Source organism: Engystomops pustulosus, chromosome 3 (genome assembly GCF_040894005.1).
Source record: "Engystomops pustulosus chromosome 3, aEngPut4.maternal, whole genome shotgun sequence".
In the NCBI taxonomy this organism is placed as follows: domain Eukaryota; kingdom Metazoa; phylum Chordata; class Amphibia; order Anura; family Leptodactylidae; genus Engystomops; species Engystomops pustulosus.
This window is the reverse complement of record NC_092413.1, coordinates 176624895-176769073: the sequence shown is the minus strand read 5'-3', so window position 1 is coordinate 176769073 and position 144179 is coordinate 176624895. Positions and strand designations below refer to the sequence as shown.

General features: G+C 39.0%; 2 protein-coding genes across 4 annotated transcripts in view; both read left to right on the top strand.

The window, feature by feature from the left end:
• The window catches only part of LOC140122331 (phospholipid scramblase 2-like), a 29710-nt gene extending 27782 nt beyond the window's left edge, over window positions 1–1928 (top strand). For both annotated transcript variants that reach the window (XM_072143086.1, XM_072143085.1), the window contains exon 8: window positions 1–1928. This exon is cut by the window's left edge and continues 692 nt beyond it. The gene's annotated coding sequence lies outside the window, so the exon portion shown is untranslated.
• Window positions 1929–45401: 43473 nt separating this feature from the next.
• Window positions 45402–120764, top strand: PLOD2 (procollagen-lysine,2-oxoglutarate 5-dioxygenase 2). Of its 2 annotated transcripts, XM_072143083.1 has the most exons (20): window positions 45402–45708; window positions 68280–68371; window positions 73534–73670; window positions 83503–83666; window positions 85426–85538; window positions 88776–88839; window positions 90147–90244; window positions 94956–95057; window positions 99544–99669; window positions 100754–100875; window positions 103545–103649; window positions 104046–104171; window positions 106029–106170; window positions 107127–107189; window positions 110385–110498; window positions 113857–113922; window positions 116653–116757; window positions 116849–116995; window positions 119282–119407; window positions 120185–120764. In XM_072143083.1, the coding sequence occupies exons 1-20, from the start codon at window positions 45597–45599 to the stop codon at window positions 120338–120340; spliced, it is 2280 nt and encodes a 759-aa protein (XP_071999184.1). In that variant the 5' UTR covers window positions 45402–45596; the 3' UTR covers window positions 120341–120764. The 2 variants fall into 2 exon arrangements, with proteins under 2 accessions (XP_071999184.1, XP_071999185.1); XM_072143084.1 differs by lacking the exon at window positions 107127–107189 and having other exon boundaries at window positions 45405–45708.
• Window positions 120765–144179: the final 23415 nt, after the last annotated feature.

The following is a 144179-nucleotide window of genomic DNA, read 5'->3' as shown; positions in this document are numbered from 1 at the left end:
CAGGTGGGACCAGGCTGCAATTAATAGATCAGGATCCTGCATAAATTAATAGTAAGCAGAGCCATAGGTGCTCAGGCACATTTTGCTGAATTTTAAAAACTCGTTTTCTGAAGATTTGTGCTACTCCAGGATATAATAAAAATTGTTCCATCTCCTAGAAGACATAACCCACAAGTGAGGTAGGGCAGTGCACCATCAGTAAATATGATATAAAAAGTGAGGCCCAAGCACTAATTTGATACTAAGAAAATCTTTTATTTCAAGTAGACAGGTCATTTCCACTCTTGTGATGTGTAATGTTCATTTGTACTTTTGCCCAATACCAATTGCGGCTTTCCCTTCTTATCCCTACTTTCTGCTGTCCACTGTTCCATGCATTTGACAAAGGCCATGCGGGGAAACTTTACACAACACAATAGTGGAAGTGACCTGTATATTTCATATTTGCCACTCGAAGCCACATGGGCGTGGTGGGGCACAGCCGCCAGCGGAGTGGGCAGACACTGTGTCTGCAAACTTTGTAAAAACATTTTTCCGCCAAAGCCAAGCCAAGTTGGACCTGGCGTAGTTTTGCCTGGCGGCGCGGCATTCGGGCAGATACATCAAGATACCTAAGCTTCTTAATGTCTTTGGTAGTACTAGGGTGGGCATGGCCTCAATCGCCGGCATTTGATAAATCTCCCCCATGGCCTTTGCCTCTTTGTTCATATTTCTGTAATCCAAGCTATAGAGACAATTGCTCTTTGGATTAAAAAAAAACCTGATTGTTATCTGAAAGGTCATAAGATTAACTGCAGTTATAACATAAGTTATAAGTGTATATAATAGCAGAAACACACATTTCCACATACTAGTAAGTATTCAGACCGGTGGGTGATGGACATGGACCTGCACATAACACCTTCATGTTGTCAGGTGTGAAGACCCCAACATTACAAGGTCCAGTCACATACATTGGGAAATGGTGAGATACAAATGAATACAAATAAGGACAGGTCGAAACCCTACTACTGGCTCCGCTGCTCTGCAAATCCTTCTCTGCATATTATTAACTGCATTTTTGTCCACCAAGTGGTTCATAAGTGTATGTCACCTACTGTAGAAATGTCCACTACGTCCTTTATACCATTTCTAATGGATCATCTGGTAAATTAATCAATGAATAAAATATATAAATTATTTACTTGAAATTACTGGTAACTGAAAGCTTTTTCATACACGCATAGCAGATTGGCTCGGCCAATAAAAGGAAACCCCTTTAAGAAGGATGTTCCACATTATTATGCAGACTGTAGGTATCTGGGAATATGGCACAGAAAAAGGATCTCTGCTGCCAAAAAGTGTTGAAAACATTTTTTTTATATAATTTTAATTCATTGAAAATAATTCACACTCTACATACATGAAATAACAGTAAATCATACAAGTCGTACAAGTAATACATTCAATTACACAGGATAAAGAACCTATCTATGCAGATCAAAAGTGCCTCCCCATTTTTTTCCTTTTACTTTTCACTTTCCTCCTTCCTTTCCTTATTTTAAACTACCTACTTCCATCTGCCCCTTCCTCTGGATTTCTCCCCATTGTCTCGCTCCACTCTATAGTATGGAGGTTTTGCTCATGTACTAGATTTACGTTTGCGGGTCCTAGTCCAGAACTCACAGCCTGAGTTTGACAGTTTTTTTCCCCATTTATTACCCCCACTTCGCACAAGTGGCACCCGACCCTACCAGAATGATAAAAAATGCCAAGCTCTTAACATGGCCTTGGTGGGGTCAAGCATGGGTATGTTAGTAAGGCTTCCAAGCCAGTCTTCTACAATTAAGTTTTTCAGGGATGACATCCTTGCTACTCCTTCCTCTATGGTGATCCACTTTTCCCACTCAGAGTTTTGCAAGAAACTTTTTAATGGTTCTAAAAGAATAGTCTCTCTGGGTAAAAATATATATTTTTGTAATATATAGAATATATATATATATATATATATATATATATATATATATATATATATATATATATTTTTTTTTTTTTTTCAAATTAACTCAAACAACCATAATAAATGAATTGGTTAGTGTCTGGCGGCGACTGTGGCAACTATGGCAATGTTTTTTTATAGTGGAGTGGTTTTTTTTTTAAATATAATTGATGCATACTTGTATTAATGTTCATTTTTAAATATTTATTAATATGCCATGTGTTTGTTTTAACTTTATATGTCCCCTGAGGGAAATTTCTATATTTTTTATTTATTTTTTTACTTTCTGGTTTTCACCTTTAACTGGGGCATCTATAAGAGCCCCAATAACAGGGGGAAATGACCCCCTATGGGTGTAGATGTTTGATCAGAGCTGGAGTGGGACCCATGCCTGCTGATGTTTTTCGTTAGTGGTCGGTCAGGGCCAAGTTTATGAATTTGCTGCACCGTAAGATGAACAAATGAGCGTCATTCATGAAGGGGTCAGAAGTTGGTAGACTTGCTTTTTGTTGATTTAATGTGTCCAAAATTGAGCCAAAAAAGTGACGGCAAAAGTCACTTTGAGCGATCTAAAAAATAAAAAGTTAGATGCTAAATTGTGGCGGCTACATATAATGAATATGGCACATATGGCAGCAACAAAAAAAAAATGTGGCTGCCAAAAAATTGGTGGCCAAAATTGAACACCCCCCCTAGATATTTAATGAAAACCTAAAGGGAACCTGTCACCTACAAGCCCCCACAGGTAGGATATAAAATGTCTTTCTAGAATTGCGTCTTTCATGTGAAATCTGCCCCACTTACCTTTACAAATATCTCCTCCTACGTCAAGTGAAAATGAGCAGAAAACTGTCAACAGGTTCTGAGACTAGAATGGGAGCATTATTTACTAAGTGCAGCATATTCAGTATATTGCAAGTTAACAAGTTAATAACAGTTACTCGTTACTAAGCAAAGAGCATCAGAAATGAAGTCTGTACCAGACTCCTGTCTAGAGCGCTGTGCATCGTTGTTCCAGCAGGTGGCGATGTTTGCCATACAATACATAACACATCATCACAAAGCTACTGCTATGAAGTACGGCAGATATAAACTAAACAGCAGTGACGCTATTTTATACAGGAAGCTCATTAATATTTCATTTTTTTAATTGCAATTTGAAATTCTGGAACATCATTTACTCTACATTTCTCTCTAATTTTTCCTGAGAATAATTACCTATAAGGAATTAGTGACGACTACAGCAAGGATTTGCTGTATTTGTCATTTTTCCAATAACTTACATACAGCCAAATCTTTCGATAGACAAACTATTTTGGAGAATACATGCAGTTAGGAGGCACGCCAAGATCTAGATACATACATAGATACTGTAGATAAAAAGATATTTGTCTGCTGTAGATAGATACCGGTTTTTCTTTTTTGGGGTATAAGGAACTGAATGTCTGACAAGCCTTCAAAGTCAATACTTCCTGTATTTTGTTCAGATGGATATAGATAGGAGAATCCCTCCTTCACCCAGTTCTGGCCCATAGTTAAATGCACCTAATCTAAGGATGAGTCTTGTCACTGACACTTGTACCTTTGAGGAGCCAGACAAGGTGTATCGCCAAAGGCATTTTTAAAATCAGCATAGCATAGGCTATTGGAACCTGTTACCAGCTAAAAATGAGATTCCGAGGGGGCCCCTGGGGGGTGTTACTAGAGCAGCTCTGTGCTGTAGCTTCACAGGCTATTACATTCCCTCTGTCCAGCTCCCTCAGCATCCAAACCCTCCCTATGCCAGATTCCACTAACTGCAGCAGAGGAAGCATGAGCACACAGCGGGAGGGGGGAAGTACTACTGCACAGTGTAACAACCGGTAAATCGGCAGCATGGAGGGGCTCAGTGGAACCCCTAAGAGCCCTTCAGACTCATTTGCATAATTTTAAAAGTTGATTTTAGAAGGAAGGAGGACATGGATAATAACTATAAGAAGATTACCACAGTGAAAGTGCCAGGATCTATGAGTAAGTGTCTCTGGTTTATGATTATGGGTTTTTGATGGGATGGAAGATTTCCTTGAAGAGGCTCAAACCTTCCTCCCTCCTTCTTTCCTGCCACTTTAGTAAAGTTAAAAAATATGTAAAACCTATACAGAACTGCTATTATTTTTCTGTATATTCTCTACTATTTCAGTTTTCCATGATTCAGTCCAGTGTTACCCACTACAGAGACCAGAAGAATTACAATCATTTGGCAGAACACAAAATAATGGATAAATCACTCCATGTATATTATTAATAGCTGAGCCCCAGAGAGGTGTGAGTATGGACATTCTGACTACCAGTACTTGTCCATTGTGTAACATTATTTTTACATATGCCTCCATTCATGTTATTCTTACATTGTCCTCCTCTTAGGAGACAGAATATACTGGAAGTTATGCTTTGCTGAATCCAGCTGGTCTTTCTCACTTTAATGATCCATACCAGTTACCTCCTAAAACTTGTGAGGACGAGGGGCTACAACGCATCACTGTGCACGTTTTGGCAGCTGTCCCAGTGTCATGACTGCTACTATGATTTCCCTACAGTATATTATTGCTGCGGTGTCTGCACCCACAATGGAAGCCTTGTGTCCTAGTAACACTCCCTATTCATAGATTACCAGAGAACTCATTGTTAGCCTCCCTTCCAAATTCCTCACGTACACAGAATCTACCATGGAGGTCAGATTGTGTCCAGAAGACCAAAGTCAGCAAACAACAGAGAATTGTAGTCTGCTAATGCTACACCCTTATAACAACAAAGCACAACCATACATCACCAAGGAGAATATATATACTTAAAGGGGTATTCCAGGAATAAGTATCATTAATATCTAAGTGGGTTATTAAACTACAAGCTAATATATAATTAGTTGTTCATTGAAATGTTGCTTTCCTTAGCAGATAAATGTTATGGATTTACACTGTAATAAAGAATTAAAATGCTTTTGGCCCTTTAATAAGTCCATTGATTTTGTCCCTGTGGAGGTGACACGGGACATAAGATGGCCGCTGGTAACATGTCCTTCACCTGCCTGGGGAGGTCATGTGATCACCACTATGTTTGACTGTAGTAGGTTGGTTGCGGTACATCCAGTTTAATCAGTATTGTGGTGAGACTCATCTCAGTGTGTAATGTGTAATGAAGCAGTTACACACATCACTACTATGGTAACAGAGCAGGACAGTCTGTTACATCATCATTGGGAGTAGATCATAAAAAGAGGAGCTGTTACTAAGAACTGTGGGATCATGGGACTTGTAGGTGTTGATGGCTGCCATCTTGGAGATACCTCAGCCTACTTTAGAAAGGCCATAAAATTTAGTGAATCATAAAAGCAAAATAGATAAGCTCCATTTTGTGATTAATAACATTAAGTTTTGTTGTATTTCTAGCATTAAAAAATTATCCTGGAATAACCCTTTAAAATAATAGTTAAAAAATATACCATAAAAAATATCTAAATGCTACATTTAGTAATGAATGAACTAACATTTCATTAAATCTTAATGCAAGTTTGCTGAAGATTTATTGATACTTCCTGAATTTAGACCACACAGGGCTTTCTATACAAAATGTGAAGCCCATAGCAACCAATCAGAGCACATCTTTCATTTTTAGGAGTACTATAAAAAAAAAAAACTGTGGTTTGATGTGATGTTTAAGGCAATAAATTTGATGAATTTGCCCTGTTGTAATTTGAACTACTGGGTACATATTGTCCCAATGTTTTTATAACCCTACATATAAGTATATAGTACCGGCACCGAATCTAGGGCATGTATTTCACAAAAAAGCCACACAAAATATTTTTTCTTTAGTGCATTTCGTTGTTTAGTACACACCTATAAGTAGCATCTGGTCACATAATAAAACTGTAATGAGCCATTAAAACTCCTCTTGAAAACACATTGAAAATCAGTCAAGATTGTAAAAATGCCAAAAAGACTTCATGGACAATTTATGAAAATTGCCTTTTTCTCAGCTCAACCAGTCACAACACAGCTTTCCTATTTCAGGAGCTCTGTAAGTGATAAAAGATGGGCTGTTACTGGTGGCTAAAGGCAACAAACATAGTAATAAATAAATGTGTATGAAATCAGCCTAAAACTAGTCAGGGCAGGCACCAGATTTATCACATTGGTGCATCACACTTTGCACTTCTTCATGTGCCAAGTGCTAAGGTATAACAGGAAGAGTAGACAGTGGGGGGTTAGAGAAAAGAGAATGTAAGTTACATGATGCTAGTAAGTGTGATAGGCCTGAAGGGATGAGTTTTAGAACATATTTGAAATATAGGTAGTTCTGTATTGGTCTTATAATCCGGGGAAGGGCATTCCAGAGAATTAGTGCAGCTCAGGAGAAGTCCTGGAGATGTGAGTGGGAGGTTCCAATTACAGAAGAGAATAATCTTAGATCACTGGCAGATTGGAGCATGGAGATATGTTCCCTTTTGCTTTGTTTATGCAAAATTGCAAGTTAGATTGTAACAACCACAACATTTTCTGTCTTGGAAATTCTACAGTGTGTTCCTCTGAAAGGCATTGCTGCCAAGACCTCCCAAAATTGGATGATATTTTGCTGTGGCTCACCAGCTGCTTTCTTATTTTCCATTGCTGCTTTTATCGCTGTTTCAATGAATTTTTTTAAAATTTTTTTCACAATGCTGTCAGTTTGTCACAAATGTGTTTGTGACATTAAACCCTCTGCTATTATTAACCTTGTGGCTTCAGGAGGGGGGGAGGGGTGTTAAAAATCCAGGTAGACTTATCGAGGTATAATGACACCTTATGTTAACATTGCAGTGTGGAAATAAACGCTGGCTGCTCAGGTCATGTGACATACTGTATGTCTATGGACAATTGTGACAGGAGGAGAAAAAATGGTGGGGTAAGGAGCAAGGATGAAAATATTTTTATTTTTCACTCGTGTCTTTGAATTTCTTTGGTTTCTAGTACTAAATGTTTTCCAAAATCAAACTAGGAATTGTCCAATTTTAAATTGTTGACTCCTGTCCATGGGATAAAAATTACCGGAATCACGGAAACGGATGATCTGTTCCCACTTTTGGATAGAGCTGTAGGCATCCTGCATCCTGCATCCTCATTCAATGTCCATGGGAGTTTCAGCTAAACACAGAATTCATCTGGCTCTGTCACCCTTGTGAATAGGGTGACGGTACAGATGCACGACCTGTCTCTACATCAGTTAGTGTGACCAAGACCTCTGTTCTCGTGTTGTAGTTAGGAGTAGCTAGACAGTAGTAAAACATGAGAAAACCCCTTTAAGATGTCACATAGTACATGTTAATTCTCAGATGAAACTTGGTTTAGTTACAATTTAAGGGCTTGTTGTGAATGTTGTGCCTGTATCATTGGGTTCTGATTTGGTTATCCTTTCCCATAAGACCCATTCTGTATCATATTTCTTTGTTCTCCTTGTAGATCTTTGTTTTTTTTCCTTCTTGCAAATCTGCTACCAATGTTTCTTCACTGTGTGATTGTGATTTCTATTGTGCCTTTGATTGTGTTATTTTTTCTATTTCGTTTTGTTTGAAAAAATTGATAAACACTGAGATAAAAATGAAAGGGGCTGTAAATGAAGGGTGGGGCTATAGTGCTGAACAGTGTAATAAAAAAATGAATGCCTGACATACGTAATGGATTTCATATATATGACACCATTAATTATTCATTTTATAAACCATATATAATTGAGTATAAGCCAAGTTTTACAGCACAATATTTGCCACTGGGCTTCTACTTGGGAATATAAAATAATAAACTATGTACTCACCTTTCCAACCCCACCCTTCCAGGTCCTCTTATTGACCCTGCAGGTCTGTACGTGCTTACGGTGCACAGATTATGACATCGGCAAGCGGCTGACTTCATAGTCTGTGCATCGGATGCACACTGCAAATATTGTAACTCATTCTAACTGTAATAAAAGCTTTTGTTACTCATAATATGATGGCACTTGTATTTCTGTATGTGATAAAAACATCTGACAAACCAGAGAGCAATAGATCATGGGAAAATATAATATTTGTGTCATTCTCAAAACTTTTTCTCATTCATTAAACACCTCCTCCAAAAACATTTAATGGTATTAGAATTTGTTTATGCAGCATTAAAAAAAGCTTGACGTCTATTTTCTATTCCTCCTCCTACCATGTGGAATAGAAATAAAGGACAATGATAAAATTAACGTATAGAGAATAGTGCTCCTCCTGCAAAGCTAAACTGCATGAATCAAATCCATTTTTTAATAAGAATGAACTAAAAAATAACAATATGAAATGACAAAATGACAAAGTTAAATTAGTTTAATATGATGGAGTTCTAGAATTGGTTTTCAAAGTAACTTACTCTGCAGAGCAAATGTGCGAATATGTCACAGCAAGGGACATCGTGAGCCTACAAGAGGAAGCAAATGAAACCACTTCACAGATGAAGATGACGTTGATGATTAATGATTATTATTTTTATTCTGGATCAGGCTCTAACTGGAAACTTCAGTCTATGGAGAATTACCAGATGTTCTCATGTGCAAATTATGAGATGTAGTCTGCAAACATGGAACATGGGCCTATAAAGGGGGTAACAAATAAGGGATCTCCTGTGTCATTTACATTGATCCTTAGGGTAGAGAACTATTCATGGGGCATTCACAATGTAATTGGGTAATGGATAGTGATTCATATCCCCCATGTAAAGGATACACAAACAGATTTATATATTAAAGCATCACACTGTAGGTTAGTGCTAGTTTGGGAGTCAATGAAACCTGTTTCCAATGGCATGCAGTAGGCACCTATGGAGCAGAAAAGGAAGAATGGATCTCACTCCGATGATAGAGGACTGTATTGGAGTTGGAGCAGTGGTATAAGAGAGCTTCCCTCATGTCATGTAGCCATGCAGAAAAGCTAGGAATGGCATCTTTCCACATACTTCCATGGACCTTGGGTGGTTTATGAAAGAACACAGAGAGCCTAAAAATCACATAAACTCATGGGAAAGCAAGAGGCGTGTTACTGTAAACGACTGTTTGCAATGTGTTGTGTCATGTATACATGACTTCTATACAGAGAAATTTCATGTTGCTCCAGATTTATACAATGCCTTGATGGTGGCACAGCCATACAGGACACATTAACCCTGCCAGATAGAAGCCCTGTTTTAGATTTAGAATTGACCAGGAGTTTTCAAGATAGGCCCAGTTCATGTTTTTGCCAAAGGTTTCTGTTACACTCTCCGTTTTAGAATAGTGCAATGGTAATGAAAAATGGAAGGTGAATAGAAGATCTTCCATTCACCTTGTTCTGTCTAGTGTTCAATGTACAGAAGTGTAACTTAGATCTTGCTTATACAATAAAGGGACATCTGCCAAACAGGATAAGGAATTGTGCCTTGTGCTTGATTGTGCCCCTTCTGACAGGATTTGCTTCTTAGGACCTGTTTTTTTTTTTACAGAAAAAAAGATAATAAAAATTAACCTGAGGATAATAAATGAACCTGAGGGTCTCTGGGCTCCATTGATGTCTCATTTGAATAATTAAAACTTTTATTTCTTAAAAAAGGGCAGAAGAAGCTACAAGAAGAGCAGAACCTGGCAGAGGGGGCTCACACCAGTATGTCAGTGTGCTTGGTTTACAATCCTTCATCCTGGTGGTAGATTTCCTTTAAGCGAACAAAATGTTTCTTCTGCGTTCTATTTTTCCCCCTCATCATTTCCCTACAGAGAAGTACTCTGAAAGCTATACATTTTGTCCACAGTAGATAGATTAGGAAAGAAGGCTAATGCTTGACTCCTTACAGACCCAAAGAATATTCTATTTCCTGATTTAGCTTTTTTAAGGAGATCAAGCCACTGAATGAAGTTAAAGGGGTTTTAACTTGTTTTTAAGTTATCCTGTATTCAGAAGATAGGGGATATCAAGCCGATCCCCTCCACTCCATTCTACTGTATTTTAGTGTTGAAAATTTCTGACATTATCATATAACTTAATGGAAGCAACAAGACACATACTCCATTAGTACATTTTCTGAATTTCGCGATACTACGAGGCTTCGGGACTTCGCGCATGCGCAATGGGATCCGGCCGCGACGCGCCGGGAGGAGGTGGTGCGCATGCGCTAGTGTGCCCGAGAGCTCGGTGACGTCACCGGCTCTCGGGCACTGCAAAATTAGTGACGGGAGCGGAGCTGACGAGAGCGTGACCGCGGAGCAGGGTCCGGGGTGCGCGCCGCATGACGCTTACAGAAGCGCCGAAGACAGATTTTACTACCACAAGAAAATCATTTTTCTACAAATGCAGCGGTTTCTGGTTTAATTGAAAATATGGTTCGGCATCAGCTCATCCTGAGCTAGCTTAAGGTATTTGTGGGTCAGAAGGGTCATTTTAAAGTGGTAGGTTTCCTTTAACTTAAATACTTGTTTCAGCCTATTTAGGTCACTAAAGCAGGAACATGGGGAAAAAATAGAACTTTACATGGTTAAGAGCCCTACAGTAATGATGTGCACTATTGGTTTCTGAGATGAAAATAACATGTGTTTGCAATGTTTAGTTACACAGTTTATTCTTTTTTATGGACAAAAAATATATTGTATAATTATGACGTGTCTAGCCATTTGTTAAGATGTTAAAATTACTATATAGGAGTGGATTCTAAAATGTAGGTGGGGTCACATCCAGTCTTTCAAGGTAACTATCTGCTTCATATTTATTAGGAATTTTATTTGGAAGAAATCTGGACACAGTACTTGGCACAAATCTCTGCCTGCTCATAGCAGATGTAGGCTTCTCTATAAGACACAAGCTCTCCAAGCTCAGTATCCCCTGAAGAATCACCACTCTCAGTAAATGTGGTCTTGTATTCTATGTAGTGGATTAAGGTTACAGCTTCCTTAAAATAAATGTGTCTAGCAGCACCAGCGTCTAATGACATGGAGGATGGAGTATTGCATTAGGATGACTCATCAGACGACTTGAGGAACGACGTTGTACATGTTCACTAATGTAATTTCCATATAAACTTTGAAGGTGGATTAAATGGATATCATATTTTTTCTTTTATTACAACATCTATTCTGAGTAGATTCCTTGGTAAATGGAAACTATAACGCAATGTTATTTCTTCATATAAGAAAACATCTGGAAGCAATAACAGATAAATAACCATTTCCATATCACAAGCAGCCGGTGAGGGGAGTTCACCATGTTATACAGGCAATAAATGATGGCTTGCAGTATATACAGATATAGCTGTGTCATGTACACCTTGTAATCTGAGAGATACAGTGAGGGGAATGTATCAATGTAACGTAGGGTCCGGCAGTGCAAAATCAGGCAACACTAGTTTTTTGCTGCGCCAAATTTTTAACTGTGATATTAAATTCTGGGACACTGTGTTCCACTTTACATCTCCTTTGAGTAGGTCGAAACAGTCTTAATTTTTTGGTACAATGCCAATTGCCCACCAGACCCCACCCCTTTTCTAAAGACCACACCTCTTTTCACAGGGCACGCCCCCCTTGGTCGGATAAGTATAACAAGTGGTCTAAAAGCCTTGGTAAATGTATCAGAAACCATTTTTTATGCAAATTACACCAGAAGTCTGAAGAAATGGCTTAATGAATTCCTCTAAGTGTGTGGTGGATTGAAAGATAGATAGATAGATATAAGATAGATATAAAGAAACTACATGATAGATACATAGAGCGTTAATCTTAGGTACTAAGTGATGCTGAGTCAGTGTCCATCCTCAATCGCACCCGATTTATCAGAGGCCCCAGCCTCCTGATAAATTCCGGCAGGTGGCAATTCTAGGGTTCCAGGGCAATTCTACGGAAGCTCTGACTTTGCCCTGAAATTCTACTTCAGCCCTGAAAGGGGCACACGATATGGGCAGTGCGCAGGCCCAGGCTGCAATGCCCTGCATCGACCCACTGCAGGGCCCTACACCTCCTCTTCCACCCCCCAACTGGCGTGGGGGGGTCTGAGAAGTTGCGATTCCTAGCTCTGTGCGTGAATTACAACTAAATCAGGGCTTGTACTCCTGTTTTCAGGTGTATATGCCCCCAAAAATGTGCCCCATACTGTCAACAGAGAGAGAGAGAGAAAGTGATAGACAGATTTTTACATAGTTAAGAAAACATGGAATGAGATAAGGTGGTGCCTACTCTATGATGAAGAACTTCTAGGCTGCAGAATATTTCAGCTACATTTTACACATTGAACACCATGGTGGCTGCATATTGATGAAGCAAAACATCACTTTGACACTCTTACACTCTTTTGGATTGAGAAGGATCCATTTGACACTATGGGAAATAATATGTCACTGCTCCTCCCGGCCACTTACAGTATGTGGACCTAATATTCCAATGTTTGACACTATCCTGGTAAAATATACAATTTTATCTGACTTACAAAAGACCTTTGTTAGATGCGTAGTAGTGTTTCCAGTTAGTACCTGCATGCTTTCATGTGTCTTCTCCCAACTAAAACTAAATGCACACAACGGGGTGTGCAATATGGACTGCACACTGGGGAGTGACATATCGGTGATAATGACATATATTTGGCCTAGTGGATATCAGCGGGTGATGAAAGGAGAACTTCTCCCTCTTCTGCCCTACTCCATTAGCACTTCCCCACTCCTTCTGCCTTCTGTAATCTCACATAGTGGGAAGTTGAATTGGTCCTGCACAGTGTAACAGCCTGTGAAGCTGCAACATGGAGCCCACCGGAGCCCTTCTGGCTTATTAACATAATTTTAAAAGTTGATTTTAGAAGGAAGGAGGCCATGGATAACAAAACTGGATCTATAAGTAAGTGTCTATAAGTAATTTATCATGATGGATTTTGATGGAAAATTTCCTTTTGAATCTTAATACAAGCAACACAAAGTGGTACATTTTTTGTTTGTATGCTAATACAAACAATAAGGTCAAATGATAAAACACTGCACTTAAAAACTTGCAAATTTGAAAACATTTCTTTATGAAAGTAAAATCATGGAAATGAATATCTACAAAGAGAGAGTTTGAGAGAAGGAAAACATTTGTGTTTGTCCTTGTAAAGTACTGTGTTTAAGTCTTGGTACATACAATTGTTATAATTGAAAAGCAAAGCCCTTTATATAGAACCTATCATTCAGATTACAGATCTGAGTCCAAGGCTACAACCACATATTAGAATAAAATGATAAAATAGCCCAAATGCCACGATTCGATGATGCTGGACAGCGTTACAGCTTTTCATGTGGGAAATATACTGCACTTGGTAATTAGAGCAATATATTTCTGAGTTATATTAATATCTTTTCTACTTATACAATTGAAAAATAAGCTCTACAGTTTAGTTGGTTTCTATTTTTTTCTATTCTTATTTTTTTTCATAACACAGAAAAGAAAGAAACAGTAGACATGTAAAGTTGACCCTACCCAACAGCTTATTTACATATTTCATTTTAGATATATTTTTAATATTGTGTGGGGATTTGGTGGACATTTTTATGATATAGTTCAGTAACAAATCCTGCTTAGTTTGTAAAAAAAAAAAAACAACCCAAAAACCTGAGCACTTTCTCCTATAGAGATGCGTATTCCAGCCTGTAAAATGTGTGTCTATGGAGAATGTATGAGCTCTCATCTAATCTACCTGTATGTGTTTAAAAACCCTTGAGAAAGGAGTATTAACCCTTTTATTTTTTTTAGCTTGATTGAAAATAGTGCTCATAGCATACTACAGCCATGGAGAGAGCAGGAAGGGTTAAAACTCACTGGGGGTCATTTACTAAGGGCCCGATTTGCGTTTTCCCGACGTGTTACCCGAATATTTCCGATTTGTGCCGATTTTCCCTGAATTGCCCCGGGATTTTGGCGCACGCGATCGGTTTGTGGCGCATAGGCGCTGGCATGCACGCGACGGAAATCGGGGGGCGTGGCCGAACGGTAACCTGACGGATTCGGAAAAACCGCCGCATTTAAGAAAAAAAAATTGGTCGCACGGACCATACTCACATGCACCACGATGAAGACGGTGAACTCCGGGGCACCTCGGTGGACTTCGGCACAGCAGCGCCACCTAGTGGACATGGGGCGCAGGACCTTCAAGAATAGCCGGAAGACCCAAACGCTCGTCAGAGAAGCCGTCGCTGGAACGCGAATGGACCGGGTAAGTAAATGTGCCCCACTGTGTGTGAACAACAGGAGAAGAGATGTAAAAGAGAAATCCTGTAGACAGATTGGCATAGCAATATAGTAGAAACATTATAACCAAGCAGAATTTCTTAATGAAGTTTATTAGAAAAATTTACATAACACTCCCCCCTCCCTACATAATATCAAAAAATTATCTGAAATGATGGTTATGATGGAATTTGCAGCTTTTTCGCCTGCCCAGAAAAGTTCACCACCACCACCAGTATTGTACCTGATTTATCTTTGGAATCCAGATGTTGACATCTTAAAAAAGTCCCATATCTTTTTCTTGCTGGTATAGGAAAAACATTAGTATGGATTACTCAAAATTTCGTATTACTTTTTTTTATAATAAAAAGGTCACAAAAAACAACAGATACCAGAGTTATCACCCTCTAAGATAAATCAAGGAAGCCCAATGTTATTGCAGAATTGCTATCTTTTTCTGTTCTCCCCCAGGATATGTTTCTTATTAATCTGTTATATGTACATGCAGAAAGTTCCTTTAAAAATACTTATAAAAGCCCAACAAAGCTATATTGGAAAATTTATAAAAGTTAAAGAGAACAGGTTTGGCAAAATACCCCAAAAACGAAATACATTTTCATAATCATATTTTTTCACATTTTTCTTTTTTTTTTTTTACATTTTTTTGCTTTTATTTTTCACCTCTAACTGGGGCATTTGTTACAGCAACTGTTACAGTTGGAAACAACCCCCAATAAACCATATCTTCCTAGGGTCCCCGGCTGTCAGAGACCCGGTCCTGCTCCTGCGATTAGTGTGGGAACAGAAAAAAACTGCAGCAATGTCTAAAGATGCTGCTGCAGACGTTTAAAAAAAAAAACCCAAAACACATATATATAAATATATATAAACCTATAAGTTCAAATAACCCCCATTTCCTTAGAACTGATATAAAAATAAACAAAAAAACATAAACATGTTAGGTATTGCTGCATCCCAAAATGTCCGCTCTATCAAAATACCACAACAATTATTCACTGTGTTGAAGCCCATAACAGAAAATAGCAGTTAAATATCTGAATTGCCCCATTTTTTGCCATTTTGCAACAAAATTTAATAAAGAGCGATCAAAAGGTTGTACAGTCCCATGAAAATGTCATCGCATTCTGCAAAAACTATAGACATATTTGTACACTGTATGAAATAAAAATGCACCAGAAAATGGCAAACTTAAGATTTTTTTTTTCATACTAATTTTTTAAAATCTATTAAAACATATTAAGACCTGTATGAATTTGGTACAGACCAACCCAAGGAATACAGTGGAGGTGTAATTTGGAACGAATAGGAATGAGTCTGCAAGAAAGTGGTGCAGTGGTTTTTTGCCAATTTCACCACATTTGGAATTGTTTTCTCGTTTCCCAGTACACGGCATGGAATATTAGATACCAAGTCATTAAGGAGTTAAATGGTAGTGATAACCTAGACCATAAGGCCCAAATTCACTAAAAACAGTGCAAACTGCACTATGTGCAGTTTATCTGTGTAGTAGGTAGAGAGCACCTGATTCTGGATTCTGGAGTGTGTTCTACATGAATCTGGCTCCCTTTACACCTGGGAAACATAACCGGCGATGGTCTGGGGCGCTAATAGGCCAATTTGTATCCACAATAGTAATAATAAATCGCTGGAGGTACTCTGAAGAATTCTAATCAATTAAAGCAACATCTTAAAAACACTAATAAATAATGGGGCGGATTTACTTACCTGGTCCTGTCTCGATCCCTGATCCGGATGGTCTGACGAAGATGAAGTCCGGCACGATTCACGTGCAGGGCCGCCGATAGGGCAGTACAACTGGTACTGCCCTATGGGGCCCGGACTCTAAGACACTAGGGGGGGGGGGGGCCCGGCCGGTGGGGTAATATGCGGTAATAGTACGTCAAACTTCTGGCCCCGGCTCCTGAATGGAGCCGGGGCCAGAAGCTGCGGGTGTCGGCTATATATTATAGCCGACACCCTCCTCTAACACCCGCGATCGGAGATTTCTCCGATCGCGGGTGTTAACCCCTAACACGCCGCGGTCGCGCTGACCGCGGCGTGCTAGGGGCATTTAACAGGATTCGGACCCCCCCGCGGCGCTTACCGGGGGGGTCCCGCTGCTCTGATCGCAGCCCCGGGACTGCCGGTGCCCGGGGCTGCGCGATCTTCTTCCGGGTGCCGGGTCCGTGCCTCCTGGCAGGACCCGGCTGTGACACACTGAGCATGCGCATTACACTGTATTAGGTGAAGAATAGCTTGAACAAGTGATCAGTGGATCACTTGTTCAAGCTAACCTGTAAAAGTAAAGAAAAAAAAGTTAAAAACACTGAATAAACACAATTTTTAATAAAAATAATTAATTAAATAGAGTTAAAGTCCCCTAAACACAAACATTCCCTATACACATCTAATAAAGTAAAAATACCTGAAAATCACCAAAACCCCCCACATATTTGGTATCACCGCGTCCGTAACAATCTGTACAATAAGTCAGAAACATTATTGGACCCGTACGGTGAACGCCGTAAAAACAAAACCCGAAAAACTCGCCAAAAATATAAATTTTCATAAAATCCCTTTACAAAAATGTTCTAAAAAGTGATCAAAAAAAGTTATGTGCCCCAAAATGGTACCAATTGAAAGAACAACTCAACACGTAAAAAATAAGCCCTAAACTAGCTCTGTCAACCAAAAAATATTAAGGTTAAGTTCCCGAAAAGATGGCGATGCAGAAACAAATAAGATTTCCTCTGTATTAGTTTTTCTCCAGTAAAATTGTAAAAATAAATGAAAAACTATATAAATGAGGTATCACCGTAATCGTAGTGATCTATAGAATGAAAATATTATAGTATTTTTAGTGTATGGTGTACGACCCCCAAAATATACAAAAAAAAGAAACCCCAAATTGACAATTTTCTTTTCCTCCATACATTAAAGAGTTAATAAAATCTCATCGAAAAGCTATAGACCCACTTAAATGAAGTATTTGTAAAGTGCATCTCATGTCGCAAAAAATAAGCCCTTAAATGTCCAAATTGCCAAAAAAATAAAGATTGTATAGCCAATAAAACGTGACAATGCATAATCTGCTCTGAATGGCGCAGCTCCCCCTCAATGCCCTGGCGTGTGCCCATACAGCAGGTTACCACCACATATGGGGTATTGTTATACGCGGGAGAGATGGGGGATCAAATTTTGAGGAGCGTTTTGGAATTTTATCCACTGAGAATTTGTACATTTTATGAAAAACACATTAATTTAGCCAAATAAAATGTAATTTCGAAATTGCATCCGATTTTGTTTTAACCCCTGTAAACCAATTAAAGGGTTAACAAACTTCATAAAAGTTGTTTTACGTACGTTGAGGGGTGTAGTTTCTATAATGGAGTAATTTATGGGGTTTTACTTTATTTAGGCCTCTCAAAGTGACTTGAAACCTGAGCAGGTCCCTCAATAGCAGGATTTAGCTTTTTTTATGAAAATGTGAAAAATTGCACGTGACGTTCAATAGTATGACTCCTATTGGCAATCTACCAGAAGAGTGTGCCTTGTCGTAGCAACAGGCCTCAAACCCTGTTTGTGAAAGGTCACTGCGGGGGGCAGGAGGCTTGTTCGGTTTTGGGGTGTGTTGGGGCCCAGACACTTTTGCTGTATGGGGCCCCGAATTTCCTGATGGCTGCCCTGTTCACGTAGCTCGTGCCCCCGATTTCCTGCATCTGTCGCTTCCCCGCTGAAGTCCGCCGGAGTTCACCTTCTTCTTCCCGGTGCTTGTAAGTGCGTGTCTTGCGACACATTTTGAATTTTAAATCCCGTGAGTGGTCCGAATCCGTTGGGTCGTCCGATGGACACACCCCCCGTTTTGCTTTGCATGAAAGTCGTCGCAATTGAGCCAAAATCCGATCGCGTGTGCCAAAAACCCTGTTAAATGCGGCGCAAATTGGGAAATTGCGGTCCGCGGACCCTTAGTAAGTGAGCCCCAATGTGTCATAATATATATCTATACCTGCCTCAGTCCGTGGTCCGGGTTTTTTGGGGAGCTGTGGGAGCTGCTGGGACCAAACCACTCATCTACTATAATTATTGGCCTTCAATTTGCCATACAACCCGGAAATCCTACCCCAGGGTGGGCTACAAACCACACTGTAACAAGGTGCTTTCAGGTGAGCAGTATTCTTCTCTCTCTCCACTAGTGATCCCTGCGGTATTACACGAGGCGCCGTTTCCTCCCGGTATTTTTTGTTCTTTCTACGTACTGATATATGTTCAGTTTCCCTTATTACAGGTTTATTCAATCTAATCCATGGTTATGTGATGCAGGAAGTAGAATCAATGGGCTTCCTACATCCCACATCACTACAAGGGACTGGTTACATTGTAATTTTCCAGCACTTTGCAGCCATGTGACTTTTGATGTTGATACCTGAAAAAAATGTTTTTTAAAGAGGACCTTTTACCACCTCAAACATGTGAATATTATCATACCATGCTATAGGGGCTTTTACACAGATTCACGGCTACTTTGAATTTCCCTCCTAGCCCCCGCAGTTGAGGAGATATCATTCCCTGTGTTTGGTCAAAGAGGAGGAGCTGGGGCTGGAGGCGTGTGTTATGCTAATCTTCTTTCATGCTGGCAAATCAGTGTCAGGCAATGTCAGAAAGCTAATATGATTATTGAGCTGTGATTTTTTTTTCTTTGTTCATCTAAAGACTGTCACACACATCACACACATTCCGCTAATATTCTGTTGACATTGCGTTTACATAATCACAATGTTTGGAAATATTTGTTTGCATTGCGTTTCCACTTAAGTGGTGTTTGTGTTGAGTTTACACTTATGAAGGTTTTGCGGCACTTTTACGACGCGTTTACGTCGCATTCACGCTTATGTGGCGTTTGCATCAATGGTTACTGTTACGTGCGTTTGCGGCACGGTTATGCTTACGCTGCATTTGTGGCACGGTTACGCTTCTGCTGCGTTTGTGTCATGCTTATGCTGCATTTGCTTCACAGTTACGCTGACAATGCGTTTGCGTCACGGTTATGCTTACGCTGCGTTTGCGTCACAGTTACGCTGGGTTTGCATCATGGTTACGCTTAGGCTGCATTTTTGACATGCTTACACAATGTTTGCGTCATGGTTTTGCTTACGCTGCGTTTACGTCACGGTTACGCTGTAAATGCGATGTCAACAGAATATTACAATGTGTGTGAACATAGCCTTTACAGTCATGGCCATAAGTTTTGAGAATGATACAAATGTTAATTTTTACAAAGTCTACTGCATCAGGTTTTATAATGGCCTTTTGCATATACTCCAGAATGTTATAAAGAGTGATCAGCTTAACAGAAATTAATTGCAAAGTCAATATTTGCCTAGAAAATTAACTTTTCCCCCAAAACACATTTCAACTTCATTGCAGGCCTGCCTTAAAAGGAGCAGCTAGCATCGTTTCAGTGATTGATCTCCAGTCCTGTCCTCATCAACACCCACACCTGTGCTAATGGAGCAATCTGTCATGATTAAGTAAGAATCACACCACTGGACACTTTAAAAGGAGGCTGGTGCTTGGCATCATTGTTTCTCTTCTGTTAACCATAGTTATCTCTAAAGATACAAGTGCAGTCATCATTGCACTGCACAAAACTGGCCTAACAGGGAAAAGTATCGCAGCTAGAAAGATTGCACCTCAGTCAACAATCTATTGCATCAAGGAATTCAAGGAGAGAGGTTCCATTGTTGCCAAAAAAGCTCCAGGGCGCCCAGGAAGGACCAGCAAGCACCAGGACGTCTCTTAAAAGTGTTTCAGCTTCGGGATCGGGCTACCAGCAGTGCAGAGCTTGCTCAGGAACGGCAGCAGGCAGGTGTGAGTGCATTTGCACGCACTGTGAGGCGGAGACTCTTGGAGCAAGGCCTGGTGTCAAGGAGGGCAACAAAGAAGCCACTTCTCTCCAGAAAAAAAACATCAGGGACAGACTGATATTCTGCAAAAGGTACAGGGAGTGGACTGCTGAGGACTGGGGTAAAGTCATTTTCTCTGATGAATCCCCTTTCCAATTCTTTGGACCATCTGTAAAAAAGCTTGTTCGGAGAAGGCAAGGTGAGTGATACCACCAGTCTTGTCTCATGTAAATCATGCTGCAACCATTCATGTGTGGAGTTGCGTTGTCAAGGGAATCGACTCTCTCACAGTCTTGCCTAAAAACACATCCATGAATAAAGAATGGTACCAGAATGTCCTCTAAGAGCAACTTCTCCCAACCATCCAAGAGCACAAGAGCAGTTTGGTGATCAACAATGCCTTTTCCAGGGTTGTACTTCACTTGGTGTCTAATTCAAAGGATCTGGAACTTGGCTCTTTGTGCCATCCCTAACCCATTCCCTTGCCAACATCTGTCTTGACATGGATAAGCAGAAGCTTGAGGCAGATGGCAAGAGAATGGGGCAGATTTATAAAGCTGTCTGAAAGTCAGAATATTTCTAGTTGCCCATGGCAACCAATCACAGCTCGGCTTTCATTTTACCAGTGCTCATGAATATTTTAAAGGGGAATTTCAGACAGCTTGATAAATCTGAACCAATGTGCTAATCATTGCCCCCTGCTACCTGTAAGCTTGGCATGGGCAATGGCAACAGAACTAGGCCCCCTAAATCAGCAGACAGGGCTTGAAAAATGTTCTGCAAAAGCAGAACTCCTCTTTCTATCCTCAATTAATTCAAAGGATCAACCCTATCTGTAAAATCCTCTCCAGCTTCTCTTGAAGTGGGCAAGACTTCCAGGTTGTGACATCAACTAAGAGCACTGAGGGCATTCACATGAATGTGCACAAACAGCTCAGCCAATCAGGACACAGATTCAGCATTTAAGCTTATATATAGATCTGTCCGGGAAGACACAGAGCTGACAGCACAAAGCACTTGATCTCTACAACATAATAAGAAATGATAATAATATACTACCCCGCAGAGACAAAAATATATTAAACATGTCCAACTACACTATAAAACACCTACATAGGAATAAAAAGATTAGCACAATACAGTGAATCCTCTCCAGAAGACCTCTCTAGAGAACTCCACCCTAAAAGACCGGTTTTATATTCAATCACTGATTTTTTCAAATTTTTTTTGCCATTACACACGGAAGCTGCCCCCAATCTGCGGACCACCCTTTTCCTGTGCAAAAAAGTTTCACTGTATATATATACTATGCGGTGTTTGCAGGATCTATTAGCCATTCATTAGAATTCATGGGGAGCCAGAGCTGTCTTTATTTGTGCATTCAAACTTTAATATACACATTCAAACTTTCAAACACTTGGGGTCATTTATTAAGGGCCTGAATCGCTATTTTTCGGGGGGTTACCCGAATATTACCGATTTTTGCAGTTTTGCCCTGAATTGCCCTGGGTTTTTGGTGCATGTGATCGGATTGTGGCGCATCGCTGCCTGCATGCATGCGACGGAAATCGGGGGGCGACGGATTCGGAAAAACCGTGGTATTTAAAAAAAAAAAAATGTTGCTTGACACGCACTTACATGCACCCAGAATAGGATGGTGAACTCCGGCGGACCTCGGCGCAGCAGCGACACCTGGTGGACATCGGGCCCACTACCATGCCGGAAGACCCAAATCCTCAACGGAAAACGCACAGTTGGATCGCGACAGGACCGGGTAAGTAAATGTGCCCCACTGTGTCCACCACACCACCAAATTCTGCACATTTACTTACCTGGTCCTGCGGAGTTCACAAAAGTGCCTTGTCTGACACGATAATGCACTGTGCCGCAATTCACTAAGATCTTGCGCCCGATATCCTGCATGTTTCGCTTTCCCGCTCAGGTCTGACGGAGTTCACCTTCTTTTTCTTGGTGCATGCAAGTGGATTGTCATGCAACACAATTTGATCAATCCCGATCATCCGACGGAGCAGCCCCCGATTTCTGTTGCATGGAAGCCAGTGCCGCTACGCTACAATCCAATCGCGTGCGACACAATCCCAGCGCAAAGCCCTGTTTAATACCTGTCAAAGCTAATTCGCCTACTATGTGTTAAATTTTATTTCTGGAAAAAATAATAAAACAAAAGTTAAAAAAAAAAAAAAAAAAAGCTGCGCAAATCCCGAAAACCCAAAACAGTCTGACAAAAGTGTTATTTGCGACCCTTAGTAAATAAGACCCACAGTGCATGCATTAAATAGGCATCAATGTAAGCAATAATACCCCAATTCAGTAGCCACATAAATGTCAGACAGCAGATCTACACATGTATTCTGTAGCCCACACAAGAATATATTATATAACAATCATAATTTTAGAAAAGGATATCTTATAATCTCATATAGGTTTGGCGGTCAGTCATATGATGTTCTATAAGTAAACGTACGTCATCTTCCTAGATGTTATACACTACACATCCCAGCAGTGTAAAACATTTTTTTTCGCCAACTGCAGAAATTGTATCCAGTGGTATCTATCCCAAGCTGCCTTCCCTTATACTGTATCCAGTAGTGTTAAAAATAGGAAATAAAACCATAAAAGTCATGATACAGTGAAATAAAATGAAAGCTTCACTATAAGTCATTACAGCTGTGCTATAAACCTGTAATCTTCACCGCCACATCTTTGTGTTACTGGACGGAGCTTGTGTTATTTTTTCCTAGGTCACTATACAATTTCATAGGAAAACCAGCAAATAATTAACAGTATTTATCAGTGCTACATCTTGGATGCTTTGCCTTGGAAGTCTAGACCACCATTATAATTAAAGAGGAAGCATAAATGATTTTATAAACCTATAAACTTCTTGTATGAATTCTCTGCCAGTCATAACTACATGAAATCCATAGCCAAATGTAGGGACACTGAGGAAGCTGAGCTGTGCAACAGAACACAAATGAGCAGCAGAGACTCCCAGATATTACATCTGATTTATGATAAGCGTCTTTCCATAAATTAATCGTTTTGATGGGACAGGGGACATCATGACCATTTTAGAGAACAAAAGACTCCCTCACTGGGGGGCATGTATTTATTTGGGTACAGGGTGGCGCTGGACGCATGCTATATTTTATTGTGATATAAGTTTGTGGCACAAGGAATCAATGATTTGGCGCACCAACCATTAGGTTAAGAGCTGTCTCTTCATTCATGAAGGTGAAGTAGAACTCCCTAGACCAGCTTTCAGCTGATCTAGTTGTGTGCCACAAATTGCACTACAAAACCAGTTGGATAAATAGAAGCAACAAAAAACCTGTCTGATTCACAAGCGGCACCACAATTTTGCGCCAAAAAACAGAACAAATTGTGTGTCAGAAAACCACCAAAATTGAGCCGCCGAAACTTTATAAATAAGGGAAAAAAATTCTGAAAAATTCTGACAGGGGATGATACACTCCCCCAGTGTATCCGATTTTCACTCTCAGGAATCTGCACTTTGCTTACTCTAGAAATATCCTTATTGTAGCTTAAAAAGATTCTTGTCTTGATTATTGTAACTCTCTCTATTAATTAATTTCCGCTCTATAATTTTTCCTAAATACAGCAGCTAGGCCAATATTTTTGACCAACTACTACTACACTGACTGGACTTTGCCAGTGACTGCATTGCTCAGACACCAGTGGATATAATGCAAACTTCTCACATCTACCTCACATGATGTTACCCATCCTTTTCATTCTGCAAATGATCTTAGACTAATATCCACTTTAACCTGAATGTAACCACCCCTCTCCAATTACATGCTCAAGATTTTATCTAAGCTGCGCTATTTTCTTGGGAATCACTAACCCGAGAAGTCAGAATACCCATAGTCAAATGAGCTGCAAAAATTGCAGAACATTACTATAAATTTACTTTCCATTAGCTTTATAACTTGCACCAACTTGATGCCTTCATCCAATACTACCCCCCCCCCACTCCATTCTCATGTCCCATTTACTCTTTCATATTGCCCCTTTATGTACATGAACCCTTTTTTGATCACTTGTTCTATGGAATATGTTGGTTAAAAATAGTAACAAACTATTACTAAATTGTTATTAAATAATTCTGTATTGTGACACCCCTACCCTGAATAGATTTTGCTTAAATCACCTCACTATATAATTTTAGTGGTATGTGGGGTATAGAACCCATAGTATTGGAGTTATTTCTATTGATATATATATTTTACACAAATCCTAAAATGTCTTTTAAAAACAAGTTAGTACAGTTATAGGCATCAGTTGGCTCATAACAACACTTAAGCTGTTAACTAAAGTTGTCAGAAGCACTTCATCTACTTCGCCGGAGCTGTAAAGTACAAAGATTTATGAGGCCCGTAACAATACGAGATGCTAGAACTGCGCTCCAGTTTCCAGCAGTAACTTTAAATTATTATTGGCGTTTGGAACCCCCAATTTATTACAAATTATATACATAATAACAGTATAACTAATGTTTTCAAGGCACAGACTGTTTTTTGTAACAATCACTTAGTGAGTATGAACATCTGGCAACTGCGTAGACAACTGTGCAAATACTCAACACCATGGAAGACAATTCCAATGCAATTACTTGTGTTTGAGTATTTAGCAGAAACGGGGTTAAGCTCATGGTGGTCATAAAGTTCATAAGGTCACTGGTAGGTTTATGGCTGTAGGAAACAATGCAGAAAAGCCTGAACATTGCTCATCCTGCTACGTTTATGTTTCGTTCACATATTTTGGATTTGGCAATTTATAAATTGCAATCAATAGGGAAAATCTCCATATTAGTATAAAGATTAATACAGTGAAAAGCTAATATAATATTACTTATTTTTTGCCAGCATGGAGTATCACACACAGTTGTGTAGAGACCGTCATCTTTCACAAATGTCCCAGTCACATCCTCATTTTAGGCACAAACACACAGTAGTTTTATAGAAAACCTATAACTGATCTATAGACTATTGGCTCATGCAATTGTGGGGAACACATACAAATTCAGATGTTAGCCTTTTTTCATATCAAACTGTGGACAGTAGATGCTTTTAGTAAGTACCTTTACTATTTTCAGGACTATCAAAAAAATATCTGAAATAAGCCATAAAAGAAATCTAATGGACTCCAATTTAGACAGTGCTTATATATGTAACATGATGGATGCTCATCTAGTTTTACATAATTTTTGAACCAATAACATTACACAGCATAAAAAAGGAAGCCCAATGGACATGTGAGATCCACCTTAGATGTATGTTGGTTGAACCTGCCAATTTTAATAGGACTAGCCAACCATCTAATGTGTATGAGGCTTCCTGACTCTACCAGTTGGTGGAGATAAGTGTTGGGCATGAGGTATTTTTACATTTCTGTTGCTTTTTCTTCTCAGTTAGATAAGCCAATGTCATAGGTGTCTGGAAGCAAGTTACCCTCTCTTCCTATTCTGAACACATTCATGCTTGGCCGAGCAAAGTATGCATTTGTATATTTCGATAAGAAGAGAGACGTTGGCCAAGTGTTCAATAGACCCATATGCCATGACTGGAGTTAATTTGCACCAACATCGCCTTATTTTACAGTGATTTGTGCCAAAATTGTTACTATTTTATATTCCTACGGATCTGGATTTTAAAGATATATTGGGCCCAACACTAAAAATATTCTTGCACAGCAAACTTTGCTAGGTGAGTGTAAACATCGCCAATTTTCCCACAAATATGCCAATGCATCCCAAAAAAATTAGTAAATATAAAAGAAACAATAAGCCTAAGATAACGCTTCACTTCTGCTTTCCTATAAGGAAGAATAAGACTGTGCAGGACATGTGATCATTATAGTTGCAAAATTAATTATAAAGTTGTAATTTCTTTATGTGTAATTGAAATATGTTCTATTTTACTACTTTATATATCTATTGCATGACACTGTGAAAGGTACATACTTGTAAAGACTACAGATTTTAGGAATCTTTTGATTTGTAAACATCTACAGTTACTTGGGTGTGAATAACACAGGGGGTTGTTTACTCAGCTGCATTGTGAGATCTCAGCACCTAACAGATGAAATTTACGTGTGCTCGGCTTCCAGCTGCTTTGTCAATGACAGTACTAACCTGGCCAAGAATGTGAGATGGGGATGTGTGCAATAAAACCATGGAAATCATGAATGTAAGCCCTGATCCACAACAGATGACCTCCATACAATTTGTCCAATCTATAATCCAGAATACATGACAAGTTACTCCTGTAGAATACACACAATAGTGAGTTTATATGAAAGATGATGGAATATCTGACTTATGTCTGTCAGGAAACTATGCTCACACCTCATTTTATTTCTGAAATTACCTAAATGACAAGGAATTTTTAGGGTCCAGAAGTGAATATAAATCAAACAGGCAGCTCAAACAACCAAACTTTTTTTTAAACTAATCCCACTTTAACAGAGCAGCAAAGTTGGTATTCCGAAACAGGCAATAGCTTTAGCTTACTCTAGCCATTGCCATAGATTGCAGTAGAACCGGTAAAGGTGAATACGTTATAGGAACGACAGGGGCACGAAAAACGTGGTTAATTCTTGCCGTGATAAGAATCAGCCCCTGATTGCTCTTTTTTTTTCACAAATCCTTTTTCTTCATTGGACGAATTGGTCTGTCAAAATGGGTCAGTGAAATTGATCAGCATCAGCATGCACTACTATTTTTGCGAATCATGGACCATATTATACGGCCCTGTGCATAGGGTCTTAGGCTGCCTACTTTATGTTGGTCTAAGGGCTTATTGACATAAACCTGCTCAGTCCATGAAATGGAATACTGTTTAGGAGCCTGGAGTCACAACATCATAGTTACACATGATGAAAGGAGTTTGCACATTTGCCGTGCTCTCCCCATGTTTTCAGTACATCATGGTTATCGCATTGGAATGCAGAAATTCTTTGCATCATATATAACTATGGTGCTCGGACTCCCTTCCCTGGAGAAGTGTTCTATCAGTGAAATGAGTCTACCACATGGATTATACACTTTCGCGTGAATAAACATTACTTCTTAGGACCAAAATTCTGTAACTCATTATTGGGAAGATTTATGAAACTGTCTAAAAGAGAAACTGTCCATAGCATCAAATCACAATGCAGCTTTTTTTTTTAAGAGACCTATAAGAAATTGCTGTGGTGTGTCGATCAACAAATGCAGTTTTTCGTTTAGATATTTGGGCACAATTAGTATTCCAAATCATCACAATTATTGCTTGAAATGTGGAAAAAACTTGTGTAAGTATCATGGAGGGGAATGTGTCATACGCATGATTCAAACTCAAAATATGATCTAAACCCTGCCAATCGGCATCCAGCCTGGGGTAAAATTGTGCTTTAGAATGCACCTGAACCTGGCACAGGCTATAGGCCGTACCCTACATGATTCGGTCCACTGCAGGGGTCAGTATCGCCCCTTCCCGCCCAAGTGGTGTATGGGACAGAATAAGAGTGATTCCCGGTTCTGCACAGGTATTCAGAAATACAAGCTGTCATAAATAAGTGCACCACGTCTGCCAATTGGCTGTGTTTGATACTGTAGTTCAGTTGTGCTAGAGTGGACCTGAGCAGCAGTACTTTATATAACCCACAGACCAGTCGGGCGCTATTTGTATTGGCTGTCATTAATGAAAGATTCAGGTGGGTCCAAAAAGTTATCCATTACAGTTATATGTTCTTTTATATAGGTCACTGTATTTTATAATAATGTGTGTTTATCTAATAATTCACATTAAAACTCACTTTTGTGATTTTTAATATAGAAAACACACAGCTATATCCTCAGTCAATCACTGTAGTCATTTAAGATCAATGCAGTCCAGTACATGAGGGATTTACTCATATTTTTAATAGGAAATCAGGTCAGACATGCTGAATTTGTTCCTGAAGATATAGTAGTTTTTACTAAATATTTTAACTAGTTCCATATGTGCTGATGGAAACTGGAAAAAATTACTGTGAAGGAAAAATTGACATTGACAAAACTGACACACAGCACAGGAGCGATATTGTTTTCTTAGAGAAAAAGTAGAGAATTGATGATGTGATTGTTCATAACCTAAATATCAGATATATTTTGTAATGTATTCTGTATATTCTGTACATGTAATACAAAACTATATGACAACACATTGCTTGATTTTTAGATCCATATGAAAAATGACATAGAGGTCCTCTACTTTGATCTCAAGGATACGTGTTTATGTAATATGGTGCCATATAGAGAAGCCAACCCGTAATTTATAGATTGTACAAAACGGCAGAAGGGAGAGGTTCTGGCTGCAGCTATATTATTTTACAGTTTAAGGCCCCTTTCACACGAACGTTTAGGGTGGCTGTAATCTATTCATACAAGTGGCAGCTTGAACATGGCCTCAATAGAAGTGTATTGTGCATGGCTATTTCTTTACTATCTACCTATCAAAATTAACACTTTCAAACTCTTTACTCCATATGTCTAAAGTGCAAGGCCGTATAATTGACCTTGGGGCTCAAAATCCAAAGGGGAGACAAGGCAGCACCCAATAGTAATTAATGGCACAATACCCAGACAGTATCAAACCCCTTTCTTTTACATTTCCACCTGGGAACAGGAATATGTACATTAGGTTTCCTGGATTGAAAATGAAAATTTGCTTCTAGCAGCACTATTCGGAAGGTAACCCCCCCAGTTCCACAATTTCAAGAACCTTTGTGACATACCTTAGAATTGAACTAAAGCAAATTAATCTAATTATAACTACCATATTTTTCGGACTATAAAGCGCACAAAAAATCCTTTGATTTTCTCAGAAATCAAAGGTGCGCCTTATAGTCCAGTGTGCCTTATATATGAACCATACTTACAGACAACAGCTGCCTTGAACTGTGCACAGGTCTGCCACCTGCTGGTCATTCATCCTTATAATCAGGAGTGCCTTATAATCCGGTGCGCCTTGTATATGAACCTAGATGTTTTAGCAGGCATTTATTGATGTTGTGCCTTACAATCCGGTGCGCCCTATAGTCTGAAAAATACGGGTATTCTCTACTTATTTTACTAGATACTTCTGTGGTGATTGTCGATGTAGACCACAAACTACTTCACCCCTTTAAAGTTGTCCAGGATTTACAAAAATGTATATTACTACATGGGGAGCTATGAAAACATTAAAAATCTTTTCCTTTCCTCCTCCAGACCTCCCGTAGTCCTGCGGCACCACTTGTCATTGTCGTGCCTCTCTTTGTCCTGGGTTCCTGTCCATCCATTGCCATGCACATGATACAGCATCACTTTCAATGTGGATCAGGCAGAAGGAAGTGCTGGACTAAAGGAGAACGGAGGAGTTAAGGATAATAATTTCATTGTTTTAATAGCCCCCCATGTGCACAATGTTGTAAACCGCAGACAACTTCCTTATGCAGCAGTCAGGTTCATCTTTAATGCCTCCCTTACACTGATGCCACCAATCTATACTAACCAGTATAGAAGTAGAGTGCTATTTAGGCTTTCTGAATACCAACATGGGCAATATATTTTGATTTTTCACAGTCAATTTGCCTCAGTCTGGTATCCGTGTATCATGAATCCTCTTAAACTATAGTCTAATGTTTTACTTTGTAACATATTGATTGGTCCATTAAAAAAACGACTGTGGGCACTGATCCATTGAAAATATGTCCACTCAAAAATGGACTCCACACGCTTTTCAATGTCACATGCTTCCGGCCTTATAATAATAATAATTATTTTTATTTCTATAGTACCATCATATTCAAAAGCACTGTACAAATACAAGGCCTATACCATATACCATTCACAAAACTTTCCATACATCTTCATACATCTCTTTCTTTATCGATCACTCTACCTCTGCAGTAAAATAAGCAGCAAGGCCTAACACATTCCCTAATGTAACTCATCTACATTTATTCCCCCTAACCCTCCACTCTACATTATCCTTCAGGTCCTGATGACTCCATCTTTCAGGAAATCTACCATCAAAAACCACCATGATAAACCAGGGACACTTACTCATAGATCCAGGCACCGTGACTGTGGAAATCATCTTATATTTGTTATCCATGGTCTTCTTATTTTTAAAATAAACTTTTAAATTATGCTAATGAGCCAGGCAGGCTGGGTAGGGGTCATAGAGTCCCTCTGTGCTGAAGCTTCACAAGCTTTTACACTGTATAGGAGAACTTACTCCCATTATGAGTCATATTACAACAGTGAGATTGCCAGAATTAGAGTCGTACACCAAAAATCTAAGCTCAATGTAGAACCAGAACTTGATTGTTATATTACACATACATTAGCTTTGTGGGATCTGACCATGTTGATGGTCTGAGAGACTAAAAGAGTTGCTAGAATTCATTTAGTATTTGGATGATTTTACCAGTTTTTATAGATGATTTTGTAAAGTTTAGCATTAAATACATAATTACACTTTAGTGAAATTGAAAATGCTATTTAGTAGGAATGCAAAGAATTTACATATATATATATAACAAATTTTCTCTTTTTTTTTAGAAAAATTCTGGATTCAAACCCCTCTAATAGCCAAGTTCCTTGCCTGCTTAGCTAAGTCTTCTGATGTATGGCACTATTCCAGAATTCCTTGAGGTAAATGAAGCACAGACATTGACATTGTTTGCTCTCGCCCACTGCTGTGTAGAAAAACACCTAGTAGTCTCATAGACCCGCAGCATCTGGCCGGTTACTAGGCAATAATGAAAACATACAAGAACTAAATGATCCAACTACATTTGAGGAAAGGGAGACTTACACGCTATAATTCCTGTGAAGTTATAAAGTCCAAGTGAAGGCCGGGCTTGTATTAATAGAAACAGCAGCACTAAGGCAATCAGTTCCACCATGTTGAGCAATGAACAAAGTTAATCTTTCTGATCCTTAGGAATGTAAAGAATAAAAAAATGATAAACTTCTACTAGACACACTTTATCCTAATGATTTTTAAATTTCTGAGTTAGTTTTTGCTCATTTATTTGTCAGAATATATTATTATTAACTAATAGGGCGGCATGGTGGCTGAGTGGGTAGCACTTCTGCCTTGCAGCACTGGGGTCCTGGGTTCGAATCAACATCTGCAAAGAATTTGTGTGTTCTCTCGATGTTTGCATGGGTTTCCTCCCACACTCCAAAAAATACTGGTAGGTTGATTAGATTGTGAGCCCCATGGGGACAGGGACCAATGCTTTGTGCAGTGTGCGCTATATAAATAAAGAATTATTATTAATAACAACTAAAAACATAGAATAACATTGTTAAATTAACCCCCACATTGCCTCCATCCCTTCATTGTCCCTACTACATGCCTGTAAACTTAAGCAATGAGGTCCTAAAGCTGTATGCAAATCACCTGTGAGATGTCCAATGAGTCATTATCATATTCATACTGTCCGGCTTATTCATGAGTGGGAGGTACAGCCACACCCCCAGTGTTTGACTGACAGCCTGTATAATGGTGTAACGGCTCCTGCATGTGCTTACTAGTGCTGGCGGCCACACACCCTGCAGCCTGTGTGTGTACAGGAGAGATACAACAGCTCCAGGCAGTCATGTTATAGCAGAACATGTCAGGTACATGTGTAGCTGATGTCTGTGCCTGGGAGGAGAAACGTGTCAGCAGATGCAGCACAGACACTAGCAATGCTTTACTATACATTACACACAGACATGGGGAGGGGAGGAGAGGGGAGGGGTAACATGGGTGACATCACTGCCTCTGACCATGTGACAAGTCTCATTTACATAATAAAGAAAAAATGATTTAACAATGATCAATGTATGAATTGACTAGATAAAGGCTGGAATGGATCCTTGTGAGCTGCTCCAACAGGTAGTGTTGGCAGAAATAGTGGGAGAGACCTGATGACATGTGTCCTTTAACTTCTTCCTTCAGATAAGCATTTAAGGAAGTTGTATTTGGTGTTGCTTGGGGTTTTCTAGCATGTTGTAGTCAATGTTTAGTTCTCTGGGTCATAAAATACTTTAACCTTCCCTCAATCAGTCAATGTAAATGTACATTATAATGCTTCTACTAGTGTATGATCTATTATAATATAATTATCCTATACAGTGGATGGCATAATGGAAATAAACTGGGAGATCAGGGGGAAGAGGGAGACACTGTTAAAGAATGTAGAGACTCTGGTAACGCCCCCCAGAGCACTTCTGGTTCATTAGCATAATTTTAACAGTTTATTTTAGAAGGGAAAGGCCATGGGTAACAAATATGAGAAGATTTCCACAATCACAGTGCCTGTATCTATGAGTGTCATCAGGATGGATTTTGATGGTAGATGTCCTTCAAAGGCTACCCATACATTTCATGTATTTATCCCTGAGCCATGACAGCCTTGGCATAGAGATACATTACATCTCTACTGCCTCCAACTTCATTTAATCAAAAACAGATATTTCGATGAGAATATGTCAGAAAACAGATTTCATCATATTTTTCTCTCGTTCACGCAACTGTATTTTTCCCATGTGTCGACCACTTTGCCCAGCATGAATTTGGCTCAACTGAAGTAGGTTCTATAGTAACCACAGCTCTACTGTCCCTTGATAAAAACTGTAAAACGCCAAAATCGACACATAATGAAGTGTAAATCATTAGAAATTACTGTAAATTAAAAAATATCACTGAAACAAATGGACGTGTGCACAGCTAAGAAATCTGTAAATTATAGAACAGAGAAAAGTTAGAAATCTTAGACGTGCAGGGAGCGGCCGTCCGGATAAATCCACCTGTTATTATTTGGTGCTATACTTAGAACAGTATTTTAGGATTACAGACCGACTACCATAAAGAGAAAAGATTAAAAACATCCTGGATCATTCAGTGTCTAGACATTGTGTCCAGATGTAAGCTGCTCAGTATATAGTATATACTACAGGAATAAAAGGCTGCCTCATAAAAAACATTTGGTATAAATTACTGCAACAATTGTCAACAAAACTCTGTAATTTTCAGGAAGCATTGGATGTAACTAGTGTAACATGAAATCTCACTGAGGTCAATAAACATTTACCAAATTAAAAGGACTTATGCTAATTGCACATTGATGAGCAATTTTTTCTAATACGTTTAGTTAAGTAGCATTTTAGCCCCTTAATGACCCTATTAAAGTGACTTTCACACGAATAAGTTCTTCAGGTATGGTCTGAAATATCCCTTCAAAAGTTCTCTTTTTTGTTACAAAATTGCCTGTTTAAAAGGGTATTCCAGGAATAAACATAATTCATATTTAAAAACATCATTAAAATATATGCTAATATGTAATTAGTTGTTGTTTAACATTTTGTGGCCATACACTGTAATGGAGAATTAAAATGCTACTGGCACTTTTATCAATCCTATAACTTTGTCCCTGTGGAGGAGACACAGGACAGAAGATGACAGCTAGTCACATGTCCACATCACATGGCCTGCACCTACCTGGGTAGATCATGTGATCATCACTATGTTTGGCTGTAGTCGGTTGGTTGCAGTGCATCCAATATGGCCAGTGTTGTGTGAGAAGTCATCTCAGTAGGGGCAAATGTAGAAGGACAGTCTGTTACATCATCACTGGGAGCAGAGTAGGGAAGAGCTGTTACTGAAAACTTAAGGATCATGGGATTTGTAGTTGTAGATGGGATCATGGATTTGTAAATGTAACTCTGCCTACTTTAGAAAGCCCATAAAATTTTGTGGATGATTAAAACAAACTATTTAAGCTCAGTTTTGTGATCAATTACAATGGGGCAAATTTACTTACCTGGTCCAGTCGCTATCCCCGATTCAGACGGTCCGACGAGGATGAAGTCTGGCATGATTCATGAAGATCGTGCGCCCGAGTTCCTGCATCCGTCGCTTCCCCTCTGAGGTCCCCTGACACAATCCTCGGTGCGATGCGGCGCAAAATGGAAATCGTCAGGAAACCCGACGAAAATGCGCTCTGCGGTCCCTTAGTAAATGATCCCCATTGAGTTTTGTTGTATTCATTTATGTATAACATTATAGGTTTTTGTATCAGAAGTTCATATTCCCTGAATATCCCCTTAAGTATAAAAAAAAGTATATAAAAATGATGAGATGAGTAACCTGATGAGCTGGAAGAGTAGCATCACTTCAGACTCTCCTCTCGGGCTCCATCCCAGATAGAGAAAAATTATACTTAGGTATAAACACATTTTTTGGGGGATTCTTTCTTTGCCCCTTGAAGACACCTAAAAAAAATCTTTCTCTGTTGTTATATTTCAAATACCATAGCTCTTTTTATGCTAATGGAGCATTTGCACTGGGTGAGTAACTTTATTGGTTGATAGTTTTCCTCTTCTGGGTATTACCAACCTGAAAATTTATGATTATTCCTGACAATGTTATATTATGCAGGGCAAAAAATCCCTACTTGTAACATCCCCTTGGCTTATTACTCACAAATTACTAGCCCAATACATTTCATGGTAACAGGTTCATGGTTAGGTATTTTGTGGACCTTATGTTTGTTCATGTCCTATTTTCTTGTGTTACAAGTGTAGTTAATCCTTTCCTGGCAGGTGCGGCTTTTGGGTTTTTTTTAGACTTTTTGTTGCAAATGCTTCAAATCCACATGGGCACAAGCCATGTGAGGGGGGTTATACAAAGGAATGGACAACTACTATAAACTTTGCATTATAAAATATGCAATTGAGGCTGTGGCCTGCATTTTTAAGCACTCTAGCCACGCCCAAGGGAAATGATGACATATGAAAAGTCCCAAAACAACGAAAAATCTCAAGAATGAAAGAACAAAACCAGCAATTTCAGTATCTGTTTCATGTGAAACACCTACAATACTTGCTATGTGTCACTGACAGCTCAACATTGTTTTCATTTGGTTATCCCATGAGCAGAACAGAATTCCACATCACAGCAATAATAATAAGCAGCATGATTTTTCCAACTTGTATTTGAAATAATGTGAACATGCCCTTACTGAGCTGTTCTTACTATCAAAATAGTAGAGCTCAGATGGACACCAATAAAGCTAATAAGGTCTGGGGGGTTTGAACATGATTTTGGCCCAGTAGTGATGGCTTCATTATGACCTTAACCATCACATTAGAGTGTACAGATCTGTTGCTTGGCACTGGTTCCCCAATTTTGTGCCTGGATTTTGTTTTTACTTGTTTATATAAATGATTTTCTGATGGATTGATGGCTGACTAGTCAATTCATCTCTGCAGAACATTCTTTTATGAGACTCGGTGCATTCAAGCTTAAAGCCCTGTAGTGTGCCCATAATAATGCATTCCAGTACGTTTTATGGCTGCGGCTAAAACACAAATTGGCAAGTAAAAGTGAAAAAGAAATTCTTTTCTGCTGTAGATTTACTCTTGTTTTTATTAGTTTATTACTACTATATTTATAAAAACTGTGGTTAATGACTCCAACATACCTGCAGATTTGATACAGGGGTATACAAGGACTTAGTTTTTGGACTCCTTTCTTAAGATAGGTCATCACTACCAGATCGGCATAGCTCTGGCACTCCTACCCATTAGTTATTTGATGCAGTTGTGGCGTTCCAGTGAGTGCTGATTCTATTTCACAGGCCAATGATGTCACGTCCATGATGTCACATGGTTGTCTGTAGTTCAGTCCCATTTAAGTGCATGGGACTAATCTGCAACACCAAGTCTTATATAATGTATTTGGGCAAATTTACTGACAAAGTCACTAGAGTTCACTAAAAGTGCATTGTCCGTCTATAATGCCGTGTGTGGCGATTCACTAAGATTGTGCACCAGAAATCATGAATGTGTCACTTCCCGCACAGGTCCAACAGAGTTCACCATCTTTTTTGTGGTGCATCTTTTACATAGGACGTGCAACACAATTTGAAAGTTAAATAGGGTTCTTGGTCTGAATCAGTCGGACTTCCTGACAGCACACCCCCAAATTCGTATCAAATAGAAGCCAGCGCAGCTGCGCCACAAATAGGGTCGTGTGTGACACAATCTCATCGCAGACACTTTTTAAATACCTGTGCAAGCCATTTTAGCCGAGAAGAATGTGCACAGTTCAACAAAAGTGCAGAGCACGACCCTTAGTAAATATGCCCCATAGTGCTTAGCGGATTGTGAAGATGACATATTACTTATCCAAATGCTGTGGTCTCTTTCAAAACATGATGGTTTTGGAGTGCTGGGTGACACATACCAAACACTAATTCTTAATCTAAGGATAAATAAAATTTCCAGAATTCCAGAACACATATATCCACAGGATATTGCATACTGATCTTAATGTTTCCTCTGGGACCTCTGGAACTTCAGTGTCTTGACCCCAACTGTGATATTGGAAGATTATTTATTCAGCCTTTCACTTTTCTTTGTCTCATGTGTGACCCTTTACATTTGAACAGGGGTTAAATGGGAGACCCTGTGGATATGCCATAAATGCCTATGGATGGCAAATTCAGTTAAGGACTATACTGCTCTACTTATTGGGATGCTATCCTGTATAATAAAGGAGAACAAAGCATCCACAATGAAATTACCCATTGTGAAATCTAGAGAGGGTTTGTAGTGTACTTGCTGGTCCAAGGAAAACAACAAAAGAAATGAATGAAACTTTAAGAAATTGTTGAATGTTGAGTAATGAGCTGCCTTAAATGACCTGATCATGTAGTTGAATGATTGTTTCTAAACACTGTAGTAACCCATAGAGCAGGGAAATTAAAAGAATAACATAGGTTTTTTTTAAACACACAAATTCCACTCTCTTTCTATTATATATAATTAAGAATTGCAGCAAATAAAATACTCAGCTAGTATTGTGACATTTCAAAGGATCTAATGAATTAATTTTTAAATACAATTTTTAATATGTGTTTTTAGAAAGTGGTAAGAAATTTAATTCAATAATTGCACAATAATTTTTTTCGTAAAGCAAAAAACATTGCCAGTATTGGCTTTCTCCCATTTCACTGCATACTTACTTGTGGAAAACTTCAGTGTGTATAGAAAACGGATATATTTTCTGGCATGACCACACCCATTTTGTTCTAAGCCATGCCCCCTGAGTATGTGTAATCTGCCCTCTTTTGTGACATGTGGACTCTATTTGCCTGTTTTTGTTGAGTATTAAAGAAAACAATTCTTTTTTTTTTTTTTCCCATAATAACCTATATATATTAAAGCCCCTGTACCAGTTTATTGTCTGATTTTACGTGCTCTTTTCAGTGCAAAATGCTTACACAGAGTTTCTAATGTATCCGAGACACTGAAAGGGGCAGTCCAGTCGCAGTGGGACCGTGCGCCACATTTATCATGCAGTGCATATTAGATTTGTGTCACACACTCTATGTTAAGGTGCGTGACACATATTGGTGCACTCTGTCGGAGTAGTGCTTGGGGCGCCAGATTTATAAAGAACGGGTGCCACAATTCCTGAATCTGGCGCCCTTTGCACACTTCACAGGCAAACTGCACCTCGTACAATGTTTTCGTAAAATGGGGGCCATTTTGTTATAGGCTATAATTTACTTGTTTTGGATAGCACTGGATAGACACAAATATGTTAGCCCATATATTTGGAAAGCAGCAGTACTGATGTGCCGACTTTCCCTGCTGTTAGATATTGCTGCTCTGTCCAAGGTTTTATAACAGTTATTAAGGGATCGGTTTCATCTGCAGGGCAGAAGACCTTTTACTCCGAGTGTTCGTTCCAGTTTGCTGGATATATCATCTGTGGGTCTGTACCACATAATCTCATAAAGGAATGACAAAATAAGGAGTGACATCACTGTCTTCAGGGCAAGCACGCCCCAGACATGATCTGGCTATGGATTATTATACTTGGTTCTGTACAGAATTGCTTTCAATTCAATCAGAGCCTCACGTGTTGGAGCTGTACAGTGACTGCACAGCAGTAAGTCGGGAAGGGAGTATTTAGATTGAGGCCCTGCTCCCCTTCAAGGCTGCCTTACCTCATATGAACCTGGCACACACTACTCACAAGTGGATAAACTGTCACACGATATATATGTTAGCAGGAAATATTCTCAGCAGGATTTTGTAACTTACTCTAACAAATACGGGGAAAGTAGTGTTGCTAAGAATCTGGTCCTATTGGCACTCATCATTTTATTGTTCTGCTCCATCATAATGGCAGATCGACAAGAATGACAGCATGGCCAGATCTGTCACATGATACACATGCTAATGGTGCCTGGCAGACCAGACTGACTATAGGAGTGTCCATCACACAGATGGGAACACAGCCTGAGCAAAAACTCTACACAAGTGGGGGGAAAAATTGTTGAGCATAGAAAATGTTCCAAAGATTTATCTCTAAACGTGGAAAAAATATGTTCCTGATTAGACGACATCTTTAAATTAGATTTCTACACAAACCATAAAATGAGCTTTATGTTAGTACTGTAAATCAGAAGCAATAGCCAGCTATTGCTAGTTATCTATATTACGGACAGTATTTATTATGCCTAGTACAACAGCTTTCTGGCACTCAAGGCATGAAGAAGGAAGGCTAAGAATTGCAACTTTTTCTCCACTTATGCCCCTTACAAGCTAAGTAGATGTTTGATCCCCCTTTTTGCAGCCCTCACAATACTTTTTTTTTAAGTTTGCATGATGGGCATAGCAAAGCGTAGGCTGGACTAGGAACACTGCCCGCATAATCTACTATAACCTGCGTCAGTATCTTAACTAAGAGACGTGTCATACATTTATGTGGGGCACAATGCACTAGTCTTAACCCCTAGGGCAGTGATGGCGAACCTATGGCACTGGTGCCAGAGGTGGCACTCAGAGCCCTTTCTGTGGGCACTCAGGCCATCACCAGAGATGACTCCAGGTATATACCTGCAGTCCCAGGCCCAGGACTTGCTATGCACAGAGCTATTTTAAAGTGACAGCTCTACCTGGGACTATTTTCTGCTTTATTGGTGCCTCAGGTGCTGGTATCAATGAAAACTGTGACAGAGAAGGGAGTATAAATCACAAATAGAATTTCTGTGTTGGCACTTTGCGATAAATAAGCGGGTCTTTGTTGTAGTTTGGGCACTCAGTCTCTAAAAGGTTCGCCATCACTGCCCTAGGGGACACAGCATCTTTTGGCCTAAAGGACGCGGCCCCATTTTTCAAATCTGGTCTGTGTCACTATAAGTGGTTATAGCGTGGGAACGCTATGAGATATCCAGGGGATTTTGAGACTGTTTTCTCGTGACACATTGTACTTCAAATTAGTTTAAAAATTTGGATGAAATCTTTTGCGTTTAGTTATGAAAAAAAACAAAATTTGGCAAAAATTTTGAAAAATTCTTTATTTTCAACGTTCTAAATTCTCTACTTTTGATTCAGAAAGTCATAGCACCCAAATAAATTCATAACTTACATTTCCCAAATGTCTGCTTTATGTTGGCATGGTTTTTTCAGATTCCACATATTTTACTAGAATGTTATGAAGCTCAGAATTTGGGTGCCATTTTTCACATTTTTTGTAAAATCGCCAAAACCTGTATTTAGATGGACCTGCACAGTTTTCTAATTGACACTGAGAGGCCTAAATAATAGCGAGACTCGTAAATTACCCCATTGTGGAAACTACACCCCTCAACGTATGAAAAACCACTTTTAAGAAGCTTGTTAACCCTTTACGTGTTTTATAGGGGTTAAAACAAAATGGAGGTGGAGTCTGCAAATTGTAATATTTTTTCACAATACACTCATTTTGGGTGGAAAATTAAACATTTGTAATGGATAAAATGAAAAAAGGCTCCACAAAGTTTGATACGCAATTTCTCCCGAGTACACCGATACCCTACATGTGGTGGTAACCTGCTGTATGGGCGCACGGCCGGGCATAGAAGGGAAGGAGGCGCCATTCAAATCAGATTTGCTATGTCACATTGTACAGGCTATAATTTTTTTTCTTTTTTTATTGTGGACCTATAGGGGCTTATTTCTTTTGCCACATGAGATGCACTTTTCTAATACATAATTTTGGGGCATCTATAGCTAATTGGTGAGATTTAATTAACTCTTTGTTGGTGGAGGAAATGAAAATCATCAATTTTTAGGAAAATTTTTATGCGTTTTTTTTTTTGGCCGTTAACCATACCATGAAAATAGTATATTATTTTTATTCTTTGGGTCGCCACATTTATGAAAATACTTCATTTATATATATTTTTTTATTTTTTCCCATTTTTACTGAATAAAAAGTAATTTGGCAAAATTGTTGTTAATTTTAGCATCACCGTCTTTCATATGCATAACTTTTTTATTTTTCACCTCAAAAATCTGTTTAAGGGCTTATTTTTCGCAAGAATGATAGCTCTTTTTAGTGGTCTTATTTTAGATTGCGTAACTTTTTAAAATCACTTTTTTAGAGCATTTTTAAAGGGCATTAATAAAAAATCATCTTTATCAGAGAGAGTTTTTTTAGGTTGTTTTTTACGGGGTTCACTTTGCGGATCTAATAACGATTCTGTTTTATTATACAGATTGTTACGGACGCAGGGATACCAAATATGTGGGGGTTTTGTGTATTTTATTCAATTGTACTGAATAAAAACTAATTTGGAGAAAATCTTATTCATTTTAGCATCACCATCTTTTTATATGCATAACTTTTTTATTTTTTGGCAGATAAATCTTGTTAGGGGCTTATTTTTTGCGAGAACAGTTGTTCTTTTTAGTGGGCTTATTTTGGAGTGCATAACATTTTTAAATCACTTTTTAGAGCATTTTTTATAGGGTATTAATTAAAAATTATCTTTTTTCGGAATGTTTTTTGCGTTTTTTTCCTCCGGCGTTTACCGTGCGGGTCCAGTAACAATTCTGTTTTATTATGCAGATTGTTACGGACGCGGCAATACCAAATATGCGGGGTTTTTTTGTGTTTTTATGTTTTTTATACTTTATTAAGTTTTTTTATGGGAAAGTGACATTTTAGGGGCTTATATTTTTATGTATTAATTTTTTATTTATTATAATGTGTAGTGTTAACTGTTTTTGCATGTTTTTACTTATACATACTTGAACTTAAACCAGTGATGCTCTGATCACTGGTTTAAGTTCAATACACTGCTCTACAATACTATTTTATTGTAGAGCAGTGTAAACTGTCTGAGCAAGCTTGCGCATGCTCAGACAGTTTACAGCCAGACCCGGAAGGGGTCTGGCTGCCATGGAGACCGGGCAGCTCCGGGGCACATGCCAGTCCTCGGAGCTGCCCGGAAGAGGATCGGATCCCCCGGTAAGCGGCACGGGGGATCCGATCCACAGCGCTAACACCCTTACACGCCGCGGTCATGTTTGACCGCGGCGTGTAAGGGGTTAACACCCGCGATCGGAGCCGGCTCCGATCGCGGGTGTTAGCGCAGGCTGTCAGCTGTACTAGACAGCTGACAGCCGCTGCTTCTGGTACCGGCTCCGTTCGTGAGCCGGTGCCAGAAGCAGGACGTTATAGAACGTCCCCGTGCGCTAAGCATCTAGCCCCGGGGACGTACTATAACGTCCTGGTGCGCCTAGGGGTTAAAGGAAAACAACAATTTACAATAACAATAAAACAAACCAGACATGCTCACCTGCACTCCTCTTCATTCCAATCCTGACGCTGTTCTTCTCTAATCTTGACACGCCAGGATAATTAGCAGCATTGAGCGCGCTCAGGGACAAGATGTTCGCTGCACTTGGCTGCTAATTATTCATGCCGCTGGGAAAAGGGAGGTGACATCACGTGAGAGCCATGAATTCACCCCTCCTGCACGACAGATGCCTCCCTCTCCACGCAGAGGGAGTGGTAGGGGTAGGAAGCATAAATAATTAGCAGCCCAGAGAGCCGGACTCCACCCTGCTAATTATAAGTCTTTTTTCTAGGTGATCCCGGCGTGTCAACATTAAAGAAGACCAGCGCTGGGATTGGAATGAAGAGGGGAGCGCAGGTGAGTATGTTTTGTTTATTTTTTGTTATTCTAAATGGTTATTTTCTTTTAAAAGGTTTGCCCATGAAAGAAGATTCTCAACTTTTAATGCTCTAGTGGTGTTTGCACTTTAAAGATCATTTTAACTTTTTACGTTACAATTTTACTCAGTTTTATTGCTGTTTTAGTTCCTATCACTCAGTGATGTAAAATTCCAAAGTGTGGGTGGGAACTCGCTAAGCAGACACTTTACGATCAATGTGTGCTGACAATGTGGTTAGATTATCAGGCCCAGGTTTATATACACTTTCATTTAGCCTCTGAACATTCTACTAGTATCTGACACATAAAAAGAGAGATGAAACAGCTCATCACAGATGAGAGATGATGAGATCCATGAAATGAATTTTACACATGACATTCTCAGCTCTGCTATAACAGCCATAACATACACATAGCTCTGCTATATACCCCCCCCCCCAGCCCTTGATAAAGACCTTATCTGTCTTTAGCTTTTCAGAAGAATAACGGTCAGGACCAGGGGCAACCACAATTGTGTACACCAGGACTGATAGAGACAGGTTGGAATTATATCTGTGAAATTCTATATTATTGTTAATGACATTGAATTACAGAAAGTGTTATTTTGTCATCCCAAGTATATTTAAGAAGCTCCTCTTTGTGGGAATACCCCTTAAAGCAATTCCTCCTATTTTGTTGTTATTGTATCCATGATTCTCACAGGGGTGATGATTTTTGCTTATTTTGTAGTTATGGTAGTAGTTTGCTCCACTTAAGGGAAACCTACCACTTGGGATAGGGCTTATAAGCTGGACATGCCGCGATTATCTCTGTTATGTTTTTAAACAGTTTTAAAGTGTTTTAACAGTTCATTAATGTTTATATCCTTACTGGCTTTCCCGCACCGGGGTCCGCGCTCAGCGCACCATGCACGCGACCATGCGTGCATCTGAATAGGAAGTGGTAGCGCGCATGGTGCGCCCAGCGCGGACCCCGGTGTGGGAAAGCCAGTAAGGATATAAACATTAATAAACTGTTAAAACACTTTAAAACTATTTAAAAACATAACGGAGATAAGCGCCGGCACCAGCTCAGCCTTTGCAAAAGGTTGCAAAAAACAACAAGCTCACTTGGCAGTTATATATCGTTTTCTAAGATAAATAGAACATGACCACAACAAGGAAAAACAACAAAGAAGACTGGTGGAAGTTTCCAGAATACAGATGAATTGCCCCCACAGTTAATGTAAACCATCAATTTTTGTGGGTGTGAAAAACAAACGAATGAATGGACGCTACATGTACATGAAAAAAATATATGCAGGTACAATGCTGACAAAAAGCGAACTGGAAACAGATGGATAAATTCACTCAGGTAGCGGAACCCTCACTCTTAGGCCCCTTTCACACATTCGCGTTTTTCACGCTCGTTTTCTGTGCATGCTTTTGACGCGCAGAACTTGCATTGCACTCTGACCCATTGTAACCAATGGGTTTTTTCAGACTTGCATTTTTTTTCACGCTCACACGCGCATTTTTTTTAACGCGCGTTTAAACCTCGTGAAAAACGCACCATACAAGTCTACGGAGATGCATCAAAAACGCATTGCACTCTGAGACACTTGCAAGTGCATTTTCTTGAAAAACTGAGACACTGAACAAACTCTGACCGAAAACTGATTGCACTCTGATGCAAAATGTGCGTTTTTCACTGACCAAACCCTGATCGCACCCTGATCAGACTCTGACGTGTGGAAGGGGCCTTATTGTTTCCATCAGACTCTGTTTTTACTCTGTATTGTTTCATTTCTTTGTACATGTCCACCATGATCTGTAAAGTGCACACACACATATGGGGGACATATATATGGCCGATGTATATACGGCGTATATACGTCCCCCATAGCCGGCAATGGGTGCGCGGCGCCATACGAGAGCTGTACGGCAAGCAAACTTCTGTGTGAATGTAGCCTTTGATGTATTATTACTTGTGTGAAGCCAGTGCTATAGCCATCTTTGGATAAGATCTGTAGGGTTTTATCCAAATCCCATATAGCACACATATAAAAAAATCTGCAGCATGTTACTTTTTACTGCAGATTCAGGGCGCGTTCACACGTTCCGCTAGCGCTGTGTTCATAACACGACGCTAGCGCACAGGGGGGGAGTTTGGGGCAATCGCATATGCGTTTCCAGAGAAACGCATGCGATCGGGTTATTAATCGCATGCGTTTCCCGGGAAACGCATATGCGATCGACCCCAGCCCCACCCACTGTGCACTAGCGTCGCGTTATGAACGCGGAACGTGTGAACGCTCCCTCAGGTGTGAATATCGACCTTTGCAAAACAAAATTACGCCTCCTGTCGCTTGCCAAATGGCTGCAGAATTGCGGCATTGCGCATCATGTAGAGGCCCTGAGGACTCGTTCACACAATGCATTTTATGTTGTGTTTTTGCAAATGCTTTTTTATAATCCTAATCACCTGAAAGCCTTCTCCACCCCTGAAAAACACATCAAAAGTTTAGACTGTGATGTAAAAGTTGCTTTCGAGCAAAACGCAAATGTTAAAACGGATCAGAAAACCCGACACAACACAATTAGATGTTTGCATGCTTTTCAAAAACGCGAAAAACAAAAACGTAACATAGAGACAGAAGAGGTGAAAAGACATGCATTTACATAGAAGAGAAACGATAGTGTCTTTCTCAATGCGTCAAAAACATAACTTTTAAATGCAACCTCATTTATTTACATAAATCATCGAAAAAGTTTGTTCACACCTTCAGTTTTTTCAGATGCAGTTTTTGATATCCAAAAACAAGTGAAAAAAGAGGACTAGCAGCTTCTATAGCACACACAGATTATGTAGCGCTGCACAGAGTTTACCAGATCAATCCCTGTCCCCATGGGGCTCACAATCTAATCAACCTACCAATGATCAACACCTACTTTTGCTTCAAAAACTGCATTTGAAAAACTGAATGTGTGAATGCAATGAAAGAGTTTAAAAAAGAAAATCCTTTATTCCCATTTTACACGTATCAGCATAAATACAATATACATCTCCTCCGCTGCCGTCTTGATAACAGGATTTCAATGCTTGTTAAAAATCCATGATTATAACACGACTTGGCAATTACTAGAGAAGAGAAGATCTGTATCAGGCTTGTAAATCGCAGCCTTTATTTGCAGTAGGATATTGTTTTGTCTTTTCGGAGCATTGTGCACAATCCCTGGCATGACACCGCCTGGTGGTCTGTGATGATGACTTAGCACCCCCTTCTTTCCCAGGCCAAGTCCCATAGATTGCCTAGGGTGGAGCCTGCTCCCTGTTCCCTCTCCAGCTGCTTATTTCTCTCATTACAGAACACACTTCAGTCATTCTCTCAGCTGCTGCTACTCCACAAGAGGAAAATGCCTGGGGGCTATATTCAGATGCATCTCTTACTATTATTATCCAGTTATCTAATTGTCTTATCTCAGTTTACGAGAGCGACTGAGACAGAGCAGCCTGTCATTCCTACAGGTAAGTTGTGGATCCATACAAAGCCTATGTACATGCTGCTGTTACATTTCCAAGGTCACTGTGCTGCCTGCATATGCCTGGAGCTTGTCACATATGAAGAATAGGATCAATTATTAGATACATTGTGGCGAGGAATTCCTCTATAACTCTGCAGTCCTTTCTTGTATCAGTGCTATATAGGAGACTTGTGTGGGTGCAGTAGTATAGGAGACTTGTGTGGGTGCAGCAGTATAGGAGACTTGTTGTGTGGGTGCAGTAGTAAAGGAGACTTGTTGTGTGGGTGCAGTAGTATAGGAGACTTGTTGTGTGGGTGCAGTAGTATAGGAGACTTGTTGTGTGGGTGCAGTAGTATAGGAGACTTGTTGTGTGGGTGCAGTAGTATAGGAGACTTGTTGTGTGGGTGCAGTAGTATAGGAGACTTGTTGTGTGGGTGCAGTAGTATAGGAGACTTGTTGTGTGGGTGCAGTAGTATAGGAGACTTGTTGTGTGGGTGCAGTAGTATAGGAGACTTGTTGTGTGGGTGCAGTAGTATAGGAGACTTGTTGGATTTCTATGTAAGGTGTTACAGACAGTGATTCATTGAGCGTTCATAGCCTAATGGTCTCAGACATTGTGCTGTTTATTTAACACATTCCCCTGCACGTCCACACATTCTGCCCCGCTCCACCAGCACATCTAATGCTATCCATGGAACATTTCTAGGATTTTCATCCCCCAAATATGCTATAAATAATATTACTGCCCGGTTATCTATTTTAGAAAAAAATTCTTGGACATACCCTCCATAGCTGTGCTATATTTATTCTTTTAATATTCTTTTGCGAAACACTAGGTCCCTCGATAAATCACCATTTATGGGGCTTATTAGTGGCAAAAATGACAGTATCGTATATGATTTGCAGATATTGTATAATCCAGTGTATGATAGTCGAATGGGGGGGGGGGTCACTATATCGTACTGTTGTACTCCAAAAAACTCCAATTAATCTCCAAAACTACTATTTGATATCAAAATTTCTCTCTCTGCTAGAAATGGACACGTATTAAATTACATAATGAGATGTGCTGACTAGCAGGAAAAGTATGGGCCAAAGCCGACTACAATACTGAGAACACAGATTGCTTGAACAAAAAACACAAGTTACTATTTTAAAAATTATTTATAGACAACACGTAGATCCGTTTTACTTTTATATTTTTTTTAGTATAATGTTTTTAATCTTTTGCTTAATTGCCTTCTGCCCCAAATAACCAGAGAATGACTTTTTTTTTTTTTTTTTAAAAAGCTCAAAATATAGATGTTGTTCAAAACTTTGTGAAAAAGTTTTATAGTGTTTTAGAAAAAGTCAATATAATGCCAGGAGCCAATAGAAATAAGCCTACATTCTCTATTCATGTTATTCCGGAGATAGAAAATAACTTTGATTTAAATCAATATACAAGAATCATTGCTTTGTTTTAGTGGTAAACGAAGGGTTAACACAGCACCATTTGCCTCTACTATCCACTAGATGTTGGTTTTCATTGTGATATAATTGTGAGTGACAGTTCTTTATAGCCTAGATCTATGTGGGGTAGTGAATGCCTCTGTGCTGTCCTCCCTGTGACTTGCTTTCACCGCAGGGATCTTATGGCACACAATTGGCTCATGTGATCTTAAAAAAGTTGGTGGTTCTTACATGTTCTTCTTACTGGTGACTGCTGTGCACAATAGGACATTCCTAAAGGAAGCTGAAACACTGTAATGATTGACTATGTGAAATCCAGGAGGTTGTATTCGCTACTTATACATTGCCATTAATGCTCACTCTGTCCGTCTGTCTGGGATGTAATTGCAATTGAGTAATTTTTTTTTTTGCCTGTGTTAATGTTTTTAAATGGTTAAACTGATTTCTGAATAAGATCCTTGTGGGAAAAATACACAGTAAATTGCAGGAAATGCATAAGAAGCCGGCTTGGCCATTACCCTCAGCCTGTGATACAGTGTTGGCTTTGTTATAAGTGGAGAGAACGCCTGGCACTAACCATCTTTTTAGTGCAGGCACACGGTTCTAGATGTTTCCGTGTAAGGGTCTCTTTTTATGGAGATTTCATGTAGGCTCTTTCTGTAGCCAAATGTTAAATTGGCCCTGTGCACCTTTTTCTCCCTTTGTGTACTATATAACGGTCAAACAACATATCCACTCTCCTGGTATATTATTATACAGCTTGGAAGGATTTATATTTGTATGTAAATGTATGTATCAAGCCTTCATCATAGAGAATAAAGGTTCTGTCCCATGATATAAAAAAGTTGTTTTATATTCCTTAGAAACAGCAGCACCCCTTGTACACAGACTGTGCGTAGCATTGCATCGCTGCCCCATTTACATTAATGGAGATAAATTGCAGCAGCAGACACACCTTTGGACAGCAGCCACTCTGTTTCTGGTAAAGAGGCTTTTATTAAAAACATTTTGGGACGGCACCTTTAAGTTAAAGTGGAAATTTGACCTGCCCCTGTAATGGGGTTTGACCCTTTTCCTGTGAACATGAAATTTGATTCCCATGCAGACAAATTACTGTGAAATATATTCATCAGATGGCCACATGGGAGTCAAGGTATGACAGATTGAGTGCTACATGCTTCATATAATCTGTAAAATAAAATATGTGCTAACATACAGCATAATACCAATAATTGCACATATTGCATGTGAGCAAAAAAACGGCCATGTAGCAAGATCCTGGGCCAGCGTACACAATGCCTATGTGTTCTCCACGTGGAATTCCCTGCAGTCAGAAACCTCTATTGATGGCTTGTCTTCCAAGAGAACACACACTTTGGCAAGTTGGAACCCAAAGCAAAGATACCTCCTTTCACGTGGTTAGCTTTTCTTACCTAAGAGTGAATGAACATGTCTTTTACAATTGGTTGCACCAGTTCCTCCAGTCTACACAGTTGGGAGACCGTATGCACCAATTAGTTCTAAGAGGGTATCTGGTTGGAGAACCGGTTTTAGGAGATCAGTGTCTTAAAAGTCAAGGTCAAGTTCTGTCTCAAAGGCTTTTTAATGGCCCTTACAGCATCTGGCGGGTTCTTATATAATAAGTTAATTTGTGGGGTGACGGGTTTAGCAAACTGTCATTAAGCTTAAGTAGCCGGTGTAGTACAAATTGTAGCTGCCTGCAGTAACTACTAGGGGGAACCTTGGAATAGAAGATTATTGCATTAGCTGTAAATATCTTTATAGAGTTCTTTATGAAGTTCCTTTTACTAATTCCCCCAAAGCAAATAAGTTTTATGAATCCACTTTTCTTGAGATTTGCTACATCACATTCTATAATCGGACATTTGGTGCTTACAATCTGACCTGACCAGCGAGAAAGTGTTTGCAGTCATATCCTGTACTTGTGTTCTCTCACTCATTCTAGAACTCTCTGGTTCTTAGTGCAGATTTGTTGGATACTTGGAAGAAGCTCAAGCGTTGACTGTTCCCCCAGAAGTGGGATTTTCCAGGCTATTTATCCTTGTAGCTGGTATCCTTTAACCCCTTTCTGTACATGGACTGTAGCGGAGTAGAGAGAAATATTCCAATAGAGATGTAAATGTGCATTCCCATACATCTAACGCATCTGCTTTACATGTACTGCCTAATAGTCATATGATAGAGTATGAAATGTTACAGATTTTTATTTCTTCTTAGTATGGTATTTGTTTTGAAGACCCTCCAGCCCTTATAAGAATGTTGTTTAATATCCTTACATTTGAAGTAAAGGCTATTTTACCCCTAAACGACCAGGCTCTTTTTCGCTTGCATGTTTTCATTTTTCACTTCATACCTTCAAAATTCCATAACTTTTAAAAAAATTTTCCCATGTAAAGAGCTGTGTGAAGGTTGTTTTCTGCGTAACAAGTTGCACTTCATAGTGACGGTATTGAATATTCCATGCTGTGTACTGTGAAGCAGGAAAAAAATTCCAAACGCAGTGAAATTGCTGAAAAACTTATTTGCGGCATTTTCTTGTGGGCTTGGATTTTACAGCTTTCACTGTGCACCACAAATGACAAGTCTACTTTATTCTTTAGGTTGGTGTGATCACGGAGATGCCAAATTTGTATAGATTTTATTATGTTTCCACACATTTGCAAAAATTAAAACCACCTGAACGAAAAAATTCTTCATTTTGCCCTCTTCTGGAGCTAATAACTTCAGGGTATGGAGTTGTTTGTGGTGTAATTTTTTTTGTGACTTTTGATAAAGTTTTTAAAGGAAACCTACCACTTGAAGTGGCAGGTATAAGAGGGAACTACCAAGCACCAGCTCAGGGTGAGCTGGTGCCGGAGCTTATTTTTGTTAGTGTTTTAAACCGCAGTATCGTGGTTTAAAACACTTTTTAAACTGTTTGCTTCGGCGCAGGGAGGTACGCGCTCGGCGCACCATTCGCACGACCGTGCACGCAGCTACATAGGAAGTGAATGAGAGCCGCGGGCACGGTCGCGCGCATGGTGCGCCGAGCGCGTACCTCCCTGCGCCGAAGCAGCTTCGGCCATAAAGTTTAAAAAGTGTTTTAAACCGCGATACTGCAGTTTAAAACACTAACAAAAATAAGCTCCGGCAAAAGCTCACCCTGAGCTGGTGCTCGGTAGTTCCCTCTTATACCTGCCACTTCAAGTGGTAGGTTTCCTTTAATGCTATCATATTAATGACTGTACAGCCTTCTGATCACTTTTTATTGAATGTTTTGTATTTTTTTTTAAATGGGGGGGGGGGAGTGGCATTTTCAACGGGAATAACCATTATTTTTTTTTTTTTTAATTGACATTTTGGGATACGTCGATATATAATATGTTTATTATTTTTACTGTTTATTTTTATATCAGTTCTTGGGGAAACGGGGGTGATTACAATTTTTATGTTTTTTTTTCTTTTAATTTTTTTCTACTTTTCAGGCTTCCCAGGTTATTTCAACCCTATGGTGTTTGATCCTGCCATATTAAAGTATGGTAGTATATGGGGATTTTCCACATTATCTTTTACAATGTGCAAATTGCATATTGTAATAGATGGTGTATAACAAGACAGCCTCGGGTCTTTGTGGGACCTGAGGCTGTCATAGCAACAGATTGCTGATCTCGGATGAGGTCATGGGGAGCAACAATCCTAGCCAACATGCCGGGACACTGATCGCGGGTGTTACTGATGGGTGTTTGCTGCAATATGCAGCAAACGCTCTCTGGCTATGGAGAGGGCTCCGCCTGTGTGCCCGCTCCAAACGCCCACAGCCGACAATGACTTAGTAATATGTTGAGGGGTTAAGGCACTAAGCACTTAACTTCAATTTTCCAGAGGCTACAAATAAAATGACAATCCTAAAAATGAGTAATATATTGAATTTTATGGTTAGGAGAAAATGATGTGCAGCCTATAAAGTTCCATGTGTCATGGTTTATACTGTGTAGTCATGATGTTTTTTTCCAAATAAAATCCTGACTGTTGTATAAAGATAGAGTTGTAGCTTTAAAAGGAAGTTAAACTTCTACTGCTCCCCGTGCCTACAAGGCGGAATGCTGTGATTTCATGTGATCAGATACAAGGGGTAGGTTATGCAAATGTTAGTGGCTAAAGGACCTTTTGATGCCATCAGCCTGGTTACATGACATGCTGAATGTTAAGAAGGAGGCAATGCACTCTGTAGAGCAGGACACGCCCCCTCCGATGTACTACTGGATCTAGCTATATTCATGTAAGATAACAAACTTGATTTTATGGGGATGTGAGGGAAACCATTTTAGCTGATGATTGTTGATGGCATTTGCAATGTTGACTTCAGGTGAAGCCCCAGACATAGATGTGAGCTTGGTCTAAGAGGCACATAACTAACAGAACAAAATGGGTACAGTAAGGTAGCTTTCAAAAGTATTGTAAGGATGTCCATTAAATATACATTGGGACAGTATACCAACTCCACCACAGTGGCACTTCAAGGGATAGAAGGAAGGAACATGTTGTTGAGTTTTAACATCTTGTTCCTGTTTTTTTTCAAGGGAGGTACATTGCCAACAGAGGCTTCTGGCAGCGGCCTCTCTCATAATTAAGAGCAAATGGTGGTGCGTTCGTTGGAAGTGTCTGAGGTACAGCTGTTCTAGTTGCCCATGGTAACCAATCGGAGAACAGCTTTTATTTTATAACAGCTGTGGGAAAATAAAAGCTGACCTCTTGATTGGTTGCCAAGGGAAACTAGAACATTTCTGGTCTTAGATAATTCTGAAAAATCTCCCTCTATATACTAGATCCTATATACTGAAACTCTCCTGGAAACCCAAGAAATATGATCCTACATATAATACATGGTGTCTCTTTACAAGTGAATCCATTTAGATTAGTCCAGTATGCAAAAACTTTCTCAACTCTAGGCTAGAAGATTCCACAACACTTCCTCCTGATTACCATAACCAAGGATCTCATTCTTCTGGTCTCAGCTCTTGAGGAAATGATACCTTATCACGACTTTCATGGTAATGTGGAAGAATAAACAGGGATCTATCTCCATTATGTTCCTGTCTAAACAAAGCTGAAGCATTTAACCACTACAAAGACATTGACTAGCAATGTGGGCATACTGGTATGGAGGAAATTGCTGCACGATAACAACTTATTTCTCCAGTACTATATTCCTTCTACTAAATCGAAATGCAGCAGCCATTCAAATGTGCAATTGCGAGGGAGGATATTTCCAGGTTACTGGAACCACATATTTTAGCTATTGGTTCACAGTGATTTTATTTATTCCTTTTTTTGCATTCTTCCCCGTAACCATTTCCAAGCAAATATCTATATATAATATTCTTGGCTTTTAGCCTACTTAGAACTTGGCAGCAGAGACACTATATATCATGCTGTAAATAATCCTGCATTTATTACACTGAAGTCAGGGGGAAGGAAATAGCTGGACATATCTCAGAATAAAATAATGACTCCTAGGACGCACATTTTTAAAAATAATTTAATACGTTTCTAAACACTATCATATAGAACATCTAATATATTAAAGGCATATACCACCAGGATGAAGGACTGTATGCAAATGAGCCTGAGGGGCTCCAGGCTCCATATGTGTTAATGGAGCCTGGAGCCCCTCAGGCTAATTTGCATACAGTCCTTCATCCTGGTGGTAGATGTCCTTTTAAATTGTGCTGAACAAATTACATTGATATAACATATTTATATGAATTCATCATTGGTTATGAGTAGTAGTCTCATTACAGAGCGATGAAAACTGAAAATAATATGCATTGTTTTGGGCTCTTTTAGCATCTGCCTGTTACACAGACTTGTGATGTTCCTCCCTCATTATTTTCACCATGTCCTTTGTTACACAGGACAATCTGCTGCTAATAATTTAACCTCTCATATGTTGCATTGAGCCAAGACAGTTACTAGGCAGATCCAACCCTGTGCAAAAACAGATGGAGGACATTTAGAACTGTCCTCTGGATAAACTATCTGGTATTTAATTGGAGTGAAAGTATTGGTGTCTATTATTTGTAATAGTCACACAAATTTCTTGGGCCTTCATGAAAAATAAACACAGAAAACTTTAAGAAATAGTTTATGTACCTTTGTTCACATCCTACTCTGCTAGTTATTTATGTGTTGCTCCTTATGGTGGTGCAGCAGTGTAGTAGTCCCAATGGCTTCAATTGTTGAAACCTAGGGAAGGCAGGTCACCTCACATAATCCGTTATTAGACTGTATTCTCAGTTTCTTTCTGTTTATACAGATTACTCATAATTGGAAAGATAACATGGCACTATAAAAGACAAAGTGTCATGTCTTTTGTTCGCAGTGCTGGGCTATGATGAGTTGATTGGTTTGCCAACCTTTTGTTTTGTTTTCTAACCATCCCTTGCCTTCTGACTTTGTACTTTATTGCCTTCTGGTTGTGTCTTTTGATAAAATAATAATAATCTTCATTTATACAGCACCATGAAATTCTTTAGTACAAACAGTCATATGGATCAAAAGGAATGAGAGCCCTGCTCCCAAGAGCTTAGTCTATGAGGAGTGGAACATGGTATAAGAGTTTGTATAATGGTCCAGCCATTTTTATAAGGGAATGGAATAAAATTAATAAATTAAAATGCTGCTTGAACCAGTCATCAGCCGCCATCTTGTTGAAATTAAGGAAGAGAATAATCGAAGATCCCTGATGGATTGAAGAGAACGGTAGAGTAAAGGAAGGATAAGTAGGGAAGTACATTATGAAGAACTTTGTGGATCAGGGTGATTCATTTAAACTGTATTTGGAAAGGCTCAGAAATCAGTGCAGTGGCTGGCATAGACTGGAGGAATCCATATAGCATTTGATCTAAAAAACAAGCCTGGCTGCTGCACTAGTGGATTATAGAGGAGAGAGTTTAGTAAGTGGAAGACCGATTAGTAGGGAGTTACAGTAGTCTAGTCGAGAATGAATCGGAGCAGCAACTAGTGTTTAGATTTGAACCTTTCTATCAATTCCGATTTGGTCTGCCACATACTCTTAGTTTTACTCAGTAAGCTGACTCTGACTTTGGCCGTCTCTTCTCCCACTCCATCATAATAGTCAGTGTAGGGAACAATGCCCAGAAGGGGGATGTTGTCTAGGATGGTTGCCAAGTAGTGAAGGAGAAGCAAGTGATTTGTATAGGTACTCACTATCCCCCCTCCTAATTTCAAGAAAATAATGACATCCAAGTCAAAAGTCCATTTTACCACATAAGAGGGTTGAGTGTAAAATAGTGGGACCGTACTGAACATTTAATAATAATAATCTTCATATAGTGTCATCAAATTCTGCTTATAATTTAGGCTAGAATTACTACTGACCCTCTAAATGTATACAGATTAAAGACCCCCTAATAAATAGACACTATTTCTTGTTCTGCACAGATCAATTCATTTGTCCATTTCAGTTCCTCTAATACTAGGACCTTTGGAGTAGAGGGAGGAGCCATGCTTGTCTCTTGTCTTTTTTATGCTCTTCCACCTATTTCTGACCCATTCCTGCTTGGTATCACTTGCAAGTGAAGTGACCTAGAATTTATTTTTGAGTTTTGAAGTAATTTATTTTGAGTGTACATTAGTAGATTTGTAGCTAGCTGTAAGGTTCCCCTGATTATGTTGGTTTGTGTGGATGAGACGGTTGTTTCCAGTAATCACTGTGCTGCTTGTTATACTCTTAGTTTACATAATGTAAGAATAATTTGTGTAAGCCACAAATATATGACAGTCATCTGGTAACAAAATCAACTGGAAGCCGTGATGTGTGTTATGGTTGGCAAGAGGCAAGGAAGACAACAGTTCAACTAAATATTTATTTCAGATTGGTTATACTTGCTATGGAAAACAAATCCTTGTAGCCACCGATTCTCCGTCTAATCCACACAAGAATCTGTTCAAGCTCCAAACTCCAGATGTTTTCAGATGTCAGATGCTGATGTCTGTCTGTAAACTACTTTATTGCTCATTGGTTACTCGTGACTAATTATAATAAAATTGCCTCATATAATAATTAATCAGATGTATTATTGTTTAAGTGAATTTCTGCTATTTTTTTCTTATTTAGGAATATCATTAATCATTTGTTCTACGTGTCTTATTCCTGAAGAAAAATTATAGATCTTAAAGGAATATCTCAGGAAAATAAGCAAATCTATTTTAGTGATCACAAAGATATCCAGTACTGTAGATTTGGTTTCCAGATTTGGTTTTTAATCGTACAATCAGAACAACCTTTTACAGTCCATCTTCTAAAATCGCAATTGTAACTTGTGACGCTACATTCGGTAAAATGTTTCTTTTTTTGTCTCTGGAAGTTTTTTGATCAATGTAGGATGATTTATTCATTTTTACTGCTTTTACAGTAAGGAATTGTTTTCTCTGTTGGTACAGAAACCTTCTTTCCTGATTCATGTGGGATTTGGGTTAACAGGTGTCTAGCTGCTTGTGTGAACACTGCTCCAGTGCTATGAAGTGCTTTAGATCACTGTGCTCTACTCATCAGGTGGATCCAAGGGGCTGGATTCCCACCAATCACGTATTGATTTTGAATTCAAATTTGGACCCTGCACAAAAGCAGTTTTCCAGGACTTGTCCTAAAGATAGTTCCTCCATATCTGATTGATTGGGGGGGGGGGGGCGGCAACAACCTGCACCTGAAAAATCGGCAGTAAAGAGTCCACTCTGTCCTCTATGTGATGTCCAAGCCGAGTCATTACAGCTTAGCTTCCATTAAAATGAATCAGAGCTGATCTGCATTACCATGGTTTGGCCATTACAGAGTCAATGGAGCTGTACCTTCTCTTGTTTCTTTGTTGGGGGGGGGAGGACTTTTGAACCCCTCCAATATAATATTGATATCCCATTCTGTGGATACCCCTTTTAAGTTCTGAATTCTTGCTCTAAGTTGAATGCTTGTTTCAAGTTTTAGTTGTTTTAGTTATATATGTGGAATCTGGTGACCACCAATATGGTTGCCAATTCTTTGTTTCCTTTAATATTGAAAAATACTCTCTCTTTAGTCATCTGCTAAATATGTATGTTTTACATTACAGTAAAGCACAATATTAGTGATTTATATTCATGGGGAATCGCCATGCAACTTTCATCTAAAATTTGATGCTGAATTTTGCTGAATGTAGCAAAACTATATCATGGATATCTCTCCCGAAAGTACAATGAACTGAAGCCAAAAGCTGATTCACACTGCATATTCAGCATGACGACCAATGTGGTCTCACTGTAAAAGGTCAGAAAAGCTTAATATTCCCAGAATCTGTACAGTCTAAAGTTTCAGTCAAAATTCTAAAATAGATTTTTATAATTTCATAGAATCAGTTTTTACTTCATAGAATGCAACATATAGAAAATAATATGGGTTTAATTTTCTGGCTACTCTGTTGCCTTCTCTATGTACTACAGATAATATGAGTTATATGTTTTGCCTACTGTGGTAGAAAATGTAACAATGTAGTACAAAAGAAAGTGGCCCAAAAGATGTGCATGGAGTATTCCTCCATGATACTTTACACTACTGCTAGAATCCCATGGCTACTATACAAGGCAGCCCCCGGGTTACATACAAGATAGGGTCTGTAGGTTTGTTCTTAAGTTGAATTTGTATGTAAGTCGGAACTGTATATTTTATCATTGTAATCCCGGCCAGAACTTTTTTGGTCTCTGCGACAATTGGATTTTAAAAATGTTGGGTTGTCATAAGAATAAATATTAACACTAAAGCTTCATTACAGACACATTTGATAACTGTTACAGCTATTACCAATATCCAGAGGTCCGTTTGTAATTAGGGGTCGTATGTAAGTCGAGTGTTCTTAAGTAGGGGACCACCTGTATATCCAGTAGAACATATAATTACTATATTTTTTTGTGGGTTATCCATAGAAATCTTTGCTCTTGAATCACATACTGGGGAAGATTTATCAAGCTGTCTGAAAGTCAGAATATTTCTAGTTGCCCATGGCAACCAATCACAGCTCCCCTTTAAAATATTCATGAGCACTGGTAAAGTGAAAGCTGAGCTGTGATTGGTTGCCATGGGCAACTAGAAATATTCTGACTTTCTGACAGCTTGATAAATCTGCCCCACTATGTCCAGTATGTATTCCACAGTGTTGTCCTTTGTCCGCCATATTGGAAAAGCAGAGAGAGTAAAGATTTCCGTGCTTAAAGGTTTATCCATGCTCGATTTTAATGTTAGATTTTCTTGTTATTTTAAAGGGTCGAAGTCTACACAGAAAAAAAAGTTTTCTATTCTTAATTCTCAAACTCCAGCAGCAAAATTTTAATATGCATGTATCTTCTAGGCTTAATAAGGAACAGAACAGAAATGTCTGTAAATATTAGTAGTAAATTGAAGCACTTCCATCAAAATTTAGGTTGTGTGTGTAATTCTCTTCAATAATGTATGAGCCTTAGTGCACCTTTTTAAAGTCCACATTAAAATGGCTTGTTCCTGTCCTACTTTATCTACTTAATGTGTCAATTGCATTATAGGAGTCACCATCTTATACTCTTATACACCAGTCTGAACAGTATATGAACTACAACTTCATGGCTATCACCTGCATCATGCAATGCTACTCTAAGACATCATTTCAATTTGTCAGTTTTTACGTTGGTAAGCCTTGGGAGAAGTTGACCCAAGCTGTTCATTCTGTACGATTTCTTTTAACCTTTATCTATGGTGGATGTTTTTTTTTTTTTCAGATTTTGTACATCTACCACTATAAAGTAAAGCTCAGTTCACAACTGTGTTATTGGTTAACTCAGCAGCTTGACAGGTCTAGCCCATGGCTAATGTCAATAGTGCCTGGTGGACTCATTTACCTATCAGATTATATTGTTGTGTCATTTTGTCCGAAAAAAACTTGTGTACATGCTGATTTTTTTTTTTTTTTTTTTTTAATTATTAGATGTGTTGGAGGCTCTGGACATGGCTTAATCTCCTTGTACTCCTTGTGCCACCATCACGTAATAATGTGTTACTGCTAATAGTTAAAAATAATTTGCACTTGAATTAATAACGAATTGATTAAAATTAGTCCATTTTGCTTTTATGGTTCATGTCCCACCACTTTGGAATAAAGAATTTGGAGTACCCACATCTGTCCCCAATTCCTTTCATACATTGCTTGCCTTCTAACAACACATGAAGGCACTTTTACTTTCTGTAATGCAGCATCTACAGATGGTCTACTCTTATATAACCTGCCATTCCTTGCCTGATTGAATATTACATCTAATTTCCTATATCAAGACCACACACAGAGTAAGGTCAAGTGTATAAGACGGCAAATGATCTACCACTTTGTTTTCAGTAGGCTGAAATGTAAGACCCATTGTACCATCAGGTTAATATCTGGAGTCTTAGGAGATTATGAAGATATAATAAATACGATTTTGCCAAATAAGTATTTGATAGAAAATGGATTGGATTATCCAGCTCATGGGTATTACATAATATAAACCATTTAAGATGAATGTCCTAGTGCTGGTAACTTGTTCCCATCTTTCTATATAAAGTCTTGGCCTTTTAGCCCTTTTGGCCTTTGTTGTGTTTCCTGTTTGGATATGGAGTTGGTTAAACAGCTGTAGTCTGTAAATCACAGCATGGGAGGTGAACTGTGATTGATGAGTTTACTCCTTCAGGAAGCATCGTGGATCTTTCACTTTCACAGCCGAGGTGCAAAGGCCAGTTTATTGTACAGTACATTGTGGTTCTTGTCTGAAGCCAAAAGCTGCTTCTCTTTTAATTCACTATAGGACTGATGCACTCTATGTATTTTCTATCTAACTTCCCAAGCTACAATATACAAGGTGGATAAGTGGATCAGTTGTAAAAGTAAAAGCATGTTACTGACCCACATTCACCCTATGTCGGAGATTTTTCAGTGCATCTACACCAGTTTCTGACATAGAAGTACTGAAGTAAGCACATTGCAACAATTTGCGATTATAATCGTAACTACATCACCTCCTATTAAACCTCTAGATGTTTTTTGCAGGGACATGGCGGGGCGTGGTCTATATTCCCTATTAAGTTCCCTTTTTAATTCTGTTGGATCCCAAAGCACCTGAATAAACTTAATTTCACCGGCAGAGCTACAGAACAGTATTACAGTTCTAGGGAGGTCCACTGGCTTTAAATAGGACCTGTTGGGGCAATTTGGGACACTAAGAACCTGTGGTTGTTTTATAGTGTCCCAAATTGCCTTTTAGCAAGTCCCAATATGCGCTCTTTTAAAATAAATAAAAAAAAAGTTTATACTTTCCCAGTGCTCCTCGTGCCTGCATAGTTGGGCAGTACTACTCCCCGGCTTCACTGCACATGACTCGTAGTTATGAGGCTTGTGCAATGAAGCTGGGGTGTACTGCTCTGGCTTTTAGAAGAGCTGCACAGGCACAGGGAGCACAAGAGATGGGAGCAATGTGCATCATTGGACTCCTCTCTAAGTAAGTATAAAGGTGTTTTTTTTTTTTTTTTTATTGCGCCCATAGAGGAACTTTGGTAAAGAGTGATTTAGGGCACTAAACCACTGGTTCATAAGGACCTGTGGGTTTATTGTTCCTAAATCGCCCTGATGGGTTCTCTAACTTTGCTTGGGACGTACAAACGCCAAATCTGCCCTTCCCTATTGTGCATTGAAAATGATGAGTATTCTCCAAGTCCTTGTCCCTAAGGGGCCTCACAGTCTTTTCACACACACATAAACAAATATATTTGTTTATCAAGAGCTGGTGCACCTTCAAGTGTCCCACCCTGCACTTCATGGCAGATATATATAACCTGTGTCATTGTAGTTGAGAGCCTTTCTAATGTTATGTAACTTTTTTTCAACCAATGATCCCAAATGTGACTACAATAGAAAACATTAAATTAAGTTTATAGATATGTAAGAGGAATATAAGGTATTCTGAGGCTTGTGGCTCTGTATTCGTGTGAGGTATAATTAAAGTAATTTATAACTCTGCAAGGAATTGATTAGCTGCAATTCGAATAATTTCATTCCTACCCGCATCGCTGATCCTAAAATGTAATTCCAGTCACTGTAAAAATTATTCCCGGAAATTGGTTTTTGTTTCTCTTGCTGAGTTTTAAAAAAAACTTTGAGAAAATGTAACCTTTCACAGTTTGATAAGTATCACTTGTCAAAATCTATGTTTAAGTCTAATATTGTGATTTGCTTTCCTTGTAAATATTGAGGTTTCTCTATAATGGAGGCCTTTTATCTTCTTCAGTTGGAAACATGTTAGTTCTTTTAACCACGTCTTTGCCTGTGATGGGCAATCATGTCATTTCGCTATGAAGCCGGCTTCTCTGTGATTCAATTTTGCTAAGAACAAAAGTGCTTTCTGATTCCCAAATGCCTTGTGGGATGACAAGGGCATATATTGTTTTACATTTTCTTTATTTTTGTTGTTGGACAGGCCCTATGGATATTTAATACAAATTGTGTCTCACATGGATTTCCTTACACCACAACATGCATGAGTAATAATAGGAATTAATTAATATCTTATGAAATAGCTAAAAAAGTAATTTCCTGTGGCAAAGAAAAAAAAACAATGCCTCCACAAGTTGAACCAGTTTTATAAATTGTAAATCTGTCTTAATAGGCCATTAATTGCATTGTCCTGGAAGGCTGTGGGAGTTGGCATGATTAGCGTTGCTTTCCCTGGAGCTCTTTTATGTTCAGTGTGGAGAGATGTTGTAACACATCACAGTAGAATAACTTGTATATGAAGACAGGGAAAAAATGATGGCTGTTACTGACCAGGCATGAGGAGTTGTTTTAGTTAAAGGGAACCTGTTAGGATAAATAAACCACCACCAGTATGTTGTCAGACTTCAAAAATGGACCATAAAAGAGACATAATCGGGAAGGTGTTGAAGCATCATCCAGAAAATCAAATTTGAAGTGAGATCTAAAGGGCAGCACGGTGGCTTAGTGGTTAGAACTACAACCTTGCAGCGGGGGTCTAAGTTCAAGTCTCAGGGTAAACATCTGCAAAGATTTGTATGTTCTCTCCGTGTTTTTGTGGGTTTCCCCTGGGTCCTCCGGTTTCTGCCCACATTCCAAAACATACTGGTAGGTTAATTAGATTGTAAGCCCCATGTGGACAGGGACTGATCTGGCAAGCTTGTGTAGCGCTGCGTAATCTGTGTGCGCTATATATATATAAAGGAATTATTATTATCATTATTATTATTTTGTATGAATACAGTATAAAAAATAAAAAGAATAAATAAATATGCACCAGACTTTTGGAGAGGCGATTATATATGTCCCTGACCATCAATCATAGCGAAGGGGGTGTTCTGAGAAGAGGAGCTTCACTGTTGTGCTCTTTGCTCACATGACTTTGTACATCCAGTTTACATTTCACTTCAAAGTAGATTTTTTTGGAGGATGCCTCAATTTTGGGCCATTAAAGCAATATGAATGTGAATGTGTTTAAAATGCTTGAAAGTATTCTGGTGGTGGTTTATTAGTTAATTTTCTGCCAACAGGTTCCCATTAAGAGCTGTTCCAAGATGATGTGGTGTATAATGTTTAAAGTGGTGTAACCTGTATACTTTTTATTACGTTAACAAAGGAATCCTATTAATTGGAATTTTTTTTGTTTGCATCCATTTTGAGAAATTCACAAATCTTTTATATAGTTCTAGAAATCCATTGTGTTTTATGTTCTTGGCAACTGCTAGAAATATAAAATGGCAACTGCTTACTTTTTCCTAAATGCAAACTAAGCAGCAGTATTGAAATTTCTTTTTATTTCTTCATTCTTGCCCAGCCAAAGGGAATTCCTTCTAGACTACCTTGGCTCCTGCCTTTGGATAAGTTTTCTACAAATCAAGAAATAAGTAACTAAAATATTAAATAGTGCTCCATTTGCCTAGGAGAAAAATTATTGGGCAAAATTTATCAAGAATGGTATTTTAAATGAATATTTTAATTGCCCCCCTTGCTTGTGTACTGATTTATTTAGAGGCTCCAGTCTCTTAGTAAATCCAAATAAAAGGAGTTCCACTGATCTCTGCCAGGTTTGACCACTTTAGACCAAGTCAAAACTGGTTGAGAGTTCTGGCGAAATCCCTTCCGTTATCCAGGACAGGCTATAACATATTAGGTGGGCCATGGGGACTTGGTTGGGTACCCAATTCCACCCTGATTTCTCCTCAGTGTCTACATTTTCCTTATGTATACTTCTAATGGTGGGTAATAGTATAAATATTGCTGAAACTGCACTCTTTAGAAAACTGGGATATTGGTGAACATCCTGAAACATCTACCATTGTCTTTCGTGGAGACCAAAAGTTTTCAACTGATGGGAAAATCTAATAAAACCTCCTTTTACCTTTGGTTCTCTGGTGATATTGTAGGTTGTGATTTAAATGAAATTAAAACACCAAAAGCTGAAGACCACTTGGTTGGTGTAAAGACACAATTTTAACATTTTTGGATTGGTCCCAGTGTCTTTAAATCAAGTATAACCATATAAATCAAAAAGTTGCCTCTTCAGCAGAAGTGATCTATATCATAGACCATGTCCCATTAGTGCCGTTGCAAAAGTCCCTATCAATATGGTGACAGCTGCTGTACACTCCCTAACATCAAATATTTTTTTACATTGGCACTTGGAAGTGAGGTTATACAATATATCCAATAATAGCACCTCAGCTGACTGGCTCACCAAGCTTTTATTCTTTATGAGACATGTTATTTGCTTCCAAAACTAGCAGGAATGAAAATGTAATTATCTTTTCCACATGAGACCTCCCGGAACGATGACCTAAATGTTCAGGAACAAAAAAAAAATGCCACAGGACAGTAATGGATGAGGTTTATTGCGCAGGATGGGCACAACTTTCGAAATTGAAATTTTTAAAAAATATAGTATAGAAACCATTTAATCAGAATTTGACCAGTGAATAAACAATAGCATTGTTATAGTATCCTAAATTGTAATGCTAACTTTTTTTTACTGTCATATAAAAAGAAAATGAGAAGTAGAAAAAACTTAAAGCAGAAGGGGTAATGTAGTGCAACCTCTTTACATTTTGGACAGCATAGTAACTTACTGGATAGTGGGCCATTGGTAGTAACATCTATGAGGAAAGTATTTATAGAGGCATTTTATGTTGTTGAATATACAGAATTTCCTTCCTTCCCTGTTCTCCCATGATGACTTTCTTTCACTTATCCTTAACTTTGTTTGAATCTGAAATTTATTATGTTTCCTGCCAAAATTAGGGGAAAAAAATGTTTGGCATGCTCCACTATATTCTCTGTAAACTGAGATATTCTTCCTTAAAAGCATACTACAAATCTGTATAGATAAAACTGCCATACAACCTTAAATAGGTTCTCCAGGGACATACATGGTAGCCCCTATCCACAGAGGGGCTAAATGATGGTCCCACTGATCCCCAAGAATGTGGGTCCGTTGTACTCCCATCGTAGCTTCAGATAAAGGGAATGGCCACATGCAGCTGCTCTATTAATTTCTATGGAACTGACCAAGATTGCCGAGAGCCCTTTAAGGGTAAGGTCACCCATTTAGTTCTCTTTTTGTTTGTAGTTTTTGAAGCTAAAGACCAGTTTGTCTCATAAAGGTAATACATGTATTTTATTTCATTTTTTTTATCAACTCCTTGCCCCAATTGTAAGGACACTCATTGAGGGTTTTCATTGTAGTCTTTGAAGCCAATACAGGTTTGGATCATAGAGATCTTTTCATTTTATTCTTAAATTTACTCCTGGTTTTGGCATCAGCAAATTCATCAAAAACCTGAACGTGTGTCATTGCCCTCAAACTAATATTACTCTTTGTGGTTCTATTCTTTCCATTACAGAAAATCAGGTTGACCTAATTTGGATGAAACTGTGAACAAAAATATCATAATTAAGATTGATTTTTATTTTTGAAGTTTCAGAATGTTCTCTGTGTGCCAGTGACACAGTATATTGTGGTCTGACATACTTACTTAGAAGTTTATAAAAGATTTGAAGCGTTGATTTAGTTCAGATGAAAATTTGGCAAGGTCCTTTTTTTCCAAGATGATCATCTGGTATATTATTTTCAAGGGAGTAGAAATATAAAAATTTAAGTAAATGGAGACGTTCTGGGTATTTGTACAGTATTGTTTTACATTTATGTCAATCATTAAGGAATTCATTGCAGCTCTTACAATGCGGTAGTTACATTATTACTGCACATTAAAATAGTTCATTGTATATTGGGCGGACCACTTCCTATAATTTCAGTAATTATAATAAAATATTCCATAGGTCTCCCAAGAGGTATGTCCAACATGAGCCAAACAGAGCTCTGCTCTCCAGTGACCAGGGCTAATGCCGATGCATGCCTTTATGCCTAGTCATGTGCCTAGGCCCTTTCTTGGGTCAGACACTAACTTATAGAATAGCTATAGGTGGCGCTACAAAAACTCTTCTGCAGCTAACATTCATGTACATATGAAATATGTCTACACACATTCTGTATGGCAAATTAATTTGTGGTTTATGTGAAATAAGAAAATTGTGATGGCATTATACATATAGGTTTCAAGCCCGTGTGGCACACACATTTCTTATAGATCCTTCATTCATGCTCTTCATGCTCTCCGTCACTTTTTGATGCCTTTGGCAAGGTATTGAGAGTTTCTCTAGAGTTGATGCTTGTAAGAGAAAAATATTTTCTATATTATATACTGTGGTTTACTATAAAGTGACAACTTTTTATTTTCTTTTTCCTTCCACATGGAATTTTAGTGGAAACCAAAGTTGTAGCAAAGCCACACATCATTTAAGAATTGCAAAATTCTTATGAAATTAAGAGAAATTCTTAAGATATTACGAAATTTAAAGAAAGGGCTTCCCACTCTTTAACATAAATTGCCCATGCATCTTTACTGCCTTCATCGAGTTATTCAGTACTCCTGCTGCTTACTTTAGTGCTTTCTGTAAACTCTCTGTGTATCTTTGTTTACATGTCTGTGCTCTGATGTTAGGAGGGGCAGAGTTATGACTTGTCCTGCTCCCTCCCCCTCCCATCTTCCTATATCTATCAGTGAATGGTACTGCATGAGAGAAAGAGGCATAGTGGGTGACACTATTAGGATGGACTGAAGGAGTGAGAAATTGGATGTTCTGTATATACGCAGAGGGCAGCATGGTGAGAACAGAGAAAGGCTAAAGTCCTCAAAGGAGGCAAAAGGAACCGGTACATATACATGCAGAGATATGTCCAATAGAACAGATAAAGCAGTTTGTTTATGATTTACTATTGGCCTGCAGTATCACCGGGAAGCCAGATTAAAGTAAAACTTTCCATACATCTACCATATATGTACAATTAAAGTTTTAAAGGAAATTTATCAAAAACAAACCTGATAAACTATGGACACTTACTCGTAGATCCAGGCACTATGGCTGTGGTAATATTCTTATATTTGTTAGCAATGGCCTCCTTCCTTCTAAAATCAACTTTACCAGAGCCCCTCTGTGCTGTAGCTTCACAAGCTGTTACACGTTCCTCTTTCCCACCTCCTTTGCTCCCGCCCCCCCCCCCCCCCCCCCATCCTCTGCCTGCTGAGATTTCACACATTGGGGGGGAGGAGGAAGAGTTCCTGCACAGTGCAACAGTCTGTGGAGCTGCAGAAAAGATGGACTCTGTTAGTGCCCACAGAGCCCTTCTGACTTATTTGCATAATGTTTAAAGTTGATTTGAGAAAGGAGGTGGTGATGGATAACAAAGATAAGAAGATTACCACAGTCACAGGGCGCCTGGATCTATGAGTAAGTGTCCCTGGTTTATCATTCTTGATTTTGATGATAGATTTCCATCAAGGCTTGATGTATAATGTTACTTAGCATAGACCATCAATTTTTCCAGGGATACTTGCAATTTTTGAAGGAACTTGGCAGGAAGGTTGTTCTTAACATCTTGGAGAGGCAACAATGAGCTTTCTGTGGATATTTGTTCAATTCCTTCTGTCTCTTCATGTGATGCCAGACATACATGCAATGATATGATCAGAAGTCTGTGAGTCATATAGTCAGGGCTCCTTGTTCTTATTTATGCTGACAACCGTTCTCAATGACACTGGATTTAGGTTTGGGGTTGTTGTCCTATTGCAGAATGTAATTTTAATAATTCTTTTTATATTTATTTTTGGAAAACAGTCTAACTTTGCAGCATTTTTGCCACATTTGCCCAAACTTTTTTGCATGGTGTATGCAAGTGGAAAATTTAGCTTTTTTGTTTTTGTATTGCCTGCTTACCTTTTTTCTATACTCCTATAATTTACATCGAAGAGACAACTCTCCAATCCAGAATTCTGTTCTATATTCTTTCAAAAATCAGTTAAGGGCATGTTAAGTTATAATTTATGGATTCTTCTATAAAATTAGAAGTGTGCCCAAAAATCAACCCATAATTTCTCTGAAATAATGGATTTGGTCAGTGTGGGTTTTCATAGTATGTTTTAATGAAGGTGCAGTGACATATGCTTGTGAGTATCCATACATTTATATATAACGGAATGCCATGAACCATATTATTATGTTTTTAAAATCTATAAATATAAAACCACTAGAGCTTTGGGAGCTTAAGTATACCTTATACAAGAGCCAAAGCGGCTTATGGCATGCTTCAATTTTTCCACATAGACACCTGTCTATGAGAAGGAAGCAAAACAGAGATTGAGAGGCTCATCTACTTCCTAATCTTGCTGTGTGGGAATCTTTAGGGTGTGATCTTCCTACATACAGTGAAGATATTGCTGACTGTATTCATAAGAATCTATGTGGAATCTTCATGTTCCAGGAAGCATTCCAGACTTAAGACAACTTCTGGTGGGCTGCGTATCACCAAATGAGCTCAGTGTCTCCGTGTACCACCTCAAGTGTAATGGTTAATACCAGGTGGAGTTTAGATTGAATGTGTTGGATACTGTGGGGGGCATTTTGACTACTTTGGCTACAGAGGGGGGCACTGACCGTTGTCTGCTGTAGGGGTGCTGTGAATATGTTAACTACTAAGGGGGGGGGGGCACTGTGAATATATTGGCAACTGTCATGATACTGGGAATATGTTGGCTATTGAGAGGGGGGCACTTCTTTTTTTTTTTTTTTAAGTCTGGATAGCACGTTTTTATAGAAAACTTTTTTTTTTTTGCAAAGTAAACTTTTCCTCCTGAGTACTCCTGCATATACACACTTGGTTCTATCAACCATGTGCTTCTTCACATTGGGAAGTGGAGAGTACATGGCTGTTCAATGCCTCAGCTTGTCTCACTTGCAAATGGATCGGGGACAAGGAAATTCAGCATGCCAGATTCTTCTGTTCTTAGAAATAATAGTTTAAGGAGAGCCAGTTTAATTATTCCATTAGGGTAACTTTTACTTGTATGTATAGGAGCACCTAAAGCTTTTAGGTGAAAAGGATAGTGTTATGCAGCAATTGTGGAATAATTATGGCAAAACCCGTTTGAATAAATACTAAATCCAGTACCACACCAGATTACTACAGAAGGCCTAGTGTTTGTATAACACTTGTCAACAGAAGCGCTCTGGTCTTTCTCTGTTCCATGTCTATAAATGCAGCCACTGATCTGAAACTGACTAGACTCAAAATATGTACTATCCAAATACTTCATTCCTAGTAAGAAAATAATCGGCGGTTTTGTTAATAATTGACATCTCGTGACCCTCAAAAGGTCCCTTTTACAAAAATGTGTGCCATTTAAAAAAAAAAAAAAATTCTGTGCCTTTTTTTAGCTTATTTTTTTCTTTTACTTTCCCAACCACTGTTGAAATTCTTCAAAAGGAGCTGGAAAATGATTTTTGAAATTAATGATGCTAACAAAGTATACTAATGTGTGTGTATGTATGTATGTGTATATAATATAATCGTAAGCATTTTTTGTATATATTTTGGATGTCTTCTGTTTACTATATGCGCTGTTGTGTTTTATTTCATGGATTTCTGTTTTAAAATGTAACGGTTTTTGTTTATTTTTAGATAAATTATTGGTGCTGACTGTTGCAACACGAGAGACAGATGGCTTTCTTCGTTTTATGCAATCTGCAAAGCACTTTGACTACACTGTGAAGGTACAGCATGTATTTTACTTGGATACTATTTCCATCGTAGAACATGTGATTTTTATATTAAAGCTTTAATATTTCAGACATAAGTATTACTCAAAACTATATCTAGATGACTCAGTGTTTCCATAGATCTTTCTAACCTTCAATTTCATAATATCCCACAATAGTGATTTCTAAACCATAAATTTGCCAGAGTAGCCCCTGTAATGGCAATGAGTAAAAGCATGGATTACTATCTCTCTCTGATACACCAATTACCACTTTACTTCTTCTTATCTGTAAGTATGTTTATGTCTCTGCTATGACAAAGTATTGGATATTTAACCCTCAAACCTTAAACCTTGACTGTGTTGGTAGCTCTGTCCACCATAGAAGTCTATTTGGCTGCGAAATATACATTTGAAACACAGTGGGGGAAATGTATTTTTATTTCTGCTTGTTTTTTTTCTTTCTATTTAGCAAATATTTGCTTTTCTGCAACTCTACACTGTGGGGCAGATTTATCAAGCTGTCTGAAAGTCAGAATATTTCTAGTTGCCCATGGCAACCAATCACAGCTCCCCTTAAAAATAATCATGAGTACTGCTAAAAAAAAAGCTGAGCTGTGATTGGTTGCCATGGGCAACTAGAAATATTCTGACTTTCAGACCGCTTGATAAATCTGCCCCTGTGTCTTTTTCTGTTGTTTCTCAAGTGCACCAAAGAACAACAGTTGGCCACAAATAGTACCACATGTCAAAACAGCATACCATACAGGACCAAAAAAGTGTGACGTGTTATAGGTACTAAAATAATATTATAATAAATAAACAGTTAATAAATGTATCTTTATTGGTAGTTCATATAACAATATTAGCCAAACGTTTTAAAAAACATTTAAAAGCACAATCATGTGCATCAGATTCTGAGTAGCTACCAGGAATATCAATGCATGAATAAGCACTGGTAGCTATAGCAGCCAAACAATACTGTGCAAAATAAGCAGTGGTTGCTATTCTCCCTATTCCTACTTAACCCGTAAATGTAAACTGGCTCCTAATCTTCCGGAGCTATGGTACAATACCAGCAGTCTAATAGCATGTAACATATCAAGAAATGAAAAATATCACCGGGTGTCAGGAGGGGGCAAGCTTCCCACGCATTCCGCCACTATGCCTTGTGGCTTCTTCAGGGGTGTTTTGTTCAGGACCATAAGTGATCACTGTTTATGGGTCTAGACAGATTGCTCACCTGAGTGGACTGGAGTGAGGAGTCTTTATTTTCTAGATGTTCTGTGCAACGTTTCACTTATCTATCTTTTTATTTCTCTATCTTTGCTACTTTTTAGGCGCTAATTTGCACCTGGTCCAGGGCAGGTGTAGAGAGAGGATTTTTTCATTCATGGACCCTGTTTTAATATGTAAATTTTCAACATGCTTTACATGTTTAAAATTTTGCACATAAAGCTGCTGGGCATGGAAAGTTTGGGCAGTTTTTTCTTTTGATTTGTACATTTTTGCAGTCACATATTATTGAAATGTATTGGTTACTTCTAAGGGTGCGGTCACACGTGGCGTTTGAGATGCGTTTTTAAACGCATTGCAGAAACACATGTTTTTACATGTTACCAAGTATTTGCATGGTTAGAAAATGTAAGTGTAAGCAGCTGTGAAAATGTTAACACAGGTGCCTTCACTTCCAACAGTGGAGAGAAACTCTTTCAAACCAGCCAAACGCATGGTAACATGTAAAATGCATCATAGACATTATGCACCCTTATATGCTTTCTGGGGTGGGACTACAGTGCTTAAAAATGCAGGTCATGGCCTCAAAACCATAATTTACAGTAGTGTCCATTTCTGTACATAGCCCCTTCACATGGCGTGTGTCCAAAAAAGTTGCACCTGACAATTTAGGAAAAACAAATTATGTATCACAAGAAAAAAGATTCAATTATACACCAAATTAAAAAAAGTAAGATGCGTGTCCCCCAGTGTGTCATATGTGTTCTGATTTGCGGATCATAAGCCTGGTGACACAATCACGTGACACCCGTAGGGGATGTTGGAAGATACTGACAGCGTGGTCACAGTGTGGGGACTCACTTTGTGCTCGCTACTTTGTGACCATTTATAATGTAAGTCAATGGCGGCCATGAGCTTGCTGCAGTTTGTGCAGCCAGTTCATGGTTGCCAAAACTGTTGTGTACATGAGGCTTTATTGTGCTAGTTTCCCTGATCGGTGCATCATCTGGTGGCCAGCCGGATTCATCCAGAGGCAGAGTCTGAAAACACTTTGATTAGACCTGAGTTTCTGTAATATATTGCCGGTTACAATAGTTAGCAAAACAATGCTTAAAGTTCAGACATTGTGAATCCTCTCATTGAACAAATATTACAGGAACATAAATGCAGATATTAGGGCCACATAAGGTTAGCACTTTCTAGTTAGAAATCAGGATATTTCAGAAACCATATGCTTTGATTTCCTGTACTTAACTCAACAGATTTCTTCTATATCATCCTCCCTGATCCTCGGAATGTAAAAATAGAATTCTAAAGGATTTATCTAAATGTTGATGACTTATCCTTGGGCTACATAAGAGCATGCTCTTTTAACCATGAATTTTTGTCCTTAAAATCTGCATTTCCAATGAACACAAGAATAAGTATTCTAGGGGATTGTCTGCAGCTGTTAACTTGGACGTGTGCCGATTTTAAATTTATGCAACCCAATGCAAATATGGTAAACTAGAATGTAAGGGGCAAGTCCAATGGCCGTTTCCAATAAATACTGTGAAGGAATAATTAACTCTGAGAGGTTCGTTGAACAACCATTATTTTTGTGCTATGGCAATCTACCAATCCCTGACATGCAGTAGGTTCTTACAAACATTGATGATATCTAAAATCACAGGGTCTATCCAAATAACCTCAGTGACATCACTATAAAAAGAAGGACCCATGTTTTAGGAGTCCATCAAAATAATAATGTACTGCATTGATATCCATAATGTCCATTTCATCAACCTCTCCAACAATCTTTTTTTTATTTTGGGTTACACTTTTAAGTTTTAATAACTTGTCTTCTTAATTGTAATCTTCTTACCTTTTTAAATGAAAATTTTGGTTTTGTGTCTTTGTACTTCCTCTAGCTTTCCAATGTCCATTATTGTACACTTATGCTAAAAACTGGGCTTCATACCCATATGGAGTAAAATACTTTTTTTCTGTTACAAAAAGCCAGCCCTTTCACTTAAATGATGTTGTGTTTTTTTTTTTTTTTTTTCTGATATTACCCCTTGAACAATACATGCCTACTGACTCCTACTGACTAGATTTTTTATGTGATTTACCTGTACGTCAGTTAAGGCTGCATAAATCAGGCTCAGGGGCCCACTGCTTATGTAGCAAGTATCAACTGCACTATGCAGCTAACAGCAACAATGATAACTCCGCTTAATGGCCACTTAAATGTCGGTGCTGCAATGGGGCCACTATCCTGTATCTGGTCGGTGTCCTTCATGACATCACCCCTTAACAACCTGTGATGTATCTATAAGTCCCATTTCTGCCATGGATGTTCATGGTCTGAGCCCTCTCCATACAAGATGAGTGTTTGCTGCATATTGCAGCAAACACCCACTGGTAGCCCCCACAATCGGAAAAAAGCCTGGACGCTTGGGCACCACCATCTTCGCTCTGATCCTCACTCCCCATGATGTCATTGGAGAGCGACTATCTGCTGCTATGACAGCCTCGGGTCTTTGTAATGAATGATCAGATGCTATACAGTTTCGTGTCTGGCGATGTGCCAGTGGCACATTTTAATGCATGAGCAGTAAAATCCCCATATAGTAGGGCAGTATATGGTAGGATCAATCAGCCAACCTAGGGGGTCAGAAAAATAGTAATTAAAAAAAAAAAATTGTTGCATCCCAAAATGTCTGATCTATCAAAATATAATAAGCACATAATCAAAAATATTGCCCAAAGTCCAAAATGCCCCTTTATCAAAAGGCGAAGCAGTCCACAAAATGTTAGCATGGAAAACATCATCTCGTCTTCAATAGCTCCAAACACATCTCCATAAACTGAAGTATGAAAAAGCTATAAGTCCCGAGATCATACTGACCCAAAGAATAAAGTAGAAATGTCATTTGGGTTGCACAATGAAATCCATAAAATCCAAGCCCACAAGAACATGGCGCAAATGCATTTTTTCAACAATTTCACTGCATTTTGAATTTTTTTCCTGCTTCCCAGTACACGGCATGGAATAATAAATACTGTGAAGTACAATTTGTAACGCAGAAAAAAGCCCTACTACAGCTCTTTACATTGGAAAAAAGCTTTTTGAAGGTGGGGAATGAAAAATAAAAAGTGGCGGTCTTACAATATACTGCAATACTGTAGTATTACGATAAATTGTATAAGGGATCTGACTTTTAGGGTTTAAGTACCCTAGGGGGGCTAGAATTTGTTAAGGCTACAGGCTTAATGAACCCCAGGTTTGCCCTTAGGCTCTTCCTCTGGCAGGGCCTAAAAGGAAAATCATACTAGGCTACATGTCAGTATACTGCATGCACTATACACTACACTACAAGAGTAGTCATTTGATTCATTCAACATCATTTGATTATTGTATAATAATACCTGTTAAAAAAAATGTAATACAATTTTAAAATTCACGCACAACTAAAAAATTGGAAAAAATACATATGAAAAACGTTGTGTTTTCAGAATTGTAATGATCTACATAAACAAGTTAGCAAGTTATTTATATCTGCAAGGTGAAGACTTCATTTAAAACAAATTACAAAAAGCATCAGAATTGTCTTTTCCCCCAGTTTCCTCCAAACCAAGGGTTAATAAAAGTTCATAAAAAATACATACACCCCAAAATGGTGGCCTTTGAATTTTTTTTTACCCACACCACAACAAAGAAACAAGCTTTAAACCACTATGGAGACCCAACATTTGAGTAATGGCTTTTGGAAGGATTACAAAAGACAATCTGCTTGGACAGCTTGGCCCAAAACAGATGGCCACTAAGGGGTTAATGAGATCTATATAAAAATATGGGTTTAATTGTGGTTTGGCTCTAATGAAAAGTATGAAAAGTAGTCATGAACTTTGAGTTAAACAAAATGAATAATATGTTTCTTATCTTAATGCTTTCTGTAGGTTCTTGGCAAAGGTTTGGACTGGAAGGGTGGAGATGTGGCAAATTCAATAGGCGGGGGTCAGAAAGTCCGACTTCTAAAGGAGGCTTTGGAATCCATTGCTGACCAAGAAGATCTCATTGTTCTTTTCACAGACAGGTAATCATTTACTGGGGAATTATTTTGGGTTTAGAGAGTCTGTACATTGAAAAGTCATTTAAGTTCATTTGGATGATAATCACAAAAAATGCGTTTGATTTATATTTTATTACATCCTTCTGTTTTTTCACAGGATATTTCTGTACAAAAAAAATGTATTTTCAGTCCAGAAATCACTGGGGATGGTCATGTAATAGCAGAATTCTTCTTTTTTCCTTTTATTGCGAAACAGTGAAAATTTACAAATTAAAAATGAACATTTTAATCCTACACACCCACACCCAAAATAACTATTCACATTCTCTACATCCTTCCCAAAACAAAAAGATAGTTCTACACTTTTTGTTCCATATATACACTACATAGGTTATACTTCAGCATACAGGTCATGAGGATGATGGCCAATGCTTTGACATTAAAGAAGATCAAATTTTTTTTTTTTAGATGGACATTTTAATTATTATTTAGAGTCCCCCAAAAGTACATAATTTTACAGAGATAATTTAGGCCAGTTTTACTTATTAACCCCTTCGGATGTGGTTCCATTTTTCAAATCTGCTCTGTGTCACTATAAGTGCTTATAGCTTTGGAACAATATAAGATATCCAGGGGATTTTAATTTGTTTTCTCGTGACACATTGTACTTCAAATTAGTTTAAACATTTTGTGTTTAGTTGTGAAAAAAACGTATGAAAAAAAATGATGAAATAATGAAAATTTTGAATTCTCTACTTTTTATACTTATGCTGCCATGGTTTTTTAAGATTCCACATATTTTACTAGAATGTTATGAGGCTCAGTATTTAGAGGGACCTGCTCAACTTGTAACTGATGTTGAGAGGCCTAAATAATAGCTAGACTCGTAAATTACCCCATTATGAAAACTACCTAATTTATATAGATTTTTTTTTTTTTACTTTTTTTCCAAATTTTACTGAATAAAAAGTGATTTGGTAAAAATGTTAATTTTATCATCATCGCCTTTCATATGCATAACTTTTTTATTTCTCAGCTGACAAATCTGGTTAAGGGCTTATATTTGGCAAGAAGCGTTGTTCTTTATAGTGGTCTTATTTTCGAGTGTGTAACTTTTTTTCCCCATTTTAGAGCATTTATAAATGCTCTAAACTAAAAGTTATCTTTTTTCTGAGAGTTTTTTAAAGTAGTTTTTTACGGGGTTCACTTAGCGGGTCCAATAAGGATTCTATTTTATTATGCAGATTGTCACGGACGTAGCAATAAATGATCGGTGGTTCAAGTTCAATACACTGCTTTACGATACTTATTCATTGTAGAGCAGTGTAAACTTTTTGAGCATGCAGACACATGCGCAGACAGTTTACATTCAGACCTGGAAGGGGTCTGACTGCCGGGGAGAACGGGCAGCCACGGGCACTTGGCAGACTTCGGGGACCTCGGTAAGCGGCACGGGGGATCCAATCCATAAGGGGAAGACCCTTACACGCTTTGGTCATGCTTGACTTTACGGTGGTTGTGAAGAACAATCAAAATATAAAACATGATTCATGATTGATAGACAGGTTGGAATTATATCTGTGAAATGCTGTTTTTTTTTAAATAACATTGAATTAGAGAATGTGTTATTTTGACATTCTTCTTATAAATTTCCAGTGTTTCGAGAGATTCAGGCACATAGACTTGTAGCCATAACATTTAAGTTCATTAATCTAAATAACAGAAAATTTAAGGCTTTTTGACCTAGGATTTTGCTTTGGTAGTTTCTTGAATGTTTTAGTGAAATCATAGAATGGCAGGACATGCTGTTTGCTAGATGACAGAGCATAGTAATGTGCTACAAAGGGGGTCTTTTATTGCTCCATACAAGTTTTTCTGTTTTCATATGTACCCTTGAGGATTTCCAACAGCAAAATGTGTCTTATATCAATAGTAGTCACTTCTGATCTTGTTATTGTTTCCACTTAACAAACATACAAAGGAAATTCCAAGGGCCCCACTGTCAATATACCTGTAGCTTTACAAAATCTCTTTGATTTATGGAAATGCAGCATACATATGTCATCTTTAAAGTCCTAGATTTTAACTATACTCATTTGCTTTAATGCACGAAGTAAAAGTGTTGGTTATATAGTATTCACATTTTTGCCATTTGTGGTTGTTATGAAATATTCTTAAGTGATTATTTGGTATCTTTTGCAAGAAATCTTTAGTACCTCCATAAGTAAATAGCAAATAGCCTTTAAATTTTTTTTAAAAAGTTTTAATGTTACCTACTTTTGGGAATTTTTGATAATTCATTTTCTCCACATCTCTATTTATCTCTCATAAAATATATTATATGCCACAATTTTCACTCTAGCCACTAAACCTCATAATGGATTGTATCTGTTATAAATGAGGCAGCTGCTGCTAATACACCAAGGAAAGGACCAATAGGATTATAGCTCTGTCCTTACTTGCACTACTGACAATAGATGATGTCACAGTTTATTTCCTCCCCTCCCTGTACAATGACCTCTATATAGATAACAATACTGACCCATCATTACATCACTACTGACAATAGATGATGTCACAGCTTATCTCCTCCCCATCCCTGTACAATGCCCTCTATATACATAACATTGACCCATCATTACATCACTACTGACAATAGATGATGTCACAGCTTATCTCCTCCCCATCCCTGTACAATGCCCTCTATATACATAACATTGACCCATCATTACATCACTACTGACAATAGATGATGTCACAGCTTATCTCCTCCCCCTCCCAGTGTAATGATCTCTATATAGATAACACTGACCCATCATTACATCACTACTGACAATAGATGATGTCACAGCTTATCTCCTCCCTCTCCCTTTACAATGATCTCTATATAGATAACACTGACCCATCATTACTCACAATACATGTCACAGCTTATCTCCTCCCCCTCCATGTACAATGAGCTCTATACAGATGACAGCACTGACACTACCAACATTACTTCCACTACTGACAATAGTTGATATCACACAATATTTGTAAACTGCCTTTAGGATTAGCTGTGTGTGGTTCATTGCATTTCATCTGAATGTGTTATAAAGCTACCATATTTATAGTATCAAGGCAATTTCCAGGGATAGTTCTCCTAGATTCTTCTTCTTAATTCTGAAGCCTTCTTTTTCACATACACTGAATGCGCCCATCTGCCGATGAGCAGCTTTGTTTAGTTTTCCTAGTGTGGAGATGCATTCCTGGGATATTTGACTCATTATTGCAGATGCCATACACTGATAAGTGCAGTAGAAGTAAAACAAACACCAGTGGGAAAACTGTAGAAATATCTGTTATCACATTATAACATGGTCCTCCTATCCCACATGCCATAGGGGCTCCCTAAAACTATAAGTAAATAGACACTCTTTGTTTTGTCGTCTATGAAAAATTCCTTCTTGACAATCCTGGCACCTTCTCACAGGGGTTATTCTATTTTCGAATGTTATTGCTTATCTTTTGAATATGAGATATAATCAGTAGGTATATGAGCTCTTGAACACCTAATGATCTTGAGAATGAAGGTGATGTAGTGCCGATGTGTCCAGTATTGTTTTCAGGGAAATGCAGCTGACCCTATCCTTATAAAGGTCAATCGGCTGTTGTCTGCATGGTATAGTGATTGGAAGAGGTGTAGGTGGAGCATTAGTGGTACTTGGGCTACATTCACATGAACGTATAGGGGACGTATATATGGCTTCTATACACTTCTATGGCCTCAAAGCGCTGTACAGCCGTACGTACTGTAACTACTACCAATCTGCCTTTTCTTTTCTCTTTATTATCTCCTGAAGAATTAGTGTGGAAAAATCACATATTTCTTTTGCCATAGATACAACACAAACACACTACTTCTACATTTATTGGCCTTCATATAGGCGTTTTGGTCACATGTCTAGTAACCAGTCTGTCTCTTAGGTCTTCTGCTGAAGGCTAAATTTGCACTGGGTTAAGGGTAATGTTGGAATACATGTCTAAACACAGATTTGTCTGTCTCTAGTAATACAGCTTAGAGATGCCTAGTCCCACCAGAGTTGACAGGGCTGAACTGTTAATAGTTTTCCCGTGTGTTTCACCTAAAGCACAGTACGTTTCCCAAATGGTGGTCAACTAAAAATCAAGGGAACATAAAAATTAAAATATGCACTATAATTGTAGCGAAATTTGCACCAAAAAAACTTTCTAATATGTTTGGTACCACGTCTTTGATATTAAAGGAAACCTGGCATCCGGAATGTCATTTTTACATGATGGGTTCCAATGGCCTCCTACATGTTGTTTTCAAATATGCCTTTATAGTGCATCTAAATAATCCCACTGCTTTTGAATGTCACTGTGTAAAAAGGATATGGTACTAGCCGACACCTGGGACCAGAATCTAAGTGGCACCTGGTTTTCACCAGAGCCTGCTGCAAAGCGGGATGGTCTTGCTGTGGCAGGGTGCCACTAGGTCATTCACAGGTGTGACCATCCTGCAGGGGCAGCCGAGGTTGCAGGATAGAGACTGAGTCCAGGCTCAAGGTCAGGAACAGGCACGGAGTCAGGGCAGGCGGCAGAGATGCAGAGGTCAGGTCCAAGGTCACAACAGGAATTCAGGCAGAAGAGAAAACAATGAAGGGAACGCAAAGCTTTCACAATGGCAAAAGAGCTCAAAGATCCGGCAGGGAATCCTGAGAACAGCTGGCCTCTTAAGGAAACCTGGGAGTGCCAGCGCCAATCAGAGGAGCGCTAGCCCTTTAAATCCAAGAGTGCCGGTGCTCGCATGCCCTACGGAGTGGGGATGCGAGCACGGACGAGTGAAGGAGCATGGAGGGGTAAGTTTGCTGCTGCTCTCCTTTAGACCTTTTACAATGAAGGAGAGGGGCATGGGTTTACTGAAAGTGAGCTTTCCCTAAGATGCAACACATATTCCATAATACTATGCAAACTCTTGGTTTGATTTATGGTGTAAAATCATGTCAACTTTAGTCTTAAACTACCATTACTACTGTTAGGACAATATGCAAATAAGTATTTTTGGATGGGAAAAGGAAAACGACACCTTAACACCAAGCATGACTTTCAGGAAACCTAACAACACAATAAGGGATTAAAACCGGTAGGAACAGATTTCAAACTGTAGACAGCGCTGTTTCCATGTGGTTGCATAGGGAACTTGTCTGTATTATTACATAAAAAATACATGGTGATTTTTCTTACTGTTTTTAGAACATGGAACTTTAGGCTTTCATCTTCTAAAGAAACCTACACGGCTTGAATGTGATATCTTCTGTAAGAAGGTGGTGGATAGGCCATTATATAATATGGTTTCTTTTTTATTAACTTCTTAGCAAATGGAAAACAATGAAATTGTTGGGTGTACTGAAAATTGTCCTCACCAAGTCTTTTAACAGATTATTGTGCCATTTTTGGGACAGACAAGCTCAACATAAACTTTTTAAGGGTGTATTCTGTATGTGTGTGTGTATGGATTTAATGTAATATGTATACACATTATGTAATGTATAAGAGCACAGGAATATCTGGAAAATAGAGTCTTATCTTTCAGGGATGTGTGGTAAAGCACTTCATTGATTTATGTCCTCCCGGTTTAATAGTCTTTCTCTAAACAAAAGTAGTTTCTAATGTGCGCACACAAATTGAACATAAACTAAACCCAGATGGCACATGTCTAGATTAAAGGAAATGTAACCTTGTATCTCGGAGTGCAAGATGATTTTGTGTTTTCATGAACTGATTAATAATGCCTCTTAATAATAATCAATGTATGCAATGGACATAGCTGACATGACAGGAGATCAGAGACAGTGTAGTGCATGGTAGATGAAACCGAGGATGGAGGTTTATTACCAATACGTAATGACTCTCTCTACAGCCTCGTAATATGGTGTTTTCACTATTGCAATGACACATTAGACTATGATGAAAAGCAGTTGTGATGGGAGTATAATACTTTCCAGTTGACCACAGCTGTTTAATATTACTGATGACAACTGAAAGACTCCTCCACAGTCAGGACCCCTCTAGCTGCCATTCTGTAAAAATGAAGTTATGGCACCATTAAGAAAATGCATGATTTAACACCAGCTTGTAGGGGGAAAATAAAAAATTAGAGTGTACAGACTTTTTTTTTTTTTTGCTTCTGTACACCTAAGCAAGAAATATAGACACTTAATTTAAGTTTATTACAGGGCTTATACACCAGAAAACTGCCATACAAGTTCTAATAAATGTCCCCAATAGACTCTTATATGGGCAACTATATTTAAATGAATAAGGAAATGTCTTAAATTGGATATGCTAATCTACTGTATGACACTAGTCCTATGAGGCACAACCCCATTGAATGTTCCAAAATTTTCGGGCTGCAATCAGGCTTTGTTTATCATAAAGTCTTATGTAGATTCATCTGAATGCTCATACTATCTATTACAATTATATTACAAATGTTTCCTTTACTTTTATTCATTTATAATTTAAAGCAACATGTAATAGGACGAACTCTGTTGTAATATTGATAATATTGAATTACTTGATCACAACTACTCCTTAGGAAGATCCTTCAACCCTTTTGGAAGATGCACAAATAATAATCCAGCACTGTGGGGTCCATTGTTGCCCTGAAGCACTTGGGTTCAAGTTCTGGGATCAGAAGCTGATCAAGAACTAATTCTGGGTGACATTTACAGGTTGCAACCACATTGGCTTTAGCAAAATGCATGAACAGTAAATGGCTGATACTGCAAGGAGTCTCTTTTGTGGGAAAAGTATGTATTTTGTATATGTGCAATTCATTATGCGCTATTCCCAGCCATGACTTTGGTTCTAGTTGCCATCACTGGCAGCTAATTCCAGAGTATGAGCTCCAATGTAATGCACCATCATTTTTTTTCATTTAGTTATTCTTATGAACTGTCTGACAGCTTCTCATAAGGTTACAATTTTCTGCTGTCCTGGAGATTTCAGGATCCAAGCCACTGGTTACTTTGTGTAGAAGAAAGGAGGCTACAAATAATGTCCTCCTTCACAGGCTGGGAAATTATTACCCTGTCTAAAGAAGTGGCTATGCTAATAGAAAGTAAATCTTTCAGAGTGGACTAGCATTGTACAGCCCACGTGTCTGCGGCTGGAGGAACAATCTGCCTTTCATGCACAGTGGTAATTTACTAGTAATGTTGTCTGGGGATGGCACAAGGCAGGTAGCAGGAGGCTGCATATCTGGACAGTGAGATAGTTGTATTTCAGTAACTGTCGGAATACTAAAAGCAGTTTCTTAGGCCCCTTTTAACACAACTGTTCGGATCTATGGCACCTGCTCACAGTGCGGTGAGCACACCATGACCATAGAGAGGGGAGAGGTGAGAAGTGCTTATTCCCCCTCCCTTCTCTACCTGGGTCAGCGTACGCTTGTGTGCATGAGGCCTTAGTCTGCTGTTTCTCACTTCATGACAGTTTCATGGAGGCAAATCAGTGTCTTAAAAGTAGAAGGATCCACCTGCGAGCAGCTGTGCAGCACATAAACCTCTGATTAGATACAGATGTGCCAGTAACTACCACTTGCTGCATAGTAGTAAGTCACAAGGTTAACTCAAGGCTAAGAGCATAACACTTCCTTTCATGCCATGTATAGCAATATGTTATGCAAAGTCTTATAGATTATTCTTAACACAAATACACACTTGGTTGGAGCAGCTATTAGAACTCTGCATTTATCATTATTCATTGAATTATACCTTGTGCAGGACCTGAAGGAAGGTGCAAGACTCTAGGTTCTAGCAAGGCTCTACGAATACAATAAAGATGAGTCCCACTCCTCCCTTCTGGCCCTTGACCATGGATTATTCAACAAATGAACTTTGCTTATAATGTTCCTTTCCCTTTTTGGTGAAAATTTTATTTTATAAAGCTACCAATTTTTCTGCCAATCTGTAACCTATGACAGGTGAGGAAAGGACATTTTTTTTGTGCATTTTTTATTTTGGACCATAATACAATAGTAAATACAGCAACAACATGTGTAACCTGGTAAAATATAAAGATGACAAAAGTGTAAAGCTTGACTGGACCTGAAAAAAGTTGTAATTAACTCAATGTGCAAAAAAACCATCAAATGACCAAAATCAAAATACATATCCAATTAACATCAATCCTAATGAATTATAATTGTATGTCTCTGTAACACCCTTAGTAATTCTTTAAATGTTGCCAGCAGAATTTAAATGTTGGTGCACAGGTGTGGGCGATATTTTAGTGAATCTAATCAATAAGCTGTCGAATGAAGGATGCCAAATTTAAGGTGCTCAGCCAAGCAGGGTTTGTTTTGTTTATTCCTTTCCCACCTTGAGACCCACAGGAGCAATATAATTGTAGCAAAATTTGCACCGAAAAACTGTTTTGCCCCACATCTTTGATATTAAAGGAAACCTGGCATCCGGAAGGTCGTTTTATACATGACTGGTTCCAATAACCTCCTACATGTTGATTTCAAATATTCCTTTATAGTGCATCTAAATAATCCCACTGCTTTTGAATGGACTGGAATCTAAGTGGCACCTGGTTTTCACCAGAGCCTGCTGCAAAGCGGGATGGTCTTGCTGTGGCAGGGTGCCACCAGGTCGTTCCACAGGTGTGACCAGCCTGCAGAGGCAGCCGAGGTTGTGGGACAGAGACGGGGTCCAGGCTCAAGATCAGGAACAGGGACCGCTTGCCTTCAGTGACATTGTGCATTCTGTCTCTCGCACAACTACCATTGGTTCCCCACCATTGGGATAGGTCCTTAATTGGTGATTGGTAGGGGTGTGACTCCAGTCAATCAGTTAATATACATAATAAACTACAGTCAGAGCCAGGAATGAGGGCAGTGTTTATGAAAGCGGGGAGTATGCTTGTTGCGATCAATGTCTAAACTAGAAAATAAAATGAGATCTCTCTTTTCTTATCCAAGATTTAGAGAAATCCTTCATGTACTATTAACACACACACACAGTCTGGCTCTTTCTATTGAGCATGTTTTATGTCACTGGTGTGGAAATTTTTATAGACTTCTGTACTTTTAGCAACTGGTGTGGAAAAACTGTGTCTGTTTTTTTATCTGCAATTCAAACATTATCTCATGTGGAATGAGCAAAGTTTTTCTTCATATATTCAGCAGGTTTTCTACTATTCTGCTCCTATTTTCTATAATATTAATTTTCATAAGTTTTTAGGGAACAAGTAGGTATCTTTATTAAATTTCTTCAAATGCTACAAATAAATCTTTTTAGAAGCATTTGATGGTCTTGCGTTTGAAATCCTATCACATTTTCACATGAGTGATATGGATCCTGCTTACTGCGGTGTCTGTGACCCCATTCTGTATGATGTGTTACCTTTCACCCGTCAGTTGGCTGCTTCAGTCATCTTTCAAAATAAAAAAAGACTTTACCTTGATAGTTGGGAAAGAAATAAGAATAAAATCTAAGGGATGTCAACGAAACAGAGTAAAATAGAGTGATAAAGTTTAATACCATAGCTATTTTAAGAAAAATTGCCTTTGGACAGTCCCGCTAGGAGGGCAGAGTTCAACCTTTTACAGTGGATAAGCTGTATTATTCTGCTGCTCTTAACCATAGCAATTTTACTTTAGATGTCCCTGGCTTTAAGCATCCACCTACTAAAGGTTTTATTTGAAGCCTTGCCCTAGAAACATAATTGACAATTCAATACAGTGGAAAGCACAGAAAATTTGCTGCTTGTGTTGCTTGCATATTTTTTTATTAATATTTAACCACATCATTTTTAATATCCGTCTACATTTGCTTTTTTGCAGTTATGATGTTATCTTTGCTGGAGGCCCAGAAGAATTACTCAAAAAGTTTCAGCAATCAAACCATAAAGTTTTGTTTGCTGCAGAAGCATTGATATGGCCTGACAAGAGGTTAGCAGACAAGTACCCTGTGGTGCGCAGCGGCAAACGATTTCTTAACTCAGGAGGCAAGTAATCAGCATATATTTGTGTATCCAATGTATTTATGAACATGAATGGCACTAGCTGTAAAAGATTGGAGTGTTGATTAAGGATGAGTGGACACAAACTGTTTCAGTTTTTGCGCTTTACTCCTTTGGTAACTCCTGCAATCAAACTTAATGCCGCAGGTGCACAGGCACATGCACCGCTGGCATGTAAACGGCGCCATTGCCATGTAAAAGGATTAAAACCTGCGAACGTGGCAGGACCGACCCGTGGGTTTTAGCAGTATGTGGGATTCAGGTTCCTTCAGTTGTTTGAACGGAACCTTTTTTTTCGAGGTTCACCAAATCTGAACCAGATTGGGTCCACTCATCCCTTGTAAATTTTATTTATTTATTTTTTTTGCCAAGTATATGTTTTATTAGTAAACTAATAAAAGTGCACAAGAATTTGCATTAAAATTGCTTTATGCCTCCTTCCACATTTATTAAACAGAGATCTGTAATAAACCAACAAGTCCAGATAACATTATGTAGGACACTTTATAAACCTTTTCAGACATATTTTTCCAGTTTCCCCTTAATCTTATTTTACCTATGATGTATGTTGACTTTCTTGAAGATCCACAGGCGTAAGGCATACCTATAAAATGAAATACATCCCTTTGTTTCAATGAAAGGTATCAAGGTACTCCGCCAGGTGAGGTGGCACCGATGAACCATCAAGGGTTTTTCAGTATTACTGTGGTACTAAAATCTGAGTGTCTCCTGTTTATACATTGATGGATCAGTTAAAAAGAAACATATCCTATTTGTGCATGTTTTTAGAGGGCCTTCTGTTGATCTTGGCATTTAAGATCATTTTAAAATAGAATTTTTCTTTTGTTTTCCTCAATGTGTGATGTTTGTTTACCTAGTATTTCCAGACAAAATTTGTGTTGTTTTTCTGGGCTTCCATACATCAGAATGTTCCCCTCTACAGTTGTTTGTTTTTCTTCACTTTCCTTGTGTGCTTTCTGTCAAAAGGTCCATAAGGTTCCTTCAACTGATGGAAGAAAAGGATATTGCAGCATCGTATAGCTAACCTTTACTTAAACTGACCATTGTTATATTTAGTGGAAAAATAAAACTAGACTTTAAAATTATCAAGTTCCCCTTAAATTACCGCTTTGGAAGAGGAAGAGCTAAGCTAGGTTTGGAATATGACCAATTCTAAACAATGTCCTTGTAGTAGGATTGCATACTCTGCAATTCGTCTGCTCTGACCTTTTCATTGGGACTCTGGACTGAGCCAGAGGTTTTCACAGCTGCCTAGTTCTATTTATCATGCTTCATTTGACTTTTTGATGGAGTTTACCAGATATTAAGAAATATCATAAATGGACCTTACACTTGTCATTTGCCATTCAATTCAAGGTATTCTGCACATGAATATAGCTTTGAATATTTGAAGTGTTACAAAAAGTAGTTTTTATGTAAAACCAATAAAATGATTATATGTTTTGCTCTACCATTTTGGCTATTCTGTAGTCCGGCACATAGCATTTGAATTAGTTAAATGGTAGATGTAAATATTCTAATTACCTCTGCCAGAACCCCCCCAGTGTGTTTGCGGGGTGATAGTATCTTGGAGGTCTAATGAGGGCCTACAGGTCTGTACTTAGCATATCTTCTAGCAGGGTCCAATAGGCTGTTAAGAGTTATAGTACTAGTAAACGCTACTGTTTGTAACAAATTTTCTTGAAATAGAATGTAATGAGTGCCTATGTGTCTCTGTTTCCAGGATTTATTGGATATCTATCAAATCTAAAACAAATTACTCAGCAATGGACATTGCAAGATAATGATGATGATCAACTCTTTTACACCAAAATTTACATTGACCAGCTTCAAAGGGTAAGGCATCAAATACATTGTATATTGTTACATAAACTTTGGCAAAAGGATTGTTAATTTGTGCTCTATTATCTCTCCATATTTCTCCATCTTAATTGTTAGTACAGATCGTCATTATCACCTATTCTATTTTGGCCCTAGATCAGGGTTGTCAAACTTAACTGCTCTCAAGGGCACATCAGCCCAATGTTTGCTTTTAAAGAGACAATAGTACTAGTAAGACTATACACATATCAACTTTTCTTCTCAACCATTCCAAACTTACCCAATTAAACCCTGACTTTAAAAGCAACCAATCAGCATTATGTGCCAGGGATATTATGGGGGCTGAAGTCCCAATAAAATCCAGGCCTGGCAGTTATGGCACTGCTTTTCGATGCTACATTTTTTCCATGCTGCATATGTTACCTCATAAAATTAATTTAACCCTTGGGCATTGTGTTATTTGTGCACTCTAATAATGTGGACAGATTTGGAAATAGGCTCTCTGTCCACTGTGTAGTGTCCATGCCACGTGCTGCAACTCAACTTCCAGTTTCACCCACTCCGTTGTTCTGGTTCCACTGGCAGCTGATTGGCCATATTCTTGGAAGTTTAGTTGTTTCAAATTTCATTTGATCATTTATTGAGTTCTATTAAGTATAGAATCCATTTTTCAAATATTCTAACAATAAGTGCAAGTTGAGCCTGTGTGTATCATAAAAAGGCACCGTTTCTAAGCTGTTACTAGCTTTTGCTGCATACAAAATGCCCATCTACCTTCATGTTTTGTATTAATTATGAAGAAACAATGTGTAATTGGAGTTTTCTTCTCAAAATGGCCCATATCCAACACATTCACAAGTTCTCAGACGTAAACAGCCCTCCATCACATCCTTTGTACTCTGGCCAGTGTACCATTGGGAAGCCCATCTGCACATCAAATTATGTTAAATTTGACACCAGTTTCTTTTCATGTAAAAGTGAATGAGAAGTCAGGAATAAATATGTCTATGCTTTCTGTCTGAGTTTAACAGGATGAGGCAAAATTAGCTAAACTATGTAATAGAAATGAGCTGTCTTTTTCTGTAAGTGCTGCCAAATCATGACTCTCTTTTCTACCTTGAGGTTCGGCATATGGTGTTTTGCTTACCTCTTCTGTAAGATGGCTTAAAGGGGTATTCCCACAAAGTCAAGATTCTTACATATACTCAGGATAAAAAATAACACATTCTCTAATTAACTGCTATTAACAAAAATACAGCATTTAACAGATATAATTTCAACCTTTCTCTATCAGTACTGATGTATACAATTTTGGTTGCCCTGGTATCCGACCATAAATCTTCTGAGTTTTGGGTCGGGTAGGACAGATTTTTCTCATGAATAGATTCACTTATCTCACACTGCAGTGTCACGGCATCACACCTGCATTCCAAAACAAGCTCACACATACACAGAGACTGTGTGTGTGATATAGAGTAGTTCGCAGAGCTGACAGTGTTTGTTATAGCTCACATGTAGAACAGGAGAGTGTCATTGTATGATATATGCATCTAAGGGATCTCATCTCTGATATGTCTCATCTCTCTTTTTCTCTGCGTCAGATACTAGTGAATTTTCAGAAGCTAAATAAAAGTGTAGATCCACCTGGACCGTGATAATGTAACCACACTGTCAGTACATGGGGATCATAATGTATTTACTGTCCCGACCAAAAGTATCATGGTTTTTCCTAACAATAAGCTACCTGTTACATTCCTGTGTCCGTATATGCATATCTGCAGCAATGGTGAGACTAGCTATTATGTGTCTTGTAGTTCCACAATGAGATAGTCATGAACTGACCACAGGACACTGAACATATGATGCAAGGAGTCTCTCCTTCCCATTCAGTTCTGCTGTTGAATAAGAAAGCATGGGATAGTTGCATCATATACAACTATGGACCGACCACGACAGTGTGAAAGTACCCATAATGACATCCCAGGAGCACTTGGTTTCTAACTTTGCATAGTTTCTTGATTATTCCATTAGGAAATGTAAAAGCAAAACTAGTTTAAAGGGACCCTCCCCGGGGGAATCTACCATCAAAAGTAGTTCTATTGGTAGGTTCCTCCTGCCTGCCTCTGCCCTAATCGGTAATTTAATAATCCTGGAACCAAACCTAACCTTTTAAAAACTTTATTTTAGCAATATGTAAATTAACCATAGAGGCCATTAGGATGTGTACTAGCCCAACCGGGCAACGGGAGCTAAGCTTAATACACACCTCAGTAGCCTCTACAGTTAATTTACATATTACTAAAATAAAGTTTTTATCTGATCAGGTTAAATTCCAGGATTATTAAATTACAGGTTAGGGCAGAGGCAGCAGGAGGAGTCTACCATCAGATCTACTTGTGATGATAGATTCCTCATGGTAAATTGCTTTTCACTATGTGTTTTGAAATGTCAATTTGCCAGGATATCTACTGGTGCATATCTATTCTTAGGTCCCCACTCACCTAACTGTTGACAAAATTGCATCCTTTTGACCTCCATTTAGTTGGTATTTTTCAGTATGGTAAATCTGACACACCACTTTTACAGAGACTATCTATGAATATTAACACGTGGTATCTTTACATCGATATCCATGTGTTATTTATGTTTTGGTTTAACAATAGGAGCCTATAGGTATTGCATGCCTTAGTGAATCCTTTGACCTTCAAACACTGCATTTTACTGTTCATTAGAGGTCAGGATTTTAGATTTCCATTGACTATGACCATGATTATTTTAAAGAGGAATGCAAAAGGAATGGCATGAAAAAAAATACTTCAGAATCTTAATTTTACTAAAACAAACCTGTGAGGTAAAGGTCCTCTATAACAGATGGTCCATCAAAGGAGAAGCCTTGAGTGTTTGAAGGACCTGTTAAATTGCTTTGAACCCTGAATGGTTCAATTATTTGTAGATTGAAAACTGCAGATATGAATTTATATAGTTAGCATTATATTAGACACACATAGACCTCTAATTCTTTCTTAATCCTGGCATGTCTGTCGAAGCACACCTGCCAAGCCTCTGGTTGCTCCATTCTATTTGGAGGCCTTTATTTGTCTCTCTTTCAGTCTTGGCAATTCCTTTTCTTCCATTGCCAATTCCAAGGTTATAACCGTCTTAAAAGAGCAACCAATGCATTACAGTAAAATGGAAAATTCCAAAAAAATCTGCATGTTTTAAGAACACATGTCCCCTCTTATTTTTTTACAGGAACGTATAAACATCACCTTGGATCATAAGTCTCAAATTTTCCAAAATCTAAATGGGGCAGTTGGTAAGTAAAACTATGTTTTTCTTTTGTTACAGTGAAATGGTAATTGCTGGTTTATTGTGAGTACACATAATGCATGTATTCAACTAAACACTATAATGGTTTAACTGAGAACAATAGCAAAGTTATGCTAAAAAATAATGGTGTCCTTATAGTGTTCGAAAATGTGTCTGCGGGCAAAAAGTATGCAGCTGTTAAACTCAATGGGAATACCTGTCTTAGCTTGCCGGTCTAGATGGGAAGTTATTATTGTTGCTGAAGTGGGCATTATTCTCATTCATAAATTTAATGTGAACATATTTTTACACAAAAAAGAAATTTGGCTTTAATAAACAAAAAAGCCTGGGTTTGAAAAAAAATCTAATGTTGGCTTAAAGGGAACCTGCCACCAATACAGCTGGTGGCAAGATCCTATAGAGTCCTAGTAACTCTCAAACACTCTTCTTTTAGCTAAAAATTGTTTCCCTCACATCCCCATGAAATCAAAGTTATAAACTTGCCTAGTATCCAGGGATCTATAGAGTGAGTTGGGGGGGGGGGGCTAATGCCATGTGTCCAGGGTGAAATCATCACAGGTCATTTAACCCCTTAACATTGGCAAACTGTACCTTATCTGGCTACATAAAATAAATTTCAGCATGCCTGCATGGACTTCTACTCCTCTCCATGAAGACATGCTGTGATTTCATGAGATATATGCTCAGTGTACAGTTTGGTAATGTTAGAAGGCTAAAGGACGATGATGTCAACCTGGTCACATGACATTACTGCTGCATGAAGAGAAAGACTGTGGAGGAGTTCTTGGATTCAACCTGAGGAGGCCACACTCACCTCAACTCACTATAGATATCCTTGGATATCAGATAAAATTATAAAGTTGAATATTTGGGGATCTGAGGGGAACAATTTTTAGCCAAAGGAAGGGTATCAGTTACTACTGCTCTATGAAAACCTGTTACTAGATGTATCTGTGAAAAATGTGTTGGTTCCCTTTTAAAATGGGTTGTCCAGAGGTTAAAAAACATGGATGTTTCCTGGCAATTGTTTGTCGGTACTGCAGCTCATTTTGATAGAAATTAATAATTTTAGATAAAAAACAGCCATGAATTTTAACCCCTGAAAAACCCATGGAATAAATGCAAACATTAACAGAGCAAAGAATAAGCACAAAGTAGGAAAAAGTACACCTGAGGATTGCTGTACGGGGGATGTACGCTGGGGATTGTTATATATTTTGCATGGGGGCTTAGTAGCTGCATGTCTCATATTTTTTGCTTACATCTTGATTAATTCTTTCCCCCCTACCATAGATGAAGTTGTATTGCACTTTGAAAACGGGAGAGCAAGAGCACAGAATACTCAGTATGAAACCTTGCCAGTTCTAGTACATGGAAATGGCCCAACAAAGGTAAGATCAGAAAATACTGTTTACAAGGACCATTATCTATGTTCTGCAATACAGAATCAACAGTTTACAGCAGAATTATTGTTTTGTTAATTTTTTGTTAGAATTTACTATTATCCCATTTACCTACTATATCTACAAGCTCCACTCCACGATCTTTACAGAGGTGCAGAGATTCCTACTCTTAATCTTTTTTTTTTTTTTTTTTTCCTTATGGCACTTGAAGGTTCACTATTAAAAAAGAAGAAAAAGATTCCTATTCCCCAGGGATTTGTTGTTTTGAGAGAACAATTCAGATCTTCTTCTAATCAGCTCTTCAGTGCATCACATATGAGTGGGCACGATGGAATATCTGTATAGTGTTTTTTTTTTGTCACCCATCAATGGTCAGTCCTACCATTATTCACAGGACTTATTCAGGTGACCATAAGAAGCAGCTATGTGCTTGCCAAAAAAATGACAGCTAGCTCACGGCCACCATCGACTTCTATTGCGCTTGGTTACATTGGGGTAATTCGCCATGACCAGCATTTTCATGCTGCAATTTGTAGAGTAAGTCGTATTCCTGCCCAGAATAGTAGTGCGGTTGCCCAGCTCTTTTGAAGATGAGAATGGCACTCACCCCTTCCATCTCCACTTGGGTGAAATAGGCTGTAAACATCCCCTTTTTGCTGCATGTGGGTCGTGTACTTTGGGCCTCATTGAAATACCCCTTAGAAAGATAAAACTGGTGCAACAGTCGTCATCATGCATGGGGACGATCATTTGCAAGAAGATGTAAACAGAATATTAATATGTGGAAGTTGTCTAGAAAGTGATCTCTGGGGCATGTATGTTGATGACCAATCTTTAACAAAGGTTATAAGATTAAGGATACAATAGCCATCAGACCCACTGTTCATATGAGCAATGTAACCTCTTTATTTGATAGATCAATGCTAAAAACCAAAACATTACATGCTCCTCCCCAAAGTAACCAACGTGAGTGAGGGAAAAAGCAAGACCATTTGATCTAAAGAAGATGAGTTTAGGAAACCGGTTAGTTTAAAATCCATAATTGACTGTAAAAGAATCCAGTTTTGGAGTTGCACCTGTGCATTATCAGGCTGTTTTAGTGATTGACTGAGTTGTATAAAAACTGTGTTTTGTATACATGAGCAGAGATTAATTTATGAATGACAACCACTTTAATTTTGGATTCACATTTATTCATAAACAATGTAATTATGAACTTATCTGTGGACCTTGTAATCCTCTCGATCTCCCCATTTAATTGGGTTGAAAACGTAATGATATTATTACATTTCCTACAACACCGTGGCAAGGATGAAAAGCTTCTCATTTTATTTTATGATGTATTTTAACCTTTCCACCAATGTGAGCCAGGACCTAAGTTCTGGACCACAAGCTTCACTTCTTTCTGCCAAACATAGAGAACAGATGTAGAAATCAGGCAGACAGGCAAGAGGGAAAAAGTTTAAAACATAATGAATGTCTACAAATTCTTCAGAAGGAAATATTATTCCAGTAGGTGACAACTTCTTGAGCATTGTAGGAAGGGCAGCGGTGGAATACTTTGCTTTCCCAGGACCTTTTATTCTTTTTTGTCAGCCTTTGAAACATACCCAGGAAACAAGGATCTTGGTTTATTGTTTGTTTGGCACTGAGATTCGGTGATTTGTGCTTTTTCTTCAGCCGATGTCTGAAATGAAATCCCCTAATGTAAAGTCTGAGAACACGTTGAACCGCGTTGTACCTTGTTCTTGTGTAAGTGAAAGACAAGGAACAGTGAGATGTATTTTTCATTTGGAAACTCGGTGTCATAAATACCTTCTTTCTCTGAGTGACTCACCAGTTATTTTAGGATTGGTTTTCAGTCTCGACTTCTAAGTCAGGTTACGTGCACTAAGAAGCGTGTGACTACACATAAGTAAATCTCCGACCTCTGACGCTCTAGTCTGTGCTGTAAAGGCCTCATTGCTATTTGTTGAGTTAAATGTCTGCTCATATAGTTTTCTATTCCCCCATGAGTTGGTTTAGTCAAGTAGCTTGGAAAGAAAGAAACCCTATGAAGGACGGAAAAAGTGTCTTACAAGAGACGGGCCAGACTGTCACAGACTGATGTCATCTGGAAAGCATTTGCTGCTTTTCCTGCTTACATTAGTTTGCGGTTTTGGTCTCTTCATCTGATTTAGTGTTTAAATAGTCCCTGTGCATAAGGTAATAGGGCGTTATAATCACATTATATGCAATACCTTTAAATTGCTTTGTTAATTGGATGCCTTTTTTTTTTTTTTAGTTTGTAGGTTTCGTTGAAGGTATTTTCTTTTCCTTTGGATGTGCCGAGGAAATATGTATTTAACGTTTTTATAGTATAGGCATTGAAAAAAGTTAGACTCAAAATATTTCTAAACAGGCCATAAAAAAACTATCATTCAACAGAAATAATGTCCTCTATAAAACTGGAATTGCTCTCCCAAGCTTTCACTGTCAAGTTTTAGTTGTATTTATATCTGTGTGCAATTTCAATTGCAAAAAAATATGGAAAGAATTACACTCCCTTTTGGTTTTGCCCCCTATGTCTTTATATTTTAAAGTTTCAATCTTAAACTGGATCAATCAGTTAAACTGGATTATAAATTTGGTTCTAAGGTAAAAATTTGGAGGACTTTGGTGCATTTAAAATCTTACTCATAATCTTCTTATATTCAAAAGCCATGGTCTCCTTCCTTATAAAATCAAATTAGCATAGAAATTATGGTAATGTGCCAAAAGTGTTCTGGAGGGTGTTACCTGAGTCGCTCCATGCTGTAGGTTCACTGGCTTTTACACTGTGCAGGAGCACTTCCCACTTGCAGATTAGAGATATCCTATGAAGCCAGAGCAGAAGCCATGCTCACCTGGTCACGCGCTTGGTGCGCCGAAGCTCCTTCGGCTGTAAAGAATAAAAAGTGTTTAAACCGCGATACAGCGGTTTAGGACACTAATGAAAGTACTCACCCTGAGCTGGTGCTCGGTATATGCATCTTACAAGTGGTAGGTTTCCTTTAAATTGTGAACTCGATCACTGTGTTCTTATTGTCATCTTTGTAGGGTTAATAGGAAATGCTCTTCTTTTAAACTCATAGCTCTGACCATGGAGATACATGAGGGCAGTTATCACATGATTGTCCGGGGGGGTTTCTTTGTACAAAATTTTGAACCTTTTTTTTTTTGCCAATAGAGACTGTTTTTTCTTAACTGCAACATGAAGTCTCATAAAGTAGTACAAAAAAACCTAACAATGTGGTGACCCCCCCCTTTTCCCCACACACAGTGTATGTGAAGTAGTTTCTAAATGTTAGGAGGTGTCATGTCCAATATTAATGACACCTCCTCATGAGGAGATATTCACATAAGTCATATATCTGGGGATCCACTATCAACCCTTCACTCCTTTTTAATGTCTGGTTGAATAGAAAGGTGAGCTACTCTCCTTCCAACATTGCCAAAAATAGCCAAGACCCTTTGGTCAGTTTCTTTTTGTGTGCCAGTAGACTTGAATGGAGAACAGATGATGTAGTAGGTGTTACTTTTGCAAGTAGCTAGAAGTAAGATTTTGCTAATTTGGCTTAGTAGGCAAATTCTTTGTTGTTTGGGGGTAGCCAATCAATTTAATTCACAATCCATTTTGTAATCCATTGCAATGTCTATATATCTCATCATGCTTATGAATATATACCGGTATATAATTTTATAACGGTGACAATGATTTGTCAGTAACATCATGGTATCGTGATTGATATGTGCTCATAGCTTTGTACAGAGAAGCTTTCACATAATATGTGGCTTTGAACGATGGTTTTAGTCTGTCGTGTAATCCTACTTCCCTGAGTCTTAGCTATCACCACATTAATGTAAGAAGTCTGGGACAGCAACTCAGTGATTGCTTCCAGATGAGACACACACATAGAAAGTCTGTAGGATGCTTGCACTTCTGACCATTTGTAACGTGGCCCCGTGCACACAAATGACATGGTCATATTCCAACCACAAGAGTGTAGAACCAAGGTGGTTATTTGTCAGAGCAGAGCACATATTTCTAAACTGACATTGCTTCTACCCAAGGTCTTATTGAGTTTAGAGGATAGGACAATTTCCTCCTTCTTTTATGCTCTTTAGCCAAAATCCAGCAAATTAAAGGCTAAAATTGGCTTATTCTGCAACGTTTAGGTACCAATGAAGATGTTTCTGTAGCAGTCTGGAGTTTATTCCAAAATGTGTTACTTCTAGAACTTGTCTCTTCTTCAAGCCTTGTGCAACATGAAGTTTACAAGCCATTTAATGCCTTTGACTGTGGTCGTATCCTTGTGGCAGCTTCAAAAAAAAGCACCTGTTCCTAAAACATTTAAACTGAAGCCTTATAAAACGGCTTGTAAATGTTTATAGGAAAATGTCAACTGCTGTAGGACCTAGAGCCTCATTTCATGTAGGAACATACATAGTTTTATATGGTTTGCATGCTTCAATTTTGACAATTTGAAACAGAGGTAAATATAAAATAGAAAGAAATGAAAGTAAAAATTAAAATCTATAAATACTACTTCTGTAGATCCATTTATAAATGATCAAACATAGGAATAAGTCTTTCTAGGCTACTATTCCACATTTTGATGCCAACTTCAGCTTTTTTTATTGTAATTTTTTATATTGTACTTTCCATCTTTTCTTTCAGATACAGTTAAATTATTTTGGAAATTATATACCAAATATTTGGACGCCTGAAACTGGATGTGGGACATGTGATGTAGACACCATAGATTTATCCACACTGGAGGTATATGTTGTATAATTTAATTCTATAAATTTCTGTACATAATTTAACTTATAGATGCCTTTTATATATACTGTATAGCGCAAATATATTAAAGGACACCGCCCATCTCTTAGACTGACGGTAGATATGTAGATTTTAGATGCTCGTCTTCATTAGCAGGTATTGGAAGTGAGCGGTGCAATGTTCAATAAAAAGATGTTCAATATTTTAAAAATATACGGATAGCCGGAGGTGACTCAGGTCATGGCACCACTGTATTTTAATTTATGCACAACACACGTTCGTAGTACTGCATTTTCTTTTTTACATCTATCACATCTTTAATTCTTGCATTAAAATCCTATACATAACCTCTGTACCCTATGACTCCAGAATGAATCTAATTCAACCATGCTTGAATATCATGCCACATACTGTTACCTACCAAACTTGTGTTGTATTAAAACTGCCCTGTATTACAGGCTGTAATGTTAGGATCTCCTTATCAACATCTGTGCCCCATCCCCTTTCCTTGTTCACAGACCTTCCGTCCCTGATCCTTGGCTGAGTTCTTTACAACAATAACGTCTACATTGGCCTCTATGTATTGTCACCACCCCTCCCCACTCTCTCAAGTTCCTAGTGTCACTAACACACATTTCTTCGTTGCTGTGCTTCTCAATGACCACAGATTTACACCCAATATAATTACTAAACAGCTAAACAAGAAAATGCTATTGATATTTTAAAACCTGTGACCCTCACTGTCCTCAGTGTCCAAACCTATTTTCCTTTACTAAACAATTGGTGCCATCTTCCGTGCCCTCATTGGAACTGTGTCCCCTGGTACACTGTTTACATCTAGTGGTGGGTGCTCCCTGGTTCAGGCCTGCTTCCGGCATTGCTTTGTGCTGAAATCCCATTTATAAAGGAACTAACGGCATACAAATCCAGTGCAAATGCCACCTGGAAGTAAAAGATAAAATAACTGGTCTTCGTCTGTATTATTAGCTATTATATTGCTTATTAGTCTGTAATTTTTGTCTGATCTGTGGGGTGGTGGTTGATGATTTTGTGGTGCTGGATAGTAGTGTGTCCCTTGAAGTTATATAGAAAGATAATCCAGTTCTAAAAAAAAGGTTTTGCACCCATGTTTTACAGTGGAACGTTCCTGGTACATAAAGCATGGATACTCCCTACATTGTTCTCAAATACAGTAGTACCATAGAGCCCCTCTGAGTATTTCTGCTGCATTTTACATTAAATAAGCTAGACTTTCATTTCTTAGACCACTAAATATAAGCAACTTTTATCCTGAACCAGAATCAGTTGTAAACTTTTTATATACTCCAAAAGCTGAGCAATACCAGCCATAACCCATAAAAACACCATTAATAAGTCATATCTACAGTAACACATTTAATGTTATAACCATTAGAACACATTAGACTGCTAAGAAAATGAAAATAATAGTATGAACACTCTTAAAGAAAACCACTGATTTCACTTTGGTTAGATTGTATGATCTTTGGAACTTTGCCCATTTTTTATTAAGATAATTCAATTCAATTTACAAAAATCTTGTGTAACATTCAATTTACACAAATCCACCACGATCTAAAAAAAGGTCAGTTTTTGGTTAGTGAAGTTTTTGGACACAAAATTTGTGTTGAAAATAATTTTCTACCGGAGAGAAATTGGCTGTGCAGAATTAATACAGGAAAATCCTCTGTTGTGGGAGAATCCAACAGCTGTTCCACTTTAGTTTAGAAGCTTTTTTTGTACATTATTGAAAAAACTTTTTCCTTACTGTTGTTTTTGTATCCTCCAACTTGAGTTTATGGTTTCCTGTCACAGGTTTGTGGAGACATGACAGATCGTTCTTTTATTGGACTGTTTCTTACAGTTTAAGCCTTGTAAAATGACACACAAGAACCACATGAACTGTAATTAGATGTAAACATTGCTGTCTGGGATGCAAAACAAAATGATTGAGACTGGAAATCCCGTTTGGCAGTAGCCTATCTGTTGTCCACGTTTTTATGTTTAGCGGCAGATTAAATGTCATATACAAAGAGGTTTTTGCAACCTGGTTTATAGTTACTTGGGGTAAACGGAAGGAAAAACTGAAATCCAAATGTATGATTTACTCTGGACGGCTGACAAACAGTGGCTAGTAAATTAGGTCATGGACTTGGAACAACCAGTACTAAACACAAATGAAATGGTGAAAAGTTTGAAGGAAGCTGAGTCTATTGCTTTACTAACTTATGATCTAACAGTTATGTAAAAGAATATAAATGACATAATGACAGCTGTGTCTGACTAACTTGACTAAAGATGAACTGTTATACTAGACACATAAAAAAAAATGTATGCAACATGAATGCTGGGTTTGTAAGAGATTTCTCATTTGAGTATGAAAAGGCGGTCGGCATTCTTAAAAAAGTTAGAAAAAAATCACTGGACCCCCTACAGCTTCAGTAGCTTTTTGTTAGGAATAGAGTTACTGATTTTTTTAGTTCATTTTGAACATTTCAATCCCAGGACTCAAAGGTAATCTTTGAATGAAGCTCATGTAACCCCTGGGATACGGTGAGAAGTCATGGGCAGTCATGTGAAGCTTTGGAAACTAGGACAGCCACTGGAGCCACCAGTCATCACACATCTCCCAGAAAGCCTGTTGTGCTAAATGTTGTTTCCATTATTCCGTTATTGGATATATTATGAGTTGTTGGGTTGAAAAATACTGACTAATAATCCCTATTGTCTTTTGTTCGGGAGAAATAAACTATATTAAATTTTTACTTCACTTGAAACTTAACAGTGAAGGCGAAGGGTTACAAGTACAGAAAATGCCCTTCTGTCATGTTTCTGTTAACAAAATCAAATGATTCATGTGATATGTGGATCCTGCTCACTTCATCAATGAGACACTCAAAGTCCCATCACAGACTTTTGTGATTTCTTTGCTTCAACCCAGCTTCTCTGTGATAAATTCCTCTAATAGAGATTGCAAAGAGCACTCAACCCATTTACATACAATAATGTATATCTATACAATACACGTAGTGTTTTTATTTGTATCAATGACTGTTTTTAATATCAGAAACTAGATATGAGTTCTGTAAACCACAAAATTCAATTTAGGAAGTGAATGATATCACAAAATGTTCATAAACTGGTTGTTAAAATGCTGAGCTGCTCGTAATTTATTCTGCAGGACAAGGTTTTGGTGTGTTCTGCCAACCCTCTTTACAGAGACTCAAGTCTATTCCCTTAATTTGGAAATACTTTCCCTCTGAAAATGTGAAAAGTTTGTTGCAAGCTCCAAAGCTTTTTACTTGTGTTGTCAAATTTTGCTCTGCAAATGAAATTCCAACAAACATCAACTATAATGTTACACGCTTTGTCCTTTGCTGTCCTAAAGTTAAAGGTTTTCCTTTTGTATAGATAGTGAACCACAGGCTGAAACTCCATTTACTAAGTACTTGTAAAAGAGGAAATCCTTTAAGTTCTCATGTTTCTGAAGTTGGATAAATCTTTTAGCTACCAGTCATCGATGGGCATCCGTTAGCTCGGATGACTACATGCACAGACATCTCGGCTAGACTGAGCAATGCATATGTTCTGAACTGGAAATGATACCACCGATTTCCTGGGAAAAGAAGTTTGCAGTTGAATTGCATTTTTTACAGTAAAAGTTGGCTGGGCATACACGTGTAATGTATGAAAATCAAGAATATAATAAAGTAATTGGTTGCATGTATCTTATTTTTTCGAGTTTACACTGATGCAATAATCTACAAGAAAATACTCCTGTTTATGATACTGGGTCCTGGCTTTACTAAATGTTTCAAATACTAAGCCCTTGTGTACATAGTGTTCCTCCAGTGAATGTTTTAAATGTGTGCTATATTACTCTAGTGAGAGCGAAATAATCCCATTCCATAAAAAATATTCTGTCAACCTGACGGTTAAATAAACAGGTCTAGTTGAAAACATAAACTCAAATTGGGAGGTTTATCACGTGGGAAAATTGTGAAGTTTACATGCAGATGTTGAAAGTCATGTTACACATGTTAACAATACACATCTAATGGAGCATGGCGAACAGTCTGACTAAAGTAGATGATATCGCCTGGCATGCCATAAAGGAACACAGAGTTTTATCCAGACATCTACAATTTTGGTTTTACCCTGCAAATTGGTATTTGCTATGAGACTTTTTAAATGGATTTATAAAAAAATAAGGTGTGGGACAGCATCCAAATTTGCCCAGTATGGGCCTGCTCACATAATGGTGAGGGCCCTCAGCAGAAAGACCCCAGTTCTGCCACTTTGACAAGTTTTAATTAAAAAAAAAAAATTGGATGTCGAGTATTCTACAAAATTGTGAAAAATTTTGGAGCATGTTGGCCACATTTTAGGTGAAAAAGCAAACAAATCTTGTGAGCCAGAATCTGTGTCGGTTGTATAATGCAAGTACCCATCTTCTAATTTTTAGGACTATCCAAGGGTAACAGTTGGAGTCTTTATTGAACAGCCAACACCCTTCCTGCCAGAGTTCTTCAATAGATTATTGGCACTGGATTATCCCAAAGACAAGCTCTCACTATTTATTCATAACAGTGTAAGTATTGCAACACATTATTTTGTTTATTTTTTTACAGTCTGTTTCATATTCTTTTACGGTCATGATGTTCAATAGTTTTTAATGTCTTTTTCTTGGCTAAACTTCTAGTTAAATGTACATACCTCACGGTCTGATTGAATTTTAAGCTCATAAATGTTGTGTTGAATGTAAGTACCAGTATCTTGTATCAGTATTATACCAGAGATTATTGGAAGAAAACTGAAGGTAACTGCTAAAACTCTCTTTCAGCTCAGTCCAAATAACTTTTTGCCATCGCAATTATTACTCTTCTTGCTCTGATCATCCCTCACTTCATTTTACACTCATTTAAATTCCTCCACAGATCTATTTCACAACCATAAATTAATCTGTTAGATCTCCCTCCTATCCATGACCAACTACCACAATTTTTTGGTAATCCATTGTTTGTTTTTCTGTGATTTCGATTGGAGTTACCAAAATCCTTCCTGATGACAAGTTCCTTTTTGCCATCACAATTATTACTTTTCTTGCAATGAACAACTATCCCCTCCCTTACTTGACTTTGATAGAGGAATTACAGAAATGTTTTAGAACAGCAAGTTTTCAGTTTCCAACTACTTCTATAGAGCTAAAGAAAAGTGTTGAATACATCTGGGCTGCTTTTTATTAAAGGAAGTCTTATTTACAAATATTATTTACAAATCGGTGGCATCTCAAGTCAATAGATATTAAATGTCTGTATCTCATTGTGGACTCACAGGCCTAAATGTCCTTTATATTGTGTACCACACTTACTGCTGTATTTAGACACTTTTTAGGATTATTATGTTTGCTGCTATGGGGCATGACCTCACAGGAAGGGGTGTGTCTTCACAGGAAAGGCTGGGGCTATTGATACTGAATATTACTCCATCTTCTGGTGAAACATAAGACTAGATGGTCTTAAACTGCAACAGTATTTTTGTAGTGTCAGATGATAAATCTGGTACAAATCTGGTGTCAAATTGTCTAACTTCGCATTGTAACTTTTGACAGTATGGGTAAACTTGTCGTCTTGTAAAATATAAACTCATCAGAATCTTTCTTTTCTGCGTTACAGGAGGTATATCATGAAAAACATGTTGAGCAATTCTGGAAAGAAGCCAAGGGAGTCATTAACAACCTAAAAGTAGTAGGACCTGAAGAAATGATGACTCAAGCAGAAGCAAGAAACATGGGAATGTAATACAATCTAAGTACCTTCTGTTGCATGAAGGCAGTCATGCCTACACATATTATATTGTCTATTATAGCAGAAAAGAATATGATCATCATAATTTCTTTGTAATATTACTAAAAGTTCATATAACACTGGGTGGCAAAAACTGTAAGCCTAGAACCACTATATTCCATTACAGGTCAATTCTCTTTTCTAAGAATGGTTACAGGTGCTGCTGAGGGCAATTATCATTGAGAGCTCAATAACTTATATGATTTAAAGATAACCTAAAACCTTGAAGATGCTGCTGTGTGGCGACTCCTGTCACATCCGGCCAAAGCACACCTGACACAGCCTAAGGGTTCATTTACACAGCCGTATGGCTACGGCCGGGCAGGCATACTGTGCGCTGGAGAGGAGAAGGAGGTGACCCCTCCATAGAAAAAGGCGGCATACGGCCGCACACACGGGAAAAGATCGAACATGCTCTATCTTTTCCCCGTGTAAGGTGCGGAACACATGTGTGGTACCGTACCCCCACCGGGCCGCTATTGCAGTCTATGGGGACGTATATACATCCCCACAGATGGCCAGTGTCAGGAGTGTGATGTCACCTTATTGTCACAGCTGAGCTTTTACTTACCAGGCACCACCAGAGAACAAATTAGAAAATTAGGTCTCTATTATTGTTACACCACATGGGCCAAGTACTAAAAAAAAACTTGTCATTTTGCACAAACGTATGTTACTGCAGCTTGGGTCCAAATTTAAATGGATGGCAGCTGATGTGTAGTAACCCGATACATCAGAACTATCTTTTTTCTGTTACTATCTCTGTTAGTTGCATCAGACTTGCTCATGGGTTTAAGACCAAAGTCAAACTTGCATCATGTGACCTCAGAGACCAGAACTGAACTCTCCATGTCAGTTTAGTTCCAGTCTCTGAGGGTTTGGCCCGGACATTCCGGCAAGCACGCAATACGAGTGTGATGCGAAGTAATCTCCTCAGACCCGCTTGTGGGTGTTAGGCCTTAATCAGACAATCTACTGTATTATTTGTAAAGGTCATTAATAATTTTAGTGCAGAAAACCACATTAAACTCTGTACATTTGTTTGTAATTTAGTTTGATTACAGTTGTCTATTTAGGCTGAAGCCTTGCCAAATAAAACAAGAGATTGGGAAGTAGGTCTGAGGTAATGGATAAAGATCCATGTTTCCAACTCTAATGTGTTCTCTGCTTCAGTAGTTCCAGGAAAAGTTGTAATTTGCATTGACAAAGACACCAAGCTGGCTACGGCACTTAGTGCATTGCAGATCTTGAATTGCTCAGTCTTCATACGTATATAATTATAACATTTACATATAACCCGCTTATTAAGTTCAATTTATGTAATACAGCTGTAGCACTAAACTTTTTACACCACAATCTTGCTTTGTAACACTGTCATTACTGGCCGTAATATAATAGGAGATCCAGGCTAGACTGTAATTCAACATGATTATCTGCTTTGTCAAATCAATTAAAATCCCTTCTAGAGAAAGCAAGCGGCAGGGTCCCAGACCAGTGCAAAGGCCCTTTAAGTTAGTAAGTAGGATGAACATTCCTTAGATATGATGTAAAAGGCAAGGGAAAAGAAATGGAGAGCTTTTATCTCCCATAGCACAGCAGTAACTTACATTAGGTTTTCCAGTTAAGTGTGAAATATCATTCCAAACAAATGAAGAAGAATCGTATTCTCACAATACGAGAAGATTTTGTGTTAGTTTGAATTTGTAGAAGGTGAACTATTATTATGAAACATAATTTGAAGTGTTTGCTGTAGTGACTTATGATCCTAAAGGGATACATTTTGGTTTAAGGCATATTTATCAAATGACAGAATCCAGTTGGGTATTACACTGTATAAACAATTTTTTTAAGTCGTAGACCCATCTTGGACTTTTATGGAATTCTTAGAATGTTAAGCTTCTTTGAACTCTGATAGTGAATGTAAACTGTGCATGTCTGGCTACATCATTGTTAGGAGATTTACTACTCCTATTGTCAGCAATTTTAGTAAAATTTACCTGATCACAGGCTCACAGGCTGAGCCCTCTCCATACTAAATGAGTGTTTGCTGCATATTGCAGCAAACACTTACTGGTAACACCGATGATTGGTGATAGCAAAGCTGGCAGCTGAAATAAAAAGTCAGCACCGTCATCTCGGCTTAGATCGTTGCTCCCTGTGATGTCAGGGGGTCTGAAAAATAGTAAAGAAAAAAAACACTAAAAATTCAAATCACAACCCTATCCCTAGAACTGATATAGAAATAAACAGTAAAAATCATAAATATGTTGGTTATCACTGTGTCCCAAAATGTCCAATCTATCAAAATATAATAATGAATATCAGGAAATAAGCAGCCCTTCAAACGGTCAAATTGAAGAAAAAGTGGTCCTCTTTATTTCATGTGTAGCAGTAGCGACGTTTCGGCTCCAATTAAGCCTTTCTCAAGCCACAATATAAAAATATAATAATGGTTATTCCCACGGGTTCCCAACGGTTATTCCCAGCATTTATCCAACTAAATCCTGTAGAGTGAATCATTTATCAAGGAATGTTCATTCGGAGAGAACTATTTCAGTAAGACGATAAAAACCTGTAATAGTTCTGTTCTAGTTGTATGTTTTGTTTTTGTTTTTTTTAGTGACATCTGCCGCCAGGACAAACAGTGCGACTATTACTTCAGTTTAGATGCTGATGTGGCTGTGACAAATCCAAAGACTTTAAAGCTGTTGATTGAACAAAACAGGTTGGTAAAATTTGCACAATTCGGTATACAGAAAAAAACTTTAATAGCAAGATATTTTATACAAACCGTAATTGCTTTGATTGCAGAAGCTCAAAGACCTCTTTCAGCAGGTATTTTTTTAGGAGCCCAGTAAATAAATTTCCGCTTTGCATTAAGCAGAAAATTAAAAAAAAAAAAAAAAAAAAAAGTTGAAGCAACATTACACAGCAGTAGAGGAGGGCATTATATGAAAAACATTTGAGTTTGTATGTCTTTCTATTTCAGCATAAAAGTGTTACAGTTCACAGTGCTGAAATTAATACCATAGGTTTTCTATTATTGTATATTGTGTATATGTAATGCATTATTTTTTATTCATAAATACATTTTCTTCGCACATATTTTTCCTTCTTCTAGAAAAATAATTGCCCCACTTGTAACGCGACATGGAAAATTGTGGTCAAACTTTTGGGGTGCTTTGAGTCCTGATGGCTACTATGCAAGATCTGAGGATTATGTAGATATTGTACAAGGCCACAGAGTGTAAGTAAACTTGTATAAAACCATATTTATGGACCAAACCAAGAAAAGTTTTTTTTGTTTAAGGATCTCTTACTATTTATGGTTAGGAAGGGGATATAATGAATGTGAGAGATAACATGCATGAAAGATTTTCTTTAAGGAGTTGGAATTTGGATTGCAGGCATGGAGAGGTTCAGATATTAGAGGAGTTGTCCACCTAATTCAGTTAAACGAAAAATAAAAATTTACGTAGAAACAAGCCATAATCAAGCCATTTCCTGCTGCCTGCTCCACTACCTTTCCCTAGTTCTTGGTCAAGCAATAACAATCTGACACAAGAAATAAGACATTGGTGAAGTCAACCACTGTATGTAGCAGTCATTGCTACATCTAATACTTGATTTTACAGGATTGATGAGGCAAGTACTGGTTTATTTAACTTCGTATTGAAACGGCCTGAAAAGGATTTAATGAATGGGCATTATTTGCGAATTTTCATAAATAGTGGTTTAAGGGACACATTTTTCTGACCTTTTTTCATGGACACATAAAGCTACTTAAAATTTTTAAAAAATGTTAATTTTTTTTTAATTTACATGTTTCCAATGAGGTCATAAAAGACCCCTAAAGGACATTTTCACTTTTTTAAAAAATTTTGATTATTTTTTGTCTAACATGTTTTCCACTGTAATTTTATAAGAGTTACAGAAAGAAACAGCATACAGTTGGGATATGTCTAATCAGAGCTGAAATTGGTTTTCATGTGAATAGCTCACAGAATCACTGGGTATAAGGGCTGGCACAGCTCCCACCACTTATATTAATTGCATATCCCTACTGCAGCTCTATGTAGTGAGGAAAGGAGAAGGCAGAAGCCATAATAAACCACTTCTACCTTCTTTCCAGGGTCTCTAAGGTGATCTCAGCAGGAGAAGCTGTAGCAATGCCAAAAGACGTCCCTGCAGACTCAGGCTCACGTTTAAAGTCCATGGATAGTCAGCATTAAGTTAAATATCAAGCCCCAATTTGACCAGAGGCACAAACCTATTATTTTATGTACAGGATCTACCAAAGTTAGTAATAACTGTGTGGCCTCTCGTAGGGCATATCAACCTATACTGTCAATATGAAACAACCACTTTATAAGATGAATAACATGTTGCATTTAATTATTTTCATTGCATATCCAAATTTGAACGAGCAAAGATCGTGTAAAAAGGAAGGCACTCACCAAAATCCAGTAGAAAGGATTATTCTTCTTTATTATGCATACAAGGATACTCACAAAATGTAGGACGGGCAAGGGAGGGAGTGAGGAGTGATGCTACAAAAAGGCAACGGCCGTTTCGCGCAGTCTGCGCTTCTTCCGGCCTCCATGCACGGAGGCCGGAAGAAGCGCAGACTGCGCGAAACGGCCGTTGCCTTTTTGTAGCATCACTCCTCACTCCCTCCCTTGCCCGTCCTACATTTTGTGAGTATCCTTGTATGCATAATAAAGAAGAATAATCCTTTCTACTGGATTTTGGTGAGTGCCTTCCTTTTTACACGATCTTTGCTCGTTCAAATTGTCAGTACACGCCTACAGGATATAGAGCACCACTGCCTCATTGGGACTCACAGCGCCTGTCCAGACTCCTGTTCCTACAATATACCATGTGGATATGTTAAACTGCTGATTAGTGTGCGGTAGTGCCGTGATCACTTTTTCCTGTCTTTCGTTTTTGTAGCATATCCAAATTTGTTTAAAAAAATTTGTGTAGTGTACATTTGTAATTACATAATTACATTTGTATTACATAATGTAATATTTTAGCTGCAAAAAGTTGATAGGCCTGTATATTGATAGATTCTATTTATCTGCACAATTTCCATTTCTAGTGGAGTATGGAACATTCCTTACATGGCTAACATCTACCTGGTTAAAGGACAAACTCTTCGGTCAGAGTTAAAGGAAAGAAACCATTTCATCCTGGATAGATTGGATCCTGACATGGCGTTATGTAGGAATGCTAGGGAAATGGTAAGGTTGTGCCGCGTTTGCCAGCGAGAATTTTTTTTAATCACATATTTGTGTGTGTTTAGTCCTTTATCATAACCGTTATTCTCTGGTACTAGCCAATTTTTACAAACCAAAGTCTGAAATTTGTGCAAACATCTGTGGTTTGCACCTGCACCATACGCTCCTGGGAAATTGTAAACACATTCCTCGTACAATGGTAAATTAGTCTCTTGTGTAAACTACTCGGAAAATGGAATAACTTGACAAGATACAGAAATCTTTACATTTAACAAAAAACAGCTGTGCACTTCCTTCCTTACCATAAAGTAACCATAAAGTATAATGGTATTAACCACTTATGTAGCCACTCAAACAGCTATAAGACAATGTGTGAAAAATAAATCTGTGGAATATATTGTATATTCAGGAATATTTATAATGAAATTCTTAGCCCATAAAGATGTTAGAATAACCTTTTTGATATATTTATTGTTGAGTCCCTAACCCTTTACAGAGATTTTATCTGTGAAACTACATTATTGAAGTGTATAGAAAAAGTTGGCAAGTATTATACCATTTCATAATTTCTGTGGTTCCTAATCATCCGCTCATAACACTATACTTCTATCAGCTCTTTGCATCCATCTTCACTACTATCGCTTACTGCTTGGATACACTATGCAAAGCCCGTGGTCAAGATACAACATTGTCATTTCCATTCTATCTGGAATGCATTCATTTGTTTCCCCAATAAGATTTGGCCTGAGCAGCTGGTTATTGGGCATGGCAAGCCATGATGTATGTCAAACATAAGCTTCGCTTTATGCTGCATGGTGTCCGTCCAATCCATCCAGCTCGTCAGCCTTTATATAAAGCTGCTGTTTTTGAATCTGTGTTTTCATGTCTCCACAGTCAATCTAAGCAAAATATAAAGAGAGGATAAACAAGTCAACTTACTTGATGCTTCTTCATTTTAGAGTTTGCAAAGAGAGAAAGACTCCCCATCTTCGGAAACTTTCCATATGTTCAGACCCCCCAAGGTTTTTTCTTTTTCTTTTTTTCCTTTTTCTTCTACAAAGACTAGTTCTGTCTATCATTCCAAACAAATACCTACTCTACCCCACTACTACCCCTTATATTTCTTTCTATGGATTTCCTCAAAAGTATTTTTTTGTTCCTTTTTTAAAATATTTTTTTACAATATCTTGTTGGTGTTCAAGATCTTCCTATTAAAAAGACTGCAGCAGTCTGATGAAAATGGCCATCCCTTTATTTTTCACTAGGCACACCACCATACATTGCATAGTGGTTGCTCTTTGTTTTTAAACATAGTGGTTGCTCATCCTCATTTATTTAAATGGACTAAACTGCCTACCAACCTTGTGACTGATAAATGTGATTTCACTAATGTGTGATGTGGAAGCTCCCGTACTGATCAGCGGGAGGGTTTACCAGGTTTTAGATACCTGTCAATATTATATTCATCACTATTCCTAATGGAAGGTGTTCCTTTTGATTTAAATAAACAACTGCCTTTAAATCTACGGTATAAGAATATTTTTTTTACTTGACTACTCTTTGAGCGGAGTTGGCAGTGATGTCTTTAGATACACCCAGAGATCCTAGGGAGAAGGGAGATGCAGTTTTTTACCATTCTCTCGTTTCCACTCCTCACTGCATCGTGCTGAAGTAGCATGATGCAGAGAGGAGTAGAGCCGGCGCTTATAACTGGAATCTTTTTATAGATGCCCAAGTTACAGGGGAAAACTTGTAATATAAAAAAAATGTAAATATTAAAAAAAAATACTGTGAAAATGTTTCCCCGGGGTCTTTCATAACCTCATGGAGGACATATGAAGTTATAATACATAGCAAAAAAATTAATATTCTGAAAAATACATTCCCATTTTTTCCCAATTTAAATTAAAAATCCCCAGCTACACTTCATAAAGTATTGCTTTAGTCGCCCTGTCTGCCCTTTTTTAAAAAAAAATAAAATTACCACAAATCGACACTTTTTTTTTTGTTGCTGACCATTGGCTCGTGGGCTTAGACATTTCCTATACAGGCGGTCCCCTACTTAAGGACACCCGACTTACAGACAACCCATAGTTACAGACGGACCCCTCTGCCCACTGTGACCTCTGGTGAAGCTCTCTGGATGCTTTAAAATAGTCCCAGATTGCAATAATCAGCTTAAAATTGTCTACAATGAAGCTTTATTGATAATTTTTGGTTCTATTACAGCAAAAAAATTTGAAACTCCAATTGTCACTGGGGCAAAAAAAAAAAATTGTCGGGAACTACAATGATAAAATATACAGTTTCGACTTACATACAAATTCAACTTAAGAACAAACCCACAGTCCCTATCTTGTATGTAACCCGGGGACTGCCTGTATTCCCAAGCAGTCAGTTGACACCTAGTCAACATCCCCACTATAGCTCTAAAAATTGTGTATAATAAATAATATTTAGTACACAAAATATTATGTACATATATTAACCCTTTAAAGATGCAGTCCTTTTTAAAAAAATGTTCGTTCTCCACCTTCAAAAATCCATAACTTTTTCATTTTTCTATGTACAGAGCTTTGTGAGGGCTTATTTTCTATGAAACAAATTTTACTTCTCAGTGATAATTATTATTCTATGCTGTCTACTGGGAAGCTGATGAAATTGGCAAAAAAAACATATCTTCTCTTTCTTGTGGGTTCGGACCAATAACGGGGTTATATAGTTTTTATTGTATTTTTTAATACATTTTCAAAAATTTAATAAATCTTCTGACACTAATAACTTTTTCATACTTTCGTATATGGAGGTGTGAGGTGAGGTATCATTTTTTGCAAAATGAGCTGACTTTTTCAGCTAGATGGTCTGATTTTTCCTACCATATACTGCAATACTACTGAGCCATTGTCTCATTGTAATGAAACTGTAGATAGGATGAAGACCTGTGATGGAGACCCAAGGCTGTCAATGCAGCCAATCGCAACTCCCAGGGGAGCAACGGCCGAAACAAAGATGGCAGCGCCTTCTTTTAAATGCCACCGATGGCATCGGAGAGATTAATACCCGTGATCGGTGCTAATACCTAATCCTGGTACTAGCGGTGGGTGTTTGCTGCAATATGCAGCAAACCCCAACTCTGTATGAAGAGATCTCTCCCCGTGAGTCCTTTTCATATAGCCTCAGCACCTCTGCGCTGTACACGTGTGTGGCGCAGAACGTGAAGATGTTAAACAAAAGTCAATTACCGACTTAAGCCACAATATATAGTTAGATTATGGTATTTTATACTCATTGTTTTATTTACCAGCATTTCTATTTCCAGTTCATGAAAACATCTTTACATTATAATTAGCTTAAAAGTACAATAATACCCCCTTTTTTATGTGGGAAGCACAGATGCTAATGTACAAGGAAATATCTTACCAAACTGAAATTTTTCATACAGTGTAATTTTCCTTCTGCGTTTTTCCGGACTGTTTACTTGGAATCTAAGCAAATGGATCGTTTGCGTTGGCCATAAAACTCTCATCTGTTTAATGTAGAAGGAAGGCTTGTTTAAAGTCAGGTTATCTGTTACATTAAGGATTGTCATATGGGCTTTCTGGTAGAATCCAAATCCATTCTTTTTATAGCTAATGCTTTTATGAACTTTACTCATTTTTTTTCTCAGATTGAAAAAGAAAACTTTAACGTAAAAAAGGACATGTTTTATTGTTAAACAAAAATTAAGGCAACACTATTACATTTTTTGTCTGGGAAAAAATACGCTAAACCTTTTTATCTTTTTTATTTCATGCTAATTATTTTTTTTAAAATATATACGGTAGTTTGTAATAACCAATTTTCTCCATTATTGGATATGATTAACTTTAAGCTCTAATAAACCTCTACTTTATTAACAAATCCCTTACTGATCAAAATACTTAGAGTATCAAAGAATCTAAATATCCCGGTCAAAATCATTTATTCAATTTTTTACCTCAACATGCAGGCTTTTCACCACTCAGATTATTGGAAAATGGTTAATTTAAACAGATTCAAGCTTTCACCGTTCCGTTTATTTTCTCCATCTTAAGTTACATAATTACGTTTCCCTTTTTCATGAGGAAATTGCTTCAGATTCTTTAATCTTCTCAAAATGATTCTTTCACCAAAGCTCATTCTGCAGTTCCTGCTGAACTTACATATGTCCTAATATATTTTTTAATTTTTCGCCTCAGGGTGTTTTCATGTATATTACGAACCGGCATGAATTTGGAAGACTTCTTTCGACTGCGAATTACAATACAAGCCACTTGAACAATGACCTCTGGCAAATATTTGAAAATCCTGTGGTATGTATTTGAAATAAGTTCTATTCATAGCTATACAAAATTGGGTAAAATTCTAATTAACCCCTTCAAGACCAAGTTTTGTCATCTTTTTTTCTATTTCTGTTTTTCACTCAGTTTCTTCTAAAAGCAGTAACTTTTTGATTTTTAGGCTACAAAGCATTCGGAGGGTGTTTTATCTGCAAGCTAAACATTTTCTAGTGACACCATTTAATATTCTGTACAAATATAAGCTGGAAAAAAATTCTAAATGTGGTGGAACTGGCAAAAAAAGGTTGCAACAGATTTTGATTGGCTTTACTTTTACAGCTTTCAATGTGTGGTTGATAGAACACCTTTCCTTTATTCATTGGATCAGTACGATTACAGTGATCATCTTAAAAACTGTTTTGACTTTTTGATCATATTATATTAATTTTCTTTGAAGATTCAGACATTTTAGACCCTATTTTGCGGTTCACCACCAGGGATAATCATTATTATTATTTTTTAAAATATTTTGATAGATCAGCTATGGTTTTGGGACATGGTGATAACCCAAATGTTTTTTTTTATTTTAACTTGTTTTGTTTATTCATTTTAATATGTGTTCTAGGGAAAATTGGGGTGAATTAGAATTTTTAGTTTTTAATTTTTTTCTATATTATACTTTCATATTGCCGAGGGTACTTAAAGAGGATCTTTCACACTAATTTGGGACCCTAAACCACAGGTCCATATGGACCTATAGGTGGTTATAAGTGTTCTGTATCAGGTCTCTAAGTGGGCCCTATGTAAAAAAAATAAAAATTATGCTTGCCTAGATGCGAGTCCACGTCATAATACTCTCATCTGCAGCTGTGTCCACTGCGCCTCTTCGTGCGATGCTGTGTGAAGCAGAGGTTAGTCCCTGCCTCCATTGCGCATGTGTCGTACCCAAATTGCTTGGGCAGTGAAGCCGGGGTGTACCAGCAGCAAAGGTTGATTCTAGGAACTAAACCACGGGTTCCCAAATAGCTCTGACAGGTTCCCTTTTAACCCTTAGGTGATCCTGATCCTTTATACAATATACTATCGTATTGCATTTTATTGTAAATATACTGTTCCTGTATTACAGTCTGTGTCTGAAAGACTGTTATACAGGATACCAAATGACCATCACACTATGGGAGACTTTGAAAGCCTCCCAGCTGTCATGATAACTGATTGGTGCTCCCTAAGATGGCAGTAAACAACACTGCTCGCTGCCATGGCCAGGTTTGACTGCAGCACCTAAAAAGTTAACTGCCAGTGTCTGTGCAGCACTTACGGCGGCAGTTGTGTAATACAGCTGACAACCACCATGTATGGAGAGGGCTCCCCCCATGAGCCCTTTCCATTCACCCATTTATGACATAAATTTATGTTAAATATGTTTTAAATGTGGTAAAATAACACATCATTGTCAGCAGAACTGGGCTTGTATTTCCTTTTGAATAAATCATTATTTCATTGTGTGTATATGAGGAAGGCCTCAAGTTCTAGGCATTGTAAGGCCTCTTGCACACTAGCGTTGCGTTTCACGTGCGGGTGCAATGCGTGAAAAACTGACGTTTTTGCTGCGTTTTTGTTGCATTTTTGTTCGCGTTTTTTTGCGTTTTCGGTGCGTTTTTCACGCGCGTTTTTTTAAGTCAATGGGACTTTTTCAAAGGGACCAAGGTTCGGGAATAAAATGTTTTATTTAATTGAAAAATAATGTCTTCTGATAAGTTGCAAACATCTGCGATCTATTCTTCACTGTTCCGCGCGCGTATATTATCTCCCGACAAGTTAGCAGATGTGAAGAACAGTGAAGAATAGAATAAAAACAGTGAACACAGTGAACACAGTGACCACAGGATCATTTAAGATAAAAACACAGTGCAGAACACAGTGCAGAATAGATTACAGATGTTCGGCACATCTGCTTACTTGTCGGGAGATACGCGCGGAGCGGTGCGAACAAAATAGCATGTGAAGAACAATATATATGTGTGTAAAGAACACATTGCAGATGTTTCCATACATCTGCAATGTCTTCTTCACACATATATATTGTTCTTCACATGCTATTTTGTTCGCACCGCTCCGCGCGTATCTCCCGACAAGTAAGCAGATGTGCCGAACATCTGTAATCTATTCTGCACTGTGTTCTGCACTGTGTTTTTATCTTAAATGATCCTGTGGTCACTGTTTTCACTGTGTTCACTGTTTTTATTCTATTCTTCACTGTTCTTCATTGTGTTTTTTTAATTAAATGATCGTTCGCGAGCAGGGGAAATACTGTTATACTGGTCACCTAGCAACCCTTACGTTTAAAACGCATTGCACTCGCATTGCACTTGCAATGTTTGCGAGTGCAATGCGTTTTTGATACGTCCCCATAGACTTGAATGGTGCGTGAAAAATGCGCGTGAATCTCAAAAATAGAGCATGCTGCGATTTTGACGCGCGTGCAAACGAACGCAAGCACGCGCGTTGAAAACCACGCAAATGGAGAAAGACCCATTGAATACAATGGGACAGAGTGCAATGCGAGTTCTGAGCGTCAAATGCACGCGCAGAACTCGCGCGTGAAAAACGCCAGTGGAGAAGGGGCCTAAGACTTGGATTTGGTATTTTTTAGAAGTATTTACCTCTGCAGGCTCTCAGTTTCTCAATGGGGCTCATTTTCTAAGGGTCTACAGACTGCATTTTCGTTGGGTTTTGCGACGATTTCCATGTTGCGCCGCATTTAACAGGGGTTTTTGGCGCACACGATCGGATTTTGGTGCAATCATGTTAACATTCATGCAACGTAAATCAGGGGGCGTGGCCGTCAGACAACCCGACAGATTCGGACTACGCGCGGGATTTAAAAATCAAATTGTGACGCAAGACATGCACTTACAAGCACCGGGAAGAAGAAGGTGAGCTCCGGCTGACCTCAGCGGGGAAACGACAGATGCAGGAAATCGGGCGCACAAGCTACGTGAATCACGGCAGATTTCGAATCCTCGTCGGACAACGCACCTCGGGGGATCGCGACGGGACACATGTGCCCCAATGTGTTCTGTGACTTCTGTTCACTCCCCATGTCCATAAAACTCCATCTTGTCTGACACCTCTTGAGCTCCTGTCTTGCTAGCAAGATGGTACTAAGAAGAGATATGAGAGAGATGTTTTAATGCAGGACAGAGCCTGAAAAAGTGAATTAAAAATATTAAGTACTAATATATTACAAGTTTTCTTTTATTGTATAGTTAACTTTATGCAAAGAGAGTTTACCGTTTAAGAACCAAATTTAAAAAAACATTTATTGTTTTTATGTTTTATTATTTTTTTATACAAGGCTTTGTCTTATTATGTTTTTCTATGTTTTTAGGACTGGAAGCTTAAATACATAAATGCTAATTACTCCAAGATATTCACTGAAAACATTGTTGAGCAGGTAATTTTCCTATGAAAGTACTTAATACTTTTGGTCAATCCATGAACATTAAGTACACAATGGGGGACATCTTAGTTTTTGTTTTTTGGTATATATATGAGACTAATTGAGACTTTTTTACGCCTTATGTATCATCATGTCTTTTTTCTCGTGTTACATGTTTTCTTAGACTTTTTGCTGCAATGTCTCAATTCCCATAGCATGGGAGGGGTTCATGTACAGAAGTGGACACTACTGTGAACTTTGGATTTGAGGCTGTGGCCTGAATTTTTAAGCACTCTAGTCACACCCCAGCTAGATGATGACATGTGAGAGCATGGTCACACATGGCGTTTGGCATGCGTTTTACATTTTACTGAGTTTGGTTTCATAGGGTTTCTCTTCATTGTTGTAAGTATTAGCACCTATGTTATCATTTTTACAGCTGATTAGACTTCCAGAAATGAAATAACACAATTGAACCAGATAAATACTTGTAAACATATAACTTGAATTTCTACAATGTGTTTAAAAACGCATCCAAACAACAACTGTGACTAAACTCTTAGAAGTATCTAATAAATTGTAATAAACTGTAATGAAAAAAGCAGCCCAAACTTTCAATGCCTAGCAAGTTCATGTGAAAAACACAAAATTTTAAACGCTTGAGGCAAAGGAATGAATTTCAATTTACATATTAACCCCTTCGTGACTGGGCCATTTTAGGGCTTTGGGACCAAGCCTGATTTTTTATTTTTTTTTTTAAATCTGCCCTGTGTCATTATAAGAGGTTATACCTTAGTAACACTCTAACATTTTCGTATTTTGAGATTTCTCGTAACATCTTTTGTATTTTAATTATGAAAAAACATTAAAATTTGGCAAACATTTCTAAAAAATCTTCATATTCAAAGTTCAAAATTTTCTGCTTTTCATGCATGTAGTAATAGCACCCGAATAACTTTGACTAAAATCTCCAAAATATCTTATTTATATTAGCATGGCTTTTTATGCATCCTCTCTTTTTCAGATGTTTGAGTGCAATTTTTTCTCATTTTTATGAAAATTGCCAAAACCCATATTTAAAGGCACCTGCTTCACTTTAACTAAGGCTACATTCACATTGCCATATACGTACCCCAATGGGTGCACGGAAGCAATGTGCGCGCGGTGCCCAACGGGAGCAGTACTGTGCTGCGCCCCTCCATACCCCGTGAAAAGATAGGACATGTCCTATCTGTTCTCAGCATATGGCGCCGTGCACCATATTCCTCTATGGAGAGGGGCGGGGTGAGCAGCGCTCACCCCCTCCTCCTCTCCCTGGTACCGCCGTTGCCCGCTGTTGCCCGGCAGTGTGAATGTGCCCTTAGGTTGCAATATCTATAGGGTTAAACAACTGGGATTGTGATCCTGGGGTGATCTCTCGGGCTCAGCTTCTGGACCCGGGCAATCACTATGATGTAACTCTACGTCAAAGGGTGGAAACTACCCGCATCCTATGACATACAGTTACGTCAGGTTGCAGAAAGGAGTCAAAACAAGGTCCAAGGGAAAAAAAAAGTCATCCTGACATACACTATATAATGCTCTTGTGTAGAAAGTGGCTCTGCAGCTGTACTTCTGTAGTGGACACATTCCTTCCTCTGCACCTGCTCAGGACAAGGTGGAGATTTGCGCCTGAAAAATTGCAAAAATAGAGAAAAAAAATTATACACAAGAGAAAAGTTGCACAAAACATCTGAAAAATATTCAACCTCCAGAAATAAACTTTAATAAATCAGCTTGAAGTTATAAAATTATAAGTTTTATATGGAAATATGCAAGACACAAATATAACAAAATAAAAACTTGGCCGGAAAAAAAGAACAGAACGTTCAAAACGACGTTTATTTGAAAGAAATAACCAACTCCGAGTGGTTAGGAGTGGTATGAATAAGATCTTCTGGTTGTATTTGACCATTTGCTAGCAGTTGTTCAATGACTAACACATGTCCCTGTTTTTTCTATGGCCCCATTAATACCGTACATGGTCTTAGCCAAAAAAAACTCAGGTCTTGTTCCAGTCAGATATTCTCTCTTGAGCAGTCTTTTTTTCTGTTACACCCCAATGACACCCAGGCTACAAACAGACCATGGGTAAAAAGCACATGTCCGTATGTAGGTATCCTAAGATAAACCTGTCCCATATTAATTGCGTGGTCCCATGATGTTAATCAGTCTATGGGTAGTGGTTTTGATGCTTAAATCAAATTCACAATTGAAAAAGCTAAGAGCTTTGTCTGAGCAGAAGCAGTCTAAAGCACCACCACCAGAGACCATGTTATCCCTTTCTGTTAAAAATGTTCTCAAAAAGTTTTCCGCCCTTGAAGCAGCCTAGAATCCCTTGGACATGGTGGTCCCTCTGTTAAATTTAGTGGCAATCAAGGTAGGAACAAATTTCCTAAGAATTGTTAAAAATAATGGTTAGAATTAATATTTTATCACAAAATAAAAGCACTGCTGGTGTTGCTTCAAATAGTTTCCTACAGCCAATAAGCCAGTTACTGACCTGATGGTTTCATTACGCCAGTTACTGACTTTGTACCTTCCCTTGACTCTCTAATCTCATATCTGTCCTATCAAAACAAAACAAATCTAAGAAAAAGGTAATCTGAGAGTATCACTTTAATTGACCATATTAACAAAGGAGTGAAACTCTATTTTGAATATGGTTTACTTTTCCAGTTAAGTGCCTCTATTTTTCTCTTACAGCCCTGCCCAGATGTGTTTTGGTTTCCAGTTTTTTCGGAGCAGGCTTGTGATGAACTTGTGCAAGAGATGGAGCACTATGGAAAGTGGTCCGGATCCAAAAATTCTGTAATAATTTCAATATTATATTCTACTTTATGCCAAAACATTGTACAAGATTGGACAAATTTTCACTTTTTACTTCCTCATTTTTAATTAGGACACACGTATTGCTGGCGGGTATGAAAATGTTCCTACAGATGATATTCACATGAGCCAGATTGAGATGGATAAAGAATGGCTTCATTTTATTAGAGAATTTATTGCTCCCATAACTTTGAAAGTTTTTGCTGGTTATTACACAAAGGTAAGATTTTATTCTCTTATAAAGTTAAAGTGCCGGAGGCTTTCGCTGTAGTACTGTGGGCGCCAATTCAATTGTACCGTGGCCTTCTTATAATACAATAGTTGCTGTTGATAATTTGCAATTGATTTGCAAATAAGGAGGTAAATTGGCAATTACACAAATTATGGTACTTAAACCTCCAGTATACATTATTTTTGCCGGGTATCCTGGGCCATGAAGAAACAACCTGAAACATAGCTCTATTTAGTAGAAAAAGATAATTTACAGAATTGTGTGGATCCTCAAATGCAGTACAGTAAATTATAGAATAGTGTTGGGTCACTCTGTAGCGAATTGTAGCTTACTACCCAGTAAAAACTGATGCAAAATCAGTTCAGTGTGAAAATGTGTGAGACCAGGTAGATAAAACGCCTTGAAGATCATTTTTCTTTCTTCACCCCTTTGATGTGAGATGTAAATTGGTTCTACAAAAGTTGAGGGGGTTTAGCACTGAAGTCAAGTTCTCTTTGCTCAAGAACCTCCCCTTCATTGTAACAAACACATTTGCTTCCAAGGATATCAGTAACTGGCTCTCTCGAAGTCTGGCTCATTATGTCAACCGCAACAAACTGGGCGTTAGTCAGAGAGAGCTTGACTCCAGGGCTTTATACAGCCAATTAACATCTCACTTCAAAGCAGATTTTCTGGATGATACCAATACAATGGGACATGAAAAAACATACAGGGGGTCCCCGACGTAAAGTGTAATTGTAAAGTTACTGACAAAAAATAGTGTTAAGTCAGCTGGAAAGAGTCTTTGATAACAATTCCAGCAATACCTGTTTCATGCTCCTGGCTTCTTCCTAGCCTGAGAAATATCTGGTGTATATATAAGATTCAGACTCTGCTATTCCTGATGTGGGTGAGCACTTCCTGGTTGTGACATCAGCTCACCCCACTGAAGCCAGAAAAGGACAGCATGTTTGTAATTGGCTGATCTGAAGCATGTGATGAGTCACATGCTGGTGACATCACCAACGGTCATTTTCATCAAACCAAGCACTTTTAAAAGATGCAGGACAGCTTCTTTGTAACTGGCTTGCCTGAAGCATGTGATGAGTCACATGCTTGTGACATCACTAGAGGCCCTACTTTTTATACTGTCGGTTGTACTTTAAGGACAACCAACTTACAGATGACTCCTAGTTACAGACTGTCATCTAGATGGTGGTAATTTACTGAACTTTAGCCCCATGCAGCAATAAACAGCTGTAAGAGTCATAAAAGGTCTCTGCAATGAGATTTTATTGTTAATCCTTTCCCCATGACAAGTCGAAACTGAGAAAATCTAATTGTCCCATGGAGCAAAAAATCTTTGTCCGAAGTAAGACATACAAAATATACTTAAATATACAAAATAGAACAAACCTATCTTGTACGTAACCCGGGGACTGCCTGTATTTTGGAAGCTGTTAATCTGCTTGACAATATACTGGTAGTGGTTTATTGAATTAATTTCTGCTGACAGATGTTTGGGCACATGTGTGGCGTAGGAATATCCATTATACTGATATTTGGATAGAAATCTCGTTTTGGTGGACACATTTTAAGCTGTGTAGTTGTGCAGTTTAATATGGGGATATGCTAGAAAGCAAAATTTCCTTTTTTGCAGACCTAAGATTATGGTGACATCCATCATACTGAAAAAATATAATAAACAAATGCAGGCCTCCATCTGCTAATAGAAAATTTGTTAAGATGCCAAATTTTTGACATATATTATACAGTGTTTTCATGTTTGAAGTACTACAGTGCAGGGTCATATTCAGGTCTTCAAAACAAAGTGGTGGGGCCTTTTAAGGAATTCGTGTATATGAAATTTTTTTTTTAGTTTCCCATTGAAAAAAAACATATGTATGGAATTTCCAAACCTTGCAATAGTAACAAAAACAAATGAACATAGAAATGAAGAAAAATAAATCGTACTTAAAGCCTAAAATCAAGATAACAACATACTAATATTACATTGAGTGGCTTTTTGTTCTAGTAAGGAGATGACTTGACAGCTGATCTCTGCTTTTGTTAGAAGGCACTATTCCCAAAAAGTTATCAGATTATTTAACTGAGGGCAGCAAATATGAAATGTTACTACAGCAGGAGCAAAGGGAAACTTAAATCACACAGTGTTCCATGAAATTAATGGCCCTAAAATACAGTATATGAAAAAGCTGTATACTCCAAACTCTAAAGGCTTTATTATAACCATACTATATAACTCCAAGACAATTTTTTTCTCTTTCTTCTTAGGGACATGCATTGCTCAATTTTGTTGTGAAATATACTCCAGATCGACAATCTTACCTGAGACCTCATCATGATGCTTCAACGTTTACAATTAACATAGCGCTCAACACAAAGGACACCGACTTTCAGGTAAAACGCTACTCATGAAAGGGGGGGGGGGGTTGATGCATGAAAATTGTGCAAATAACTGAGGATTTTGTACCAATATGACTTTAAATGTTTAGAAATCAACAAAGAAATACTTTCTACAGTTATTAAAGGACATCTACCATTTAATTCCATGCATTATGAACCACAGATACCTTGAGGATGCTGTAGCTACACTGATGCACAAACATGTGAGCTGAGGGGTTTTGCTGAAAAAACTATTAAAACATTCAAGACCTTAAGAAAGCTGGTTGGATTCATCCTGCGGTTCATAAACACATTACACGAAGATTCCTGAACTGTCCAGACAGGACTAATCACCCTGAGCACCCTGCACCCTGTGCAGCAATTGATTACTTCTGTTTGGCACAACACAGTGATGACATAATTCTCTGGAACAGTGCATACTTAATGTGAGAGGAAGCCGAGCCATAGAATAGAAGCGACAGAGCTTTATTATCATAATTTTATAATTGTTTTTGCGGCAAAGCCACTAAGTTCAGGGATTAAACAAGATATGTTTCTGCATCAGTGTAGCTACCGTATTCTGAAGGTATGTTTGGTTCATAATGCATGAAATCAAATGATTTCCTTTAACATTTTAAGGTGTTTTTTTAACTGTTTGAAAAACTGAATGAATTGGAAAATTTACTGATGATTAGAATGCAATGTTATGTCAACATTAAATCCTAACCACATGTCAGCATGTAGGTTTTATAAAATTTTCACACATCCTTAAAAATATATTTTTTGTTTCAGGGCGGAGGATGTAGATTTTCCAGATATAACTGCTCTATTGATTCGCCAAGGAAAGGCTGGAGCTTCATGCACCCAGGTCGTCTCACACACTTGCATGAAGGACTTCCTGTTACCAATGGCACAAGATACATTGCAGTTTCCTTTATTGATCCATAATTGAATCCAAAAATTTGATCTACTGGCAAACCCTTGGCTTTTTTACAATTTATATCTTTATTTAAAGAAGTTATTTTTGTTCCAGATCAGAGGAATTACTACTGTTTTAGCCTGATGTCAGCAAAAAATGGTGTTTAAGTGCCAGCAAATATGCAAAGCTTGTAGCACTTGGCTTTTTCTTCAAATTGAATTGGTTACAAATCCCTTATCCCAAATCCCTTAGGTCCTTAAACAAAGATTAAAAACGCATAAAGGAAAAAGGGACCGTTATTACTAGCAGAGGAGGCAATCGATTAAGGAAATTAAACATTTTTGTAAAGAATGGTAAAAAAAAAAGATACCTCACAATTGAAATTTGCTAATTTTCTAGCAAACTATTTGACTGTAGGCTTGTAGATGAGGAAGGAGAAACCTCCACTCAAATAACCACTCCTTGATCATCTAATTCTAGTGGATCCTGTCATCAATAGGATGTATGTAACTCCTTGAAGAAGTTTTCTTGGCTTACACTTTTAATTTCCCACCTTAGTGTATAGGGATGGAAATTTTAGATCTTGCGGTTCCACTAGTGCTAAACCATGTGATGCGGCATTGGTCTTCTCCTCCCTCCCTTGGACTATTGCTAGCGCTTATCTTCATTATGTACTTAAATGGTTTTAAGGCATTTAAACACTTTATTAATCTTTATATCCGAAGTAGCTTACCTGCACAGTGGTCCGTGCTCGGTGAACCATGCGCGCAACCACTTCCTATTCAGGCGCACGCACGGTGCGCCAAGCACGGACCACAGTGCGGGGAAGCTACTTCGGATATAAAGATTAATAAAGTGTTTAAATGCCTTAAAATCGTTTAAGAACATAACGAAGGTAACCGCCGGCACCAGCTCACCCTGAGCTGGTGCACGGCATTTGCTGCTTAGAAGCCCTATCGGTAGTGGTAGGTTTCCTTTAACACTACTAAAAATGGGGTAGTGGTAGTGCTTCATACTTTAGTAAGCAGCTCCTAGTGTGTTTTTATAGGGTGACAGGTCCTCTTTAAAGTCTGGAAAACAAGTTTCAATAAATTATAACCACCCCACTTACACCAACTGACATTGCAAACAATAATCCAATGATAGAAGTGTGCCTTAAATGATACTTTTGGAATTATGTGAAAATGTTGCTCTACAGTTTTTTTTTAATAGAAACTTGAGTGGTCATTAAAAGTGTGTCCACAAAAAAACTAAAATAAAAAGAAATATAATGGCATGAAGAAAATCCTGCCAAAGCAGATATTTATTTTTAAAAATAGGTTTTTACTAGGTAGGCTATAAAAATCATTAAATGAATAAACCATTTAAAAATATGTTGTGTATGTCTATAAACCCTTCCATATGACTGGCTTTTTACCTGGTTATAGATCACTTAGACATTTTATAAATCTCCTTTTGTAGACCTGACAATGACATGAACAGTCAATTTAAAGATGGGTGGCCTAAAACCAAAAGACCTTCACACAATTGTCAAGCTGTTTTTTTTTTTACATATTTAAAGGCCATAATAATATTTGTGACTACTTGTTAAAAATGTCTTTTTAATTCCAGTAGGCAGGTGTTTTATATATACAGAGTTAAAGGAAACCTACCACTTGTAGTGGCAGGTTTCCGATGGAAATACCGGGCACCAGCTCAGGGTGAGCTGGTGCCGGAGCTTATTTTAGTTAGTACCGCGGTTAGTACCGCGGTTTAAAACACTTTTTAAACGTTGTAGCCGGCGCAGGCAGGTACGCGCTCGGCGCTTACCGTGCACGCGGCTCTCATTCACTTCCTATGTAGCCGCGTGCACGGTAAGCGCCGAGCGCGTACCTGCCTGCGCCGGCTACAACGTTTAAAAAGTGTTTTAAACCGCGATACCGCGGTTTAAAACACTAACTAAAATAAGCTCCGGCACCAGCTCACCCTGAGCTGGTGCCCGGTATTTCCATCAGAAACCTGCCACTACAAGTGGTAGGTTTCCTTTAAAAAACAAACAAACATGTGATTCAGTAGTCTTGGCTCCAGACATATCTTCAGGAATCTATTATTAGCGGCTCTTGGCTATGATTAACTTGACTTCTACAAGATACAATGTAAAGCAATTTTTTGGAGCTCGTTTACACTCAAAATTGGATCAAGGTCTTCTCTATCCATCTATTAACATCTTGGGTTAATAAGATTTGCTTTAATCATCCAAGAATGGGTTTAAACAGTAGCTTTAGCCATATACTTTTATTGATAAAGTTTCGGAGATGCAATATAATCCATTATTAAACTTCTCCTTCATTGACCAAAACCAAAGATGTCAGGTTTTCCACCACTGATGACCAGTGTGGAATGGTGCTTTTTGTCTATAGATTAAATGTGACTCTTTGCAGATTCTCTTTTTTTATATATTTTTTATCCACACAGTGCCTTTTCTTAACTTTCCTCTGGAAAGGATATCTCTGCTGGGAATGCAGCAAACTTTTCAGCTGATTTTTTTTTTTTTTTTTTTTTTTTGTACATTTTAGGAATCAGGTTTTAGAGATATTTGTATGTTTAAAGATGTACTGTGTGTAATTGAAGGAGATTTATGAAACATTCACTTTACTTGAATTGTATGTGAAGAGTCCTGTTAAACCTGCATTATTTGCCAACCAAGGTGAAGGGAAACTTTCAAAAATGTTCTACGGATGATATTGATACAATTTCTTTTATATTTGCTGCACGTGAAGAGAACAACCTTAAAGTATTAGTAATGTCAAAAGTGTGTGATGAATAAATGTTAATTTAAAACGGAACTATGTTTGTTTGCATTATATCATTTGTCAATTCTAATTTGTCATTTCTGGAGGTTATTTAACATGTAACAAAATTCTGGCGACATTTTAAAAATCAACAGTGCAGGCGATAAAAATACACTTTGTAATATACAGGCGGTCCCCTACTTAGGAACACCCAACTTACAGACGACCCCTAGTTACAAAAGGACCTCTGGATTTTGGTAATTTACTGTACCTTAGTCCTAGGCTGCAATGATCAGCTGTAACAGTTATCAAAGGCATCTGCAATTAAGCTTTATTGTTAATCCTGGTTCTTATGACAACCCAACATTTTTAAAATCCATTAGTCATAGAGACCAAAAAAATTTTGGCTGGGGTTTCAGTTATAAAATATAGAGTTTCGACTTACATACAAACTCAACTTAAAAACAAATATGCAGAACCTATTTTGTACGTAACCCGGGGACTGCCTGTACTTTATTAAAGAAATCTGTTAATATGTTGTTTTTTTTTTCCTCTGCCTTTTATTCCTTATTTAAAGGGAACCTGGCAGCAGAAATGTATCTAATAAACCACTAACAGTATGTTGTCAAGCAGCCAAACACATTTTATATCATGTTTCTTTCATGATTGGTATGGTGGAATGGTCGAGAAAATCTATTTTGAAATGAGATTTAAATTGGTTGTATAAAGTGAAGGAGGCAGAGATTTTAACAATAAAGTCATGCTCTCTCTTCCTCAGAAAGCCCCTTCATTGTTATTGATGGTCCTTCATCCAAAAACATCACTAACTAGATCTTTTGAAGTCAGAAGCATCATTTCAATAACAGAGGAGGAGGCTTTCAGATCTCCTGACCTGCACTTAAATATTAAACTTTCCTCCTCCTTGACTTTATACAACCAATTTACATCTCACTTCAAAGTTAATTTTCTGGATTATGCTGCTACATTGGGACATGAAATAAACAATAAATAGAAGGTGTGACGCTCCTTGGCAATATCCTGCTACTGGTTTATTAGGTCAATTGCTGATGACCGGTTCCCTTTAAAGGAAATCAAGCACATGAATTTATTAGTTTTAACCCAAGCATACTTGCATACTGGCCTGTGACCCAGAAACATGATTGATTCCTCATTTAGATGTTGATTTCCTGAAACAGGAATGTTTAAAATATGCAAATGAGGCTCATGTGCCTGTAATGGAAACCCATTCTGGTTTAGTTGGCTAATTATTCAAGCCTTGCTTTGGTGCTTATTCTTGTCTCCTCCCCCCACCCTTGGGAAACCATATATGAATAACTCCCCACACTTGGGATTGGCTGTAGAGGAGCAGGGGGTATCGCTAAGCCCAGTGATGGGTGTTTTCATATATTTGAAAAGGTCACATGGAGTAGCTGTTTCCCAAGGGTGGGGGGAACTGCTCCTTTCCAGCCCCTCCCATTTGGCAACTGCCTAGTCATACAGCAGATGCTAATGAAAGGTACAATAATACAATCTTTTTTTCTGTAAAAAACTATTTTTAATACAAAAACACTTTGGCAGTGTATGTACTATGCTCTGTGGGGACTGTGGAATGCTAAAAATGGGTCTCCTGGTGACAGGTTCCCTTTAACTCCTTACAGTCACTGGATAGTCAAATCACTCTATGCATTGAATCATCCACTGAATCATCAAGGGAAATATTTTCTAGGCGAGGAAGAGTTAATCATTAGCCTCCTTATCTGTATGAGGTGGAGGACTGCAGAAGGTTTTCAGATACACTGCTCACTGCAGGAGTAAGAGCAAAAACAAGATACACAGAAGTTGCTTTACCTAATGAAGTATGTTACACAGTTTACCATTATCACATGCACTATTAATTTCTGAATTAAAAAATACTTGAAGTTAAGTAATGCTTCAGAGATGGTCCTTTTATTTTTATTGTGTACCCAAACAAAGAAATCCAAAATGGCAAACATACATTGTGAGTAAAATTATGTATTTATTTGATAACAAATCTAAAACCACATAAAAAACATATAAAAAAGAGGAACACCACACAGAAAATACAAGGCTCACATCAGGTCACAATGTATACTAGCAAAATATATATCGAGACTCACTCTACCTACACTGTATCCAATAGCCACATCCCCTAGTATATATGAGCAAAAACCTGCTAGATAGACGAGGTCAAACGGGGCTTAGCAAGAGGACGTTATGAAAGTCTATATATATAAAGACCAAAGTAGCCGATCCCCTTCTTTCCTCTCCTTTTATTTTTATTGTAAAAGGCCCCCAAAGATTTGTTTAAAAGATGTCTTGTACGAGTAGTGTTCAGTTCCCTTTCAGCTCAAGAATTTAGATTGGAGTAAAAATTGAAGTGCCAATCAAAATCAAACGGCTGCTTGTTTATTGAAAATTTTATGTGATTTTATTTCTTTTTTTCTTCACCTCATAAAATATACATAACTGGTGAAGTTAGAAGTTTTTATTTGTAGAGTCTTGCTTGTACACCATATGGTTAGAGTTAAATACCTTATAAACATTCAATATCAGTTGTTAAACATTACTCACATATTTAATAAAAGTCCAATTGTGTGTATATTTTTACCTAAAGAGGATCGTTTTTTGTACAACATACAAAGTCTTCAGATCATTTCATGTTTTACCACCTTATTTTCCACTGAATACCTCATAATTACAAAATGAAACAGAATTTTGAAAGTCTTTGCTCATTTATTGGAAGGAAAAAACAAAAATAATGCAATTTCATAAGTATTCAGACTCTCACTTGATTAGTTGAAGCATCTTTGGCAGCAAACAGAGCTTTCATTCATCTTGCATAGGACACCACAAGGCTTGCACGTGTTGATTTGGGTGTATTCTGTCATTCTTTTTTGCAATTTCTCCCATGGGGGCCCAGGTTGAATGAAGATCATCATGGGAAGCTCCAAAGATGTTTGGGTTAAAATCAAGGCTTAAAGCGTAACTGTAAAGTTACTGCCAAAAAAAATGTTTAGCACTGTTGGGGAGAGACTTTGATAACAATTCTAATGATGTCATGCTGTGTCATGCTGCATGCTGGTATATATAAGATTCAGACTCTGAATAGACTCTGCTATTAATGATGTGGGAGGACCGCATGTTTGTAATTGTCTGATCTAAAGCATGTGATTAATCACATGCTTGTGACATCACTGAAGGACCTTTGCATCAAACTAAGTACTTTCCAATGATGCAGGACAGCGATTTCCCACGGCAACCAGAAAGCATGGAAAATGGAGATTAGCCTGGGGGGTGGGCAAGGTAAAACCTCTGCTAGCAGCAAAACGTAGCTAATTATAGTAAATTACAGAATTGCTTATATTTGCTTAGTGCAGAGTTAGGCAAAAGTTTTTATTCTTTACAGTTGTACTTTTAAGGACATTGACATAATTGTCACCAGTCAACTCCTGTCATTATCTTATTGTACGGTGAACCTTTAGCCCAACACAAGGTGCGGAGTAGATCTCATATTGGACAGGTAATTAGCAGTGCCTGCCTTTCTTAAGATGCAAACTGTGAAAATCTGCTATATGCAACCTGTTTTTAGAATGGAGGTCATTTAATTGCACTAGTGCATTCATTCCTTTTTCATTTTTTACAATTTGCTTTATTAATGGCAAGAATACAGCTAGTGGTCAGGAGCGCAGTCCTCATTTTACAAACCAATATCAAAATCAATGTAAATGTAAAATGTAAATGTAAAAAATAAAGATCATATATAATATGCACATCATGCAAGTCAATCAAAACGTACAGGCTTGCAATATATAGAAATAAAGGATGGGGAGGTAAATGTGTAGGATTGAGAAATAGGAGGGGGGGAAATCTGGGGGTAGGTGTGTGAAAACACGACCTAGGTCTCAGAGATTGTCTATAGTCAGTAGATTGCAAAGAGGATTCACTGTTGCCAGGTGTTATGTAATTTGACATATATACCATGGGTTGACGAGATCCTGTGCATAATGTCTCTTTCCTTGGCGATCCACATGGCTATCGTCGGAAGACTGAGCTGCTTCTACAGGATTGGAATATAAGATTGCACGGCAATAATCATAAATCCCAAATAGGACACTGGTAGGACCAAGTCTAAATGTCACAGTGATGGAGAAGAAAGAGTGGAGGATCCAACTTATCAAGCCGCCCCATATCAAAATGGGGAGAGCACTCGGCAATACCAAAATACATAAAAAAGATTCCCTCTTCTTCAACAGATCTCCAACACATAGCAGGGACATGTGTGAAAATAGTACGTAGCCTAATAGGTACCCTATAGCGTCTAGTCAAGAGTTTAAATTCCAGTTTTCGAAAGCTTGAGTACTGTGATACAGCTCAATTATCCTAGTTTTTTGTTCAGTCGTCAGGGAGGTATTTAAGTCCCTTTCTCATTGTGCTAGATAGTAAGGGCCAGCATACTCAGGGAATGACAATAGATGGGAGTACACTGAAGATAGAGGTCCCCTTGACTGCTCCAGATGCTCCCGTCTTCAAAGTGCAATTACAGGACCAATCTAGGACAATTGAGCAAAAAAGTGGATTTCTCGTGTCAAATTAGGTAGGGAGACCTGTGGGTTAATCAAGAAAAAGAAAAGGTCATCAGCCTAAGCTTCTATCGTATACGTGGAACTCTTAACGCCAATCCCTAAAATGTAATTGTTGCTATGAATATAGCAGAGAAAGGGTTCCAGAGAAAGTAAGAAAAGCAAGGGAGATGGGCATCCTGTATGTCAAAACTTTCAGAAAGAGTGCCATTGACTCCGACAGGGAGGGATAGTATAGAGACCTGATTTAATGGGGCACATGTCTCATAGTTCTTCAGCTGCCACTTTTTCAAGTTTTCAGAAGTTGTCCTACTTAATCATTGCAATGTATGTTAAGTGTTTTCCCTTTGTGATACATGTGATGAGTTGCTTGTTTAGTCTCACTTTTTTTCTGACTTTGTGTTGTGTGCGACTTTTTAATGCCAAATAGTAGCTTCTAAAAGTCTGGGTATAGCATGCAATGTTTTGGGACTTTATTAGGTGCAAGAATGGGTCAATTTCAGAGCCCAAAAGTCTCACAAGTTGAACAAACATCTCGGCTACAAAGAGAAATACAGCCACTGCATTAAAGCAGCTATCTTTGGTACACTTCTTGATTCTGCACTTAAAAAGTCTTAAACTGTGAAAAGTCAACAAAAAAAGAAAAAAAAAAGCGATAGGAGTGATACATGTCCACCAATGAAACATTTTTTAACGAATACCAAATTTTCAAAGGAGTTCAACCATGTAAGCTGTACACACTCTGTCAAAAGCCTTCTCCCCATTGGTTGACAACAACATAACCAATAGATGGTCCATTTGGGCTTTATATAACAAATTGATTGCTTTGATGGTGTTGTCTCTAGATTCTCTGCCTAAGATAAAGCCATCCTGATCTGAGTGAATGGCACTGAGTAGTGGAGCCAATCTCATTGTGATGACCTTTGCAAACAATTTGAGGTCCTGATTCAGCAGAGAAATTGGCCGGTAGTTGCTCAGAGGGTATCCCTAGGGAGTGCAGAGCCCGAGGCCACTTCATTGAAGGGCTGGAGGAGCCCTGAACATTTTTCATAATACAGCTAAGAGAAACCTTCCAGGGGCCTCAACTGACTGTGTCCAACTTGAAGTCCAAATAAGTGATGGGGGCTTCCAGTGACTCCGCTTTCTTCTCAGTAAATTCGGAAAGGCTACAACTAGATAGGTAGGACCGAAGCCTGCTTCTCATGTCCCCGTGGACAAGCAGTATTTTTAGTATTTAAAGTACCCTGGTGAGTTAGTTCGAATCTCTGGAGTCCAGATCATACTTGATGGGAAGACCTGTATATGATCCTTAGGAGCTGAAATTCCTTGTGCATAGCACTGATCCCTACCCCTTATGGCTGATGGTGAGAGAAAGGCCCCTGGCTCGGGAGACAATGGAGTCCCTGACCCCCCTGGGCGTGGAGCTGGGGGTAGATGCAGTACCTGGGACACCTGCGGTGACGTGTCCCTGCTGCTTTCCTCCTCCAGCTAGCTTCGCCACTTGGTTGGGGGCGGGAATGAGTGCCATGTTGGCTGTAGGGGGTGTCGCTCAGTGAACGGGTGTAGCTGCAGGAACCTATCCAGATTCAGATGACCTTTGCTCGCCTGGAGTCAGCAGTAGTGCTGCGGTGTCCTGTGCTTCTCCCCCACTGGCTAGTTATAGCAGGGAGCAGAGCAAGGTAAGTAGAACAGGGCTAATGTCAGGATGGACCTCACCCGAGGTTTGTCCTCACTCTGCTATGGCCAAGCCCTGGTGCAATAATTCTTAATGGATCAGTGCTCACGGATGTTATTTTTCATGCACCATGTGACTGATCCATAAAAGAGCAGAGCATGTCCTAGCCCTATAATTTATTATGAAGCATGAAAAACATGAATGCTAGACTTTTGCATTCCCATTCCCATGTTTGTGTGCATTTCAAGCTTGGTTCGCACAGTCTGTCCTTTAGGAACCTTTTTCCTAAATCCAGGCCTTTTTGTGTATTTTACTGGTGAGGTTTCTTTGTGCCCACTCTGCCATAAAACTTAGATGGGTGGAAGGTTGCAGTAATGGTTGAGCTGTTGAAAGGTTGGGAGAGAGGTCTGTAACCTTTTGTTAAAAGTAATCATAACCTTAGTCCACTGAGTACTGTTTGCGGTCAAATCTCAGAAGGCTCCATTTACTGCCATAACGTGGAGATTTATCAAAGTGTTTGAGATCAAAATTGTTCTAGTTGCCCATGGTAACCAATCAGAGCTCAGCTTTCATTTTCACACAGCTGTTTAAAGCTGAGCTCTGATTGGTTTCCGTAGGCAACTAGAACAGTTTTACTTCAGACACTGCAGCTTAATATCCATCCAGTATCTCTATGATAGATGAGTGATTATCCACTCACAGTAACCCAATGGTGCTCCTTGGTCAATAAAATGATATCTCTAGCCAATATATTTCTAAATATGTAGATGCCACCCATGGGCCTATTCTTTCTACTCTACTCATTTTAGGTCCTTCAGGATTAGAGATGAGCGTGCATACTCGTCCGAGCTTGATGCTCGTTCGAGCATTAGCGTACTTGAAACGGCTCGTAGCTCGAACGAGTGTTTCGCCTGCTCGAGAATGAGCTTTCACTTAAAGGGAACCTACCACCCCGATTCTACCTATAAAGGTAGAAGGGGTGGTAGGTGGATGGATGGGACGTGAGGATAGCCCTTTTTTGGACTAATCCTCACGTCCCGGGTGTCTTTTAGAAAACTTTATTGCATGTATATGCAAATTTTTTTATGCGGCTACTGGGGCGTGGAGTAGCCGGACATGAGGCTACTAGTCGCGGCTACTCCACGCCCCAGTAGCCGCGTTACTCCGCCTACCAGGTAATCTTCGGCGCGCAGCTCCTGGTAGCTGCGCGCCCTCGTCCGGGTCCCCTGCGTTCTGCGCATGCCGCGGCTCCGGGGCCGGAGCTACTGTGCATGCGCAGAAGGCCAAAGATGCAGAGGGAATCGGACAAGGGCGCACAGCTACCAGGAGCTGCGCGCCGAAGATTACCTGGTAGGCGGAGTAACAAGGCTACTGGGGCGTGGAGTAGCCCCGACTAGTAGCCTCATGTCCGGCTACTCATTGCCCCAGTAGCCGCATACAAAAAATTTGCATATACATGCAATAAAGTTTTCTAAAAGACACCCGGGACGTGAGGATTAGCCCAAAAAAGGGCTATCCTCACGTCCCATTCATCCACCTACCACCCCTTCTACCTTTATAGGTAGAATCGGGGTGGTAGGTTCCCTTTAAGGATCATTTAAGTGAAGAACACAGTGAAGAACACATTGCAGATGTTTCCATACATCTGCTAACTTATCAGAAGACATTAGTGCAGAAAGGTGTTCTTCACAAAAGTATGTGAAGAACAATATGTGTGATGAACACATTGCAGATGTTTAACACGGGTCATTCTCCTTTTTGAAGTTCCACGAATATTCCATTGAATAAAAAAACAAAGAAACAGGACTGACTTCCTTATTTCTCAATAAAATGACATATTTTATTGGTCCCCTTGGTCCCCTTAAAAAATACTCGAGTCTCCCATTGACTTCAATGGGGTTCGCTATTCGAAACGAGCACTCGAGCATCGGGAAAAGTTCGACTCGAGTAACGAGCACTCGAGCATTTTAGAGCTCGCTCATCATTATTCATGATCTGTTCGTGTGCAGGATCCCATAATAACACCTCTATACTATGTGTTACTTGTATCACTGGTATCTCCACCCCCATACTCATACCGATAACAAATGCATTCTATCATTCATACAATTATTTATATACAGATTAATACAAATCATGAAAAGTAGGTGCCTGGATTTACTCCAATTCTAAAGTACATCATGAAGTTTGTTTATATACGCCATGTCCTTAGTAGGGCGGTGTTTGAGATTTTTAGTCTGTTTTCAAGTTTTTTATTTTTCATTTCTATGCCCAATTTCCATGATTCTTTTCCATTTTACAGCTACATCTGAGACAAGTTACAGCTTACATATAAATGAACTCTCCACTTCACAGAAGAGCAGCCAGGTGTACAGCAGTGGAATATCCAGAAAGCGGCCATGATGCTTCAGCCACTCAATGCATCTTGCAGATGTGAATAACAGTAATGATGTTTAAGACCTGCAGACTTTGGAAGGAAAAACGACTGAACACTTCCAAGTCAACAGATGTATGTTCCCATTGCCAATGAAGCTAGTAAAATATCAGTCTCATTGGAATTGCAACTTATTAATTATTTTCCTACATGTTTTGTTAGAATTGTCAAAACAAAAACAGTGCGACGATAAAACATGACATATGTGGCTAATATGGAGAGGAGAGACAATTTTCTTTTTGAATTGTTTTCTTGAAATTTCACATTCCGTTCAGTGTGACAGATGGTAAGCAAATGTAGACCAAGGGATAGGTGGCAATGGTCCAGTGGTGGACAATCCTGCCTGGGACCTTGAGAAAAAAGAAATTTGGTCATGGATATAACTATTCCCAGTCATGATATCATAGGGTGGGATCGATGTTAATATCTAAATCCACCATGACTCCATCCACTCCTCTGTGTGACAGACACTTAGGAACTTCTTTAAAAGCAGGGCATTTCAATGAACTTATTGATTGACTGGTACTTGAAATAGAAAACTGTAGTCTGATGTGTGAATCATTTGGTTGCTCGATCAAAAGTGATTCTATGTTAATGGAAATGAATGTAAAGTGTAACTTGCCTCTTCATAGAATTTACATTTAAAGGGAACCTACCAATAATACCACTTTATAATCACCCTTGACATACACTCACCGGCCACTTTATTAGGTACACCTGTCCAACTGCTCGTTAACACTTAATTTCTAATCAGCCAATTACATGGCGGCAACTCAGTGCATTTAGGCATGTAGACATGGTCAAGACAATCTCCTGCAGTTCAAACCGAGCATCAGTATGGGGAAAAAAGGTGATTTGAGTGCCTTTGAACGTGGCATGGTTGTTGGTGCCAGAAGGGCTGGTCTGAGTATTTCAGAAACTGTTGATCTACTGGGATTTTCACGCACAACCATCTCTAGGGTTTACAGAAAATGGTCCGAAAAAGAAAAAACATCCAGTGAGCGGCAGTTCTGTGGGCGGAAATGCCTTGTTGATGCCAGAGGTCAGAGGAGAATGGGCAGACTGGTTCGAGCTGATAGAAAGGCAACAGTGACTCAAATCGCCACCCATTACAACCAAGGTAGGCAGAAGAGCATCCCTGAATGCACAGTACGTCGAACTTTGGGGCAGATGGGCTACAGCAGCAGAAGACCACACCGGGTGCCACTCCTTTCAGCTAAGAACAGGAAACTGAGGGTACAATTTGCACAAGCTCATCGAAATTGGACAGTAGAAGATTGGAAAAACGTTGCCTGGTCTGATGAGTCTCGATTTCTGCTGCAACATTTGGATGGTTGGGTCAGAATTTGGCGTCAACAACATGAAAGCATGGATCCATCCTGCCTTGTATCAACGGTTCAGGCTGGTGGTGGTGGTGTCATGTTGTGGGGAATATTTTCTTGCCACTCTTTGGGCCCCTTGGTACCAATTGAGCATCGTTGCAACACCACAGCTTACCTGAGTATTTTTGCTGACCATGTCCATCCCTTTATGACCACAATGTACCCATCTGATGGCTACTTTCAGCAGGATAATGCGCCATGTCATAAAGCTGGAATCATCTCAGACTGGTTTCTTGAACATGACAATGAGGTCACTGTACTCAAATGGCCTCCACAGTCACCAGATCTCAATCCAATAGAGCATCTTTGGGATGTGGTGGAACGGGAGATTCGCATCATGGATGTGCAGCCGACAAATCTGCGGCAACTGGTCAATATGGACCAAAATCTCTGAGGAATGCTTCCAGCACCTTGTTGAATCTATGCCACAAAGAATTGAGGCAGTTCTGAAGGCAAAAGGGGGTTCACCCCTTAATAGCATGGTGTACCTAATAAAGTGGCCGGTGAGTGTATGTTTCTTGTAAGGCCCCTGTCAATCATTGTAATAAATAAGAAAACAGGTAAACCAGCCATGCCCCCAGTATGCTGAGAATCTGAACATTCAATTTAAATGAATTTTTTCTTTTGATGACAGATCATTGAGGAAGAGAAGAAGTATATCTGGAGAGCGTTTAACCCCTTTATGTTGCCCAATGTAATGGTATGGCACAGGGGCGATAACCATGTATGGAGAGGGCTCATGGACTGAGTGCTATGTTAAATGTTAAACAACATTATTGACATGTTGGGTATGCCAGCATGCCTAAATGCTGAATGTATCAACATATAAAAATGATTTCCCCATGTGGTATACCATGTAATGGAAAAAAGCCCAATTGACACGATTTTGCCAAAATTAAAAAATACAATAAAAAGTGATAAACCTTGATCTTGACAGCCACTGTCTCTATGGCAGACTGTGAAGCATTGTCCTCCGAGCAGGACCGGGTCTCCAGCTGTCAGTTATAGCCAGAGACCCTAGGGAGAAGATAGAAGTGGTCTATTACTGTTTCTGCCTTCTCCTTTCTTCACTGCAAAGCACTGAAGTAGCGTTATGCAGTGAATGCAGGAGGCAGAACTGCGGCTAGTTCTATAGATCTGGCAGTCATGTGACTCAGCCGTAAAAGAGTTCAGCAGAGCTGCTGGGTCTAGTCAGACCCAATACAGCTCTGCTCAGACATCTACCCCCACAGGGGGTTAATTTCCCCTTTAACTGAGGCTCTTATAGGTGCCCCAGTTACAATGAAAAGCTTGTAAGTTAAAAAAGAAAAATGGCCCCCAGGGGTCATTTACCTCATGGGGACATAAAAAGTTAAATAATAATAATACAAACATATAAAATATTAACCCTTTACTGACCTGTGACGTAGTATTACATCACATGCCGGGTCCCGGTGCATGGAGAGGGCTTGCTTCATATTGCAGCAAAGGCTTACCGGTAACACCCGCGATCGGTGCCAGGACCGACTGCGGGTGTTTCACTGCTGATGGCAAAGTTGCCGGCGGTTTCAAAAAGATGGCGGCGCATGGGACGTTTCTATGAAAAACGTCTTAGTCGCGTTAACTGATTGTTCCTCGTGTTTGTTTTTAGCATTTTATCACTTAATAAAGCAGGCATAGTTTGGCACAGCACAGCCGTGGACCTTCTTTTGTTGTGCCGGTTCGCTTTTCTCTATTTTCTTCGTTTGTACCAGACGGCTATGGATGGAACTATGTTCGTGCACCAGGAGATGGCCGTGAAGCGTGCAGCCCGGAATGACTAGAAGGTTGGGTGAGCTGGCTTTTTTCACATGTTACTACTGATTGTAGTTGAAGTGGTATTTTTGCAAAAATGTTTAAGGTAGCACACAAAAAAAGAAATTTTGGCCCTTAAACCAAAACATACAAAAATTTGCTAAAAATGCCTCAGTCATTTAAGTCTTTTCAGGCCTCGTCAATAAGGGGGTAAATACCAATTCAGTTTATGTTGATATACTCGCGATTGATGTATCCTGAGAAAGTCTCACAAAGTTAATTCCCTTCTGTCTCTTCTATGTAATTAACCAATCAAAACAGATTCTTTCTTAGTAATTTAATTGTAATTTAAGTCTTCTATTTAATCAGTTAGTTACTTGGGATTATCCAGCTATTACTCACTTTTATATACAACTTTCACTTTTTGGGCAACATGTTTTTTGACAGAAGGTAAAAATTGCGTATGACCTCTTCTGGTAAAGATAGCTGGCATCATGGGACAGTAAAGAAATGTTGTCATGTGATGTTCTGCTGAAATGCAATGGGTGTAACATTTAATTTTACAGGTGGTCCCCTACTTAAGAACAACCGACTTACAGACGACTCCTAGTTACAAACGGACCACTGGATCTTGGTAATTTACTTTAGCCTTAGACTACAATAAAGAGCTAAAATAGTTATTAAGGGTGTCTCCAATTAAGCTTTATTGTTAATCCTGGTTCTTATGACAATCCAACATTTTTAAAATCCAGTTGTCCAGAAAGAATTTGGCTGGGGTTACAATTTCGACTTATATACAAATTCAAGTTAAGAACAAACCTACAGAACCTATCTTGTACGTAACCCGGGGACTGCCTTTACATGAAAAATGTAATATAGTTTCCCTTCAAAGCTATTGCTTCTTCATAGATAAGTGAAAACATAAATATCTATATGAAAATCTATAGTAAATATGAAGGAGGCTCTTGTTTGCTTTCTTCTATCCCTAGTCTACGCCAGGCACTGTGGAACAAGAGCTCTCTTGTACTCAGCCAGCAACACCACACAGTACCTTCCCTTCAAGCAAGTGTGCTCCAGTTTATGTTCATTCATCCTCGAGAGTTTTCATGTGTACTTAGCGCTGTGTACCGACGACCATCTAAATATATACATCTCTCTTATTTATACGCTCTAGTTAAAAACTAGGAGCAAAGAACATTTTTATATAAGTTGCTTAACACTTTTTAGACTAGGATCTTTTGGGTTTCCCTTTTTTTCACTCCCCTCTTTCACAAGCCATATCTTTTTGCTTTTTTTCTGTGTAAAGAGCTGTTGGGGCATGTTATCAATGAAAGAAATTGTACTCCCTGGTGACACAATTTCAAATTCTGTGGCATGTCCTGGCAAACTGGAAAAAAGTTCCACATTTATGGTAGAATCAGCAAAGGAGATACAGTAGCATCATTTGTATATAGGCTTCATTTTTAGGGCTTTCATGTGCAGTCCAGTTGACACATCCCCTGTATTCTATAGGTCAGTATGATCACGGTGTATCACAGTGTAATATACTAATTTTTAAAATGGATTGGTTGTCTCTCAATAATTTTAAAAGATTCGGAAACTTTTCATAAACTGAAATCTTTCACCGCTATATTCTGAAACCCACAACTTGGTGTACAGTGTCTCTGGTAGACTGTACCAAACGACAGCTATAGGATCCTCTAATAGGCTGCCCTCTGATGATATTGAAATGACACCCATGCACCACTGCCCTATACGTGGCATGTTATAAGCTGACTAAAGCAGACATCTCTCCTTTATGGAAAGGGTTTGGTTTATCCCTACATATCCACTGACAACCAGCCAATATAATTTTAAAGAAAAATAAAATTAATCCATGCTGAATTCCTCACCCATTCATAATTACTCAAAGCCCAAATCATGCGTGCAAGTCTAAATTAGATACTAGATGGAATTGAGCAGACACACATGGTGCAGAACACAAAGATCTGAATATCAAAGTATGTTCAATCAGTACTCACAAAAAGAACATTACAGAAATCAACCATATTAAAAAAAAACACATCTAAGTATCCATTTCATTCCGATCCCAGCGTTGTCCTCCGCAAAGCTTGAAACGTCGGGGGTCACCTAGAAAAGAAAGTTATAAAAAGCAACATAAAGCACAGGGAGAAGATGTTCAGCGCTCCTGCACACCCCACACCTCCATCTCCCAGGCACCCAGGTTACTCTGGGGGTTGCACCAGCATGGAAGGTGGCTGTTATTTATAACTTACTTTTCTAGGTGATCCTAGTGTGCAAAGCTTAGCAGAGGACAGCTCTGGGATTATAAAGAAGAGGAACGTAGGTGAGTATCCTTAGATGGTTTTTTGTTTTTTAAATGGTTTATTTCTAGAGATGAGCGAACACTAAAATGCTCGGGTACTCGTTATTCGAGACGAACTTTTCCCGATGCTCGAGTGCTCGTCTCGAATAACGAACCCCATTGAAGTCAATGGGAGACTCGAGCATTTTTCAAGGGGACCAAGGCTCTGCACAGGGAAGCTTGGCCAAACACCTGGGAACCTCAGAAAAGGATGGAAACACCACGGAAATGGACAGGAAACAGCAGGGGCAGCATGCATGGATGCCTCTGAGGCTGCATAATCGCACCATTATGCCAAAATTATGGGCAACAGCATGGCCATGACAGAGTGACAGAATGAAGCTAGATAGCATCTAAAACATCCAATAATTGACCCTGACACTATAGGGGACGGCATGCAGAGGCAGCGGCAGCAGGCTAGAGAGTGTCATGGCGACATACCCTAAATGGACTCAGGCTTCAAACCAATGGGTGGCAGAGAGGAACCAAAGGAGGTGAGCAAGAAGCGCTCAAATAATATCGGTACATGATAAAAGTTTGCCAGTATATTTTGTGGATTACACAGCAGGGTGGCGACAAAGTTAACATGGAAGCCATGAAAACAACCCAAAATTCTGCCTGACACAGCTCGTTTGATAAGGGGACCATGTATGGAGGCAGTGAACTAGTAGTAGATTAAAGGTGCTGCAGTTAAAACTATGTTAGTTGGATCTTGGCATGGAGCTGGCGCTCCGCTGCCAGGCGAGCTTTCGCCAATCCAAGCCCCTGTCTATAGGCTACTCCCCAAACAGCACTTCTAAGAACCTTTTGTATAAGATCAAGTGTAGTAGCGTTCTTATAAGTTTAGGATATGGCGGGTGAGGGGAATGTAAACAGATGCGCAAGAAGCGCTGAAATAATATCCCTAAATGGTAAAAGTTTGCCAGTATATTTTGTGGATAACACAGCAGGGTGGCGACAAAGTTAACAACTTTGATGTGGAATCCATGAAAACAACCCAAATTTCTGCCTGACACACCTCGTTTGATAAAGGGACGATGTATGGAGGCAGCTATATGGACGACTTTTGGAGGTAGCAATGGAGACAACGTGTGGAGGCTGCTATGGAGACAATTTAATTTGGATAGTGCCTGTATGTGGCAGTCCCAAACATTTTTCAAACCAGAGGAGCAGGTAGGTGGCCCTCCAGTAAAATGGGATAGATTGAGTGCCTGTATGTGGCAGTCCCAAAAATGTTTCAAACCAGAGGAGCAGGTAGGTGGCCCTCCAGTAAAATGGAATAGATTGAGTGCCTGTATGTGGCAGTCCCAAAAATTGTTCAAACCAGAGGAGCAGGTAGGTGGCCCTGCAGTAAAATGGAATAGATTGAGTGCCTGTATGTGGCAGTCCCAAAAATTGTTCAAACCAGAGGAGCAGGTAGGTGGCCCTGCAGTAAAATGGAATAGATTGAGTGCCTGTATGTGGCAGTCCCAAAAATGTTTCAAACCAGAGGAGCAGGTAGGTGGCCCTCCAGTAAAATGGAATAGATTGAGTGCCTGTATGTGGCAGTCCCAAAAATTGTTCAAACCAGAGGAGCAGGTAGGTGGCCCTGCAGTAAAATGGAATAGATTGAGTGCCTGTATGTGGCAGTCCCAAAAATTTTTTAAAACAGAGGACCGGGTAGGTGGCCCTCCAGAAAAATGGAATAGATTGAGTGCCTGTATGTGGCACTCACAAAAATTGTTCAAACCAGAGGAGCAGGTAGGTGGCCCTGCAGTAAAATGGAATAGATTGAGTGCCTGTATGTGGCAGTCCCAAAAATTGTTCAAACCAGAGGAGCAGGTAGGTGGCCCTCCAGTAAAATGGAATAGATTGAGTGCCTGTATGTGGCAGTCCCAAAAATGTTTCAAACCAGAGGAGCAGGTAGGTGGCCCTGCAGTAAAATGGAATAGATTGAGTGCCTGTATGTGGCAGTCCCAAAAATTTTTCAAACCAGAGGAGCAGGTAGGTGGCCCTCCAGTAAAATGGAATAGATTGAGTGCCTGTATGTGGCAGTCCCAAAAATGTTTCAAACCAGAGGAGCAGGTAGGTGGCCCTGCAGTAAAATGGAATAGATTGAGTGCCTGTATGTGGCACTCACAAAAATTGTTTCAAACAGAGGACCGGGTAGGTGGCCCTCCAGAAAAATTAAATGCATGAAGTACTATAGCAAGAGCCAGTGGGCCCTGTCAAAAAATAGCCATTTTCCTCTGCTTTACTGTACAAAGAGGAGGAGAAGGAGGAAAATGAGGAGGAGGAGGAGGAGTGGATCAATTATTCAGGTTGAGCTTCCTTCACCTGGTGGAGATTGGAAATTCTGAGAAATCCAGCCTTTATTCATTTTAATAAGCGTCAGCCTGTCAGCGCTGTCAGTCGACAGGCGTGTACGCTTATCGGTGATGATGCCACCAGCTGCACTGAAAACCCGCTCGGACAAGACGCTAGCGGCAGGGCAGGCAAGAACCTCCAAGGCGTACAGCGCCAGTTCGTGCCACATGTCCAGCTTTGAAACCCAGTAGTTGTAGGGAGCTGTGTGATCATTTAGGACGATGGTATGGTCAGCTACGTACTCCCTCACCATCTTTCTGTAAAGATCAGCCCTACTCTGCCGAGACTGGGGACAGGTGACAGTGTCTTGCTGGGGTGACATAAAGCTGGCAAAAGCCTTGTAAAGCGTACCCTTGCCAGTGCTGGACAAGCTGCCTGCTCGCCTACTCTCCCTCGCTACTTGTCCCGCAGAACTACGCACTCTGCCGCTAGCGCTGTCAGAAGGGAAATACTGTTTCAGCTTGTGCACCAGGGCCTGCTGGTATTCATGCATTCTCACACTCCTTTCCTCTCCAGGGATGAGAGTGGGAAGATTTTGCTTGTACCGTGGGTCCAGGAGAGTGAACACCCAGTAATCGGTGCTGGAATAAATTCTTTGAACGCGAGGGTCACGGGATAGGCAGCCTAGCATGAAATCTGCCATATGCGCCAGAGTACCAACGCGTAAGAATTCACTCCCCTCACTGGCCTGACTGTCCATTTCCTCCTCCTCCAACTCCTCCAACTCCTCTTCTTCTGCCCATACACGCTGAACAGTGAAGGACTCAACAATGGTCCCCTCTTGTGTCTCGCCAACATTCTCCTCCTCTTCCTCCTCATCCTCCTCCACCTCCACCTCCTCCGATATGCGCTGAGAAACAGACCTCAGGGTGCTTTGGCTATCAACAAGGGAATATTCTTCCCCCGTCTCTTGTGACGAGCGCAAAGCTTCCGACTTCATGCTGACCAGAGAGTTTTTCAACAGGCCAAGCAGCGGGATGGTGAGGCTGATGATGGCGGCATCGCCACTGACCATCTGTGTTGACTCCTCAAAGTTACTCAGCACCTGACAGATATCAGACATCCACGTCCACTCCTCATTGTAGACTTGAGGAAGCTGACTGACCTGACTACCAGTTCTGGTGGAAGTTGACATCTGGCAGTCTACAATCGCTCTGCGCTGCTGGTAAACTCTGGATAACATGGTCAGTGTTGAATTCCACCTCGTGGGCACGTCGCACAACAGTCGGTGAGCGGGCAGTTGGAGGCGGCGCTGCGCTGCCCTGAGAGTGGCAGCATCTGGGCTGGACTTCCTGAAATGCGCACAGATGCGGCGCACCTTCGTGAGCAAATCAGACAGATTGGGGTATGTCTTGAGGAAACGCTGCACTATCAGATTTAACACATGGGCCAGGCATGGCACATGTGTCAGTCTGCCGAGTTGCAGAGCCGCCACCAGGTTACGGCCGTTGTCACACACAACCATTCCCGGCTTGAGGTTCAGCGGTGCCAGCCACAGATCAGTCTGCGCCGTGATGCCCTGTAATAGCTCTTGGGCGGTGTGCCTTTTGTCGCCTAGGCTCAGCAGTTTGAGCACCGCCTGCTGTCGCTTAGCGACGGCACTGCTGCTGTGCCTAGAGCTACCGACTGATGGCGCCGTGCCCACGGATGGTAGTTCGGAGGAGGAGGTGGAGGAGGGGTGGGAGGAGGAGGAGGCATAGTAGGCCTGAAACACCTGGACCGAGGTAGGCCCCGCAATCCTCGGCGTCGGCAGTATATGAGCAGCCCCAGGGTCAGACTCGGTCCCAGCCTCCACCAAGTTAACCCAATGTGCCGTCAGCGATATATAGTGGCCCTGCCCGGCAGCACTCGTCCACGTGTCCGTGGTCAGGTGGACCTTGTCAGAAACGGCGTTGGTCAGGGCACGGATGATGTTGTCTGACACGTGCTGGTGCAGGGCTGGGACGGCACATCGGGAAAAGTAGTGGCGGCTGGGGACCGAATACCGAGGGGCGGCCGCCGCCATGAGGTTGCGAAAGGCCTCGGTCTCTACTAGCCTATAGGGCAGCATCTCCAGGCTAAGCAATCTGGAGATGTGCACATTAAGGGCTTGGGCGTGCGGGTGGGTTGCACTATATTTGCGTTTCCGCTCCAGCGTCTGGGGTATGGAGAGCTGAACGCTGGTGGATGCTGTGGAGGATCGTGGAGGCGACGATGGGGTTTTTGTGCCAGGGTCCTGGGCAGGGGGCTGACTAGCAGCTGACACAGGGGAAGGAGCAGTGGTGTGCACGGCCGGAGGTGAACGGGCTTGTTGCCACTGAGTGGGGTGCTTAGCATTCATATGCCTGCGCATACTGGTGGTAGTTAAGCTAGTAGTGGTGGAACCCCTGCTGAGCCTGGTTTGGCAAATGTTGCACACCACAGTCCGTCGGTCATCCGGTGTTTCCTTAAAGAACCTCCACACTTCTGAAGATCTAGCCCTCGCCGCAAGAGCCCTCACCACGGGAGCTTCACTAGTTGACAGTGGCGCTGATGCACCAGCTCTGGCCCTGCCTCTCCGTCTGGCCCCACCACTGCCTCTTCCAACCTGTTCAGGTCGAGGACTCTCCTCTGTCTCAGAAGCACTGTGTTCACCCGGCCTCTCAACCCAGCTTGGGTCTGTCACCTCATCATCCTCCGATCCCTCAGTCTGCTCCCCCCTCGGACTTCCTGCCCTGACAACAACTTCCCCACTGTCTGACAACCGTGTCTCCTCATCGTCGGACACCTCTTTACACACTTCCACTACGTCAAGAAGGTCATCATCACCCACAGACTGTGACTGGTGGAAAACCTGGGCATCGGAAAATTGCTCAGCAGCAACCGGACAAGTGGTTTGTGACTGTGGGAAGGGTCCAGAAAACAGTTCCTCAGAGTATGCCGGTTCAAATGCCAAATTTTCCTGGGAGGGGGCAGACTGGGGGGGAGGAGGCTGAGGTGCAGGAGCTGGAGGAGTGGGGATTTCGGTGACATGGGTGGACTGCGTGGAAGACTGACTGGTGGTGGACAAATTGCTCGAAGCATTGTCAGCAATCCACGACATCACCTGTTCGCACTGTTCTGGCCTCAACAGTGCTCTACCACGAGTCCCAGTAACTTCAGACATGAACCTAGGGAGTGTAGCTCTGCGGCGTTCCCCTGCTCCCTCATCAGCAGGTGGTGTCTCACCCCGCCCAGGACCACGGCCTCTGACCCCTGCAGTAGTTGGACGCCCACGTCCCCGCCCTCGTCCTCTACCCCTAGCCCTCGGGTTAAACATTTTTAAAATGAGAGTTATAACTTTTTTTTTTTTTTTACTTCTTTTTGTTTTTTTTGGTGTTTTTTTGTGTTTTTTTTTTTTTTTTGTGTTTTTTGTTTTTTTTTGAGTTTTTAAAACCAAACAATCCTATCCTATTGCTATGGCTATTTTCTAGCCAAGTATCAAAGGAAGCACACTACTATGCCAGATGAGATGACACTGAGTTATTGCCTAATAGAAATCCAACCCCTACTGAATTTTGCCACTTCGGCCTTTGCTATGGATATGTGCGCCACTAAGCGCAGAACACAGCGGTCGCAAGTCTCACTACAAATTGCTCAGAATTGGCAAGTACATGCACTGCAGAAACTACAGCCACCAGCAGATCAACCAGAAATCAAATATATAGAACGCTACTGTAGGCTTCAAGAAGCTGTTTGTATTCTCCTATGGCTATTTTCTAGCCAAGTATCAAAGGAAGCACACTACTATGCCAGATGAGATGACACTGAGTTATTGCCTAATAGAAATCCAACCCCTACTGAATTTTGCCACTTCGGCCTTTGCTATGGATATGTGCGCCACTAAGCGCAGAACACAGCGGTCGCAAGTCTCACTACAAATTGCTCAGAATTGGCAAGTACATGCACTGCAGAAACTACAGCCACCAGCAGATCAACCAGAAATCAAATATATAGAACGCTACTGTAGGCTTCAAGAAGCTGTTTGTATTCTCCTATGGCTATTTTCTAGCCAAGTATCAAAGGAAGCACACTACTATGCCAGATGAGATGACACTGAGTTATTGCCTAATAGAAATCCAACCCCTACTGAATTTTGCCACTTCGGCCTTTGCTATGGATATGTGCGCCACTAAGCGCAGAACACAGCGGTCGCAAGTCTCACTACAAATTGCTCAGAATTGGCAAGTACATGCACTGCAGAAACTACAGCCACCAGCAGATCAACCAGAAATCAAATATATAGAACGCTACTGTAGGCTTCAAGAAGCTGTTTGTATTCTCCTATGGCTATTTTCTAGCCAAGTATCAAAGGAAGCACACTACTATGCCAGATGAGATGACACTGAGTTATTGCCTAATAGAAATCCAACCCCTACTGAATTTTGCCACTTCGGCCTTTGCTATGGATATGTGCGCCACTAAGCGCAGAACACAGCGGTCGCAAGTCTCACTACAAATTGCTCAGAATTGGCAAGTACATGCACTGCAGAAACTACAGCCACCAGCAGATCAACCAGAAAT

Bases quoted from the DNA above. Each gene is read 5' to 3' on its own strand.
- PLOD2 (XM_072143083.1), top strand. From the start codon at position 45,597: ATGCCTGGGGGCTATATTCAGATGCATCTCTTACTATTATTATCCAGT. The intron at 103,650-104,045 runs GTTGGTAAAATT...TCCTTCTTCTAG, and splicing joins CTGTTGATTGAACAAAACAG to AAAAATAATTGCCCCACTTG. The intron at 113,923-116,652 runs GTAATTTTCCTA...TTTCTCTTACAG, and splicing joins CTGAAAACATTGTTGAGCAG to CCCTGCCCAGATGTGTTTTG.